Source organism: Chelonia mydas, chromosome 1 (genome assembly GCF_015237465.2).
Source record: "Chelonia mydas isolate rCheMyd1 chromosome 1, rCheMyd1.pri.v2, whole genome shotgun sequence".
NCBI classification, from domain to species: Eukaryota; Metazoa; Chordata; order Testudines; family Cheloniidae; genus Chelonia; species Chelonia mydas.
In genome coordinates this window covers 188275821-188404962 of record NC_057849.1, presented here as the reverse complement: position 1 = coordinate 188404962, position 129142 = coordinate 188275821, and the positions used below count along the sequence as shown (strand labels likewise).

The 129142-nt window shown below is 41.5% G+C and overlaps 2 protein-coding genes across 3 annotated transcripts; both read left to right on the top strand.

The window, feature by feature from the left end:
* The first annotated feature begins 29677 nt into the window (after positions 1-29677).
* CD96 (CD96 molecule) lies at positions 29678-71571 on the top strand. 2 transcript variants are annotated; one of them, XM_027820054.3, is made up of 15 exons: positions 29678-29894; positions 33557-33988; positions 43369-43481; positions 45093-45315; positions 49098-49153; positions 52123-52213; positions 52558-52740; positions 54300-54353; positions 57132-57176; positions 58464-58538; positions 61636-61710; positions 66405-66485; positions 67459-67548; positions 69226-69349; positions 70110-71571. In XM_027820054.3, exons 1-15 carry the CDS (start codon positions 29828-29830, stop codon positions 70216-70218), a joined length of 1818 nt encoding a protein of 605 aa, XP_027675855.2. In that variant the 5' UTR covers positions 29678-29827; the 3' UTR covers positions 70219-71571. The 2 variants fall into 2 exon arrangements, with proteins under 2 accessions (XP_027675855.2, XP_027675856.2); XM_027820055.3 differs by having other exon boundaries at positions 29709-29894; positions 67459-67542.
* A 19852-nt stretch (positions 71572-91423) lies between these two features.
* PLCXD2 (phosphatidylinositol specific phospholipase C X domain containing 2) lies at positions 91424-125865 on the top strand. The gene is made up of 4 exons (XM_037907368.2): positions 91424-91950; positions 109434-109894; positions 111355-111596; positions 118650-125865. Exons 1-4 carry the CDS (start codon positions 91812-91814, stop codon positions 118810-118812), a joined length of 1005 nt encoding a protein of 334 aa, XP_037763296.1. The 5' UTR covers positions 91424-91811; the 3' UTR covers positions 118813-125865.
* The last annotated feature ends 3277 nt before the right edge of the window (positions 125866-129142 follow it).

Below are 129142 nucleotides of genomic sequence, written 5' to 3'. Positions count from 1 at the left end.
TTACTTACTAAGTTTTGTTGGGAGTTGCATGCAACCTGCATAATTTTCCAGGATGCTTTCCTGTTAAACTTCACGTGGGCTACTTCACACAGACTACTGCAACTTTTCATTTAGTGTTGCTTTCAACATTTACCATTTGGTTCTGCTTTGTTTGTAATTACTTAGTTATTACAAAGCCCAATAAAAATGAAAGATATCTTCTAATGAAGAAATACTAAATGCTAGGTCTCTACAATTAAATGCTAAAAATGAAAGATGACACACAAAATGCAAATAAGTACTCTGGTTTTTTAACCTATATCTTGATGCAGCTGAAGAGTAAGATGCAAGACGTGGGTAAAGCAGCCATTGGCAAACCTACATAAATATGTAGAAGCCACACAAAATTAAAACCAACATTTTCTACAAACAAAAGCAACCTCCCACTCTTTCTTAATTGAAAATTCCTTGTGGTATGAACATGTGTAATGTAGGGCAGTGAAATACTAATTTTTATCTTCATCACAGTGTGTGTTGGGTTTCATAACTACAGCTGGTTAAATTATTGCGAGTAATATTCATTGTGAACTTATTCCTCTGGAGCTGTTCACAAGTCAAAAGAGATGCTCTGTCTCTATGAGAAGTTGTGAGCATGATGTGGCAATTTCTAGGTAAACCGCAGTAGCCTGTATTATGCAGGAGGTCAGACTAAGGGATCAAAATAGTTCCTTCTGACCTTAAATCCTTTGAATCTGTACCATTTGTAAAAAGATTTTTATCTTCCAGTTGCTCAGGTTATTTAAAAGTACTGGTTAACGAGGATAATTAGCTTTTTCAGCCTATGAATTATTCAGACTGTCCACTTGAACTATTTGATGCTCACAATAGTGTGTAATTGGTCACCTAAGTCACATGGTATTGTTTTTGCTTCTTGATTAGATGGCAAACTTTTTTTAAGTAGAGAAAAACTGATGAATAACCTTCACTTTGATCACCTTGATCCATCGGTCCTTCAGCCCTCATAAAGATTGCACCAATCAACACATCTTCCATTCTTCTCGTATCCTGGCCTGCCTTCTCCACGTGTGGCCATGTCTTTTCACGATAAAATCTTCCCATTTCTTTGGAGGTTGGCCAAGTGGTCATTTCAGTTCCCATGGGTACCACTCAGCAACGGCTGCAGTCCATCGATTGTCAGGGAGCCTGACTATATGCCCAGCCCATCACATTTTACAAGTAACCAAACAACATGGCTCATGAACAATACAGAATCAAACATGGTGCTTTAATTTTTTGTAAAAGTTCACAAACCAGATACATCTGGTAAAATATGGGTAGTAATAACTCACTCCAGGCCACCTTCTTAATTGGAAGGAAAACAAGTATTCTCAGCAAGTGAACTTAAAATGTTGCTTCTACTAAAGGTTGGGTTCCTCTTCCTGGGTTATGGTGGTTGTGATTTATTTGTTGTATGTTTGTTTTGTTTAAATGGGGAAACAAATGAAACTGATCGCCCAGGTTCTTGCTATTGTTGAACAGGGTGCATTGCTACTATGGAATAAAATATTTGTGGAAGCATCTCATGAAAATATTAGCAGTGCATCACTGACTGTTAATTACATGTAACTGTACCTTGGTTAACTGATGTGCAGTTACATTCCCTGAAGTAATGGATCATCCAGAACCTAGTTTCTCTGAATGTTTTAGTTGTCCTTGGAACACTTTTTGAATAAATTGAGTTGTATCACTTAATATATGGATGGTAACGTACAGTCAGTCACTGTTAGGAGAAAGAATAACACTTCCTGGTTGTGATATCAGCAGAAGGCTGAAATACAACATTCATTTAATGCACTCTGTGTTTAAATTGTACTTAGTAAAAAGATGGTGCATAAGGTCAGAGTCTTATCTTGGCGACACTACTCAGAATCTGAAGTAACTCCACTAAATTCACTGGGGTTGCTCCTAACTTATCTCACATTAAATGAGAGAAGAATCTAGCCCACGGGCTTCAATGGCTCCTATTCATAGCTGCTGCTGTTTGAAAAGCACAACCATGAGGCTGTAAAAACTCCCACTTTTAAACTTGTGTCTAAACGGGAGAAGTGGAAAGTGCTTGTTTGCTTTAGTGTGTCTTTGAAGGCAGCTTTTTTATAATTTTACTCCAATGAAAAGCGGCTTGAGAATTCCATAGTAAATGGAATTGATTTAAAACTGACTCTATTTCCAAGGCAGGCTTTTAGGAGGGACAGCTGCTTCTAGAGCATTCACCCATCAGATGATTTTTTTCTCGTGGAAATGCTCTTCTATTTCTCCTCACTAGATTACTTTGGGTGGCTTGAATCAGAGCAGGGCAGGCTGTGATGTTTCTGAGAATCTGTCTGCTTTTTGATTGCCTTTACTAACTAATCAAATTAAGGTAGATTTTCTAGATTTATAATCAACCACTTGACATTTATTTGATTGATAAGCAAAAACACTTTTTGAGGGGAAAATAAAGCAAGTGCCAATCTATTTACTTAGATGCACTCAACTGGACATAACAGAAAGTGATGTATTTGTCCAGGTGTGGAGAAGAGTGAGAGTTTTAGAAAATCGTTCCCCAACTCAAGTGCCTTTTCTTAGGATTGAAATGTTAAGTTATGTTCCTATCAGGTAATGTACTCCCTACCTCTTCTGTATAACTTTTTGTGGCTTCCGTGACAATTTGCCAATTTTCAGAGTAGCAGCCATGTTAGTCTGTATTCTCAAAAAGAAAAGGAGTACTTGTGGCACCTTAGAGATTAACACATTTATTTGGGCATAAGCTTTTGTGAGCTACAACTCCGATGAAGTGAGCTGTAGCTTACGAAAGCTTATGCTCAAATAAATTTGTTAATCTCTAAGGTGCCACAAGTACTCCTTTTCAATTTGCCAATTGTATAATGATGTACTATTTTTCCTTCAACTGCAACTTAAAGAATTATGGGTGGCTGCTTGCCATCCCCACCTATTAATGAAACTAACAAGTACGGAATGTCAGGATTTGAAAAGGGAAACCAAATAATTTAATGAAATGGAAAGAAATTCCAGCACTCAGCAAGGTAAAAAGGAAAAAAATACTGAGGGCTTGTCTACACTGCGACATTGTCGACAAAATTTTTGTCTTTCACAGGTACTTAAAAAAGCCTCCCCCGCAAAAGACAAAAGTTTTGCCGACACAAGTGGCAGTATGAACATGGCTTGGTGGCAGGAGCACTCTCCTACCCAGAAAGCAAACGCCGCTCGCGGGGCTGGAAGTGTTTTGTCGGCAAAAGTGCTGACAGAGCATTTACACATGCTGACTTTTAGCGACAAGGCTGTGTCAACAAGCGTTGTCACTAAAAGCTGCTTATTGTAGACATGCCCTGAGATTTTCTATATCCTTGTTATGAGCTGGGTGAAACCTTGTTATGGGTTGAGTTAAAACTTCACTGAGATGGATGGGTGTGAACTCACTCACCATTCAATCAACATAGTTGTAAGGATAAATTAAGTCCTTACCTAAGACAAAAGGGTTATATGAACCCAACCAGGAGTTTTGGAATGATTAGGGAGGGAGGGAGGGAGTTTTGCTGAGTATTGTTCCTGATTGAGAGAGAGAGAGAGATGAGAGTTGGGGGAGGCAGAATACACAGAAACTGAGAACAGACTGAAGAAATTGAGAGGCAAAAAGCAGGAGACCTGAGCAGTAGCTGTTGAGTGCAGCATGACCCTGGAAAAGGCTAAGGAGCGAGCTTTTGGATCTGTTGGCTAAAGAGACTTGGGGCTGTAAGTTAAGAAACTACGCCTTTTGTTCTTAGTTCTTTCTGCATGCAGAGACACAGGACTTTGTACATTCCTTGTAAATAAACAAAATTGCATCAAAACACCAGACTCCATCAATATCTACTTCCAACTGGAGCATCTCTAGGGTCTCAAAATCTTACTAGCCACTTGGGTGAAAAAGGGGCAACATACTGTTGATAAATTCTGATACACTCGATGAACCAAATACAGCTTTGATGTGACTCCAGTGATTTTAATTAAGTTTTGTCCCCTTGCATCAATTTTGTTCCTCATGAGCATAACTTGTAGGCAGCCACTACTCTGAAGAAAATTATTTCAGTCAGCGATAGAAATGCAAGTAGCACAGACTTTCTACTTGTCATACACTCAGCAACTGAAACAAGCTGTGGTACAGCTGACTATAAGAAGTTAAAAATCCAACTCGTGTACAGAAATAAACAGAAGTAGCAAGACCATTTGCACTCACCATCTGGTGATTCCCAATCATGTTACATATATCAGGCCTGAATTTGGAACAACGTAAAGCAGAGATCCAAAACTTAATGTTAAAGTGTGACAACTCTCTCAGTTGCTTTGGACAAAAGATTGAACAATGTCCCAAGCTGCATTTGTTCAAATAGACAGTCTTGCAGTTACAGGTGTAACAGTTCTCAACATCATTATTCGGGTAGAAACATTGTCTACAATTTTTTATTTATTTATTTATTTATTTATTTATTTGGTATGTGACAAAAGCTCAATCCACATGAAGAATCTGGTTTACTGGCTCCCAACCAAGCAATAAAAAGGACTTTTGATGTGTCTAGTGATTAGGGTGACCAGATGTCCCAATTTTATAGGGACAGTCCCAATATTTGGAGCTTTTTCTTATATAGGCACCTATTACCACCCATCCCCTGTCCCGATTTTTCACACTTGCTGTCTGGTCACCCTACGAGCGATATAGGCCAGCAGTATTTTAAATATTATTTCAATACTGATGCAAGTTTTTGTGCTTGTTGAAGATGCTAGGTTCACAGATGCTGTGGATAGAGTCCAATCCTTTCTAGAAGGCAGGCACATTGTGGTAAGCCTTGTACCATGGGAATTAAGTGGCACCCTTTAACTCTCTAAGAGAGATGTCACAAACTGAATGTGCCCCCCAGACCGAATTATTCTCTGACTAGTGTTATGTACATGGTAGGTTGCAGGATGGCTACTAGCAGGTTACGCTCTTGTATCCATTACTAATTGGCTTCAGAGCTTCCTTCTCGGACAGAGACACCAGAAGTGTTCAGTATAATATTCATGGATGAAGTTTCCTTAAATAAGGTATGTTACACACAATGCCACCAAGTGGCTGACTCATATAATATACTTTAGCATTACATTACAGCCAGTCTCCAGTAAGTGGCTAGTTCAAGTCAGGATAGAAACACACTGGTGGGAAGTGGTAGCAGTGATTGCATTTCTGCTTCTTGTATTGTTTTTGTTATGTGGGTAAATGACTGGTTTCTGACATTAGGATTATCCATCTAATTGCTTTCACTGGAATAAATTTGCTTTTTTAAACAAACGTGTGCCATAAGAGAAGAAGGGGGGGCGGGGCGGGGAAGGCCAAGATAATCCTTAAGTTTTAAAAAAGACTTTTTTATGGCTGAATGTGAAGCGTGTTACTTTAGGGAACAAGGAAAAATAGGAGAAATAACTTGATTTCTTTTGACAGCAGAATTAATATAGACATCTAATACAGCCAGGACAAAGGACCTTTCTGAATAGCTGGCCCTTTGTTTTGACTGAACTTAATGAAGATAACAAGATTTTCATTAATCAGAAGATTATTAATAAACATGTTACAAAGCCTCCCTTGCAAGTGAAGTAAAGTGGAACCCTTTAAAAGTGACCTAACTGGACTCTCCCCTCCCACCCCCAAGTCAAAACTTCACTACAGCAGAGTTTAACTGTAATCAGAACTGAAACTTTCATGTTGCAATAACACTGAAACAACTTGGTACCTGCATTCAGTTTCACTACAGAGTTCACATTCACCTGAGATTACTACTACCTGAGCTCAGTTCCAAGTACTCAGCTTTGAATTGTAACCTCTTGCCATATTAGCCCATTTTATCTGAATTATGTTTTCCAGTATCTTAGTCTGCTCTTACTTCTTTGAAGCAGAAGTTAGAAGTAAAATAAAATAAAATTGTCTGTTCATAAATACACAATATACTCTAATGCTGCCTTGTAAACTGTAGCAAGTGTGAATGACTTTCAATTAGGCAGAGCAGTAATATTGTGCCAGCCATTAGATTCATCAAAGCTAGGCCTAAGACTGCAATCTTTAGCTGCTTCACTGATTTTTATTGCTATGCTGAATGATATGAAACCTTATAAACAAGGCAAATTAAAAACCTATTGGGGGGAAAATGCAATTGGAAAGGCACTTTCCCCTTGAACCTACATTCACAAGGCAAATGCTTTGCAAGATTTTAAACTGCACAATGTGGTGATATTGCTCCGCACAAATGCGGTTGAATTAATTTTTCCTTTTACCCCCCTTACGCCCCATCCCCCCCCCCCCCAAAAAAAAAAAAAAAAAAAAAAGACAGCAGGCCAAAATAGATTAGAACTGCATAATATGCTAGGTCATATTTTATTTAGAAAGGGGGAAAATCTTCCATCCTGAACTAACTCATACAGAGCAAAAAAGGTTAAACAGCAGGTTTTCAGTTCAAGCAAAAGGGTACTAAATATGTAGTGAAAACACAGAGGGAATGCGTTGCTTTTTCTGTAGCAAAAAGAATGAAGTAATCGCTAATTCCACGTCACAAAGATGATTTCAGCCAATTTCAGCCCTGAAAAATCAAACAAATAGTTGACGTGGAAATACTCATTGATCCTGTGGGTGTACATGCTCATCACTACATTCCATCAAAGGGGTGTTTCTATTTAGGCCTCCAACCAAGAAGTGCTGAGCTTCTTGGTGCATTCAGTACCTTGTACGGTTGGACCTAGTAAGAACCCTGTAATAGCCTCCCAACCAGAGCTGAGAGAACAATGTATTTTTTAGTTTGCTGGCAGTTTTAAAAGTTGGGGTGGGGAGGGAAATCATTTTGAGTCAAAGAAAATGTCTCATTCTTTCAGCAACAAAACATTTCATTTTGATTTTGAGCATTTTTCAATGTTTTTGAATTTTTATTTTAATGTTAAAGGAAGTTTCATAATGAAAAGTTATTTGGACCCAAAAAGTAAAATTTGTGTTTCAAATATGTAGAAATATTTCCATTTGTGGGCAGGGGCAATGAAGGATGGTTGGTTTTATTTCAAAATGAACAATTTGCAATTGAAACAAATTCACAAAATGTTTGCGTCACCAAATCTGGGTTTTTCCTGGGGCAGAAGTTTCAGTCGAGAAACTTCAGCCAGCTCTACTGACCTGCCTGATTCTGAAAACAGACCACCCAAATTATTGCACATTAAGCCTGAGCGATGTGGTCCTACTTGCAGCTTTGTCAGCTCTCGTGATTTTAGTGCGAGTCTCATCATCTTACCTGGACTTCTTTAAAGCCACAGCACCCAGAGCTGAATGACTTAGTAAGCATCTGTCTGGGCTGTCATCAAGTTTCAAGCCCTCATGGTTCCAGAGAAAAGATTTAAAAGGGGACTCAGGCACTCAAAAACCTGAAAGCAAACAAAAAGAACCCAAAATCTGTTGAGCAAATATGCTTTTTTAAGCTGTTCTGACTTTTCAGAAAGCTTGGCGTTGGCAATGGTGTGTTCAGCCCTGCGGATAAAAGCTGTAGGTGTGCATTCCACCGTCTTCAGTATGAATGGCATTATGAGCAATGGAAATATTTATAGAACAGGTTAATGTACATGGCATAAAAATACCCTAATGGTGAGGAATGATACTTTGAAACCATGTCTTCCATCAGAGGATATCAACACCAATAAATCCTCCCAATAATATACATGTGAGGAGCTCTCGATGTGTAGCAACTATTTCACCGTCCTGTTGATAGGCTGAAAATCTTAATGTGATGGCGTTGCTATTGTTTTTTTTTCTCATAGGTTAACACTGAGGTCTGGAGCAATACTATTCAATGTAACACACACTGACTGGTTAAAAACCTTTTTCTACACCTGTAACATTATCTCCCATTAGTATACAAGTTAAAAAGGAAACCTTTACATTTTGGAGATAGCTCCACAGCTTTAAGCTCTTTCTGATGATGACAACTTCTTTAAGAAAGTATGTAACAATACTTGCAATGACTTTGAAATAGTTTGAGTTTTACTGATTTATAAACAGCCTAAGTCAATATTTGCAATTAAGGGAAATTAATCTTCACATCTAGGCTTCATTGCTAAGTTATGTGGCTGCATAGTTTTCTCTGTCCCATGTGATGCCCATGTTAAAAAAAAATTTATTGAGTTGCACTGATGATCAATTAACCTTAAAATTGGCTTTATTGCTATTTTGGGTGCCTTGTGAACCCTGTGCATTTTCCATGAATAGGCCTTTCATTCATTTAACTCCCACTTAGTGGAAGTCTACTGTTTTCAGTTTCACTCAGAGATGGACACAACAATTTTTGTGCGTCCAAGATTCATAATGATTTCAGGGAAGTTCTGAGTGCTCACAGAATGCTGAATTTGATCTAGGTTCTTAGTGATATTTAAAAGCAGACTTTAACTACTAATTCTTGCAGTTAGTTTCAGTTCTGAGTTGCCCTAAAAATGGCTCTCTTATTTTATCTGTAGTTTAACATACCTCCTGGAGCACTGTCGGACTGAAGGCCTGAGTTAGGAAACATAAGTAGGATGAATGAAAAAATAGCATGGTCCCTGAAAATATCAAAATGGGACCCCTTCATACAAGAGTGTGAAAAGGTATATTGAAGTTCCTCTGCCATTGGAGGGCTAATACTGTTTGTTAATGGAAATTGACATTTTAATTATTGAGGCTTATAAACATTAAGCACCCATTGTGAACTCTGAGTACTAGACCAAACCCAGAGGTATAACAGATACAATACTATAAGAAATCAAAAGAAGGTGCTACTGATGTCTAAAAAATGCTGTTTGACTGACTGCATAAGCAGTTAGATCTTAAAGAAGCTTGTTAGCTGTGGTGCAGTTCTTACAGAAGCTTCACACGTGACAAATAAAGTTGTTCGCTGCTATATCATTTGTTCGGTGCAGGGCTGATGCCTACAGGTTGGCAAGCAAATGAAATGATGTGTGTTTTAAAATTAAATCCATTGGTAGTACATGACTTCTTCAGTAGTAGGAAGGTATTCCTGAAAGATGTCAGTCGGAACCGTGATACAACTCCAGCTGACAATTTGCCTTAACCATCAATTAACTTACATTTCTTGGTAGGCCCTGTTTTTACATTCGTGAATTAAAAAAAAAAAGCAAAAAAAAAAGCAAAGAGCTGATATTAGGACTACTTTTTTTTAAAAAAAGCACAATCCATACGTGTTCTGTGTTCGTGCAATTTGAGAGGAGACATTAGAAATAGGAAGGAGGACTTTCAAGGACACAACATTTAATATGTGAATGTTGAGTGAATCACTCAAAAGAAAACAAAAAGAAAAATCCACTGTATGCTATTTCCCCCGCACAGTGGCGGTGGGGGGGCGGGAAGCTGGTACCTGCTGGTATAAAATGCTGTCTTGGATAGAACTGTGACTGGCTGTGTTTGAGGAAATGAAAAGACATTAAGAAAGGATAATGGAATAAAACGTTCAGTGAGATGTTCAGGGAACCCATCAATAAAAGGAGGGCAAGCAATTGCAAACGACAGCCCACTCTAAATGTAGCTCTAGTGCCAGAGGACAGAAAAGTGAGAGAGAATTTGCAAACAATTGAATTTATAGTAATAGAATGTAACCATATCCCACCACCAGGACAAAGTACTGACTGAATAAATGTAGGCAGAAAAAAGTACACCAGTGCCCGCTGGAAACACATTTTTTCTTATTAACTCTTGGAATTGGGAATTGTCATTGTCTGATGCTAAGGTCTAATGCACTGCAAAATGCATTAGCACTCAGTGCCAGCAGCAACAGGCCTGCCTGCTGCTGCCATAAGGTTAAGGATGAGACCAAAGTTTACTCCAGAGGTGAACGTCTGGGAGTATACCCCAGTGTGTACTCAAGCAAACTTTTTATGATAGCTGGATTTGATGGTGCTTGCATATCTAGATTTAGATACTGACTTTCCACAGTGGCTCAAGAGATAATTACCTGAGTGTAAGTTAATTAAAACACCAGGTGCCTCCTTTGTTCCTATTAGGTAGAAGTACTTACATCGATGTGAAATATGGTACATTGTTGCAGTGTGTGGTCTAACTTTGTTTGTTTGTGTCAGGAGACGATTGCTCTTTTCTGAAGGGATGCTGCTGCTATCTTGATCATTTACTATTTGGTATCTCTCTTGCCTGTAAAGTTTTCTATTAAGGAAATCCAAATATGTGTGTTTGATTTTTTCAGTATACAGCACTGAGCAAAAGTTTAGTCAAAACCCGAATTAAATAACCAACTGGCTTGCACTATGTTTTTATTTCTTGAGAAGTTGCAAAAAGTCCTTCTGAAATGTGTGTTAAAATAAATATTTGAGTGATTTTTTTCTTGTTGTTGAGGAAATAGTGTGCTTTTACTTCCAAGAGCTCTGTGGTAAAACAAAAACAGGTTCTAGTATTTTCCAGATAATTAACTGGAGAAACCTAATAATTTTGTTACGAAAGAAGATTCTAAAACTGGTGGGATGGAATTGCTCTCGGGTTTGGTAAGGGGCAATAATTTAAAGGTAAGAAACACACTGAAAAAGACAGGAAAGAGGATTCAAGGAACAAAAAAGGCTTCTACAGACTATCCAGTGTAGAATATAGTACATCTTGAAAGACTAGTGTCTGAGAACATGAATTCTCACTGAAATGCTAAACCAGGCACATACTACCCTAAGAAAGTTGCAGTGACCTTGTATGGATCACAACTGAAGACTTCAATCGGAAATAATTCTGAGTGATCTACTAAAGTAGAAGGTATTAACCTGGCAGAGGACTTTGGGCAACCAGTGGGAAGAAAATACTTCATCTACACTGTTTGAAAGGAAAAGGAATTAAAACTTAAGATTGACAGACAGGCAAAGACTAGAAATCACTAAAGAAGTACGTGTTCCCCTTCTGACTAACCTCAGAGCAAGAAGAAATGAGTCTCAAGACTCTGTTCAGAATCGAGCTAATAATAAAGGTGAGCAATGCCAGAAACCTCAACTAATGCAGAAGAACCAAAAATCAGAAAATTGCCAGTCCAGATGTAACTATATGCCTATGCTAAGCAAGAGGGTGTTGTGCATAGCTTGGGCCAGAGTAAGGCCTACTTGACCGTTGTTGAGACTTTAGGAAAAGATTTGTTGTAAGATTACAATATAAACTATTTTAATTTTTCTCCATTAGATAAAAAAGCACTCTTGCTTCATATATGAAAACAAGTATTCTTGTGTCCAAGATAGTAGCAATAGCCCTCTGAATAGCCTTTAATGCAGCTGACCAGTGCCAATGTGAGTGACATGCTTGTGAGATCCAGAAGTCATGTTCAGGTTCTTTAATCAGTTGGCTCTGCTGACTCCTCTCTGAGGATGTGCTTCCTGATCACGAGAGCCCTTGGATGCAGGAGGTCCATTTTTGTCACCTCCAGCTGAATGTGGGAAAGAGGCCATTGGGGAAGATGCTGAGGTGCTTTGGCCAGCAGTGCTGTCAGTGTGTAGATGACTTCACTTTACCTCCATGTTTCATCACTTCCAGGAGAATGCCCTTTACTTGCTGTCCAAGTGCGTAGCCAACAAAAGGATGAGAATGAGCTGGTTGAGTGTCATTGCAGTAAGGTGGAACCCTAGAATTTGATGTTCCTGCATGTACCCCAGAACTTGACAGTACCACAGTCAGCCATTTTGTATGTTCAACCACTGCTAGCTAAAAATAATTTTTAGGACCCTGAGAGGCAAGGCCGTGCAGCTGAAGTTTGTAGTTTTGCTATCAGAATGGGAGTTTGTGACAGGGAGTTACTGTTCAATAGAAGTGAATGCACTGTGAAAATAAAAGAAATGTTTGGACAGGCAACCTTGATTTTAGGTACCTTTGACATGTAAGTTTTGTTGTTATGATTAGAAATGCTTTGCTGATAAAGAGAATAAAGAATTGTTCTTGCCTGTTGCTAGGGAAATTGTTAGCCTATTAGGGGCTATTAACTCATAATATGAGTTATGTGCTTCATTTGGAGAAAATTTATAAAATGTTTATGTAAGCAGAGTCAGGATGAGCTCCACCCTGACATCTGGTGGTGAGATGTGGCAAGTTGTGGAAAAGAACTTCAGGGGCCAATCTCATTTGCATAGGCACACCCACCCCTCCTAGAATGAGGCCATAGCTGCCCAAATGGTCACTTTGGCTGCTGTGTGATCCCCAGTGTCTCTGTTATTGGGGCAGGAAGAATAAATTGTTATTACCCTGATTATGGGAATCAAGGTCAGGGAACTGTACTTGGCCTTTTGTTATGATGGAGGGACTCGCCATCAACTAAGTAGCACTCACTAGCAAGGGACATGGGTTCCAAAACTCTGTGAATGGAAAGAGGCTGGAGACAGGTATTAATGCTTGGTGGCATGGGCCCCCTGGTGAGGGCCTTACATGCTAATTGCACTTCCTCCTCTCTCCACTGTGGAATATCAGAGCTAATTTTGATTCCATTAGGAGTCTAGTTACCGGCTGCTGAGCTGAATTCACTTTGGGCTTATGGTGCACCAGCACTGAGGCTCCCCTACTACGAGCTGAAATCACAAAAGAGCTAAACTTACTAAGGGCTGAAATCACTGAGTATTGTGTTAAGTAGTGGGGGAGCCTGAAGCTATAAGGTGGAGCAGTTTGCGGGACGGCGAGCAGAGCAAAGCGGCTTGTGGAGCAGAGCAGTTTGCGGGACGGCTGGCAGAGCAGAGCATTGCAGTTTGCGGGACGGCGAGCAGAGCAGCTGGTGGAGCAGAGCAGCTGGTGGAGCAGAGCAGTTTGTCGGATGCCTAGAGCAGCTCATGGGGTGGCTGGCAGAGCGGAGCCCCATGGAGAGGTGGGGCCATCAGCTTTGGACCATGTAAGGTGCCCCTTAACACCCCCCCCATCTCCACCCAGGTTGGGAGGTAAAACTCTGCAGATAAACTTTCGAACTCTGGGGCTGCCCTGACCAGGGACAGAGACTTTTGAGTCATTGGACTTTTGGGACTTTGGGTGATTCTGAGTTGCTGAACTCAAGAACCAAAGGGAAAGGACATGCCCCAATTTGCTTGGGGTGGGTTTTTTGCTCATGGGTTGTGTTATGAATCCTGTTGGTGGTGTTTCTCCAACACATTGTTTCTCTCTGTTATTAAAAGGCTTTTTGCTACACTCAGACTATGTGCTTGCGAGAGGGGAAGTATTGCCTCTTGGAGGCGCCCAGCAGGGGTGGTATATATTTGTCCCAGGTCACTGGGTGGGGGTTCAAGCTGGTTTTGCATTGTGTTAATGGAATGGAACCCCTAGATACTGAACCCGGCCCTTGTTGCTGCCAACTCTGACAGGCAGAAGGGTTAAATTTAGTTAGAAAGTGTGCTTTCCTTTGAGCAAGGATTTGACACACACAAGTTCCCCAGCAGTCAGATGGAAAAAACCCACTCATGCAGTTTTTATTAAATATTCCTTAGGCTGCAATAATGTAAGGAAAAGCTGAGAACAGAATATTGAGTCAATACTCAACCTGGCTGGGTTACTTGAAGGTACTGGTATCTGGGAGTAAGCCTAAATCCTCACCTAGAGGCTTTCAAAAAAGTGTGGATCATGTGAGAGAGATGTTCTAAGAAATCAGCTGAAAATGATAACTAATGGTACATCTACACTTTCGAGTTGGGAGCATGATTCCCAACTAGAGGAGACATACCAGTGCTAGCTCTGATTGAACTAGAGTGATAAAAGCAGAGTGTTGCTTTGGCAGCAGGAGGGGCTAGCCATTCCGAGTACATGCCTAGCATCTCAGGTGAGTACACATTTAGGCAGTTTGCCTCTTGCAGCTATGGTCTATTTTTAACATACTAGCTTGATCAGAGCTAGTGTTGTTATGTCTTCTTGGGACAGTAATCACATCTCCAGCTCAAAGTGTAGATATACCCTAAACTGTCTTTCTTTAGCCACAGGTCCCACAGAGAATTGAGCCAGAGCCTTAAGATTGCACCTAGTTTCCACAAAATAGAACCAATGGCAGCCAACTGCTATCATTGTTAATCTTTGCCTTGGGCAAGATGCAACCTGTGACCTGTAAGCCCTAGGGGCTGTGCCTCTGCGTTAAAGCACCTGCAGGCTGCACTGGGCTGTGGGCTCAAGCTTGTGTCCCCTCCCCTCTGAACATTAATTATGTAATTAATGTTGCTGCTGCTTTAACTACTCGTTCTGCAGAGGAAGTGCTTTGATCTTGAAGGCTTTCCATTTAATACTTGTTTCTCAAGAATAACAATTCATAAATCTTTGAGACGTCCATAAATGAAAGAGGCAGAACCTTAAAAGCTAAAACAGAGCTACTGAAAGAAACAAGAGTCTCAAACTAGGAGGTGTAGTAGTGTTGGCAGCGTTCAAGTGCTCTTGAGACACTTGACTTGAATTGTGGAAGGAGTGTTAGGTAATGTGATTGTCTCTTGAAAAATGTTTAACCTTATGCTTGTCTTACCTGTTGGCATTTCACTGAAGTACTGATTAGAAACAACATTTCAGAGGTGTTGTCTTTATAACACTGACGTTGGTGGATTTTCAACTAGATACCTAATGGCATGGGTGTGATTCGTCTTTGAGGTATCTGAAATTCTCATTTAATTTGCCTACTGAAGATTCATCATATGGTGAATTCACTCGGGTTTAAAAATTCAGGGCTGAGCTCTGACCTTGCAAAGAGGGCAGGCTGTCATGGAGACCTCTTGTGTTCATGTGAGGAGAAGTAATGGTAATGAGGGATGTCTACCTTCAATTTTTTTCACTGTTTCCTTCCCTGATAGTTAGCTTGTTGTGCATTGAAGAGATTCATATCATGGCACTAAATTATCACAGAAGCAGCTGCTCACATGCTGACATAAATTGTAAGAAGAGATTTGATGGGGACAGTGGGGAAATTGGTTGTACCCAGGGCATTTGGATTATGGATTGCATTTTATTTTTACTACCCAGAGTTCAGGGACTTGGGATAAAAGTTTTCAGTTTTGGCCAGTGTAAATTGTCGGCACATTAGGATATGTTTTGGTTTTGCAAACCTTGTTCGTCAGGTATTCCTTGTTTGAGAACAAGGCTGGGGTGGTTTGGATCTTGGTTACACTTTTTTCAAATCACCAAAATGCAGGGTGATTTGGATAAAATGTTGTGGTTTTGTGACCTGTGTAATAGCAATTGTTTCAACTCTTGTTGTCGATCCAACAACTCTTTTTTGGGGGGGTCTTCTAATGGCTAATATATGGAGGAAGTGATCAACAATACAAAGATGATGTGGGGCTTATGCATAGGCAACCTATGCAACTGCATAGAGTTTCATGTTCAAGGGATCACTGAGCAGACAGGAGATCCAAATTGGTGTTGAACCTGGATGGGTTCATGGTCAGAAGAGGTCTTTGCTATTTAGATCAACTGCTTTCAGCTGTGTTCCTTCTTTTTAAATCTTGAAGCCAATGCAAAGGATTCTGGGGATTGTAAGGAAGGATTTTACTCAAAGTTTTATAGACAGCAAGTTGAAACTGATAATTACAAACAGTTGAGATAGAGATCTCTTTTTGAACTGCCACAGGCTGGTTTGGGAGACCCGGGTGGTTGCTTAGGTGGGAGGCAAAAGAAGTTAAGACAGTACTTGAATAAAGTTGGAGGGGGGAATTACAAATATGTTTTCACTAGTTGCATACTGAACCAAATTGAGGAAAAGGTGACTCCCCTCTTGCCCCTGGGCAAATTAAGCCAATAACACCAGCATCTGCAATTGTGGACCTGCTTTTGGATTGTGGGTGCAAATCTGAATACTTGAACCTGCAACCTTGTTCATATTGGAGGTATAAATCAGGTAGCTGGGGGGGAGGGCAAGGAGGCAACAGCATTCTGATTGGTGCCTGCAATTCATTTTGGGGGTAAAAAATGAGATGCAGATTTTACAAGTGCTGTTTGTTCCCTTAAAAGGGAACCACACTTCAGAGAGTCTGATAACTAGGACATGGCAAATTAAATCTTTTCCAATTGTGTCTTTCCACTGGCTAGCACTGATAACTGCAACTGATATTTATCCAGATGGATGAGTGTTGGCATCAGTTTTAGCCTTAAGCTGTCATCAGTCACGTATGTCATTGTGCAAGTCTCCCTGACATGCCATTTTCTTTGGCTGGTGCATCACGATTACTTTAGTTGAGTTTTTGCTCTTCCCCTTGCCCATTGTGTTTATTACAGCCATTCATCAGGCTATGTCAGGGGCATATTTCACCGAAATACCAGAGAGGAATCCAGTCCATCAGTTATCTTTTGTCAAGAGACTATTTTGAAACTTTCTTTCTAAGGTCAGTAATATTTTGTGTCTGATGTGACTGAATATAGTCAATGTACGACCCTACCAAAAGGGAAAATAAAAGGCTAGTCTGGCACCATTTGACTTACAGGGTCTGATAGTGCAAGGTACTGATTGTCATTATTGCCACTCCTCATTCGGTCATATTTACTTTCTATTTACTGGGGGAAGTAGGTTCTGTCAGAAAAGGTTGCCATTCACTCAGCAGTATCCATCTAACTCTGTATCGTGGAATATGATAACATTCTAAAACTCATTCCAATCTCTCTGGGTCAGAGTTCAGCTTGTTTGCTCTGAAATCCTGTAGGGGAATTCGATCTATGTTCAATGTTAATCGCCTCTTCCTTTGGCAAGGCTGCATATGGCTTCATTTTTCAAATAGAGAGGATGATGCATAAGACGTATGAAGACACTGCCTCAAAGACCTGCAGCATAGGAAATTGGCCTTGTGTTTTGGGCCTCAGATCCAAAAGTGTGATTTGTACATTTCATTCCCAGCATTCTGATCAGCAGATATTTCTGCTGACTAAGCCTATGTAGATTTCACAGAATGTAGAAATTATTATTTGAAGAAAATATTAAAAAAGATTTAAGACTGCAAATAATGTGGTGGAAATTTATTTACAGGGACTTGGTGAAGATGATAATCACATTGAAGAAATTCTCTATGAGGCTGCTAAGAACAGCTTCGATTAATGGTAAGGGCTTATTTTTCAGCACCCTATTTCCATATGCAAAGTTGCATATGTATACACATGCATTTGCAATTTGAAGTAGCAGAAAGCTATGCAGGCATTTAAAAAGATGACAGAATCTACCTATTCATACATGTTAAAATTTGCACCCACAAGACCCACTTCTCCTGACTGTTGGCCCTGAGGAGTCAGAGGGATGTGAATGTTGGGGTCCGTCAAACTGCCTTGCCTGATAGACCTATGTGACCATGTGGCTCCAGAGGATGATGCCAGAGATGTTATGAGCATATTCATCAGCTCCCCCAACTCTAAAGCAGGGAATGGGCTCTTGTGACAAGCAAAGGAGCCATAAAGCCTGAAGAGAAGCATCCATGATTGACATCTCTGAAATGCAGGTTAGGGAGGACTGACTGAGATATGTGGCAGGAGACTGATATAAGACACTTTTCTAAACTAAACTATTGGAGGGTAGGGGGAGTTGTCCTTCCTACGGAACAGGTAGGGGGGCTGGCCCCCGAAGCCATGGCTCTCATGATGTCCACAAAAACCAGAGCCATTGATGTGAAGGTCCAGTGTCTCCACATAACTCTCAGCCCCTCTTTTGTGTGACAGCAGGGCTGCCACAAGAAGCATGTTCCCTTGCAGTCCCAGCTCTTGGCTGCCCTCAGGCATCCCCCTCGGGGTGAGTTTTGCTTTGTGAAGGGCCACCAAAGTAAGATAATACTGGCAGTAGTTTTACGCTGCATAATTCTTGCATCATTGCTAAGGCAACTATGCTGTGGAGATCAGCCCTGGACCCTCATGGACCTGTGAGCAGCAAAATGAGACCCTAACGCTGCCACTTGCACCCCTTTTGCCACCCTCAGACTCTACCCAGCTTTCCCTCTACATGTGGAAATGCAAGGGACAGTCTGGCCTTTTCTCTGGTCACAGAAGCTATAGGTCCTCAGCTGATCCCTTCGTTTACTGCTTTGCTGATGATGGTAATCTTCGTCATACAAAATATGCACTTTGACCATCTATATTAATTGACTTAATGAGGCTCTAACCATCTCTAGCAGATCCTGAGTAAGTTAATTGAGGGAGTTGTGTTTATAATCTGCCTTGAGAGTCCTGGTCTTCTGTTCCAGCACCGCCAAGGAAAGACTGATTGATTTTGGTCTCTTGAAAGGAAATAGCTACATCCTCTCCCACCGCAAGACAGAACTTGACTGCTTCCCAAAGACACAGCAGGTCAGATGGGGCAGGCATTTGGTCTTGAGAACCCTGTTTTGTATCCAGACAAAACTCCTTTCTTGAGTTTGAATGTGCGATGCTAAATCCTGCTTGCTAAAATTCTAGCAAATAAATCGCTGAACTTTAGGCCTTGTCCACACTCCATTGGAAATCACTAGTGACAGCCATGTTTTAGTGACAGCCTGGACCAGTCCACACAAGAGATCCACTTCCTGGACACTATAGTGGAAATAAGTGATGGTCTCATAAACACCACTCTATACCAGAAACCTACTGACCGCTATACTTACCTACATGCATCCAGCTTTCATCCAGACCACATCACATGATCCATTGTCTACAGCCAAACCTTAAGATACAACTGCATTTGCTCCAATCCCTGAGACAGAGACAAACACTTACGGTACCCCTATCAAGTGTTCTTAAAACTACAATACCCACCTGGGAAGTGAAGAAACAGATTGACAGAGCCAGAAGAGTACCCAGAAATCACCTACTACAGAACAGGTCCAACAAAGAACGTAACAGAACGCCGCTAGCCATCACCTTGAGCCCTCAACTAAAACCTCTCCAGCGCATCATCAAGGATCTACAACCTATCCTGAAGGACGATCCCTCACTCTCAGAGACTCTGGGACACAGGCCAGTCCTCGCTTCAGACAGCCCCGCACCTGAAGCAAATACTCACCAGCAACTACACACCACACAACAGAAATACTAACCTAGGAACCAAACCCTGCAACAAACCCCGTTGCCAACTCTGTCCGCATATCTATTCAAGGGACACCATCATAGGACCTAACCACATCAGCCACACCATCAGGGGCTTGTTCACCTGCACATCTACCAATGTGATATATGCCATCATGTGCCAGTAATGCCCCTCAGCCATGTACATTGGACAAACTGGACAGTCTGTACGCAAAAGAATAAATGGACACAAATCAGACGTCAAGAATTGTAACATTCAAAAACCAGTAGGAGAGCACTTCAATCTCCCTGGACACTTACTAACAGACTTAAAAGTTACCATTCTTTAACAAAAAAAAAACCTTGAAAAACAGACTTCACTGAGAAACTGCAGAACTGGAATTAATTTGCAAACTTGACACCATCAAATTAGGCCTGAATAAAGACTGGGAATGGCTGGGTCACTACAAAAAATAATTCTCCCTCTGTTGATATTCTTGTCTACTGATGGGAATGGGCCACTTCCACCCTGATTGGATTGGCCTCATTAGTACTGATCCGCCACATGGCAAGGCAACTCCCATCTTTTCATGTGCTGTATTTTTATACCTGCCTACTGTATTTTCCACTCCATGCATCTGATGAAGTGGGTTATAGCCCAGAAAAGCTTATGCCCAAATAAATGTGTTAGTCTCTAAGGTGCCACAAGGATTCATTGATGTGTTAATGTGATTAGCATGGCATTAACAAGAAAATGCCCCTCACCCAGGGTAGACAAGAATGCTTTTCTGAGAACCATGTTACTGGTTCTCTAAGGTCTTGTCTAGATTAGGATTTAAAGGTGTGAAGGTAGCATATGTGAATCTGCACTGACTATTGGCCATTTTAGTGTGTCCAAGACTTGGAAGGGGAGTTCCTTACTTGAGTAGCCCCACTGCTTCAACTCACATATAAGTGGGAAACAATATGGTAACGGTAAAGTCTTACGAGGGGTGAATTTCCTCAAACTTTCTGGGCTAGCTAGCTGCTCACCCAAAAAGGAGAAGTCCAGAAGGTTTATCTTTATATTCAGGTTATAGTTTACAGATCATATTAGTCATGGAATAATTAGCCAAGCACTTCTATTACTTATTGTCCACAGTCTGCTTTGGGATATCAGATTCCTTTTCCTCACAAGGCCCTTATTACTTTCTGCAGGTGGCATATTATGGAGACATGAGCCACAGCTGTATAGTTAAGGTTGAATTTTGTGTTTTAAGCAAGGATTCAACATTTGCTGCATATGAAGAATGCAACATACTCTCCCTAAATTACAGAAATGAAGGTTAGTGCTGGTGGTCCCAGATTAAACTGATTTTTTTCCATAAAAACATGTTACTTGTATTGCCTTCTGGTGTCACTGCTCAGGAGATGCATAGGGTGGGAAGCTGGTTAAGTAGGATTTTTGGTTTAAAGGGTATGTGTGAAACTCGATACACCCCCTGCCCTCTCTACATGTTTGCACTGGCTGGGATATTCACAGGAGCCTAGTGGAGTTGGGTGCCCAACTCCTTTAGACAGCCTCAGTTGACTTCTGCTCTACACTTCTGGATTCCTACTGTTCTCCTATGGTTATTCAAGAGACAGTACCTTATTTTGGCATGTCAAATCTTTTTTGTTAATTACATCATCAGACTCAAAGGTGTTATTACCTGAGTCTAAAACACAACTTGCTATTCTATAACACAAATAATTTTTAAAAAATGGAATTGCAAATGTTGCCTTTATAAGGAACAGCCTAAAAATAAAATGGGCAAGTTTGAGTCTCAGTGTCTTATCAGGCCAAACGATGCAGAACAGCTGTAGAAGAAGATAGTCTCAGTTTTTTGGTTCAAATTCGTTAATTCAACACTGAGGTCAAAGGAGAATTTAGTTGACACATATAGAAGGAACGCAGTTGCTGGTGTGCATTGGGCTTAGTTTTCTTTAATAGCACTGCCTGCCTACAGGGAGCAGAGAGGAAAAGAAGAAATACAACACTCGCTGCACCCAGTTCTAATATAGATACTGTAGCATAGCTAGATGACGCTCCTTTTGTTTATCATCACTGATGAAAATACTCGTCTATCTTATCTGTTTCTCATGCAGGTTTTGCTTGATATTTCTGTTGTTCAAGTCACTAAACATGAGCATACTTTAGATTCACAGTCTATTTTGGAGTCCAACTAAACTGTACCACTGCTGAGTTGTCTAGTGCCACAATTGCATTGTTCCCTTAAGCCGCTGGTAGCGGTATGAAAGCAATTCAGTCCAATATCTGAGTGATATGAGATTATAGCCCAAATCTAATAAGGATAGATGAGTTTTATTTCCTGTTTAGCCACAAGCTTTGCTCGTAGAACAAGATATTAAATCAGACTTCTAATATTATACCTGTGTTCTGAGCAGCTGGTCAGTTCCACTGATCTTCAGCCCAAATACTTTCCTAGCATTCTAAATGACCACAATCAACTCTTTTCAAACTAAACATCACAGGCCAAATGCACCTCTAGTGTATTCATTATGTCAGTGAAGCTAGCCCCAAAAGATTCTGGTCTACTCCTCCTACAGACCAATCTGTTGGGCTTTTAAACTAGTCCCTTGTAAATCCATGGTGTGTTTTTCCCTAATAAGCTCTTTACCATGTTGTAACATCTGTTATAGAAATTGACTGTGTGTAATTGCCCAATTTTAAGAGAAAAATATTACTTTTAATTGTTGCAGCTGTCTCTCCTTGCCTGATGTATTCCATTTCCCCTGTCGTGTGTGTGTCCCTTTGAAAATCTGATTCACAGCAAATCAACTTATTTCAGTTCAGCAATAAGATTTTTCCCCCTTGCTTGTGATTAAAATGTGGGATTATATTTAAATAGTCATTTTGTTCTGTGCTTGCTCATAGTGCAGTTCTCCAGCTTACTGCATTTAAGGAAGGTCTTGCAAGACGCTCCTTTTTAAAATTCAGTTACCGTAAGAGAAGTTAATTTACGGTGTGATTTTTTTTCAAGGGACAGAATGTGGCTTCAACACATGTGAATAAGATTTAGGGAATCTCCTCTGCATAAACAATTATGATAAATTTTGGAATTGGGAATTAGAAACCATCCTGCATCTGCTACTGAGTTGCTATGTTTCATTCGAAAATCCCGTAAGCTTACTGTGCTTCAACTTATTCATTTGTAAAATGGAGAGGATGATGAAATGGAACTTCTCAAATAAAAAAATCTCAAAATACTTTACTAATATTGTGATGTTGCAAAGGTTAACCAATTGTAAGAAAGAGGGGAAATCAGAACAGGGAAGCTGTGGCATGCAATCACTTACCCAAGGTATATCAGTAGGTCAATAACACGATGTTGGCAGTGAGTAAATCATAAAGAAGTCAATAGCAGAGATGAAAATAGAATCTAGGACGAGGGATCGAATCAGGGGGGAAAAGTGGTACTGTCCCAAGTTCTGCTCCCAAACAAAGCTCCACATCTTTGAGATAGCTGAACCAGATGCCACTCACTGTAGAAAGATGCATGATATGATCATCCTTCTTTATGGGCTTTGATGAACAGTGAAACAGTGATTATTTAAAATGTCAAAATTGGTCTTGAGTTCCCCACTGAAATGAACAGAAGCAGTCCACACCCCTCTTAGCACTATTGTTTCAAGACATTTGCAGACTCAGCCAGAAATAACTGCTTTTAATGACCATCTGAAGATTTTTCTTCAAAATCATAAATGCTAGAAACTTAATCTTTTCACATGGAACGTGGTGGGAAATACAGGGTATCACCCTCTAAAAGAGTCTGTCGTTCAACATGACTGTATTTACTGACATTATAAGTGGTTAACCCTTTTCTAACAAATAGCTTTTTATAGCCATCTGTATCACAAAGTTATGCGGGAGACAAGGTGGGAGACAATATATTTTACAGAACCAGCTTCTGTTGGTGAAAGAGACATGCTTTCGAGCTTCGCAGAGCTCTCTTTCAGCTCTGGGTAGCTCGAACGCTTGCTTATTCGCCAACAGAAGCTGGTTCTGTAAAAGATATTACCTCATCCACCTTGTGTCTCTAATATCCTGGGGCCAACACAGCTACAAGAACAACACTGCAAACAATCTTATGTGGCTGAGTTCTTCTAATTTGATGTTTCTTCTAGATGGGGGGTGGTCAGGGAATGGAATGTGCATGTAAACACATGTATCTGGTGGAGGGGCAACAAGAAGAAACACCGCGGTTCTGCCACAGGTGAAGTAGAAGCAGCAACGAACAGGCAGGGTTAATCTTTCAGGCATCTAGTTTGCCTTGGAAAATAATGGCTCTTTACAGTCCTTAATTTGCTAAAAACCCTCTGTCTGACTCTGTCGTAGTAGTTTTTCTTTGTTAGTGCATGGTGGTGGTTGTGGGTATTTTCTTTTGTTTTAAATAGCATTTGCTTTTCCTGTCAGCTGTACTCTGCAATCCAGTGTTTAGGGATTTCTGCTGGTTCTGGCAGGGGAGAAGGTGATGATCCAGAGCTGATTGTGGTGTGAGTGAGAAAGCTAGTTGTTTTCACTTATTATCCTTGGACATTTGTGTTTCACTCTGAAGGCTGAATATATAGTTCCTTAATAGCTTGAATTTCCTAGAGACAGCTCATCTTTTGATTTGTTGACCATCATTGCTGTTCCCCTTTTTGCTATGTCATGAAATGTAAAGCCTCAAACTGACTTATGGATTAATTCATTGCAGGAAGGATCTTTCCCACAATGATCATACTTTCTAGTAATGTCTTGAAAACGGCCCTTATTTAATCCAGGGAGTCACTAAGATAACTTGCAGTGTTTCTAACAATTAGAGTACAGGACAGGGAATCAGGATTCCTGAGCTGTAATCCTAGCATTGCTATTTTGCTTGATTACAAATCAATTCACTTCTGTGCCAGCTTCCCAGTCTGTACAGTGAAGAAAACAGTATTTACCAGCTACATAAGGATGGTTAAGGGACTTCATTAAAGGGACGTTGTCAGGTTAATTTGGCCTCAAAGCTTCTACAGGACTAAAGGCCAAATGAAATGTTGGGATAAGGGTTTGTCTTTAATTCTAGTAGACACAGTATTTAAAAAAAAAAACAAAAAAAAACTTGACCCTACTGTGTCAGCAACCAGTGCACTGAACTTGTGCAGGCCAGCCTGGAAATTATTATATGCAAAAGTGAGTCTGCTTTCATGATCCAGTTTGAAAGAAATAGTAATAAAAAGAGTGAAAAATAAATATATATTTTTAAATATGATTCTGTTTCAAAAACAAAAGTTGCCGTTGCAAAAATTATTTTTGAAATGAAGATGACTTTTAACTTTATCTGCATGAGGATGGTTCTTAAAGGTCTCCGGATGAAATTGAGGCCCCACTGTGCTAGGCAATTTGCACACAGAATGTGAGAAATAGTCCTTATCCTAAAGAAATAACACGGTAAATAGACAAGATGCACAAAGGTTGGATGAGGAAACAGAATAGTAAAGTCACTGGCCTGTGGTCACACAGAAGGCCAGTTGCAGAAACAGGAATAGAACTCAGGTTTCTTCACTCTCGTCCCAGTGTCCTATGCCAGTAGACTAAACTGCCTGAGTCACCCTTTAATCATAACCCAGTGAGTTGCTTTGTTGAAAGTTGCCTGATAACAGTAGTTTTTACTATTTTCAACGAAGTTCAAAACCAAAACAGGGTGGCAATGTAGGAATATTGGTGCTAAACATCAAGGAAACCTAAAAGGTTAGTTTACTTTTTAATGAAATTCCTGCTTCAAAGTGTATACTGCTTTTTCATCTGGGAGCAGTGCTTTCTTTAAGCAATGTTTAGAGGACGCTAGTTTGCAAGGGTAATCATTCCTTGCCTCCAGCAGGACTAGCTCAGGCCCCTGCATTTCTGAAAAGGTTCTCTTTGTGAATAATTGAATTTGTCTCTAGAGTTCAAGATTTCTTTTTCTGTGGGACCGACTGCAGTTCTTCTTTCTTCTTGGTTGCTGCTTTCTGTAATTGAGGGAGAAGAATTCTATTGCAATTGAGGTTTTTTGTGAACATGAAGTATAATGGAGGGGACCGGCATGACTTCCATGGAAAAAGTTATTTTTATCATTCAAAATGCCTGCTTCGGTGGTGAATGCCTCTGCAGAAAATAATTAGAGGACCCCTACAGCCATCACCCCCCCCCCCAAATTGGATACACTTACTGTCATAAAGTGGATGAGATGAATTTGAGTTTTTCGAGTTGTGATGTACCGATATGAATTGTCAGTGCCATCTAGTGGCTGCAAATAATAATTGGTCTCCTACATTCAGAAAATGTCAGACAAATGCTAAATCCACATAAGAGAATTCTGAGGGTGCTTGAAAGTACAAATATTTTGCATTCATAGAACACCTTTTTACATAAAGTGCTTTACAGAATGAAATGCACATTATACAGTCCAACCACTATCGAAATGATCCCACCTATGTGGTGGAAAGCAGTAACTATTCATAAACAGGGCAACACTAAGTTTGAGGCAAAGATTGAAGAAAATTAGGAGGAACTGCAGAAGGAATTCAAAGAAGCAGAAAGTAATTTCCCTAGCTGGAATTTAGACAGGGCACTGGGGCTAACATCCCTATTCTTACAAAAACAGAATTTGGATCTTTAATGATGAACAGCTGCAGTATGTTTGTCTTAAGTCTTCTCCAAAAGACTGTGCTGGAGAGTCCCCCTCATGCTGTGCTGCCCACATTAAAAAAAAACAAAAAACACTGTCTCAAACCTTATCTACACAGGCTTTTCCTTAATCTTTCAACCTTGCACTACCAGCAGTGCAGCTCAAAGACCGCTTGGTACTAAGGTACACTGACCTGCCACCGGGTCTTCTAGAGCTGATTTTAAGCAGACATAAAATTCTGCTTAATGATAAAAAATTCAACTGCTACACAAGGACACTTGCTGTGTATGGCTAGCACCGATGGAGTTGCATCTCCAATGGAGAAACTCATTGCTGACAATCTCCAATGTACCATCTACTGAGCCTTCACCTCTGCAGAAACATTCTATTCAGTCTCCTAGCCCAGTCTTATTTAGCTTTGTGAAAGTTTACAAGTTCTCACAATGTTACATGATATGATGGCAGAGCGCTCTCCCTCTTGGGGGAAACAGCCCTTCTGTTAAAAGGTGGTGGTTGTTTTGGATGGTTTTCGTGCTCTCTGTTCATGAGTATTACAAAGAAGCGCTTGGTGGTAGGGATACAGCTAGTAGACGGAGACAAGTTTTTCATCTCAGATATAATTGTAGATTACATTAGCAGTTGTTACCTATTGATGTTGATCTATCATTCCTGTGGATGGGATGTTGTGTTCAGAGTAAAGACTTGTGATATCTGGAGGCAGGTTGGGGGGAAATGGCTTGCACATCAGCAAGCCACAACATGAATACTGAGTCACGGCACTCAAACAATGAAACTCAGTATAAAAACATAACATTGTCAGACCATCTCTCATTTGAGGAGCAAACTCTGAGGTCAGGCCAAATGGCCTACTGACTACTAAGAGCTGCTCGGTGACCTTTGTGTGGGTGCTTCCTACAACATACTGTCCTTGTGCTGTCTTTTCAAATTGTGATGTATGTTTTTTAGATCAATAAAAGCTTCTCATATGAGGTTTTTCTGGCATGTCACACAAAAGCCTTTGCCCCAGTAGTTCAAAAGTTTGTTCTGGGAACTGCTCAGCAGGGACAGATAGAAGAACTCTATTCATTGATCCCCCTCAGAAGTTTGAAATTAAGTTGATTTGTCTTGGAATCTTGTTTTTGCAGCTGGCTGAGAAGTCAGCAGTTTATCTGTTGCCACTGTTCCCTGAGTTGGAAACTGGGGAGTGCACATGTCAGTGTGCATTTTTGCTTCTCCCAAATGACTGCTGAAAACTCTGGTTTGAATATGTCTTGTTGGTCATACAGCACCTCATTGCTTTCGAGCATAGTCATGACATTTACCATGTTGGCAGCACAACTGTCTTAAGGATGGGGTCATGATTTAAAGTAATGAGGACAAGAGATGGCATTGGAGTGACAAACAAAGATTTATCCCCCCATGGCCTATGTTTAGGAATGGGGATGCCAGATTCTGGCTCATCTAGAGCACAATTTCACTGATTGGTAATAGGGTCAGATATTGCCTTTGTGTGAGGGGTACTCAAACTGCTTCTGTCTTGCTGTTTCGTTGTCATTTTAGAAAAAGTAATCCAAGGATGAGCAGAAGAAAAGCCTCAAAACCAATTTATTCTGTTTGAAAAACCATTACCAGTGCACTAAACTTCCTAAAAAATAGACCTTGAACTGCATATAAAAAGCCACTGTGTATAAAATAAATAATTGCCGACTGTAAGTGTGCAGCTCAGTTATTTTTGTGAAAATAGAGCCCTATTGCCATAAAATAAAGTGACACTGGTCCTCAGCATACATTGAGTTATTTACTAGGCCCCCTGTGCAAAGCAACCAGCATGTTGTCAATCTGTCTCTGTGAATCTGCATTGAGGACCACTAATTTGGGCTAAGACTGAAGCTCAAGCTCTGATGTCGAGCTTAGAGTTTGCTTTTACACCATAAAACAAGCAGGAAAAACACTCAAACTCTTTTTAATGAAGAACCGCCACATGTATTAAAAAGAATGTCAACAATTAATCTAACACACAAAGAAAGGGGAAGAACAAAATTACTGGAGGAGAAACTGGTAGTGCTAGAATATTTTTTCTCATTTCTGTTTTGAAATTTGTCCCTTCATAAGGATACTGTATCAGATCTCAGTGGTTCAGGAGCCAAATTAGCTATCAGCATTACCCAAAAGAGCCACAGTAGTGTGAATTCATTGTTTCATTTACTATTTTATATATATTTCAGCACATGATATTAAAACTGTGTCATTTTGTCCAGTGAGAAAATATATATAATATTCTCACCACAAAATGACTGACCAAGTATTCTACAATTGGTTAATAACACAGTAAAAGCATCCTGAATGGTTAATATCTTATATTGGTTAATAATTAAATCACAGTGTTTTAACACCATGTGCCCCAAAGAGCCATAGGAGACACATTAAAGAGCCACTTGCAGCTCCCAAGCCTCAATCTTAGTATCATTGATCTAGCTAAACCAGTGTAAACCCTAATATAAATGTATTTAAACTGCTTGAACCTTGCTAAATTTGTATTTCTTTTCATTGGTAATTTACCAATTTAAAATAAATTGTTTATGCACAAGGGTTATAACAGCTTAAATGCACCTATATTAGGGATTTGTACCAGTTTAAGTAGATTTAGTTAAACTGGTGGGAAACTTGTCTAGTGTAGACAAAGCCCAAGTGTCCCCATCTGTAACAAAAGGCATGGACCTTACCAAAATGCGATTGAGCAGACGGGGAAATGTGAATTGGTGAGGGAAGCAGTAAGCAACAGGGATGCTCTGCCTGCTCCCAGAAACCCAAAACATGTTGTAATGGGGTGCTTCACCAGCAGCAGGACATCTGGTTTATGGCTTTACAAATACTCTATGGGACAGTCCTGTGGGATTTCTGCTTCTTTGACACTGTGTAAATGGGGACAGGATTTACACACTCTGTATGCTCCAAGTGCAACATTTGTAACTTTCAAGAAGCTGACAATGACAACACTGCAAACTCAGCCTGCATGATTTTAAGTTGCACAGGGTTTACCATACTAATTAGAACTTTCACCCACAATTCTGCAGTTTGTGATACTGTGGTAAATAATTAAACAGGAAACAAAACAAAAACAAAACGATCAATATAACTGGAAATACCCCAATGCACTAATTCTCTGACCAGTGAATGTAGCATGTGGGTTGTACACCAAACTACTTTGGAGGCACATGTGAAGGAAAAAACACAGAAGAATGGACAAATAGATTGATTCACCGATATTTTATGTAGTGCTGTAGATGCATATGGACCTTACCAGAACAAATAAACATGGAGTCTCTGCCATGAAGAGCTTTCCAAAGGCCTGATCTTGCAAGCCCTTACTTACAGGAGTGATCTTTACAGATTAGAGTAGTCCCATTGATTTCAACTGTGTTATTAGCAGTAGTAACAGTAATGGTTTTAGCAACACAGATGCTGTTAGCTCACATAATGTTGAACAGAGTTTTTCTGGTCTACACTGAGTCCCAACTGTTCCGCACCATGAGGAATCCATTAACATTATAGTACAGAGGTGTTCTTCAATAGTAAAATTTGCTCCTCTCAATCGGGCCTGACAGGTTGAATTAACTTTGAGAACAAAATTCCTGTCTGTTCATTGATGGGTTCTTAAAAATGTAGGAGTGCACTGCACAGCAAATAGTTGTATTCCTGTTAGTTACAATGCACCCCTGCTCTATACAGCACATCATACACACTTCTTAAACACTTAGGCTATTTTCAAGAAGTTTACATTTATCTTAATAACTGTGTCCATTCTGGAGTTTTGTGTAGAGAATGAGACAATGCATTGGGTTTTGTATGTGAGCTGTAGAATAGATGTGGTTTTCAATTTACAGTTTAGATAGATTTTCAGAGAGCATTTAGGGTTTATATTTTGAATAAATCAGCCATGATCTTTACGGAAAGGTTTTAAAGGTTTTTTTCTGTAAAGATCTAATTTTACCACACCAGATGTGAAAACCTCAGTTTCCTGTTGACGTTGCTCTTCTCTGAAGCCATACTGGAGTGGTGTGTCTGGGTTGATCAGACATGTGTTTGCGTAAAGCAGACTGTTTTGGCTTCCTTTACAGCAATCACTAAGACAACTATGGAAATGTTAATGTAACACCAAGCGATGAAGATGGAGAAAAGGTGGCCTTCCTGTGCATTGTATTTGTTCATCCTAACACATCATGTTGCTGGTAAGTAAGTGTTTTATGGACTGAGCTTATTTAATTTGGAAAAAACCTGTTTTAAATTTCACATTAAGGCAAAAATCAAACTAACATTGATTTTATGTTTCAAGGCAACTTTTTCATAGCTACAGTAAGATACAAATTACTACTATTAAATGTTAACTAGATGTACTGACTAGCAAGCCAACTTCTTCAAAGTTGTAAGCCAGTTTCACAGTTTCTCTCATTGCAAAGAACTCACTCATTTTAGGAGAATATATGTTTTAGAAATGAGCTTCCCTCCTAACTGTGTAGGTTTTTAACTTCCTCTTCCCCTCCCCTCCGAAATGTGACCATTAATTGCAGAACCGTGATACTGACTGCTTGGAAATCCTGGAAAGATTTTTTCCCATCTGTGCACTGTATTACGGGCTTGCAAGACAAGGTTGTTGCTGGGCGTATGTCTCTACAGCAGCTGGTAGGTATGATTCCCAGCACGGACGGACAGACACACACTAGCTCTGTTCAAGCTAGCACATCAAAAAGAGCCATGTGACCATGGTAGCAAGTACACCAGCTCAGGTTAGCTGACTGAGTATAGTCCCACCTGGACCCCCTGGCTGCATACTTAGCATGAGCTGCTACCCACGCTGCTGCAGCCACATTGCTCTTCCTAGACTGCTAGATAAGCACAGCTAGTATACATATTTCTACTCAAGCTGAGAATTACACCTATGTAGACATGCCCCAGAGCAAGGCATTTTGAATAAGACTTTAGAGAAGGGAGAGCGACTGTGTCTGTATCAGGGGAGCTTAATCAAAACCAGCCTTGTTAAAAATTAGAGTGGGGCTTGAAACTCAATGCTTCGTTTGTGCATCCTGAAGTTTGGAGTACTTAAAATCCAGGGCCAAGTGTGCGTATGAATGTTGTGGCTTGAGTCCAATTTCCAATTCAAAAAATAAAGATGTTCCAGGTACCTAATTGGAACTGCAAGATGTATCTGATTATGTTTATTAATGGCTGCATATAGATGGAGCAGGTCAGGGAAATTTCCTACTTATGTAAGAGAAATCGATGATGGTAAAAATAAAAAAAAACCAAGTAAAATGACTAATGAAAATCCATATTGCACACAGAGAAACAGTTGTCCATATTAAATCTCAACAAAACACAAGTTAGGGCAAAATCCTGCAGTTGTTTATCCGGGCTAAACTCCCATTAAAGTTCTCTGCAGCTACAGGTGTTCTGCCCTAATAAAAATCAGACCACTGAGGAAAACAGAACTGGAAGAGACCTTGTGGGTCATTTAGTCCAGTGCCCTAGTATTACAGACAGCCCTGTCATATAATCCCATTCATAAATGTATCAAGTTCCTTCTTAGAACTTCTTAGGTTGTTTGCTCTCAAAACTCCAATTGGAAGGCTGTTCCAGAACCTCCCTCCTCTGATGGTTAGAAAGTTTCTTTTAATTTCCAGCCTAAATTTAATCATGCCCAGCGCATAGCGATTTATTCTGGTGCCAACAAAGTCCTTCAACTTTAAACTTAAGTGTCTGAGTTGCCCATGCTGCACGATACTTTGAATGGGTGGAACATCTTGCAGGAAAAGGGGTTAAGTATGGACATACTGGCATCTTAATTTTTTTTTTTAATGTTGGGGTAAAATTGGAGTTTTTAAAACAATTGGCAAGATTCCAGTGCCAAGAAGAGAGAGCTGCAGGACACCCTTAGGTAAAATGGACTCCATCAATTTGGTGCTGTTAAGCAATTAATTAAAAAAAAGTTGAAGTATTAAAATATTTATCCCAAATTCCTGCTTGATGTGGCTCTTTGATCTTAATATGTGCTTTTAAAAATAATTTTCGTTGCGAGTTATCTGTCCGGAAAAGACTTAAGTGATGCTACCTCTTGAATATAACAGATGCCTTTAGTAAGTAGAGGTCTTAGATCAGTCATCATACTGGACAGGTACTGAGATTTTTATTTAGGCAAATCTTCCACTTAAATCTTAACTTGTCCACCTTATGTCCCTTTATTTTACTATAAAGGATGTACATGATGGGGGGGGGGGTATTAAAATTCTGGAGATAAGTGCATTTAACCTGACTATTCAGTCCCATTGTTTTTCATGCTCTATTCACTTGGTTGCATATTTTGGTTATTTTAGAACCAGTTTTTCTGCAATGAGCTGCTGGTGGGTTCAGAGAACTGCCCCACAAGGACCGGGGCATTAGACTGTAAACCCTTCAGGGCCTGCATCTTGGCTTAATAGCTGTCAATATAGTTCCTAGAGCAGTATTAGTGCTGCATAAATGACAAATGAGTTCACTGCTACATTACATGTCCTTGGTCTGCACAGGCATTTAGGGGACTGTAGAACATAGAATCGTAGGACTGGAAGGGACCCCGAGAGGTCGTCTAGTCCAGTCCCCTGCACTTATGGCAGGACTAAGTATTATCTAGACCATTCCTGACACGGTTACATATAACATAAAATCAAATTTCAATTTCCCTTTAAAACTTCATAATGAATAAAATGACTTGAGGGTGTTGACTGCCGTGTGTGGGGAGGCACAAAAAGCTTGGGAGAGAGATGTCATAAATCTCTGGCTCTGACTGTAACTACAGCATTTGGGAAGCGGGGGAGGGACGCATCATGAGAATTTTCAAGGTGTTCTTTAAAGATGGGGAGAGGCTAAAAAGAATGATAAGGGGGAGTGAGCCCTACGCCTGAGGGTGCTCATACATATCCATTTTTTCTGAAAGTTTCTTGTGACTGCCAAATACTTCAGATAAAACGGTGATCAATGTATGGCACTGTTGTTTGGTTCAGTGGAGTTCTGCTGTAGGGGACTGCTCTGTGTAACGTCATCAGTTGATAGCTACCTGGGAACTTCATGCATACGAATATGCTGCATGCCATGGCTCTTGGAACTCAACAGAGACAGTGGAGATAGATCACAGAGTTCTTTTCCCCCAGGAGGAAAAAGAAAGAGAAAAGGTCAATTTCACTGTGGCAGCAGCTATTTAAAAAAAAAAACAGGCTGAAAACTTCTTTTCCTTTCACAAATGCATTAGCTCTGTATTTATATGGTGCACAAAGGACCTCAAAGCGCCTCAGAAAATTAACAAACTGATAAAGAAACCATATATGAGGAAGCTGCTTGCTCCAACACTGAAATACAACCTCCACAGTGGAATGCAGAAGCTGTCTAGCAAGGTCCATGTAAAAGAACACCTTTTCCTATTGAAACAGCAGGAGTACTTGAAAAAGGCAGAATGCAATTGCGCAAAACAGAATTAGCAAGCAGGATTCACCACTACTTGGTTCTTGCAAAGAGACCTGTGGAATAAGCAGTCCTGGCTTCTGCTTTACATATCACTTGAAAGCTCCCCTTTCTCTTTGTGTAGTATGATGAGTGTTCCCCATCCTGTTCAAGCTGCTTGAGCCACTGCTTATTTTTTTCTCCAGTTCCTTTTCTGGAATCTGTACTCATGATTTACTACTTCCGTCAACTGCTAAACCTTCTCACTCTACTTAATATTGCACTATTGTATTTTAGGCCCCAGCTTCTTCTTATATAGGTGTCTCTTTCTAGTGAAGGCACCAAACAGAGTTGAGAAGAAGATTTAAAAGGGGGTTGTTTATAAGCATTGCTTGACTTGACAGTTTTTCTGTTTCTTTTTAAGGCGAGCTTGAAGGCACAATTATAAAGACAGAAGCAGTCCATGCTTTCCCTGGCAGTGATGTGACTCTGGAATGCAGCATTTTGAGCGGAGATGGGATCCATGTCTCACAAACACAATGGTCAAAGATTGATGATACGCCACCCAGTAGAATAGCTGTATATCACCCTATATATGGCATTAAATACTTACCTTTTTCTAAGACTGATTATAACTATTCAGTGGCTTTCAGTGAGACTCCCCACCACTGCTGGGTAGATGTTAGCAAGACTTGGAGTTCCCATGATGCCAGAGCAAACCAGGTGGAATGCCATCAGTGGAGTCTACATTTGAGTAATGTTAGTCTCTCACTCAGTGGGCAGTATGAGTGTAGCTTTGCTACCTACCCATATGGGACAAAGGCTGCGGAAATTAATCTTAGTATCAAGGCAGAAGGTAAGTGATATTAAGATCCCTATTGTTTTTTGGTAACACTTAGGGGGAAAAACAGAACAAGTAAATGATGTGAATACTTTTGCCTGGCTACGTTCAATTTGCTCTGTGATTCCAGATTTGCACTTGTATTGTACTGCTGCTGCCTTGACAGTTTGCTATCTCTGGTTTAGCTGTTGTCTGACAGCCTGGTATGCCTTGCCTTACCGTATGTAAAGAGTTTGCCTGGTGAGGAGCATAGCACCATTTAACTTATGGGCAGGAATATTGGAGCAGGTTGATGGAAGGAACCAGGTGAGTGACAGGGAGGAAGGATGATGTGTGTTCATTTGGGACAACAATGATAATACTGGGCAGAGAATGGTAACTGGGAAATGGGCTGGGCCATGCAACATCCTAGGGATGGAGGACACCTGTCTTTCAAACATACTATACTCTGTGTGTTGAAATTATTAGGAAAGAGACAGATAAATAGAAGGACTGAACATCCTCAGTTCCCACAGACTGATGTGTGTGTTATTAATGCTGGGTGTCTTTGAACACCAGGCTGCAATGTCTACGGGTAGCTAATTTCCTCAGTTTAAGGGTAGGTTTGGGAAGTGGGGATTCAAACTTGTTCTGAGCCTGCTCTCAAACTTGCCCTAGGCTTCCTAGGAACAGCGAATATATAGTAGAAGCAAAGGCAGGGCTGGCCGACTGCATGCGAGTGGCAGTTCAGTTCATGTTGAGAAGTGTTTTGTTGAAGGTCAGTAGGTTTGGTATGCAGAGGTTCCAGTTTTGCTTTGGATGAATTCATACCACTCCTGAGTTTGAACTAACTCAAAAACTAAAGTCTGCTGAACTTGCCAAGTTTCATCTCTGAGCCATATGAGGTTAATGAGTTCTACCTGATTTCCACCCAGAAGCATGAATATGATGCTTAGGAAATTTGGTCCAGTTTGCTGGTAGGTTATGGAACCTGGCTCAAATTTTTGATTTGAATGAAAATCAGAAATCACATTAGTTTTGCCTGGTTTCAGATAACATGAAAAAAATGAGGAACTGCACTATTTTCATTTTAGGAAGGAATTTAGTTGTTCACATCAGCTGGGTTTTCTTGGTTGCTTAAAAAATCAACTGACATATGTGATTTCGAGTATTTAACAAACTACAGAAATGAAACAGGGAAAATGACAGTGATTTGCCATTGCTTGGGCACTATATGTCTTGTTGTACTTGTTCTCCTGTGTACTGCATTCATGTGCATGCAGGCTTTCAGGAGTGTTTGAAGGGTATAGGGAAGGTAAAAGATGGTGACATGTTTGTCCTTGCATAGGATAGAAAACAGCCACAAAACAGAATGGCAGCTGCTGCATTAAGGGCCACCTACCAGCCCTAAGGGCAAATACTGTTGACTCAATAGCTTTAGAATTTGGCCCTAAGTTAGATCTTTTACCAAAAAGGCACATACGCTGCGATGTGCAAGCTGAAACTCGGAGTCTCCAGCGTGGAATTGTTACAATGATTACATATGTAGAATGTGGCTTTGAGTATCTCACATTTGTTTTTAATTTTCATGGACTTACATCTTGGCTGACCAGTCCCAAGAAACCCATCCTCATGAACTTGCTGAAACAAACACGGACAAACTATTGCTCTGGATCAAAGATATGAATACTAGGGTTGAAATAGCAAATGTTGGTTCATTAAGAAAATTCCATCTTAACTCGTGGGCGCAGGAGGTTCCTTGGAGTTACCGCATAGTCTCTTCTTTAGGGATCTTCTTGCCATTTGACTAACAGCAAAAGACAGATCAAATAAACTAGGAAAGAGAAGTGAGCCTCTATAAAGAATGTTAATAATGAATGAATGAGTGAAACTTAGAGGTTATAAATCCACCAGCCACTGTGAAAAGGACTGCAACAGCACTCTGTGCTATAGCCAAGGGGCACTTCTGACACCCCTGTGAGACAGAAAGTTCTGCTTCCATGCCATGGCTATGGTACAGCCCTACAGTGTGGAGAGCACTGGGTGGAGGAAATGAAGGGAATATGCTAAAGGAGCATTTGACTATAAGCTTATTAATTGTGCTGGGTTTTCTCTCTCCTTCTTAAAGAAATGAAGCCTTTCTCCTTGCTGATGCAGACCTGCCCAGCATTAGCATTACCATTCTACATAGGTTAAATTGAGGACAACTATTGTTCACGTTCAGTGAGTTTCGAACTGGCTTTTTGCAGCAATGGCACAAACCAGCAAGCGGTGCTCTACCCCCTACCAGAGCAAACCAAACATATTACTACATTTATCAATATGCCTATTTCCGATGTATATTTTAAGGGAGACAAAAATGGTGAATGGCGATCACATAGGACCATAGCAGACAGTTTGTTACTAGAGAACTGAATCAAAGAACTGCAGGGAAAATAGAGCTTTGACACAGGACTGTGAGAATGTGGAGAGGCAGTCTGCAAAAATACCTCCTGTGTCAAGAATTCATCTTTTAAATAGCTCTCCTGTTTGTCTACTGACCTTACTTAAACCTCACCGCCTGTAGCCTGCTGCATGACATGTAACTTATCTGCTGACTCACCCAGACAGTTTTGCCGTACTACGTACTTGAGAAGTTAAAGATTCACTCCATTTCCCCTCTCTGGACTATTGTGCAAAGCTGATCAGTGCTCTTTTGTAATGCAGTGATAGTGACATTTACCATTTGGAGTGATCCTTCCTGCATTGAAATACATACAACAGCTTCCTTTTTTGAGCTTCCCGCAGAACATTCTGAGGGTTGCAAATCAGAGCCTTCATGACAAGGGCTGCTCGCCACCTGTAACGCTGCGCTTCACTTCCAGATGTGAGTGTTGTCATTACCGACAACTGTCAGCCACAGAAAGCCCACGTCGATTAAGAACCTGTGACTGAGGAAAAGCAAAAAACAAGTCTAGCACACTATCAAGTGAGCTAGATGTAGGCTTTGATGAATCTACTAGTGGAATCTAGTTCTAGAGCTGAAGAGCTTCTAGTCAGCGTGCACTATTGCTTTCCCATAGCAAAGGCAGAAGGCCACATTTTGTACTAGCTAACATTTCCAGGTGGCCTTCAAAGACATTGCAAAGTAAACTGTATATCATTCATCAGCCTGGAGGTGACAAGGGCATGGATAAATGGGCAAAATCCTTTCTAGAATGGAGAACTGCAAACCCTGTGATTAGTCATAAAGATTCAGTGGGCCATTGTCGTCACCTGAGAGAAGTAACAGAACAGATAAGAGTCTGTGATGATATACCAAAGTATAAGAAGCAGATTTATCCCTATCATTTCTACAATATGCTTTTTCCTGTCTACCAGCATCGCCTTTGTATTGCCTGGATTGATCCTAAACTATCTGGGTTTCATCCAAATGCAAAGATAACAGAATCTAGGAGAAGCAATAGAGTTGACAGTAGTCTGTTCACTGATACTGCAGACTGAAATATGTCAGTCCCCTCTTAGTGGCCCCTGATACATGGGGAACAAGAGAGACAACAGAATAGCACCTGGTGTGATGACCTTGCATTGCAGAGCCTCAGGAAGGATGAGCAGTGAATCTTCAGAACCTTCTGAGGTCTCCTTGTAAGGAGCAAATGGAGTTAACCTTCAGCAATCCCATCCACCCCACCGGGTCCTGCAGACAATCCAGCAGCACCACACAGGAATTATATCCAAGGACACTGATAAAACCAGCATGGGTGTCTGACCTCTGTACATCAGAGCAGAGCATCAGCTTTAAAAAAAAAAAAAAAAAAAGGCATCTTGTGTTTGATGGCATTTCTTAATCCACATTTGTATTTAGTTAGTTATATAATTGCTCTACCTTTTAATGCCTGTATTTCAGCCTTGAGTGGGGACACTAGGGTGGAAAATAATGCAGGGAAAGAAGCTGAGTGCAGACACTTGGTTTTTACTAAACTGTGATTAATTGACAGCCCAACTTAATTAAAGAAATTAATTGCGATTAAAAAATTTAATTGAGATTAATCGCACTTTTAATCACAATGTTAAACAATAGACTACCAATTGAAATTTATTAAATATTGTGGATGTTTTTCTACATTTTCAAACATATTTATTTCAATTACAACACAGAATACAAAGTGTACACTGTACACTTTATATTATTATTTTTATTACCAATATTTGCATTGTAAAAATGATAAAAGAAATAATATTTTTCAATTCACCTCTGTGAAAGGATCAGGACAAATGGCTACAGGAGAGTGATAGAAGGCAGATATATTAGCCCCAGGGTAAGTAGGTCCCTTTTCCCTGGGTAAGGTAACAGGGAAGTTTCCAGAACAATCAGGAACTTTCTGGAAACAATTCAGGCAGGCAGGCTAATTAGGACACCTACAGCCAATCAAGAAACTGCCAGAATCAATTAAGACAGGCTGGCGAATCAGGGCACTGGAGTTTAAAAAGGAGCTCACTTCAGTTTGTGGTGTGCGTGCGGGGAGCTGGGAGCAAGAAGGACAAGAAGCTGAGAGTGAGAAGGCGTACTACTGGAAGACTGAGAAGTACAAGCATTATCTGACATCAGGAGGAAGGTCCTGTGGTGAGAATAAAGAAGGTGTTGGGAGAAGGCCATGGGGAAGTAGCCCAGGGAGTTGGAGCTGTCACACAGCTGTTACAGGAGCCACTGTACACAGCTGCAATCCACAGGGCCCTGGGCTGGAACACAGAGTAGAGGGCGGGCCCGGGTTCCCTCCATCCCCCCAACTCCCTACTTGATACTGGAGGGGTTGAATTGGACTGTGGGTTCCACCAGAGGGGAAGGTCTCTGGCCTGTTCCCTGATCGACTAGGTGGATCAGCAGAGACTGCAGGGAATTGTTCTTCTTCCTTTTCCCCATGCTGGCCAGTGATGAGGCTAACTGAGTGAACAGCAGAATTGAGCCACGAAAGTGGCCAAACTGAGAGCTTCTGTGAACCTCTGAGGCGAGCAAATCCGCCAATAAGCGCAGGACCCACCAAGGCAGAGGAGGAGCTTTGTCACACCTCATACAAGTACTGTAGTGCAATCTCTTTATTGTGAAAGTGCAACTTACAAATGTAGATATATTGTTACATAACTGCACTCAAAAAACAAAACAATGTAAAACTTTAGAGCCTACAAGTCCACTCAGTCCTACTTCTTATTCAGCCCATCGCTGAGACAAATAAGTTTGTTTACATTTACAGGAGATAATGCTGCCCTCTTCTTATTTACAATGTCACCTGAAAGTGAGAACAGGCATTTGCATAGCTTTTTTGTAAACTGGCATTGCAAGGTATTTACGAGCCAGATATGCTAAATAATTCGTATGCCCCTTCATGCTTTGGCCACCATTCCAGGGGACATGCTTCCATGATGATGACGCTCATTAAAAAAAAAAATGTGTTTATTAAATTTGTGACTGAACTCCTTGGGGGAGAATTGTATGTCTCCTGCTCTGTTTTACCTGCATTTGGCCATATATTTCATGTTACAGGAATCTCAGATGATGACCCAGCACATGTTGTTTGTTTTAAGAACGCTTTCACCTCATATTTGACAAAACGCGAAGGAGGTACCAATATGAGCTTTCTAGAGATAGCTACAGCACTCAACCCAAGGTTTAAGAATCTGAATTGCCTTCCAAAATCTGATTGGGACGAGGTGTGGAGCATGCTTTCAGAAGTCTTAAAAGAGCAACACTCCAATGCAGAAATGACAGAGCCAAACCACCAAAAAAGAAAAATTAACCTTTTGCTGGTGGCATCTGACTCAGATGATGAAAATGAACATGCATCAGTCCGCACTCCTGTGGATGGTTATCAAGCAGAACCCGTCATCGGCATGGATGCATGTCCTCTGGAATGGTGGTTGAAGCATGAAGGCATATATGAATCTTGAGCGCATCTGGCGACGCCAGCTACAACAGTGCCATGCAACAACTGTTGTCACTTTCAGGTGACATTGTAAATAAGAAGCTGGTAGCATTATCTCCTGCAAATGTAAACAAACTTTTTTGTCTGAGCGATGGGCTGAACAAGAAGTAGGACTGAGTAGACTTGTAGGCTCTAAAGTTTTACATTATTTTATTTTTGAGCAGTTTTTTGGTACATAATTCTACATTTGTAAGTTGCACTTTCACAGTAAAGAGATTGCACTACAGTACTTGTATTAAGTGAACTGAAAAATAATATTTCTTTTGTTTTTTACCGTGTAAATATTTGTAATAAAAAATAATAATATAAAGTGAGCAGTGTACACTTTGTAACAGCCGTGTTAGTCTGTATTCGCAAAAAGAAAAGGAGTACTTGTGGCACCTTAGAGACTAACCAATTTATTTGAGCATGAGCTTTCGTGAGCTACAGCTCACTTCATCGGATGCATACTGTGGAAACTGCAGAAGACATTATATACACAGAGACCATGAAACAATACCTCCTCCCACCCCACTCTCCTGCTGGTAATAGCTTATCTAAAGTGATCATCAAGTTGGGCCATTTCCAGCACAAATCCAGGTTTTCTCACCCTCCGCCCCCTCCCCCCCCCCCCACAAACTCACTCTCCTGCTGGTAATAGCTTATCCAAAGTGACCACTCTCCTTACAATGTGTATGAAAATCAAGGTGGGCCATTTCCAGCACAAATCCAGGTTTTCTCACCCCCCCCCCTTTTCCAAAAAACACACACACACAAACTCACTCTCCTGCTGATAATAGCTTATCCAAAGTGACCACTCTCCCTACAATGTGCATGATAATCAAGGTGGGCCATTTCCAGCACAAATCCAGGTTTTCTCAGTCAAGTGCTAATAAACAATGGTCACATAAGCACCACCCTATACCGGAAACCTACTGACCGCTATTCCTACCTACATGCCTCCAGCTTTCACCCTGACCACACCACACGATCCATCGTCTACAGCCAAGCTCTAAGATACAACCGCATTTGCTCCAACCCCTCAGACAGAGACAAACACCTACAAGATCTCTATCAAGCATTCTTACAACTACAATACCCACCTGCGGAAGTGAAGAAACAGATTGATAGAGCCAGAAGAGTTCCCAGAAGTCACCTACTACAGGACAGGCCTAACAAAGAAAATAACAGAACGCCACTAGCCGTCACCTTCAGCCCCCAACTGAAACCCCTCCAACGCATTATCAAGGATCTACAACCTATCCTGAAGGATGACCCAACACTCTCACAAATCTTGGGAGACAGGCCAGTCCTTGCCTACAGACAGCGCCCCAACCTGAAGCAAATACTCACCAACAACCACATACCACACAACAGAACCACTAACTCCGGAACCTATCCTTGCAACAAAGCCCGTTGCCAACTGTGCCCACATATCTATTCAGGGGACACCATCCCAGGGCCTAATAACATCAGCCACACTATCAGAGGCTCGTTCACCTGCACATCCACCAATGTGATATATGCCATCATGTGCCAGCAATGCCCCTCTGCCATGTACATTGGTCAAACTGGACAGTCTCTACGTAAAAGAATAAATGGACACAAATCAGATGTCAAGAATTATAACATTCATAAACCAGTCGGAGAACACTTCAATCTCTCTGGTCACGCAATCACAGACATGAAGGTCGCTATCTTACAACAAAAAAACTTCAAATCCAGACTCCAGCGAGAAACTGCTGAATTGGAATTCATTTGCAAATTGGATACTATTAATTTAGGCTTAAATAGAGACTGGGAGTGGCTAAGTCATTATGCAAGGTAGCCTATTTCCCCTTGTTTTTTCCTACCTCCCCCCCCCTCAGACGTTCTGGTTAAACTTGGATTTATGCTGGAAATGGCCCACCTTGATTATCATGCACATTGTAGGGAGAGTGGTCACTTTGGACAAGCTATTACCAGCAGGAGAGTGAGTTTGTGTGTGTGTGTTTTTTGGAAAAGGGGGGTGGGGGTAAGAAAACCTGGATTTGTGCTGGAAATGGCCCACCTTGATTTTCATACACATTGTAAGGAGAGTGGTCACTTTGGATAAGCTATTACCAGCAGGAGAGTGAGTTTGTGTGTGTGGTTTTTGGAGGGGGGTGGGGAGGGGTGAGAAAACCTGGATTTGTGCTGGAAATGGCCCACCTTGATTATCATACACATTGTAAAGAGAGTGGTCACTTTGGATGGGCTATTACCAGCAGGAGAGTGAGTTTGTGGGGGGTAGGGGGCGGAGGGTGAGAAAACCTGGATTTGTGCTGGAAATGGCCCAACTTGATGATCACTTTAGATAAGCTATTACCAGCAGGAGAGGGGGTGGGAGGAGGTATTGTTTCATGGTCTCTGTGTATATAATGTCTTCTGCAGTTTCCACAGTATGCATCCGATGAAGTGAGCTGTAGCTCACGAAAGCTCATGCTCAAATAAATTGGTTAGTCTCTAAGGTGCCACAAGTACTCCTTTTCTTTTAGTGTATAGTTTGTATTCTGTGTGGTAATTGAAATCAATATATTTGAAAATGTAGAAAACATCCAAAAAAACCTTAAATAAATGGTGTTCTATTATTCTTTAACAGTGCGATTAATCACAATTACATTTTTTAATTGCTTGACAGCCCTAGTTATTACTATTTCAAGCATACTGCTGTTATGGGAGAGGGAATGTGCGCTCAGACTGTTGCATCCATATCTAAATTTTGTTGTGTGATTACTAAACAAAACTTTCCTGGGCAAAGATGTTATTGGAAGGAAAATAACCCAGCATGATTGTTTTAAAAAAGGAGACTCAATAGTAGAAAAAGGTTGGGGTTTTAGGAGTTCTGTGCTCCATTTCCAGCTGTGCCACTGTCTGTGTGACCTGGATCAACTCGCTTAATGCCTCTGTCTCTTTCCTCATCAGTAAAACAGGGAGTATACTTCACTCACATGAGATGGTGCAAAGCTTAGTCAATGTTTGTAAAGCTCCTTGAGCATCTCAGATGAAAAGTACCAAAGATGGGAAAATTAGTGTTAAGGTTTATTCCAGTAGAAGAAATTGGAAATTTCAGACTCTTATGTGTCTCAGAAGGAAGGGAACAAACTCATTTCCCCCCCCCTCCTTTCCAAGTTTCCCTTCTGAGAGTAAATCTTGATTCTACAACTAGCGGAATTTCTTTTGCAAGTACTCCATTACAATATTCCTGCTAAACTCAATGGAACTTTCAGGTATAGGGTTGCTTGCAGAATTGGGACCGTGGTTTTCAGTTAGCAAATAAGTCTTTAAAAGATTATTGTGCTTTGGAAGTATTTTAACTGATTTTTCTTTTAAAATAGTGCCTATTCTATGGAATCAATAGCATAGGAACAGCAGAGCAATGCATGTTTTGTTTTAGAGCACACCACATATTGTTCTAATCATTTTCTTTGTTCTTCTTGCTTTTTGCTACAATTGTAAAAGATGAGAAGCACTATGGGGTGGTGGAAGTGCTATTAAACGAAACACTGGAAATTCCATGCCTTGAGAACATGACTTCTGTAAATTTGTCCAAGTATCCTTTGAAATGGCTAATGGTAAGTATAACTACTCTCCATTATTGGTTAAAAAGTAAGGAAAAAACATAGCAAATAGAAATGTTATACTTTGCACAGGGGACTGCAAACAGTTAAAGTAAAGGTTTGTTAGACAAATGGTATAGGTAATTTCAGTACCTGAGAAAACAGACTGTGACAACAGGGAGGAAAAGCTAGAAATGCAGTGTCTCCACAGTTGACAAGCGGCATACATACCACCGGAAACAGTGTGTTTGAAAACAAAGAAAAAACATGGCTATGGTGGTTTAATTTTTCACAAAATAAATGAAACCAAAAAGAGTGTTGGAAAGGGTAGTGAAATTGGTAAATTGAATGACCAAATTAAAAACAAAACCAAAAAACCCTCTGCATCATTTTTTTTAAAAGTTGTTAAATTCTTAATTTGTTTGAGCACTACCAAATGTTCAACGTCATTCAGGGTTATCTGAACTGCTCCTGGTTGTTTGATAAGTAATGTGTCTGGTGATTTCAGAAATAGAATGTGAGACTACATATGGGTATTTTTGCTTGCTGCTAACTTTCAATTTAAAAATGGGGAGAACAAAACTACTCTCAAACAGAGTTGCTTAGACATGTGAAACCACATACAAAACAAATTTAGAAGCTCTTGGCTTTGAGCTGAACAAGTTATTTTTTGCATTGCAGTTACTTTTCTGTATTTTTTCCAACTTTGTCTTGTAATTACTTTCAGTAGTTCAGAGATGAAGATGAGCAAACTATGTCCTTAGCATTGCTCATTAATTTCTGTACCTTGTTTGCTCTTTTTGAGGTTTATATCTGTTGGCACCTGTTACTCTTGAAAAGCTCTAATTGATAGTGTCTTTGTTAATCTGACCTTCAAATATAAGCATAACTTTTATTTTCTCTAGTGGCTCTGTCCCCTTTGGCTATCAGTTTGGATCTCCTCTTCTTTGTACTACATTTATCCTAAACTTAGAAATTTTGTAGGACAAGTCTGCATATTGTGCTAATTTATATTTGGTGATGTTAATTCAAACTATGAATTGGAAAAAAAGAGCAAAAGTTCTGCATTTCAGAATGTGCAAATATATGGCACATGTTGAGATTGTATGTGTACAAACGCACATTGAAAGGGAATCAATCTTAACTCTAGGCATTGCTACTAGCTCTGGCACACAGGAGTCAAAAAAAGATGATGAAGTTCAGCTTTTCAGTTAGTTGGATGCAACTAGAAATTTAAAAAAAATCAAAAGATTAAGAGAAGTCTCTAATTTTTCTCTAGTCTTAAATGTGCTAAAGTTGCCTAACACTGTGTGGAAGGGTAGCTATAGGTGGGAAGGACACAGTATGGTTCCTGTCTAAGCCTCAGGACTACAATTCAGGAGACTTGATCATAAGCTCGCCAACCAGCTACTCTGTGTCTATTTCCTCCATTTGTAAAATGGAGATCATGACCTTTTCTGTGATGTGCCCGGAGATCCAGGAATTGAAAAGGCTATATGAAAAGTGCTAAGCTTGATTGATTGATTGATCCCTGAGGCTTTGACTCAAAGGTGAGAAGGAAATGGTTGTGATGGAGGGAGGGAGGAGTTTGTGACTGGAAGAAATATCTGTCTGTGTTTTAAACAGGGGGAATATGGACGTGAAGAAACAACTCTTATCAAAGAGTTCTACCACCAGGATGTGAATAAGACTGATAGCCTATTGTGTAAGGAAAGAATTCAGCTAGGTCCAGACAATGCACTAAAGATTTCCCCAATCAAAATGGTTGACGATGGCAAGGTGTTCTCTTGTCGTGTGATGTACCATCCTGAAAGAATCCTGACGAACATCACCAAAGTGAAAGTATTTGGTAAGCAGTTTATGATGACTCTTCCTTTTTCGCATTATGAATACTTCTGATTCATGCTACGCAGACTGCCATTTTGTTCTTGTGAATTACTTCAGAGAATAAACCCACATTTCTTAACAAACACTTAAGGCCAAATTTCCAGTATCTGGTGCCAGCACCTGCAACACTGAGGAAAGCATCTGTGGAAAGTACCTTACTGGGTATACAAATAGACAGTCAACATGCAAACAGGTGTGTAAGTAGCTCATCTGTATGTGCAAGTTTGGTAACAGTTGGGCATTCATGCACTTTCACAGTCAAGCTCATTGTGCCCTTGTTACTGAGATCATATAAAAGTGTAGCCCTTATTGGCTTGTGATCAGGTCAATTATATATCACGGCTAAGATTTTAGTAAGTAACTAGTGATTTTGGGTGCGTCATTTTTTTTTATGCCTCACCTTAAACACATTAAAAGGGCCTGATTCTCAGAAAATTACTGATCCACCCTCTGAAAATCGGAACCCTTTGAGTTGTCACAGACTGGGCACCCACAAAATGAGGCATCCCATATAACTATTTTATCAAATCTTGCTCTGTTCTGTTTCAAATAGTGTAGGAAAGCTGCTTGGAAACTGCTGAAATACAAGTGGACAGCATTGTTTGCTGTGTCAAAGACATGGGGAGTTGTGAGAGTGATTAATCTGCTTATAGTCCACTGAGTCTTGGAAGGTACAACTCCAGGGTTGCTAAAATGAATGAGCATCGAGTGGAGGGGCTGTCCACATATCCATTATATAACCACCTGCTCTCAGGAGTCTCCAACACATCTCACACTGGGCTGATGCCCAGAATGCAAAGATTCAGCAGGAAGCAATATTTTTTGAAAAAGGAAACTCTTTGGGGCTGTCACACGCTGAGGTGAGACACAAAAATAGAAGTTGATGGTCTGAGATTTCCTCTTGCGCTTGTGTGAGTCAGAAATGACTTTTAAATTTGAAAAGGGACGTTTGACAAATAATTAGTGTAACCTGGATAGACCCTTGAGCACTGAAAAGTATTGAAACCACTGCAATTAGAATAGCCCCTTGTTCTGCGTATGATAAGTTAGACATTAATATCCTTTGCTTGCTGTTCATGTAAACTTGTGTCGGGGTGGCTGTGCACAGAGACACGTACACCAGCATGTTAGCAGGAAATGGGAGGGGGCAGAAGCAGAGCAGACTTCAGCACAAACTAGACAAACCAAAACCTTTTGCTGTGCAATGCTATGCTCTTTGAGGGCCCTGTGGTAGCCTCAGCCCAATCCCTAGCAATTGGACTGCCTTATATAGCTTCTGTCTTGGGCACTCTTCCCCTCCTGGTCCCCAGTCAGCAGAAAGGTTGGAGGGGGATTCAGAAGATGACTTGAGGTCTCTCAAATCTTAGTCACACATGTCCGGAAGGAAAACAGAGTGCAGGTCACAGGGACTGCAGCTTGCTTCTCTTTCCCCTGGTATTTTATCAGGTGAAATGACTAGTGTTCACTCTCCTTTCTCCTCCACTATGGTGCATGTGTATGTCTATATTTTTAATACCCATGTGCCGTGTCAGTATATGTGCTGTATACAATACTATGGGACGCACTCTGTCCAGCAGTGGTGCAGAAGGAGTAGAGACTGAATACAATTATTGTTGAGACTACCCCGGTGTCAAAGAGTTCTTAATAGGCATCATTCATCCTAGTATAGGAGCTGGGGAGGGGTAAGCAGGGGGAGTGCCCATAGCACACCGATTCAGCAGTCCCCAGACCTCATATGGTCACTTGGGGATGACAACTAGCCATCTCAGGTTGCATCAGACCCTCCGCTATGGATACTGCACTGGAGCTGGACAGAGAATGAGGGAGCTGTAGCTTTCTCCCTAACAGCCCTCCCTATCTCACTGCTGTGTCCGTTTTAACTTGGCATAGTAGAGACTGTGACCCTGTGTGTAAGAGTCAGTGATAGCAATTAAGTGTTATATTGGGTCTATGTTACAGTTCAAGTAAGATATGATATAAAAGCAAAGTCAGGGACCTGATGGATTTTTCTAGCCCCCTGTAAAAAGTCAATAAGCAATTATGAGGCGGGGGTTAATAGAAGACTTCTGGAACTATGTGCTTAGTGAACATGCCTTTTCTCAAACTGAGTGCGCTGAGTTAAGTTAGTGAGAACTGTTATTTTTCAAGTCTCAACTTGCCAATGATTGACAAGTCCAACCGCAGAAATCACTGTGCTAGATACTGAATTCCTCCTGATCCCGAAACATCTGTAAAGATCCTAGAAAGCTAAATGGATGCCAAACAATTAATAGAAGCTTAGAAGTTAGATGGAAAAGACCTTAGATCTTCCAATTCCTTTTTCCGTAGATGCAGGATTGAATAGTTGTGCACCAAACATATCATGAAATGGAGAAAATAGCATGGCCAGAAACCAACATGGACTTGGGGAAAAAATTGTCCAGCTGTGATTTAAAATAAATACATACAAGAGGAGTGCGCAAAAATGGCTAAGATATAATAAATTCTGGCTTAATCTTCATCCAATATTCAACATTTCTGAGGTTTGAAAAAGTGTGGCTGTTTTCTTCCCAGCCCATTGTTTTTCATTCTGCTGTGCTGCCTAGTTAAAGCTAGGGTAAGAAGCAGAATATCTGAAAGCACCAGCTTTCCAGTACAGTATCTGTAGACAATAGCGAGAACCCCTCCAAAAAACCCAACAAACCACAAATAACACCCGCAACATGTCACATACAACACAAGCAAACACCCAAACCCCTGAAACTAAAACCTGAGCCAGTCCAAGTAAAACAAGTCAGCAAAACTGAACACACATGCCAAAGATTCCAAAAGCAATAAGATGTGACGAAAGAAAGCCACAGTTATGGATGAATTGATCTGAACAGAACAGCTTTGCATTACTCTGATGTGACAGACAGATGTGGGCAGAATTCCTCAGTGAAGTAATGCCGTGGTGATATAGAGGTGACCTGGGCAAACATTTTGTGATAGAGAGCAAAGGCAACACAGCTGAAATCTGGAAAGCTGTAGGCAGGAAATAGGAAGAACCGAAATTCTCAGAAGAAACCCTTGGTTACCTGAGATTTCTAGTCCAGTTTTGCAGCCGAAAGAGGGCTAGAGAGTAAGGGAAGGTTGAGATAAGCATTTAATTTTGGGGGGTTTAGTCCAAATCTTTTGAGGTTCATTGTTCACTAGCCACAATCTGTCTGAAGGGTTGGTAACTAAACTAATAAGTCCTTAGACATTATTAGTGACCTGAACGTTCACTGGTGCCAGAATGCACCTTTTATTTTTGAATGATAGTTCAGCAATTTGTTTTAAGAAGAAAAAAAAAATTCATTTAGACAGGCTTAAAAATATATGCAAGCTCATGTTAGTATAGTCACCTGTACTCAAATGAAACACATTGACGGCAAGAAAATACTCCTAGTCTTCCTCCTCCTGTGGCTATGACCATCATCATTCTGTATATAAGATGTTATGAACTAATTTCTTGGGTACATATGTCTCAGATACTAGGATAATTAAAAACAGTAAGATACAATACAGATCTTAGGATATACTAGAAGTAGCAATTACAAGTGTCAGCCTCTTCCCCTCTTCTTCAGTATTTAGTGTGTACTAACCACACATGTCATTATAAAAAGGCATATGTTGATTTTGGTATCAATTTTAGGAAAGACAATACTAAGACTCTTGTAAGAAGCTAAATTACTTTGGTGATTGCTGTCAGTTTTGTTAACATGTATTTTATTTGCTTTTCAGCCAAACCGGAAATCTCCATTGCCCTCCAAAATAGTTCCAATGGGAGCATAGAGGAGGTGAGTGATTTTAAAATTGACAGAATGCTCAGGGACCTCAGGAAGTCACATCAGTGATTTAAGTTCAGTATTCATGTTCGTTCATCTGAGCTATTCATGAACCAGCTTATTGGTTTGGAGCTGTGTGCTTAAACTAGACATCAAGCACAACTATTGCCTGCTACTGATTGTAAAAGATCCCAGAACATTTTTGCAGGAGTAAGTATGTTGATGCTTGACTGCACCTTCATACGCATCAAGGAGGGAGTTGTTGAGGATGATCCAAGGGGGTATTACTAGCAGTTTTGGTGATAAGAAACTGAACAAAGGAAAATTGAGACTGTTTATCAGGAAAAATGTTTTTATAGAGAGCTCTATTCGGCTGTGGAACAGCCTCACAGGGGAACTGGTGGAAGCTCCCCAAATTACTTGAATAATTAGCTACTAATGGTTGATTAAAACTGATTGTTGGTCGGGTAAGTTTGCTGTTTACTGTTGGGAACAATTGTGCGTGGCCTTTGGGGGCGTAGGATAAGGGGAGATGAGCATGAACAAAATCGGAGATAACCAAACCGGTAAGCTTGTGAAAAATAGACAAAATGCAAAACCAAATCCTTTGCTAGGGGGCCTCTTGGGCCAAAGAAGAATTTCAGCAAGCCTGCCTGATGAAATTGTCACTAGATTGATTGAGATGAGGCTGCTGTTTTTCCCCAGCTACGAGATTTTAAGCCAAACCGTAGGTCCTTGCAACAGCTATCTTCCAATTATAGAAAACTCATAACTCAATTATTGTGTTAGCCAATCACATTTCCTTCTGTTACCTGACAGTGGAAGGAGGCAGGGAGATTGTCTTCCCGCATGGATAGATTCCTGGAAAGCCAGTTGATTGTATGAACTGCAGGCACGAGCTTGCTGGGAGTAATACTGCCTAAAGACATGAAATAGCATTTTTGCCATGTCACTGAGCACAGCTAGGCAAAAGTGGCTGTGGAATCAGTATATTTTAAAAGGAGCTGTAAAGCTGGAATTCCACTTTGCACTCAAGTTGTTTCCAGTTATGTAACAGTCCCCCTGGGGCTTTTTTACCAGCCAGTGCAACTTGAAACAGCCCTTTAGCTGCTCTAACTTCTCTTGGGCTCCGACCAGCCCTGGCTACCCCCAAGATTAAGGTGGAGGTGTCCTTGTAGAGGTGACACAATACCACCTTTGCACAATCTATATTTGAAAAGTGCATCCTGTGTCTCAAATTGCCACACTCGTTGCCTAATGGCAGCCCTGTTGAGTTTCTAAGGCACACCTCTCATTTCTCCATCTATCACTACCCTCTGCCAACAGTAATGTAGTTTGGGCACATGGCTTACATTATCAGCAGAGGGACTCAAAGCAGAGGAAATACACTCAGAATTATGGATGTTCAGAATCTGTACCCAAATCTTACAGCTCAGATCATATTTAGTATAAAATGGATCAGTCGCCTGATGACCAGCTGGTGACAGCATTGTCATGAAATCTGTCCGCATAGTTTTTGACCAGCCAAATTTAGCCTTTTGATCAGTAAACACCTGAAATAAGTTCTGTAATCTGAAGTCTGTTTTTTCTATGAAAGGCTATCAGCAGACAAAAGCGACATAAACCACATCCATCCTGCTTTCAGATTAGCCACATATCAGACACAGAGCATAGAACTGTCATAATTTCCCCCATGACCTATTTCAGTGCTGACTTTTCAATACCACAGTCTCATTTGCACTATTCTGCTTATGTTCAAGAGATTTTAACTCTTCTTCTCCTCATCCAAATATTGAACACCTTCCCTCTCTGTTTTAGCCCCCCAAAAGGAATAAAATCCAGTCTGGACAGCAAATTGGGACTTGCCATTAAGAAGCACTGATAAATGAGATTATAGTAAAGGAAGGACAAAGGGCTGTGGGGAGAACAGAAGGAAAAAAATCAATTACAGCATGATTTCAGAGATGACTTATGACAAGAAAAATATGTCAATCTCCATCCTTAATGTGTGGTTTGTAACCATTGTGATGCATTTGGAGTCAACTTACATGCTTTGCTTTCTTCAGAAGGGATGGACGTGTAGTGTGTGACTACCCCATAATAAAACAAACTTCTTACTTTTAAAGTGAAAGAAAGCTGAGCTTCCTTTAGCACTTCAAAATGTTAAAACAAAATTAATCTAGTGCAACACACAGGCAGCGTTGGCATGGTGAGGCTCCGCATGCTCACTGTCCATTGATATGTCTATGCCCCAATGTGGAGGCACCCCCTCTAGAGAGAGGTTAGTCCAATCTTCAGGTCTACCCAGGCTTTGCCTTTTGTTGGCTGCCACAAAACCCAGTTAGGGGTAAATGTGTCATATGCTTGGGAGTAAGTATGCTCTGTCCTTTGTTATTCCACGTAGGGTGCAACACATAGGCTTATGCGTGTCTCTGTAATCTTTGGCATCCGTGTGCCCAGTTCTATGGTAGCTAGTTCTATGTACTTGGCACATCCTTTGCCAGGAAGACTTTCTGAGGACCTGTCACAATATCTGAAATAAAGGAGGCTGTGTCCTAAACTTCCCTGAGAATCCAGACTATTACAAATGATGTGTTTTTTTTTTTAAATATGGATGTCTATCTATCTGCTAGGAACAGTACTGAGAACACCATCTCATCTCTCTCAAGCCACTAACAGAATTGGATAATGAATTTCAATCCTCCCAGCTTTCACTCAAAGATCTATATTGAGGATGAAATGCTTATACATTCCATTTAGCAGTCCTTTGAGCTTGATAAATCTTACCTTTTAGTGTAGAAATAGAATGAACTAGATAAGAAACATCGTCATCCTAAAAGAGAAGTAAATGGTTCTTACTAAATGGGAATGGCCAATATGTTAGTACAATTTTTTTATTATTATTTTTGTAATGAATATTAACGCAAATCATGTCAGAAATGTTTTAACTAGTAACTTGACTTATTCCTACTATCCTATAGGCTAGTCTTACCTGTACTGTAAGGAAGGCATTTCCCATGCCGAACCTCACCTGGTATGCAGATGGAGAGATTCTTAAAGACCAATTTGGAGGTAATAAATGTTAATCAGAAATAATATTCTTATAAGCCAAAAGAAAAGCAATTGGTGCTGCAATTGGGTGGAGGGTTGTGGGTACCCATTTCAGTGCAGAAGGAACATCCTTACGGTCAGTGAAGAACAGCTGACCAGCAGTGATGGCTCCCATACCGCAATTCCATTCATGGAGGTGATAACTTGGAACAATCGTGTTTATCGGATTAAACCTTTGTACCAGATCTGAGTTAAGAAACCTTAAGCTGTATGAGTGTGTTTTTCAGAGCTAGCATTTCACACAGCTCTGATTTATCGGACAGGGCATAAAAGAAGGACTAATGGCTTTTCCATCTTACTTTTAGGAATATCTCTTGAAGCTGAAAATCTAAAAGATGGTGAAGGTTTCTATGAATTGAGATCAATACTGAAGATACAAAGTACAAACCAGTCAGCCATTAATCAGACTTTCTGGTGTACGTGTAGTTTTCCCTTCCTGGGGAATAAAACATGCAATATTTCATCTGGAGAAATAGTAATTTCTTCTGGTAAGTCATCTTTAATTATGACACATCTGAAATCTAAAATATTCAGAACACAGAACGCATTGAGCTTTCTGTAATTTAAAGTAACAAAAACAAAATACCAGGCTCTGGGAAATAGAAGATTGTATGTATAGAAATTACATGAGCATGTGTCAGGCAATACTGCGTGCACAGTTTCAAGGTAAGACCTTAACTGTGCTAAGGATCTGTCAAATATAAACTACAACAGCTTAAAAAAAAAGTTGGCTTCCGCACATGTGGAAGGGAACTCATTCCATTTACTGTTACACCACTGCCTGCTACAGTCTTCAGCTAAGTATACACTGGCTTAGCTACAAGGCACCAGTATGTTATTATTAACAAGCATTTTTCAATATGCACTCCTGGGGAAAGGCATGCATTTGCGCAGTGAAGCTGTCTGGAAAGTCAAACTTCTCAGAGTTAAGGCCAGATTATTATGGGCAGTGAGAGTAAGGGATGAAAAAGGCTCTGAAGACAGTCAAACCAATGGGTAGGATGCATGGAGCCCTCTCTGCATTCCGTTAACACCACCTGGGTACCTTGTATTCCACTATTGTGGGAGTTGAATGGGAAATTGCCCTGCATTAAGTAGTTGAAAGCCTTCATGGACATGGGGTCATAGCAGCCTAGAGAGTAACTGCATTCCTGGGCATGCTGTAATGCAGGGGTTCTCAAACTGGGGGTCAGGTTATTTTGGGGGGGGTCGCGCGCTGTCGGCCTCCACCCCAAGCCCTGCTTTGCCTCCAGCATTTATAATAGTGTTAAATGTATAAAAAAGTGTTTTTAATTTATAAGGGGGGGAGGTCACACTCAGTGGCTTGCTATGTGAAAGGGGTCACCAGTACAAAAGTTTGAGAACCACTGCTGTAATGGCTGTGGGTCATCTCTTTTCCCACTCCATAATTAAGGAAGGGGTAGCAGGCAACTGGCACTCAGATGCATGTGCACTCTTTCTCTGCCAACCACGTTCCTCCCTAGTGCACAGACTTTGTATTTGTCACTGCAATGGGAACATGATTCATTCCTTAGTGACCATTCCTACTGTGTATGTCCAGTCTTAACTTTAAAATGTTAATGACTTTGCTGCTTTGCAGCCAGAGTTGGTCACATTTGGTTATGGGTGTGCTTCCCAGTGAAGAATGTTTACATGTCAATCTTCAAATCTCAGCCATTTTGAATGGTTTCTGAAGAGGAAATAAGCGTGTAGAGGGATTGTCATATGTATATCTTAAAAGTAGTCTTCTTTTAGCAAACACCAAATATTGATAACGTCAGCCCCGCAATGAATTTGTATCGACAATCAATCAAATCAAGGATTTCCAAACTTGACTATAGGATTTACTAATACCAACATAATGCTCCTCTATGCAAAAACTTAGGAGTTTTTTAAAAAGGAAAAGTCATAGTGGTACTGAGATCGCTGCAATGTGTAGAGGTGCTTTCACCTTGTGGCACAACACAAGTGAATTATTTTTAAGATCTTATTATAAACACAAGTTTATTGTCTTCTTTAAGAACTGATTTTATTTGCCTATTCCCAGGCCCTGTATATAACAAAGTGCCATTTCCAGCTTTTACAACCACAGCTACAACAGGTAAGATAAATTATTCTTCACTACATTTAATGTCATGTTGTTTGTTTTCCAACTGGTGCGCCCGTATACGTGCACAAGTTTCTAATGCTCTGTTTTCCTGCTGGAACAGTGGGCACCCAAACTTGCCATAGCATTTCTGAATGGACTGAACAGCATAGTTAGAATACTCTGCTTTTGTGCAATTATCAGAAGTTCAGAAAATAACAAAAGACTTAATTGTGGTGTGTAACAGGGTGCTGGCCAGGAGGTCCTGAGCCAGGCCCCCGTTAGCCCAGCTCCAATTAAGAAGTATTAATTGGGGCTGGCTGAGTATGCTATGCCTAATTGCTAGAAGAGAAGCACCTGTGGGCCTCATTAGCCAGGGGGCTATATAAAGCTGGCAGGAAGGAAGTGAAGGGGGGGGAAGAGAAAGGAAAGGGAGGAGCCAAAGGCTGTGCATCCCTGCTGGCTGGAGAAGCTAGCTGTCCCCCAGGTTGCTGGTTTGGAGCAGACTGTAAATAGAAGGTGGTGGGAGATGACACTGAAAATAAAAAGCACTGGTGATTGCACTCAGAAGGGGTCTCTGGCTGATTTGCTGCGAGAGCAAGCGAAGGCCTCGTTACATGGTGCTACCATCATAGTTACACCATTTTGAGCTGTGATCTATCATAGCTAATTCTCACAAGCTAAGCAGAAGGGAGCCTAGTCACTCTTTGAATGGGAGGTCTTTTAAGGAACACTGAAGGTGCTTCTGGAAGTTTGGGTTGGCAGTTGAATAGGTGGCTCTCAGTATTGAACTGATGCCTGAGAAGAACATTAGGCGGCTACTGTGCTATTAACAATACCTCATTCAGATTAGACACACTACCAAGGTCCTATACCCTTGTGATTTTTAAAGAGTTGATGGCATATTTCACAACAGTCTGCTTGTTAATTCAGGTGTCCTTTTTGACCAAATTCTTGCTTTCTGTCACTGTCAGCTCTGCTGATAGTTTCAGCTAGACAGATTATTCTTCACGTCCCCGAGCCTAGCTGCTGTTGAGTAGTATTGTTGGAGCAAATACTCCAGTGTGTTCCACACCAGAGATGACTACATTTCAGTGATTTGTTGAGTGATCTGCATGTATGTATATATGTATGTGTCTTTGTAGGTCTGTATGTATATAGAAGACTCAGTGCAGATTGACCTTGGAGAAAGATGTGTCCAGTGCCCTTGTAGGCCAATGGCATGAGAGGCAGTGAACACTTAAATGGTCATGAAAAGTGCTGCTATTTAAGTTATTGGTCTAATCCAGGTATGGGTTATATTAAATATAAGCACGACCATATTAGGTCAGACCAATGGTCCATCTAGCTCAATAACTTGTCTTTCATCAGTGTCCAATGCTAGATTCTTCAAAGGGAATGAACAGAACCAGGCAATCATCCAGTGATACATCCCTTGTCATCCAGTCCCAGCATCTGGCAATCACAGACTTAGTGATACCCAGAGCATGGGGTTGCTTCCTGGACATTCTGGCTAATAGCCATTAATGGACTTATCTTCCATGAACTTTTTTTTTTTTAAAATCTAGTTATAGTTTTGGCCTTCACAACATCCCCTGGCAATTAGTTCCACGGGTTGACTGAGTGTTGTGTGAGGAAGTACTTCCTTTTGTTTGTTTTAAACCTGCTGCCTGTTAACTTAATTGAGTGAGCCCTTTTTCTTGTGTTATGTGAAAGGGTAAATAACACGTCCTTATATACTTTATCCACACCATTCAGGAGTTTATAGATTTCTATCATATCCCCCCTCAATCATCTCTTTTCAAAGATGAATAGACCCAGTATTTTTAATCTCTCCTTATTTGGAAGCTAAAAAAGTACCTAAGAAACTTCAATCTGTGCAGAGAAGCCTGCTGTCTCCTATTAGCTAACATATAGTGCCTTTTTCAGATACAGTGCAGTGCATTCTGCAGTATATATCAGAATTTCAGTTTCAAGGCTTTACTCCTAGTTATGCATCCTTGTAGCAGCCTGAATGATTCCCCTCCCTCCGTGGTGTTCACTAGAATTATACAAACCCTACAGAGTCCAAGTTACTGTGGGCACATGAACCTGCAGTGTTTTGTGGATGGGAGCTTTCAACAGCACAGCCCCTGCTTGAAGATTCTTGTCATACAGAAAAAGAACCCTCATCCTCTTCCCCTTCGCAGCAGTTGGTCCTCCCCTCCTGTTTCAAGGACATCATGCTTACCTTGGACATATCCAGGGAATGTTGGTGGCCTACTCCCCTCCCACTGGGCTTCTCCTTGTGCTGGATGTGGCCCGCCCCTCCAAAGGTGCATGGAAGACTCCAGCGGGGGAGTGGCCTTCTGGTGTCCCCAGAATACACAGGGGAAAGGAGAGGGGACTTGTTCTGGCTGTAGAACCTGGTCAATAGCATCAACCCAGCTGTAGAACACATACTTAAACCTGGCCTAAGGTTTGCAAAACAAGTGATGATGTCAGAGAGTTTGAATATCTGTAGCAACGTTGCACACAACCCTTAGGTTGACCACATTTGTTTACTTGTTAGCATGCTCCCCCATAATCACCTATTAGAACGGCATGAAGAGAAGAAGGGCTTTCAGCTTTTCCTTGCTTATGTGTGTCTGTGCCTCCTGATCATATTGATTTCTCTGACAGATCAGTGTGAGGTTTTGTAAATTGCCTTGTGCCTTAGGAAGCCTTAGTGGCTCTATTTTCAGGAACATAATAAATAACACTGCTATACTAAAAAGCTATTTAAAAGTCCTTGTTGGATTTGGTTGCTTACAGATCCTGGAATTTCAACACTTCCATCAACAATCATGGCTACCACAGGTAAAATATTTCATCCTATTTTTCTGCTAATAGATTCCTACTTGACCTGTGCTTACGCATCAGGTTCACAATGAGGCAAGACTGAGAATCACGTTCAGTATGTGTTCATGCTCTAGTAGTACCCGCTCACACTGAGAAATGGTGTAATCCTCAGGGCTTTTTTCAGTCTGGCCCTTCTCATATTGGCTATGATCTTAGCTAAGTCAGAGGAGGCATGACACAAATCTTGGAAAAATTCTCAATCACTTTACTTGAGAGGTAAAAAAAAAATAGAATGTTGTGTTGAATACTGAATAGGATTGTTACACACATTTACTGAATTAAAAAATAAAGTAAAATACTTTACAAAAATTGTATTACTACTACAGATAATTGATACGAGTTAAAACTACCCTTGCACTCAAACATCGTAACTGCACGTCTTCACTATTAATATGAGCCATATGCTCCATATTCAATATACTAATGTATGCACCAGACATGTCATAAGTATGAACTTCCTACCCTCACTGCCAAGTTTCTTGATTTCACTTTCCCTTTGGGTCCAATTCTGCATCCCCTAACTCAAATGGTACAACATGACTGTTCGTTGGTAAAATTAGTTTTATGTGTGGTTCTTAATTGACAGGAATCCATCAATACTTGCTTAGAAGTTTCAATTGATTATGACCGCATTGTTGTAACTTCATGGATATGTAATCCACATATGTTAGCATGGACTACATATAGTGTTATACAAAGGAAAGCCTTTCTGTAGTGACCACCTAGTAGGTCTAATTAATAATGCCACCATTCCTGGGCTAAAACAAGCTTAGAGATAATGGTATAACGTTCATCGGTATCAATTATTGTGTCCTGCCTCTCCTTTTAGAAGAGTTTGGAAAACACCAGACCTGCTTGGTAATCCAAGATGTCAAGACTAGAACTGCAAAGACCTAGTTTGACTAGACTGAAAGTGGGAATAAAGAGCATGCAGCATTCACACCACACACAAACCTAGCAACCTTAGATACCTAAAAATAGTGCACTCAGCTAGCCAATTCAAAAAAGTATTTCTATTATTATCCACAGCCTCCTTCTCTGACTGTCTTGTTAATTTTCTACATTTATGTAATGCATCTGCTCTTAAACTTAAATAGACTTGGAGCAGAGTCTCTAACTGTATGTTAGCATGGGGCCTAGTACAATAGCCTTGACCTTGATTAGTTCCTCTAGGTGCTACTATAATATTAATACTAAGCACGCCATGAACTAAATGTCTTATCACGTAATATTTGTTTTACATAGGACTTCAAACTACATCTTCAACTTCCCTAAACTTCACAAGTCCAGTAACCTCTGAATCTGTTTCCACTGTACAAAGTAAGTAAGATTCAGGCTCATTTTTGTCTCTGAAATGTTTTCTGTATTGCTGCAGGAATTTAAAGAAACAAATTAAATACAGACGGACACTAAATAACTGACATCAATTTTTTGGCAAAAATACGCTTAACTTACATTTACACCGTAGGTATAATCCTATTTCACACCGTGTTACAATCTGGTAGTTTGCAGTGTAGTCGGTCCCATAACAGGTATTACCTCACCGACCTTGTCTCTCTAATCTGGTAGTTGGCAGTTTAAGAATAAACTGATGTGAGAAATTACGGTTATGATGTAGTAGCATGTATTGTGTTTGTTTCAGAAAATATGCATCAGTTTTAGAAAGCAATTGAGCAAAAATACTGTGCATACATGTTTTTATAATTAAAAAGATATTTGAAAATGGGATGATATTACAGATACCGAAAGCTCAAACCAAGTGTTGCAGAGTGCTCAGAGAAATAAAATATTTACAATGCATGACTCAACTTAGTGATTTCCCCTCTTCCTTCTGTGGCAATCTTAGTGGGTCTTGCTGACACTCAGGTTTGCATGATGAAATATGACTCAGCTGGAAGTAGAGCTGGGTAAAATTTTTCACAACTTTTTTTTGGTTTAAAAAAAAAAAAAGCAAATTCAGTTACTCCAAAACATTTCACGAATTGTGTTAATTTTGCCAAACTGCTTAAGTAAAAAAGACTAAAAAAATTCAGAAGATTTCATTTCTACACTTTCAAAATGAAGCATTTCAATTTTTTGTTTGAAATTATTTTTCATTTAAAAAATTCCTTGAATTTTACTTAAAAAAAAAATCACAAAGTTGAAAAGTTTTGTATTGATTTTGAGCATTTTTTTATTTCAGATTGAAAAAACGTGTTTTGTCCTAAACTGTTCTCCCCCACCTCTCTTGCCCCCCGACCCCTTTTTTGGGAATTGCCATTGAACCAAAAAAATCTGTTGTTTACCCAGCTCTAGTTGAAAGTGTAGTGCTGGGTTTTATTCAAACTACCTTGGTGGGATTAGCTCACAACAAATGTCCGTGGTGTACACTTGACAACTCTGACAGTCTCATGAATCAAAAGCAGACTAAGGTCTGAGCCTCTTGCATGTGGTTTGGCCCTGATGGTTTGGAATAGCAAAGTCCTTCCTAGAACTGAGTGCCTCTCTAGTAATCGAAACACTGCCCTTTTTAAGGATTGTTTGCATTATGAGGCCCAGTTGTCTGTCTCTCCCTCCAGCAGCCTGTATGATCCAGGATTAGGCAGGCATTCTTTCTCCCCTTGCTAGCAACAGGCTGTAGACTTACTGGCACATAATATAATCATGCACAAATGAAACAACCCCAGAACGCAAAAGATAAACCACATGCTCTGAAGAATGGCAACCCCCGGGGCATGGAAAAGAGTCAGTGTAACAGACTACTCTAATCTCATCTTCCTCCTCAGAGCAACACCCTAGTCATGGCTCACAAATGAAAATATATTTGTATATTACAATACAGACAGTGCGCAGTGTCAGCTGTACTGTGGGCATTGGCCTTCTGTCATCTTAGACGTCAGAGAAGGGCAGACACTACATGTCTGTGACGGCACTTAGTACATAGGGCAAAAGTGATTGATTGTTTTTCTTTTCTTTTAAATCCGGCTTCTCTTAGGAAGTTAGTCCAATAAAAGATATATTACCTCACCCTCCTTTTGTCTCAAATAAAATGAAAACCTTTTAGCTTGCTTTGCAATATGCAAATATAAATGTCTGCCACCCAAATAAAGCTTCAGCTACACTACAAATATAAATAAGTCTGCCAACCTAGTTCGGACATGTTATAACTGGCTCAGGTCATTGATAAAAAGCTGTGGTGTAAACAGGACTTCGGCTGTCTTGTCTCCTGTAAACAGGGAACAACTGTGTTGTAACTGGTTCCCCTGACTCAATTATAGTTGCACAATAGACAGGGTCTGGGTGACCCAGTGCTCTACATAACACTGCTCCATCCTTTCTACTAACTCGCACACTTCTTTCCACGCCAATGTCACCATAGGCTTCTTCAAAAGATCCCCCGGGAGGCAGCTGAGTTAGTGAGCAGAGGATTTGCCCTCTAAATCCTCATTAGTATAAAAGTTGTTTGATTCAACTTCTTATTTCACAGCACTCTTAATGAAAATCCAGGAGACAGCTGGTGTAAGGGAATTGATACAAGCAGAGAGTGCACACAAATAGATCGGAAGGCGGTGAGAGGGCAGTACTGGAGCTCTTGCAAGGGCAGCCTGTTCTATGCTTAGCTTTCATGTTAATCCCTCGTGTGCAGCACATGGAGACACTTGCATTTTGAGTGTTAGGTAATAGCTTTGTCTCACCTTCTCAGGCGTGCAAACATTCTCAGATGACTTAGTGCCATTCTTGCAGAATCAGACAGGTGTCAGGAAGGATTGACATTTTAAGCAAGTCTGAAATAAGCCATCTGTGAGGATTGCTTGCTATCTGCCTGAGTCAATGCCTGATAAATAGCTGGTTCAGCTCTAGCCTATTCAGCATTTTATTTGATTCCTTTTGAACTGTTAAATGGAGAATTGGAATTGGCTCTCATGAGGGTCCTGATTGGCACTACCTCAAAACATCATCTTGCTAGAGCTGGATAAAACATGGGCTTGTTTCATAGGTGTTCATGCAGAGAACCTTTTTCCACAGTTTTGATTCACATATGTTTGGCTTCAGGTTAGAACAAGCCCCAAAATTCAATTAAAACCTCCAAGTTTCAACTGCTTTCCCATTGAAATGATAAATCAGTTCAGATTTTCTCAAAACTCAGACTAGATTCCTTAGAAATGTTTACAAACCTGAATCATCCTTTCATTAAACTCATGCTGTGTTTCTACTTGATGACAAAACCCCAAACCTTGCTTTAGTTTTTTGTAAAGAAAGTCCCATCCAGTTCTTTATCATCATGCGTGTCTGTGAATTAACCAAAACTGTTGATATTAGATGAAACAGACATTAATCATTACCCAGTCAGGAGACCATGAGGAGAGTCTGAGGAATGGTAAGTACAACAATGTTTTCTAGCACAACTTTTGCAAACTGTTGGTTTGTTTTCCAACAGGCCAGTTTGATTCTACCACAGACGTGCAAGGCTATACCAACACCACAGCCTCCAGTGAGAGTGAAACAACACAGCGTAAGTAGATGACACCTATCTCTCTGGTTATATTTTTCTTTGTAAGATTTCATTAAATAAAAGATTCTGGATAAAGGAGGCTGGAAACTGAATGCTTAGAGCGCCAGTGCAAAATTACCCAACAACAGACTGGACTTCTACATAGAGTGCTTCCACCGACATGCATGGGCTGAAATTGTGGAAAAGTAGCATCACTTGCCCCATGCAGAACACAATGCCATCCACAGCCTCAGAAACAACTCTGACATCATAATCAAACCTGGAAATCCTGGATGCCCCATCATCTCAGGCATTGGCACCCTTACAGCAGGATTGTCTGGCCATGTAGACTCCTCCTCAGGCCCTACGCTATAAGCACTCCTAGCTATCTTTGAGGCAACACTGACTTCCTGAGGAAACTACAATCCATTGCTGATCTTCCAGAAAACACCATCCTGGCCACTATGGATGTAGAAGCCCTCTACACCAACATTCCACACAAAGATGGACCACAAGCCGTCAGGAACAGTATGCCCGATAATGTCATGGCAAAACTGGTGGCTGAACTTTGTGACTTTGTCCTCACCCATAACTATTTCACATTTGGGGACAATGTATACCTTCAAATCAGCAGCACTGCTATGGGTACCCACATGGCCCCACAATATGCCAACATTTTTATGGCTGACTTAGAACAACGCTTCCTCAGCTCTCGTCCCCTAACGCCCCTATTCTACTTGAGCTACATTGATGACATCTTCATCATCTGGACCCATGGAAAAGCAGCCCCTGAGGAATTCTACCATGATTTCAACAATTTCCATGCCACCGTCAACCTCAGCCTGGACCAGTCCACACAAGAGATCCACTTCCTGGACATTACAGTGCTAATAAGAGACGGTCACATAAACACCACCCTATACCAGAAACCTACTGACCGCTATACTTACCTACATGCCTCCAGCTTTCATCCAGACCACACCACACGATCCATTGTCTACAGCCAAGCTCTAAGATACAACCGCATTTGCTCCAACCCCTCAGACAGAGGCAAACACCTACAAGATCTCTATCAAGCATTCTTACAACTACAGTACCCACCTGCTGAAGTGAAGAAACAGATTGATAGAGCCAGAAGAGTACCCAGAAGTCACCTACTACAGGACAGGCCCAACAAAGAAAATAACAGAACGCCACTAGCCATCACCTTCAGCCCCCAACTAAAACCTCTCCAGCGCATCATCAAGGATCTACAACCTATCCTGAAGGACGATCCCTCACTCTCACAGATCTTGGGAGACGGGCCAGTCCTTGCTTACAGACCGCCCCCCAACCTGAAGCAAATACTCACCAGCAACCACACACCACACAACAAAAACACTAACCCAGGACCTATCCTTGCCATAAAGCCCGTTGCCAACTCTGTCCAAATATCTATTCAGGGGACGCCGTCATAGGACCTAATCACATCAGCCACACTATCAGAGGCTCGTTCACCTGCACATCTACCAATGTGATATATGCCATCATGTGCCAGCAATGCCCCTCTGCCATGTACATTGGCCAAACCAGACAGTCTCTACATAAAAGAATAAATGGACACAAATCAGATGTCAAGAATTATAACATTCAAAAACCAGTCGGAGAACATTTCAATCTCCCTGGTCACTCGATTACACACCTAAAAGTCGCAATAGTACAACAAATAAACTTCAGAAACAGACTCCAACGAGAATCTGCTGAATTGGAATTAATTTGCAAACTGGACACCATTAAATTAGGCTTAGGAATTAGGAATAAAGACTGGGGAGTGGATGGGTCATTACACAAAGTAAAACTATTTCCCCATGCTTATTTTCCCCCCACTGTTACTCACACCTTCTTGTCAACAGTTGGAAATGGGCCATCCTGATTATCACTATAAAAGGTTTTTTTTCTCCTGCTGATAAGCTCACCTTAACTGATTACTCTCGTTATAGTTGGTACAGCAACACCCATTTTTTCATGTTCTCTGTCTGTGTGTGTGTGTATATATATGTATATATATCTTCTTACTGTATTTTCCACTGCATGCATCCAATGAAGTGGGTTTTAGCCCACGAAAGCTTATGCTCAAATAAATTTGTTAGTCTCTAAGGTGCCACAAGTACTCCTTATTCTTTTTATCCAACATTGTGCTTCAAATCTAGAGGGACCTGGGAATCAGCTCCAATGGCAGAGAATTGCTCAATCTCAACTTGACCATTAAACCATTGATTGTTTTGCTGAGTGTCAACACTCGTGGTGATAAATATTAGGATATAGAGCCTATAAAAATAGGTTGGTTCCCCTAATTTATTTCTCATAGGCCATCAGTGGTAATGGTTTTCAGTCATTAGTCAGAGAAAGACCAGTGATCTGGTTTCAAAAGATTTCCTAGTTCATAATCATTCTCTTGAGCCAGACAGTCTCCAAGTATTAATGTTTGCAAGGCTGAGGCATGAGTGCTGCCTTACAAGCTGTGAGAAGAAATCCCCAATGGCATGTTATTCTGTTTGTAATGGTTCACACAAAAACTATTAGGATCAAACAAGCTAATATTGATTGCTCACACCAAAAGTGTTTCTGACACATGTTCCTGAATGTTATTTTGTGTTATAATGCAAAGTCTGATATTGGACGCACATGGGGCTGTATTCCTGACAGGAATTCCTCATGCGATTGATTTTTTTTTTTTTTTTTTTTTTTGCTTTCCCCTCCACCAATAGATTTATTTCAACACACTTAGAAGAACTTAGCAACTTAGAAAAAAGAGACTTAAACAAAAACCTCTGTCTAAAAATGACCTGGGTGAACAGCTGGCACATGAACCCACACTTTCCCTCTCCCACTGACTTCAGGTTTATGGATTTGAACTTATGCATGTTGCAGCTGGGTGCAAACTATGTTGTAAAACAGGTAGCATCACATTGTGCTGCTTGCCGTGACCACTCCAAAGTGTAATCGCTAGGCCACAGGCAGGAGTCCAGAGTTGGAATTGGGTTGATCATCTTTGTAGTTAATACTCAAACCTCATGTTTATCTAGTCCTCTCCACTACCACTTTACGCATCCCAACTCAAGCTCCTGTGGTTGGTGTCTGTGGACTTCACCAGTATGAAAGAAGGTCTCATACAGCACACGTGGGAAATTACTTGATAACAAAATATATGCATCAAAAGAGACTAAAACTAATATTTTAAAGAGTTTCTGTGTAGTGATGATAAGGAGTATTGAGGTATTGGATCAGAAGAGCAAGGCATGAGTGTCTCAAAAGCTATGTGGAGTCATTGGTTTAAATCTAGTTCCGGACAGCTGTGACTATAAATTGTTTCCTTATCTGGTATCATTGATGGCCTGTGCAAAATGAGTCACATTTCAGTTTATGGTTGACAGGACAACACATCTCAGAAACCACCACCCCACCCTGCCCTCCATGTGGCACTAATTGACCAAGCTTTGTCTTAACAGAGAGGGCAAACACTAAAAGGGTCTTGGAGTCTGAACTGTGCTTTTACCACTGATGGTGATCAGTGGTTTCATGTCAGGTTTGTGGCTCACTGGCAGGGCAGTTGAGAGGAAGCTGTTTCTGTCTAAGCTATATGTGTCATTATATGCAGGACTTGAGTCTCCAGGCCTGTCAGGGCAGGAACTTTCCTCAGCACCAAAACTGAAACTAAAGATGTTTACAAATAATGTTGGGCATAATGTTAAAATTAAGGTAGGTCCTTGAGCAGAACCAGAACACAGAGAGGGTAGTTATAACATATTAAATATATTAGTGGAGAACGCAAACAAAGCAAAGAGAAGCAATGAGTTCATGAGACACCTGAGCAGGATAAAGCCCTAGCGACAAAAGCTTTAGCTAAACCGTGGATAAACAAAACAAAAATGCAAACAAGTTGTATCAAATATTTTCCTTTTTGACCAAATCTGTTTGTTTATGGTGTGTGTGACATTTTAATAATAATACTTCATTCTTTTACTCTTAATTTGTTTTTGTGTACTTCGATTGCAATTCCTCAGGGCAGGGAGTGTCTGAGTTTGCATTGTGTCTAGCACAATGATCCCAGCTGAGTCCTCTCTATGGGCTGCCATAACACAAATGGAAAACACTAATAAGAATAAATATATAATGCTGTTCAAGCTGCTATATAGAGCAATTAAGATTTCCCAGTAGATGTGTATCTCTGTTTTTTCATATCATGCTCATGCCCATGGTAATTAAGCGCTTACTATGTTTGGATAAAATAAGAACTGGTGTAAACTTCCATCTAAAACTTGAACTGAATTTTTAAAAAGATGCACACTATTTGATTAACTTATTAAAAAAAATTCTTTGACTTCTCTGTTCTGGTGAGAACCAAAAAGCCGCATGTCGTGGAAGTCTCATGTAAAGCTAGGGCCATTGTTTGTTTTTTCTTTTATCTGTTCAATTATTTAATCACCCACAGGGAGTTCATATGGCTCTTGTGGAATTAACAACCATATTTTGCCAACTAAGTATTACAATGGAATTTATATTTGAGTATATTAGGTTTAGGCACCAGACAGTATACCTATGTTTTTTAGGCTGGTCTGCTATTTTGTTTACTGCCAGAGTCCAGAAGAGAAAAGGACATAAAATAGCGCAACTAAGCCTAATGTGGCAGTAATGGCTTGGAAAGTAACTTCTGAAAATGCATTGTTTTTATATAGGACTGAGTGACCCTACTACTGCAACCCAACAGAGCAACGCGAATACAACTCTCTCCAGGGAGAATGTAACCCTGCCACACCGTAAGTGTTTGGGCAGATCTAGAATGCATGCCGTTGTGTGGTTAATTGTTTTATCCATTGTTTTGGAATAGTGATTAACTGAGGAGGCAGGTCCAGAAAAATGACAATAAATCCTAAGGTAGTATGTGTAGCGTGGCTAAACTAGCAGGGATGAGAAGGGGATGTAACTGTTCACAAGGCAATGAAAGGTGATTTTGTAGTTGTGACACAGTACTTGGGGTTATATTATTGGCTCGGCTACCAAACTCACTTTGTGATTTTTGGTAAGTCACTGGATATTTCTTGCACTCAATTTCTCCATCTGTAGAGAAGGTGAAATGGTTACCTCTCTCCCAGAAGTTCTGTGTGACTAAAGTCAATGTTTAGTGGAGGTTTTTAACATTTGTGACTCCTTGTATAAATCCTTGTTTATATCAAATTTAGATCTTAGGTCAAAACTTAAGTTGGCTTTGTCCCTTTAAATGAAAGTGGGCACTCAGATTCTGGCAGTTGATTTTAAGCTCTTTCAGGCTCTCTTGAACTATATATGGTTAATTTTCAGAGTGGCAGCATTGTTTCATGTTCTCTGTGTATATAAATCTACCAACTGTATTTTCCACTGAATGCATCCAATGAAGTGAGCTGTAGCTCACGAAAGCTTATGCTCAAATAAATTTGTTAGTCTCTAAGGTGCCACAAGTCCTCCTTATATATGGTTAGGTTTCAGAGTAGCAGCCGTGTTAGTCTGTATCCGCAAAAAGAAAAGGAGTACTTGTGGCACCTTAGAGACTAACAAATTTATTTGAGCATAAGCTTTCGTGAGCATCCGATGAAGTGAGCTGTAGCTCATGAAAGCTTATGCTCAAATAAATTTGTTAGTCTCCAAGGTGCCACAAGTACTCCTTTTCTTTTTATATATGGTTAAGTGACTTCTAAACATCATGCTCAGTAAAATCAAACACACTGTTTACATTGTCTGTCTATATCTTTTTAGGCAATCTGTCCTCCAGCACAATAGTTGATCCAGCTTTATTTACGAAACTTGATGGTTTATCAACTACAAGGAAATTGATCAATGGTACTGGTAAGCCATTCATTCACAACTCTCTCCTTCATAAATATTTGTAGGTATGCAAGAACTTGAGGGAGTAATCCTCGGAGCTTCAGGTAGTTGCACTGGTAACAGAAAACCAACCAAAAACCAAAAAAAAACCAAAACCCAGTCAAATCAGGGCTGTATATGGAGGTCTAATGGCCATTCATGTCTCCGCAATGCAGATAATCACAGCTGCTTTTGGTATTTCTATCCTGGCACATCTTTAGCAAAAGAGCATACTAAGCATGCTACTTGTGGGTAGCCACCTGTAACCGAAAGATGGTGTTAATGTGTGAAATGTCATGCATTGCAACTTTTAACAACATGACACACCTATAGAATTCCACAGACATATCAGTGTGTTACTGGTGTTTACCCCCCTTTGCTTACTAGTGGACTGACAACATGGTTTCTGTGCTAAAATATCATGGATTTATTTCAAATCCATGATGATGCAGTACTTTTCATTAGTTGGTGGTAATGTGATGATGTTGAGCTTGTGGTTGTGATATCTCTGGCAGGAATGTCAGGATGTTGTACCCTTGTAACCATCATACAAACCAGTGCTCCAAAAAATTGTAAATGAAAAGTTCCATTAAGTTGCCAGTACTACTCGGAGCACAGTGAGCAGAGCTATTGCTGCTGTTGGCTAAAGGAAAAAGAACACGGAGTTACAGTGACAGTTGGAAGGCCAGGTTGTGAACTTTCCACGCACATTCTATGAGCAGTCAGTCACATGAGTAGTTGAATTGACTCAAATGGACTAGCACGGTAAGCAGCTGTTCAACAAGGTGAATGAGTTCACACACTGGCCCACAGTAATTGAAAGAGGGCTTTTCCAGCTGCCATCCTTCATAACTTGTACCCAGCCAGGCCCAAATTTTTGCTTCAAGTGGCAACTCTGCAATGCTAGTGTTGCCTTAAGTTGTATGGCGCCTTCAGTTAGCTCAGTAAGACTCAGTATTAAGTTAAAGAGTTAGAGCTTCATTGAATGCACTCACCAGCACTGGAAGTCTTGTAGAATTAACTAAAACACCCACAACGTGCATGAACCTGGAGTGGATTCTCTGAGGGCTATCTCTATGTGGTTAGCATTATGGAGGATCTGTTCAGCACATAATCTCTGCCTAAAAATTATTCAAAATATTTTAACCAGTTCTAATGGGCATGGGGCAAACTTAGGAAAACTAGATCTGTGTTCCGCACTTTGTGTTCAGACAGCAGCCCTAGTGACATGTTTATGTTGGTTTCCCATTCTTATAGCATTTCTAAAACACAGTGGGAAAAGTATAGGCCAAACTTTTTCAGCGTAAGTGCTTAAAAGAAAACACTCAAATCGTAGTCTGGTTTTTCATAAGTGCTGAGTATTTGCAGCTTCAGTTGACTTTGAATGGAGTTGTAATCTCAGCAGCTATGATATGAAACCCCTTAATTATGTGCCTAAATTAGGATTTATGTGCTTAAACTGATGCATCTAAATTTGAAAATACTGGCAATCCTACACAGGTTGGGGTTGCTGTATAGATGTGTGGGTGAGGGAGTTTCCTACTTAATGAAATCAAATAGAAATTCCTTTTTGTTTGTTTGTTTGGGGTTTTTTGGCAGGATGTTGCTTTCCTTGTGAACTGGAGTTTGAATTATGGCTTTTTTCTATGTCTTTTTCAGGCATCGTGGGGAAACCAGAGAATCCTCGCTTCTCCTGGCCTGCGGTTGTAGCACTCTTGCTTCTGTTTTGTTCTTTTTTAATCATTTTAGGAATCAGAAAGTGGTGTCAGTACCAAAAAGAAATGTAAGTATTAGTATAAAAAATGGTGAGCAGAAATAGAGATGTTAGTGTAGATTCCAGCCCAAAGTTTCAGAATGAAGTTCAGATAATTATCTTATTTTGTAGATGTATGTGTACATGGATAGAAATGAACAAGTACAGACACACAGTTGTGTGAAATACATAATTGAAGCTTAATCCCATTCACTGCTCAATATGCTTCAATTTAACATTCCACATAAGAGAGCTTAGTTCCTTATTAAATGTTTGGGGAAATATAGGGATGGCAAACTAAACCCCTTTAAAACGTACCCTGGTTATTCTGAACTTGCAGTTAACTGCAGTAAGATTATATTTATCCTTGGATTGTTAACATTTTGGGACAGGGCTTTCACTTTATGGAGGCCTGTAAATCTCTATGCACAGCTGTAAATCTTTGTAAATGTGTCTCCAGATATCAATGCAAGCAACAGCTTGCTGCTTTATTTATCCAAAGGTTTTGGATTTCACCATAGCACTTCAAGTTGTAAAAGATGTGTGTTGTCCCCAGCCCCCCACCTCTGTGCACAAGAGAGCTTGCATCGATGCCAGAACATGGTTTTGAGCTGTAGAGTAGAATATGTAGGTGAGAGAACAGACATGAGCCCTACAGAATGTTAGAGAAGAATGAGGCCAAAATTATTTCTGACCTTTTGTCCTTACATCTCTTCCCATTTTCCCTCATAACTTTATATTGATTTTTACATCATTAGCTGCTGTTTTCAAAGATTTTTTTTTATTCTAGTATGAACAGACCTCCATCTTTCAAGCCGCCACCACCTCCAATAAAGTACACATCCATGCTAGAATCTGATGGAACTACCCCATCCTGCCATGAACTGGAAAATTTGTAATGTTTCTTGGACTATCCCTGAGCCATCTCTGAAGAATATTAAATCTCATAACTGCGTAAGCCTTTTAAAATGCAGATTGCTGGAGTTCAGTCTGAATGACCCATATTCAAAGTCAAACTTCTAAACTGACAAGGTCTGGTATCTCCCTGGTTTTTCCTTGGAGGTTTTTGACCCAATCCTAACTATTCTAAACTGACAAGGTCAGAAGCAAAGCACTCCTGTGTATGCTTTCTCATCCATTTAGATATGCATTCATCTGACAGACTGAAGTCTAACTGCAGCACATTGGAGATTACAGGTGCTCAGCTTGGATTGGGTGATCAGCTGGGAATTTGCTGTCTTAATAATGGGAGTAGATTAATGCACGTGTCACTTCATTAATCTGCCTAGAAAAAATGTTGAAGCATTTTATTTTAGTATGCCTATAATGATGAGCACTTTAAGTATATGGCAGACATAATTACTCCACAATCTTGGTAATACTTTGGAAGCTTTCTGACACATGAGTGAACAGGGTTTTTTTTAAATCTTTCTTATGATACAAATACTGATCTACAGTGAGGTTAGTCAATGCTAAGCCTAAAGATCAGGAGCATTCATAGTAGGGCAATAGTCCACATATATCATCACTGACATCCAACGTGGACTCACCTGGAAAGGCTGACATGAAAGGAGGCTACTGTTTCCTTCTGACATGATCTGCTGAGAAGACCTGGCTGCATATCTTGAAACTGCCAGACCAAGGAGAGGTCAGGTGATCTAGTGAGCCGTCTTGAATGGGAGACCTAAGGACTGAAATGCATAACAATCCAAGGGGATAATAATAGAAACAGTGACTGCTTCCAGGGACAATAGCTATTGAAAATAACAATTGTTCAAAGATAAAAATATTTTCTGAAGTATATTTATATATCAAATATATTGATCTCAGTAAAGAAAAAAGGAACAAGGTTCTTTATTTTTCACTCCACAGTTGTAAATGTGAGCAGGGAGAATCCTGCTGAGAACTGGTTTAACTTTTTGTATTTACTAAATATCTTTTAATATTGCAAACAATTTTCAGACATGTACAAAGTCAGGCTTCAGCTGGAAGCAGTACAATTAATGTAAGGAAATGCCATCATGACAAAGTGTGTGTTTCACAAAGAGCTAAATTCAGACATGGTAAAGTTGAAAATGATGTGCTGGTTTCGTGATGGGATATGCAGCATTTTCTGCAATAGAAGTGGTATATGAGTGTCGTGGAGTTTACAAATGCTGTTGTATTCCTCATAGCTTTAAATGAATGAGTTATTTGATAGGAAAAAGAAATTAAGAAACTCAGACGTAATTAAAATCTCAGACGTAAGTATGCTATTGTGTTTGTCCATTTTTAGTTAAATATCTGAAGGTTATAGCAAGCACTTTTCTTCACAAAGAACTTTACAAACTTCACATGCACAGAATAGGGATCAGCTTTTCCACCACTGAAATGCATCTGTGTAAAACATAGCAGATGATTAACTGCACAGCACCGTTTACATAAAGTTCACGACAAAAAATGAAGAAAAATGTCATCCACTTACAACTCTAGGGAAAATATAGAAAGGCAAATAACCCACGTTGGAATGCAGCTGGGACACAGCTGCAAGCTTAGTAAAAAATTAGCAAGGAACTTTCCGTGGCTGCCAGTGGTCACTACCTTGGTTTTAATAAATGATCCCAAAAGATGTTATCTCCAAGGCTTAGAGGGAAGAATACCATCTTTGTAACTAACTTCATTTCTGGTACCTCCCTGTGTTTTCCTTGGAGGTTTTTGACCCAATCCTAACTATTACAGGGTTTTCCATAGCACCCATCACTGCCATATAGAAGAGCTTCCCTGTGACATAAATCTGCCTAGCAATATCTGTGCTGAACTTCATGCGGTCTTCTGCTCTTCTCCCCTCCCCGGTTAAAGGAAGTTCTGCTTGAGGAGTAATTGTAGTTTTGATCATCATTTTGCCATTTATAGTAGAAAAGCTTCCTCAAAGACTTGGGATCTTGTTGTCTGCCTTGAAGGTGGTCAGACTCTGGTTTAGACAATCCTTTCATGTAGCTATTTCAATAGCCAAACTCCTTAAACCAAGGATGCTCTGCCCTCAGCTCCCAGGAACTTTGTCCTGGGCACTGTGAGCTATCTTTTTCCCAAGGATGCAAGTGCCTGGGCAAGTCATGGAGGAAGACGTGGATGCTGCTGTAACTGGGTGAATTAAAGCACTTCTCTCTGGAGGCAATGAATGCAATTCAGTGTGTCCAAGTCCTGAACTGGTTCAACCTTCCTGGGCTGTTTGAGATGTTGCCAGGTCACACTCAGAAGAAGAAAATGGAATTACTCCAGGTTGACACCCGTGTCAGAACCCAGTCCCATGAGTTCATTGTAATCATAAGGCTTTCTGAAACTTAATATGTATTTTCCTATTTTTTCCCCTTTCATTATCTATTTTCTTTTCAAGACTCATTATTCAGCCACACAGAGAGAAAAATGAGTGCCATCACAAACTGATATGTCTATTTATATGCATATACCTATGCCCCTGGTGTCTTTTCCCATAGAGTTCCTTCCCTCATAATATGAGGTTGATTTGTGTCACATCTTGATTGTTACCCTGTACAGCTTTTTTTTTTAATTTGACTTGAAGTTGTAAAAGAAATATGTGGGTGTAATGCCCCCTTGCTACCAGAAGGTGGCTCCATAGCTGTAAATTTAATTCTTTGGTTAGTACAGTCATAACAATAAAATGATGAACATCCTTACTAAATTTTTTGTTGGCCACAGGTGAAATAATTGTTGAAAAGGTATTGATGAGTATGAAAAATATTTGATGCAAAGCTTCCTTCAAAAACAGATAAATAATTGATGAGTATGAAACTCATAAGATGCAAAATTTGGTCCAAAACCCAGATAAATATACAGTATAGGTCCTTCAGTTTTAAGAAAGTTATTTTCTAGAGTCTCCTTCCTTGCACTATATAATGTTTCTCCAATACAGTCTAGTGAGAGAGAAGGCAATTACAAATGTCAGCTATTCACTTCATAAATGAAGACATGGCTTCCGAATAAGATCAGTCAGCTCATTGTGTATAACCATTTTATTCTAGCACAAAGCTAGAATAGCTTTGAGAGACTGGATGGCTCAAGAGGTCAGCTCTGGCATTTATAAATTTCACTTCTAGGTTACAGTTGTCACTTCAGACTTGGCTGTTAGTGGCCATAGGATCACTGTTCAGAAGCGTATGTGAAGTGTCCTGGGTAGACTCAGTCTACTAGGTGGAAAAGTGTCCACATCACCAGAACTGACATGTTTGCAGGCAGAGCTGAGAGAGGTAAGGAGCAAATGGGCATTGACACTGAAATATCTTCTTGATGCTCTAGGTGGTCTGTTCCTGCCATCACAATGGAAGGACATGGGCAAGGGGCAGCATAATGGATACATGCATGGCCATTGCCCTTGGTCCACCAGTTAACTCCTCTGGTCTTGATTTACTTTAACAAAAAACCTCTGTGGCAGATGTTTTTCCTTTCCCCTTTCTCACCAGCAGCACAACTGAGCAGCAGGGATAGCAGGAAGGAAGAGCTTGTGGCTTCTCACTCCTTCAGTAGAACACCAAAGGGCACCCTCCGGAGGAGGGAGATGCTCATAGTCACCAATCATGTTAGGAATACTTTATTTGTGGGGGTGGTGGGAGAAGGTTGGGGAGAAGGAGAAAGGAAGTATCTAATTACCAGCCCCAGCCACATCACTTACTCCGGGCATCACATGCCACAATCAATGGGACGTGTGACCAGTTCCAACTTATGCAAGTGTGAGTTGGCATTTCCAGTATTAAGCCTTGTTTACCTAATGTTAGTAAACAGCTATGTGATTGTCAGATAGAAGGTGCTTTATAAATGCAAAGTATTTATAATACTTACATTATAAAATTACACTCCTTGGCAAAATCTTGGAACTTGTAGGATAAAAGCTGAACAAGACTTTAAAATGAGTTCATTTTGAAAAAGAAAAATACATTATAAAATGCAACCTGCACAGCAAAGACAGTGATAATTAGATGGTGCAGTTTGCTACTTGTATTTGTCTAAGCGGCAAAGAGTCCTGTGGCACCTGATAGACTAACAGACGTATTGGAGCATGAGCTTTTGTGGGTGAATACCCACTTCGTCCAATAAGCTTATTCATCCACGAAAACTTATGCTCCAATATGTCTGTTAGTCTATAAGATGCCACAGGATTCTTTGCCACTTTTACAGATCCAGACTAACACGGCTACCCCTCTGATGCTTGTATTTGTCTGTATTTACTTTTGTAGTATATGATTTAGGTACATCTAGGTCATGCCCTAGATATTGTCCTTCCAAAAAATGCGTACCACATAGGTTTAAGATCACCGTACTTTGAAGCCATGCAGCTAGGTATTTATGTTAATGTATGTGTTTACTTCTGTTCAAAAGAATAAAAAAATTGAATGTTTGAAGAATAGAAACAAAACAAGATTCTCTGTTTAGCTAGAGACAATAAAGATAAGTGCAAAATAATTAATTTAGGAAGGAAAAATCAAATGCACAACCACAAAATGGGAAATAACTGGCTAAGTGATTGTACTTCTGAAAAGGATCTGGTGGTTACAGTGGATCACAAATATAATGAGTCAATAATGTGATGCAGTTGCAGAAAATATCACTCTGGGATGTATTACCAGGAGTGTCCTATGTAAGACACAGAAGGTAGTTGTCTCACTCCACTTGACGCTGGTGAGGCCTCAGCAGGAGTACTGTGTCCAATTCTGGGTGCCATATGTTAGGAAAGATGTGGACAGACTGCAGAGAGGCCAGAGGAGAGCAACAAAAATGATAAAAGTTTTAGAAAACCTGACCTGTGAGGAAAGGTTAAAAAACCTGGGCATGTTTAGTCTTGAGAAAAGAAGACTGAGGGGGTGACCTGATAAGTCTTCAAATGTGCTAAGGGCCATTATAAGGATAACTTTGATTAATTGTTCTCCATGTCCACTGAAGGCAGGACAAAAAGTAATGGGCTTAATCTACAGCAAGGGAGATTTCAGTTAGATATTAGGATCAACTTTTTACCTATAAGGATCATTGGAGGTTCTTTTGAGGACAGGTGGGACAAATGCCTGTCATGGATGGTCTAGGTTTACTTGGTCCTGCCTCAACTCAGGGGGCTGGACTTCATGACCTCTTGAAGTCCCACAGTCCTACATTTCTATGGTTCTATGATGATTCTATCTTCAGTATTTAGGGCCTCAGCCAGCATCTTCTAAAGCCAGTGGGAGTCTTTCCAGACTTTACTGGGGTTCGGCTGGACCTTCATTAAAGTTGCCACTGCCATTGTATCTCATTGCTCATTGCTGTGCTTATCAAGACTAGATATTTTTTCCCTGATCACATTATATTACCGGAAGCCACCTGTAGCCAGGCCTTCCAGCCTTCTGTCATTTAGAGCACACAAAAAATGTATTTCCCAAACCTTTCGGTTGTTTCCACAGATCAGAGAGGGGCTTTTATGTGAGACAGCTGAGAGCTTAGAAGACAATCTGGTTATTGTTTTACATTCAAATGATCCCAACAAGTGTTAATCCTCTTTTAATACCTTCTGCATCACTCTAAATTATATGCCTCTCAAATGGCTTTCAGTGTGACATCTAAAAGGCACTTTTTTGTACTGTAGGTAGATTAGACTTGGATTGTTCCTTTTAAAAGGCACCTCTATTATTTGTACCATGTTCTCTGTCTTGTAACTTGTGTTTTTTCTCCCACAACCTGGAAGCAGGTTGTGGGAGAATGCAGTCTGGTCAAGAATCCCAGGGTTGGATTAATAAGTGTAATGGTTGCTGCTAATGAACATTAACTTCTGAAGAAATAGCTCATCTTAACACAGAGCTAGAAAGTAACTTTCTATTTTAGCTAACACTTTCTTGTTCCAATAGTGTCTTTAAGCCCTTGTTTAGAAGTTGCTTTTGCGAAACAAATCCTAAAGAGCCCATTGTACTGGGTCTCTTATGAGGCCTTTTCCAGAATTTAAGCCTTCATTTATCAGAGTGAGCAAGCAGACGTTAGAAAGAGTCAGGTGTAGGGAAAGCACAGGAGGAGGCGCGTTGAAAAGAGAAATCAAATTGGTGTTTCGTCAGGGAAAATACTTAAGTTAATGTGGACTGTGACTCACTCATTGAGGTTTGGCACTCCCAAGAGCGTTATGGGCAGTGACCCAAGAACGGGTTTGCCTATGAGTTCCGCAGAGGAATATTGTTAGCTTAATCCTATAGAAATATGTTCTAATATACTTTTTTTTTAAAATCACACCATATTTAAAATTATTCCTTTAGGGACTGATCCAAAGCCTTTGAAAGCCAATGCCAATCTTTATGTTGATTTAAAGAACATAGGATTAGGCCCTTTAATCACAAGTCCTCAATCATCTGGTGTCTCTCTCTGGTTGTTGATTCTCCGAGGCAGACTCATCCTAATAAGATTTTAACCAGTGGAAAAAAATCCTCTTTGTGTCTTGTTGGTTTACTAATTTTTGGTGGGAGTTCTTTCTCCATGCAAACTGATCACAGCATGAAGCATAACTGGAAACATTCTCATCTGGTGTAAATCCTGTATTTAAAGGGACAGCACTGTCATGTAGTTGAGTCCCAAACATTAGGTTTTGGTTGAAAGAAAGGAAAATAAAGGATGTACACTTTATACAATGCAATAAATAGAACTGGAGAACATGAATACAAAAAAATAAATAAATAAAAAGTGCCAATACAAAAAACATTATTGACATTCACAATTGCCTTTGCAAATAATTGAGTTTCTGTGATAGTCACAGCATTTTTCCGTTTTGATATGTAAAGGGACTGAACACAGTAACTTGGTCTACTATAACTGAAGAATCAAATTTTAAAAAAATCAATGGTGTCTGCTATGCATTACGAAGGACTGTGTCTGATACTTCAGTATGAAATAATAATTCCATTGCATCGCACTCAGTGGTGAAAATGGTAACGAACAATTTAGAAGAGTTCAGTATACTTACATGAATTGCTGAATCCTGCTTTTTTTTCTTTTTTAAGGGTAGCAGTGTCCCTTTAAAACACTGGGATGATGTAGAAGCCAGTTGAATAATCATTTTGATCTATTATCTGATGATAAATGCATGTAAAGATTTGGAATTAGCATGGTGCTGTGGATTTAGGACTAACATGTAAATCTTGAAACACTTTGACTGAAAGCCCTAATAGCAGCTATTCATCTCGTTGAGTAATGGGATGTGTGTTATAATGTCAGTGTGACAGAAAACAATGAGGGTAGGGTTGCAGCAGCTCTTCCATTAGAAACCTCTATTTTCAGTAGCTCATAGACTTTGAATTTTTCATACTTTTGGCTTAAATTTTTCATACTTGGTGTCAACCTGGGGGTGAATTTTACTTCTTTTTTTTTTTTTTATTTCTGAAAACTTGAATAGAAACCATTCACTTTTTTTTGTTTAGGCAATGGTGAAAAACATACATTCCCCTTACTCTGAAATAGCCCCAGCCTGATGACTTTCAGTGTATGCTGCAAAGCTAATCTTTGTACCAAGCATTTGGGGGGAACTGTCGGCAGGTGAGAGAGGAATGGAGATTTAAGTTTTTAAGTTGCCTGGCTTGCTGATAATGTAGAGTTGTACTGCTGCCCTTTGAGGGCACTAACCTACGTCTAGGGTCGCCAGCTCAATGGGGATAGGTATCCTTTTTTACCTTTTGTGTACATCTAAATTCAAGCACGGAAGTCCTGATAATCTGTGGCACACTGGATATAAATTCTGTCAGGAGGCCACCCTGGTTTCTGTTGCACACACTGCAGCTGAACGAAAATTGCATAGCAGCTACAGAAAAAAGAAAAAATACAAGTTTTTACTGAATTTTCTGCAAAAATGGCGAGTGTAAATCAGTACAATATCCCTAGTAATGTTTGTTTAGGCATCAATCCTGCCAACACTTAAACATGAGTTTAACTTTAAACACTTAGTCTCACTGACTTCAAGTTGAGCATGTGTAAGTGTGTTTGCTGGACTGGTCCTTGGAAGATGATGATAATGAGTAGTTTTTTCAACTCTAGCCTAAATTTATAAATGTCACTGCTGCAAGTTTCTGTGTTGACCACATATAAATAAATTGTAGAAGTCTTCTGGGCCGGAGGGAGCTAGCGATTTTGGCAAGGGAATAGGTCACGTTGGGTTCTGACACCTGGTACGTACGGGAGGTGATTTAGATGTGGGAGAATGACACTTGGTGTTTCTGCTAAAGATAACCAGTGAAGCAGTTAGTGCTGACCATTAAAGTCTCACCTTTTAGGTTTCAAAATGAACATGCTAATGAGATGAATGGGACAGTCCATGCCTCTCAGCACTGTTGTTTCAGGCTGTTAAACTCAAAGATATGATTCTGCACCAGTTACACTTCATTCATATTTATAAAATGATTTTTTGCCACAGAAAGTTCTGGAAACAACCTTTTTGGACAAAGGAAAACATAGGTTCTGGAGCAGAACTATTCAGCAAAGGATGGAGTTGTAGAATCCATGGGAACCCACATTTCGTTTTTCCATTTTTATTTATTTTAATCGTATAGATATTATGGTAGCATCCAAATGTCCCAATAAGAATGAGAGCTGTATTATGCTAAGTGCTGTACAGATACATGAAGAGACCGTTCTGGTGCCAGAAAGCCTTTCCATCATGAAAAACAAAACAGGCTATACAGTTAATGATTTACTTTAAACAAATAGCTGCATTTGATAGCCAAATAGATGCTAAACCAAAGAGTGAGGGGCATGGGAGGGTGAACGGCAGTGATGAATTACAGAAAACAAACTCAAATTAAATGAACTGAACTACCAAGAAAAGTACTGCACAAGCTGATGCAGCCACATGAAAATCTTCTCTATGTTCAGAGCTTTGATAGCATCTGCAATTCTATGGCCTTAATTCAATGAAAAATATTGGCGATTGGAATAGCATAGGGGTTGTGCTGAGATATTGGGGCCTGCTTTTGCTCCTTTTAAAGTCAATGACAAATATACTAATTGACCTCAACTGGAGGGGAAGCTGGGCTGCAATACACAGTTAACTAGATCCTAAACCCACGCTTTCTGTTGTCTCCTGGATGCAGGAGAGTCTTAGATCAGTTTGCTGTGTGAATACATACAGCTGTAAATTATTTTTCACACAATTAAATACTTAACACCTAGAAATGATCATATTTTTGTCAATCTACTTGAAAAATTAATTTATTTGGCATATGCAATCTTGTCAAGCGAAGCCACAGAATTCTTATCAATGATGTTTAAGGTACAAAGATCTCCAGGAAGTTGAGTCATTTTGCAGTCCTCAACAATATGTGTCATGTTTGTGGCTGCCCACATTGACCTAGCTTGCCATGCATCCTTTACCATAAATCCCTCAACTGGTAAACAACCACAACGGGTGACATGAAGGATTAAACAAGTCTTTAATTAACGGTAGATGTGGCATATCATGCAATTTCGCCATCAGTTTTGCTATACTTACCTCTCTCTGAACACTGAGCAGAGCAATATTGCAGAGACCCGGTAACCACGGTAAAGGAGTTGATTTAATTGTACCTAAAATAATAAGCATGGTGGAATTAAGTTGTATGTTGATCATCTTTATGTGATACAAGTGAGCCCATATTGGGGTGCGATACTCTGTTGCTGAAAAACAGAGTGCCAAAGCTGAAGTATGTAACATTTGGGCATTGGTGCCCCATGTCATTCTGGCCAGTCTTCCGAGCAGGTTGTTGCGCGTTTTGACCTTAGTCACTATCTTTGTAAGAGGGTGAGAGTTCTATCCAATATGAGGCCTAGATAGCTCAAGTGTAACTCATGCTTTATTCGCTGACCATTGAGAACTATGGTCATCTCTCTGCCCACTTGTGCATGGTCTAAGTGGAAGACACTTGACACAGTCTTACTTCTATATTGCCATCGTCGGTGGTGTCTATACCATCAGCCATAACCACCATATCTGCATTCTGAACACACTCAAGTTTGTCAAAGGAGTGTAACTAAGTGTCGAGGCATAAGTCATCTGCATAAACAAACTTGCAAGACCTAGTATGTGATAGGTCATTTGAATATAAGTTGAATATCATTGGAGATAATACTAATCCTTGCGGGAGGCCATTCTTCTGGTGTCTCCAAGCACTTGTTTTATCACCAATATGCACATGGAAATAGCGATTTCTCAAAAACAGCCACTGCACATACTACCCATCTTAGCATAGTTCTAGAAAATTTCACCACAAGGCCTGTGTACCAAACCATATTGTATGCTGCAGTCAGACACAGGAAAAATGAATCAGTCTTCAGCTTATGTTGGAATCCATTTTCGATGAAAGTTGTAATTGCCAGCACTTGATCATATGTTCTATGGCTGCAGCAAAAACCAGCTTGCTTTGGTGCCGGCATGCCTTCCACAGATGGTAAAATTCTTTGCAAAATCAGACCCTCAAGAACCTTAAAACATACACTTAGAGGTGAAATTGGTCTGTAGCTAGTAGGCAAGCGTGGGTCTTTCCTAGGTTTCAGCAAGGCAATGACCTTCGCTTGGCACCAGATTCTAGGCAGTCTGGATTCTTGCAGAACTCTGTCGAAAAACCGAACGAGCCATTCCTGAGCATGAGGACCCAGAAGTTTCATTCAGGTATAATTCTATCATATCTGGGAGCTGTACCCATTTTCAAATCATTCAGCACTTTAACCAATTCCAGACTAGTGAATGGCTCCATCATACTATCAACTGGATTTCTCCTTAGGAAACACCACCACTTGTCATGTATCTGTCATTTGACAATTCTGTCAACAGGGGCTTTGGTGACCTTCAGCAGATGATTGGCAATCTGATTTGGAGTAACCTTCAGCCTGCTTTGTGCACATGGATGTTGAGCCACACTTAGTCAACGAATTAAGCTCCAGCTCTTCTGGCTTGACCATGTAAAGTCAAGCGCGACTGTCACTTCCTCCCATCGAGGCCAGCAAGTGGCATCCAACAATTCTATAAAATGGTCCAAAATCTCCAGATCACCTGACTGCTCATACTGCCTCAGCAAGCCTGCACGATCATCGTTCAAACATGGAATCTACACTGGTCGGAAGCCGCATAGAATTGTTGTACTTGCAGCTTTAACAATGTCACAACAGAAACAGTAGTTTGCATCTTCCACAGAGATGTTTAATGGGATGGTTATAACACTCCATTCTAAATACTCTGTAAAGGAGCCCCCACATGGCTTCTGGAATTTCCATCTAGGCTTTGATACGCTCCTTATCATTGGAAGACACATTCCCTTGATGTAGACTTATGATAATAAATGATTGTGGAAATATTCTGCAAGAAGGGATTGATTTGTAAACAACAAATTCTTATATGCAATTAAAATAAGTTTTATGATATATAAAAGGAAGTGTATGAAGTACTCTATGCAGGGTGCTTGAATTTAAGTAAGAGTTTGAGAACCTGTCAAATGAAAAATACATATATAAACATATATACTGTACTTTTTAAAAAAATACAAAATTAAGGAAACTTTGAAATTTACAGTATTAATGTACTCTGATTCTAGAAGGATATTTGATGGAGCAACACTTTTCAATTTACAGTAGCCCTAAGGGGAAAAATTGTGTGCATATTTGTATAAGATATGTGTTCATATGTGACAAAGCACTATTCTTTATAAAGGAAGAACTTGCCCACAAAGTATAAGCCCTGAAAGATAGAATGTGCTGTTAAGATGTTGAAAAAAGTATATTGGAAGAAGCTACACATTTGAATCTTAGGGTATATCTACACTACAGGGATGATACTAGCATAGTTGCGTCCCTGTAGTTATGCTGGCATAATCCCATAGTGTACACGCACCCTATACTGATGGAAGGGGTTTTTCCTTTGGTGTAGGAATACCACCTCCCAGATTAATAGTGTCTGGTTCAGCAGAAGCATTCTTCCATCAACCTAGCCGCATCTACACTGGGGTTATGTTGGAAAAGCTATCTTGGGCAGGGGTATGGATTTTTCACACCCTGACCAATCTAACTGTTGACCTAAATTTTAAGTGTAGACTAGGCCTATGAAGTTCACAAATTCTATTACAGACAGTGCTTGATCACCCAATTAGAGACTTTGGCTTGTTCTTAATTTAAAAGTCCACACCCCAGACTGATGTAGCTATGCTGATTTAACCACCAGTGTAGATGCAGCTATATCAATGGAAGTATGAGTCATTTGGGGAGGTGGTGTTCCAACACCAATGAAAAACCCCTTCCATTCATATAGGCTAAGTCGACTTCACAGGCCAATGCTGGCGTAACTACAGTGACCTAGCTATGCTGCTATTGTCTCTATAGCGTAGACATATTCTTAGAGCCAAAGACAAAGGTGAAATAAGTGCTAAAGTAATGAGTGAACATAGGTTGGTAATCTTGCATCCTGAGCAAGTGGAAGGGGCAAGATGTTGCAAGAAGTGCCACAGACTATGCAGATATAAAATAAAGTAGTCTATCTTAGGTCCTGGCTACACTGGCAAATTTCTGCACAGTGAAGCAGCTTTCTGTGCTGTAACTCCTGAGGTGTACAAACTGCCAAGCCACTTAGTGTGCTAAAACTGCGCAGTTGTAGCACTGTAAAAAAAAAACCACGTCGAGAGGTGTACAGCTTTCTGCACAAGGGCTACAGCGCTGCGGTGCAGGTGTGGACACCTTGGTCGATTACAGCGCTGCAACTAGCCTCCAGGAGGTGTCCCACAATGCCTGATCTCGCCTCTCTGGTCATTGGCTTGAACTCTACTGCCCTGCATTCACATGACCAACCGTCATCCCCACCCCTTAAATTCCTTGGGAATTTTGAAAGTCCCTTTCCTGTTTGCTTGGTGATGCGTGCAGTGGTCTCAGTGCATCTTTCCAGGTGGCCATGCCTGCTCCACACACCAGGAGATCCCCTACTTGGAGCAATGCCGAGCTGCTGGACATCATCAGCATTGGGGGATTGGAGGCTGTCCTGTCCCAGCTGCGCTCCAGCCATAGGAATTATGATACCTATGGACATATTTCACGATACATGACAGAAAGGGGCCATGACGCACTGGAGTGCAGGGTCAAAGTGAAGGAGCTGCAGAACGCCTACCACAGGGCGCAGGAGGCAAACCGCCGCTCCGGTGCTGCGCCCACCAGCTGCCAGTTCTACAAAGAGCTGGACGCGATACTCAGCGGTGACCCCACCTCCACTGCGAAGACCCCTGTGGATACTTCGGGGGCTCACATGCCAGTCGAGAGTGGACCGAGCCCGGAGGAAGAAATCTTGGATGAGGATGTGGAGGGGGAGGGGGACCCAGAGGCAGAGGATGACTTGGAGGTCAGAGATGCATGCAGCTGCTCTTCTGGACCCTGGAGGAGCCTAGCCCGTCACAGGTGTCGGAAGTTGGCGACACGCAATCAGGAGCGGAGGCCCCTGGTAAGTGGATTTGATTTCGGGAATCACTGAAGCGAGTTGGTGGGGGGCAGGAGGGTAGCAGAAAGCTGGCTCGTCTCCCACCTCGTGCCTAGTCTGAGCGGTGGAACAGGCAGTTGATTGACTCCTTCAGTTCATGGGAATCTCCCTCCGAGATCTCCAGGAAACTCTCGTGAAGATACTGGGCAATGCTCTGCCGCAGGTTCTTCGGCAGAGCTCCTTTGTTTTTTGCCCCATTAACGGTAACTTTCCCACACCACTGTGCCATGGTGCGGGCGGGGGGAGCCATTGCTGCACACAAGTGAGTCACATAAAGGCCAGGGTGGAAGCCGCAGTCTTAGAGAAGACCCTCCCTTGATTCCCTGCTCACCCTCAGCAGCAAGATATATTCCATAATGATCACATCCTGTGAAAAGTGTCGGGACAGGAATGATTATCATCCACCCGCCCAACCCACCACCCAGGGCTGGCTCTCCCCAAGAGCCACGTGCCCAGTGAACAGCAGAGACTGGGAAGAGTGATTTCCCCTGCCCCTGCGGCTACTCACCATTTTGGGGGTCTTGTGGCTCATCTGTGCTTGCCTGGGGTCAGCCAGTTAGTGACAGGTGTGAGACTACTGGCTGTGTTTTAAATCACTGAATCAGTGTTCTCTGTGTTTGCAAACAATACTGCTTCTTTAAAATGTTGCATTTAAACTTCACAGAGATGACCTTGGGAGCACAGCTTCCCTCTTTGTTATCGCCGGCTGAACAGCTGCGCAGAATTAGAAAGCGGCCAAGAAGAACTGAGGAGGACTTTCTGTGTGATGTCATGATGCTTTCCGCAGCCGAAAAACAAGAATTGAAGGAGTGTCGGGACAGCGCGAAGAGGGACCAAAAGGAGAATGCAGCGCACCAGAACAAAGCCACGGAGCAGCTCTTAAAGATTATGGAGCGCCAAGCAGACAAGCTCCAGGCAATACTGTACTAGCTCTTCAAACCGAGCAGCTCCATGCCTTCCCTCCCCTGCAGCTGCTGTCGCAAAACTCTTTCCCATGCTCCCCCCAGACACTGCCAACACACTCTTATCAACCTCTTGGCTCCAGTCTATACTCGCTGCATTCCACTCCTGCCCTGTCACAGTCCAGCCCTACGGACTCCCACTACCCACTGCACTCAACACCCATCCCTCTGCAGTTTGGCCCTGGTGAAGCACAGTATCTGCTGCATTGTACCCCAAAGGAAAAGGCTGGATCTGATCCCTAGACATACACAAATCTTTAGCTGCCCTGAAACCCCACCTCCTCCCGGGACCTTCCCTTCCCCCATCCCCCTCACTACTGTTTTGTTTGTTTGTTTGTTTGACTCTCTCCTCCAGTTGTTCTTTTTTAATAAAATAATTGTGTTGGTTTGAAAGCAATCTTTATTCTATTAACTGAAAGCAAAAAGAGCCCTGCAAAGCAGCATACAATTATGTTAAACCCACATATTGCATCGTCTGCACCAATCACCTCCTAGAATTACAAGCACTGCACCTCCCGGGCATAGCAACAAATATTAGAGGCTTTCAACTTCAAATTGCTGCCTCAAGGGATCCCTGATCCTTATGGCCCCGCGCTGTGCCCCTTTAATAGCCCTGGTCAAACTCAGCCTCTGCGGTCCAGACCTGAGTGAAACTTTCACCCTTCCCTTCAGAAATATGAAGCATACAGCATGTGGCTATAAGCATAGGAATATTGTCATCGGCCAGGTCCAGCTTCTCATAGAGGCAGTGCCAGCAGGCTTTTAAAAGGCCAAAAGCACACTCCACAGTCATTCTACAGTTGCTCGGCCTGTTGTTGAACCGCTCCTTGCTGCTGTCAAGTTGCCCCATGTATGGCTTCATAAGCCATGGCATTAAGGGGTAGGCGGGGTCTCCCAGGATCACAATGAGCATTTCGACTTCCCTTACGGTGATCTTCTGGTCAGGAAGAAAATCCCTGCTTGCAGCTTCCTAAACAGACCAGTGTTCTGAAAGGTGCGTGTGCCATGCACCTTTCTGGACCAGCCTGCGTTAATGTCTGTGAAACCCACGGTGATCTACAAGCGCCTGGAGAACCATTGAGAAACACCCCTTGCGATTAATGTACTCGGTGGCTAGGCGGTCTGGTGCCAGAATTGGAATGTGCATGCCATCTATTGCCCCTCCGCAGTTAGGGAACCCCATTTGTGCAAAGCCATCCACAATGTTAAGCACACACGTTGCCCAGAGTCAGTCTTTCGGCGCAAGATGCGATTAATGGCCCTGCAGACTTCTGTCAACACGAGTCTAATGGTCGACTTTCCCACTCCGAACTGAATAGCGACTGATTGATAGCAGTCTGGAGTAGCCCGCTTCCCCAGTGCAATCACCACACACTTCTCCAACGGCAGGGCAGCTTTCATGCTCATGTCCTTGCGCCGCAGGGCTGGGGCAAGCTCATCACACAGTCCCATGAATGTGGCTTTCCTCATCCGAAAGTTTTGCAGCCACTGCTCATCAACCCAGACATGCATGACGATGTGATCCCACCACTCAGTGCTTGTTTCCCAAGCCCAAAAGCGGCATTCCACAGTGGTCAGCACCTCTGTGAATGCCACAAGCAATCTCGTGCCATAGTTACTGCACATGGCGAGATCAATGTCACACTCCTCTTGCCTTTGTAGTTTAAGGAATAACTCCGCTGCCACTCGTGACGTGTTGGTCAGAGCGAGCAGCATACTGAACAACAGTTCGGGATCTATTCCTGCAGCCTGAAGAGGCAGGGCGCGCAATACACAAACTGTTGAAAGATGGTGCCCAATGCAGATGGAAGCAGAGGGATTGCTGGGATGAGAAGCAATGCATCACGGGGCATTGGGACAGGACCCAGGATGGCCCACTACCTCTTCAGTCTTCCCACAACTCTTAGCAGCAGAAGAGAAAGAGGTGCTCTGCGGGATAGCTGCCCAGAGTGCACCACTCCAAATATCACTGCAAGTGTCGCAAGTGTGAACATGCTATTGCTCAGGCAGCTGACAGCGTGAACACACAACAGTGGTTCCCAATCAGCACTCTCTGAGCGGTGCGGTAACTCCCAGTGCTGTAGCTCTGCCAGTGTAGACATGCCCTTACTCTTTAGCCTCTCATGTTAGTTGGTTTATACTGTTATTCCTTTACTCTCCCTGGGTGTGGAAACTGCACCAATTTCTACACAGTTGTACTGACTAGCTGACACCTGGAGATGTGATTTCCAACTTGAGGCGAAATACCTGTGCTAGCTCTGGTCAAGCTAGGACACCAGAAACAGAGTGCAGTTGTAGCAGCGTGAGAAGCTAGCCACCCTGGCTGCATGCCTATCTGAGACTTTAGGCCTGTACTCGGGGCAGCTAGCCCCTCCTGCTGCTTGCACTGATACAGCTACACTCTATTTTTATCATGCTAGTATGAGTATGTCTCTCCTTGAGCTGGGAATTATACACCTAGCTTGAAATGTAGCTGTACCCTAAATTTTATCCTATATCATAATGTCTGTGGACAAGGGGTCAGAGTAAATTGACAGCTGCAGTCTTACTGTTCACATTTCCTGATTTACGAATGCTTAACTACACAACCTTAATGCAGCAGTAATGTAAGGACTGATTCTGCTGTCATTTTGCTATATGTTGGGGTAACTCCATTGAATAGAATTACAACAGTGTGAGTAAGATCTGATTCAGGGCCATTGCTTTTTTGTGGATACAGATGGAATCCAGTGTATGTGTTCATATGCATGCACACACAACAGGTGTGGTGTATGAGCAAGCATGCAAGAAGCTGTAATGTGATAATTGCAGGCCTTGGGAGCATGCAGAAGTTCACAGTTGGCTCAGTAGATTTTAAATTTAATGGCAGTGCAAATCTAGAATTCTTATTTAGTGCCAGTTGGGGTAAGATTACATCTGACTCTGCTGACATCCTCCCTGATCTGATCACCACTCCCTCTTTGGCCCAGCCAATGCCCAGATAATGATGGTTCTTGTTCCAGTTCTGTTGCTGAGCCGATGCAAAAGAGGAACCAAAGTGTTGCTTATTCCTATTGCTATACTGTCCGGGCTTTATTTGACCAGTCGTGGGGCAACGCTGTGTGGTGTCAGCTTTTTTTCGCATGCAACTGTTCCCCTTGCTGATTGACATTGCAATAGCTGGATGGTCAGAAAAACATGCAGATGTTAAAATGTACTACAGAAGAATGACTTCTTTTTATTTAGGCCTCCGCTACCACTGGGACAGGAGGAGGAATCAAACAGTAAGGAGAAGCAGGCATGTTGTGCACTACTTTACTAAGAGACCAAATAATAGTAACAATCAGTGTAAAACTTATATAAAACAAGTTTAAGTTGTGCAAAACGCAACTTCGATCCAGAAAGAAAGGTTCTGCTTTCTACTGCTGCCTGATTAGGCCCATTTTTACAAGCCATCTTTGCAGGAGAAGAGTTTGGGACTCTGAACTGTGGGATCTGACTTCTATTTTGTTCCCGCTGTTTTCAGAGTGCCCTTCAGAAAAAGAAGTCCTACAACATACTCGCTCGAGCGTCTGGGTCCTGCTGCATGAGGAGTTAAATCTGTCAGATATGCCAAATGTGCATCTCTACGCAGATTTGCCAAATATGCATACAGCAATAAATAAATAAATAAATACAAAGGCAGAGATGATGAAGCAGAGTGCAAGTACTCTACAGAAAACAGACACCTGGCTGACCTCCAAGATGCCATGACCAGCACCAATGAAAAAAATGTAATCCTTGGGGATCAGATTTCAGAATTCAGGCTACATGAGGCTTTCTAGGAGCCTCTGTGGCAACATGAGAGACTACGAAGAAGAAATGGTGACAGATCTCAGAAGTTACAAGTATTAAGTGGAGGAACTGCAGGATTGGCCTAGTGTCTGGAATATAGAGAATGTGAAACCTTATGTAAGTATTTTTAAGTGAACCTCAACTCCATCCCATGATAATGGCTAGGTACGTACTATATCAATGATACAGGCGCAGAAAACTGTGACTTGCCTGAGGTCACACAGCGGTGGGATGGTAGAAAAGGCATTAGAGTCAACAATAGGTGAATTCTAGACTGTGCTTGTTCCCTGGAGGCTATGCTGCTTCCAATTTGACTAAAGGATAAGTTCTTGAGGGGAGAGCAAGAGTCTGCTTAGATGCCCTGGATATTGAGGAATAATACAATATTTAGGATTTGCCTCTTGTATTGGAAATAGTTTGCTTTATCACAGGCCCAAGAGAGGCTCTGGAAGATGACCTGGGAGGACAGCCAGGAAGGGTATCTAAGACATGTTGCAATAACTCAGTTGGATCTGAAAATGAGAAAGCCAAGCAGGATGGCTAACAAGAAAGATATTTCTTTGTTACCCAGCTTATACAGCACAATACTCTTTAACACAGACTCATATTAACAGCTGCTAAGAAAATTGCTAAGGATTTAAATTTAGCAGTGCTTTAACGGATTCCACTATGATACGAGTTATTCTGGAGGTATGTTTTATTGTGCCCACAGAAATGAAGGCTTTCTTGAAGTCTGAAAAGATTTATTGTGGCTGAGGTGGGGCTTGAAACGGACATGGAGGCCTTTGTGACCATATAAGCCTTGTTTTCATTATTAAAAATGTATGCTGTTAGTAAACAATTATGAAGAGTTGAGTTAGCCAACACAATGCTGATCATGACTTTGGCACTGTAGACAGTGTTGTCAGCTAGTTGTGTGCATCATACTAATTTAGACACAAGTTAGCCTACTCTATGCTGACCACAGAGTCCTGATCAGTATCATGCAAGTTGATTCAACTTTGCACAGTTGTGTTGTAACCATATAAAATTTTGTACTGAGGACAAGCCTATAGAAATTCTATAAAATGATTTGCTATGTGCTTTCTCTTATAGGTTTCCCATTCCCCCACCCAGCTGTGTAGCAGGTGAGTGTGGTTTGAGAGAGGCTCCGCAAATGGAAAGTGTGGAAGGCAATGTTATTGAGTGTGGGGCTGCCTGTAACCAACTCTGATCTCGAGGATGCAGGTACTGCTGTGTGAGGGCTATGGCTGCATTAAATAACTGTTGTGTGTAAGACGGGGTGGTCTTGCCTCATTCATTCCCATTCTCCTGAAGCTACAAAATGATAGTCCAAATAGCCCTATTACTGCACATATATACCAATGTACCTGTTTGATATCTGAATATAGTACATTTGAATTTTATATTAGGTGGACTATTTCCTCCCTAGTACGTTGATCTATGCACATTTATTCCATCTGTATTAGGTTTTTGGACTCCTCAGATAGTTGAGTGGGTTTCACGGTTGAATATTCAGAGAATAATTACTGCCCTGGGGGGGAATGACGATAAAGGGATGAAGCTTTTGGTGAATGATGGACCAAAGGCCCTTGGCATATAGTACATGTAAGTGATTCTGATCCTAATGTCAGTATCAATAGGTATTTGCATTATGGCAGCCTGTGGCTATGCCCACTGTGGATTGGGAAGTTTAATTCCAAAAGGAATGTGAAGCTTTATCAGATGCTCTTCCATGAGCTAGGTGGATATGCTCACTTCAGTTTGTACCTTGAATGTGTCTGCATCTATTTCACTATTTAAAAGAAGGATTAATACTTTATTATTTGAAACTGTGCAGTGAACGTACAATTTGACATGGGACCATGTAATTTCTTTTCCCTTGTTATGAAGAGAGCTGGGCAAGATTTCCTATCCTGCAAAAATCTGAGATTCCAAATATTTTTTCTTTCTGCAATGGGATTAAAGAAAGCCCTCTTGAAGTTTGTAATGAAAAAATGAGGGAGGGAGGGAGAAAAAACCAACCCATCCCTGAATAGCCAATCACTCAGGGGTTAGGCCACTCATATGGGAGGTTGGAGATCCAGGCTCAAATCCCTGCTTCACACCAGGGAACTGAGCTTGAGTCTCTATCCTTCCTCCTCCTCCCCCCTGTGAGTGCTCTAATCACTGGGTATTGACCAGTGGAGTAATCCCTACTATTTTTGAGAGCAAAATGGTGTTCTTCATGATGCATAAGTGCCAGAATGCTGTTCCAGCCCCTAACTGGTGGCATTGACTAGTTGGTGTCTCTCTCTCCTGTTGGAGCTGTTCCACTTTGTATAAACAACCAAACAGAGCCGGACTCTGGATAGCCCAGTGGTTGTGTTACTCAATCAGGCACACAAGGGACTTGAAACTCCTTCTCCCACAGCCCAGCTGAGTGTCCTAATCATGGGCTATTGGCTATTCTTTGGGGGTGTGGAAGGGAGGGGGGGGGGGTTTGGTTCTTTCTTTTTCCCAGAAATGCCAGCCTGTACCTGAGAAACATTTCCCCTTTCCTCCCGCCTAGAAACGAAAAAGATTGATTGAAATTGAGACATTCAGACACCCATGGTTGCAGCACTGACCAATAAAGCATTTTTCTGATGCCCACCCCCAGGACCGCTCTGCTCATGTCTTCCCCTGGGCAGGTTCTCCTAGGTTTGGAGATTTCTTACCAAGATGTTTTTATTAGATGTGAAGTTGTGCTGCCAGAGCCACTTTCCCCCCTTTCTTCCTTAAAGCCCGCGCTTGTACTTGGTGGTTGATCGACAATCGGTTGGTGCTTTTAAAAAGACAGGGGGCCCCGCCGCCACGCCTCAGGCCCTCCAGCCGCGGGGCGGAGGCAAACCTCCCCCCGGGCGTCCAGTCAGACCTTGACAAATCGCCGGCCAACTTGTCCTGCAACGCTGATCTCGGCGAGGGCAGCGAGGCTGCTCACGCCTTCTCGCTGGGGCGGGGCCGGGGCCGAGAGGGAGGATGTTTGCCCGTGGGGCTGGGCGCTGGCAGCGGGCCCGGCGGCTTTCCACCTGGCCCCGGCGCGGGGCAGAGCACCTGTCACACAAGCCGGGAGCCGGCCCCTCCGCCGCGTGATTCCTCTGCCGGCTGGGCATGTCCCCGGGCTCCTCCGGGGCCGGGCGGTGCGAAGTTGCGCGCAGCCAGCGCGGCGGCGGCAGGAGCCGGAGGCCGCCCCGGGAGAGGCGAAGGGTGGGCGGCGCGGCGGGAGCTGATGGCGGGCAGCAGGCTGGCGGCGAGCTCGCAGCCCCGGCGAAGCGGCGGGAGGAGGGCAGAGGGCAGCAACGCGGACTGGATGGGCTCCCTCGCCCCCGCCCTCAGCACCTTCCCGCTGGCCCATCTGGCCATCCCAGGTAACGCGTCCTCTCTGCGCGCCGCCGCCGGGGGCCAGGGCAGCTCGGCGTGGGGATGAGCCGCCCCCCGCTGCAGCCAGGGGCGTGAGGTGCCCCGGGAGGGATAGGGCGCGGGTTAAGGCCCCCCCCGGTCAGTGTCGTGCCGATGTCCCGCGCTAGCCAGCCCGCCACGCGTGCCCGGGCCGGGGGCATTGCGGGGGAGATGCTGCCCTTGGACAGGGATGTCGGTCCTGGGGCGCGCTCGGTGCTGCACAGGGGGGCGCCCCTTCCCCGCCCCGCACGCGGCTCTTCGCCTCCCGCTGTGCCCTGCCCGGGACTGGCTGGGAACTGCTCCGCGCACGGGGTTCCGGGTGGGGTGGGGGTGGGGGGTTGCTGTTCCTCTCGGGACAAGTTTCGGCGCCTGCGCTGGTTGGTTAAAAAGAAACACTTTCCAAACCTCGGGGCTGGGCGCTGGGAGGGGGCGGTGTGAACACACCTGCGGGTTGGGGGAGGGCAGCCGATTCTTTTGAGGGGCTCACCCCAAGACAAAGCCCCTGTGCGAGTGACACTGCTTTCATCACCCAGCTCTAGGAGATGTGAGTAGTACCCCCAAATTACCTTCTCTAGGCTGGGCTGGGGCTGTTTCTGTTTGTTGGGTTTTTTTTATTTTGTTTGGTTTGAAACAACCATTGCCAGTGTTGGTTGCCACTGACTGCAAGGTGTGTGATTAGCTAGGGTAAAATTTAATTTCCGGGGTTATTTACCATCTTCTGCTGGGAGGCGGGGTCAGCTGATCACCAGCTGAGGTCAAGAAACATTCTCTCCTCCCACGCACCTCTATGGTGTATTATTACACAAGAGGGTAAATTATTGAAGAGGGAGTGACCTTCCCTGGGAAGCATCCAGCGCTGGTGGAGCCAGGGTGCTAGACTAGATGAATCATTGTTCTGCTCGGGTAATGCCTGTGTCTGAACACCTTCCGGAATTGAGGAACCCTTAATCTCTGCGATCAATTGACATTCAATTTGGGATCTACTTCTCATCTATAGGTAGTAAAACAGGAATGAAGCAGTCTAGCACTTAAGTCTTTCTACTGAACGCTATATAGGAATTGTTGAGACCACTGTGCCATCAAGTCTAGTACTTATTGCTGACCATAGCCAGTACCACCTGCTTCAGAGGATTATCATATAGTAACATGCCCTCACAGAAAGTTTACTCCAATCCCCCCCAATAGGTAGAAGTTGGTTTATGCCCTGAAGCATGAGTTTGTATCACTTGCAACATTATTTGTTGTTCTGATATTTATTATGACAATTCTGGGATGTTGTTATCCAAGTAAAATGTACTATGTGCGGGTGGGCTTGAGGGGGAAACCTGCAGTAATTTGCAGGAAAACACTAAATCTCTCCTCAGTTTTCAGAAATAGAATTTCAGCAATGTAAAGCAAGTTTTTCTGTTTTAAATAAAGGTTTTAATACTTAAATTTAAGCAAGGGATAGAAAGAGATTTGATGTCTATTATAACAGGAGTTATATTTTTATATGGTTTAAGCAAGATTTTTTTTTCTGTTGGTTGTAAAAGTGTGTCTGAATTCTGTGGGTTTTTTTGTGTATATATATATACACACACACACGCTAACTGACTTTTTAAAAGTAGCACGGGGGAATCTGTCTGTCTGGTGAGATTTGCGGGATCTGAGGTTTTTGCAGGAGGGTGCAAGATAAAAATGCAAGGAACAATGTGGGCATGGGTGGGAGTGAGAATTGCAGGGCGGGATGGGAATGGGATTTTAAAGAAATAGTCCTGTGCAGCGCTCTGGTTGGGTGCTCGGATCCTGTGGAAATTCAGTGAGATTTGGCAGGAGGCAAGCTCCCTTAAACTGTTTCAGAAATCTTAGTCTGAACTTAGTCCCTTCTAGTTTTGTGAAGAGTTCATTAGTCAATCCTGGCTTTCTTCAAATTTATCAGTCATTCATAAGTACTGGCCGGACACTTGGTCCAAATAACTTTAGGCTTACATGTGAGGTCATTACAACACTTGCTTCCACTCTTCATATTGTGTGTTTGGCTGCCTAAGTCACAAGTTAGTATTTCTGTTCCCAAATGATCTGAAAGCTTTTAAAACAGAGAACAACTAATAATTTACTTTTGTGAAGTATTTTTCAAATGAATTAATCATTCATGCTAAAAATAATGAAACCTGGAATTGAAAAACATTTTCAGTGATGCTTGGTGGCTGTGCAAATACCTCTGAATGACAAGTAATATAACCCCATCTGTCACAGTGAACTAGTGCTTAGCCGTTTATGTAAACAGTGCATCTGTCATCTTCCTAGCCAAGCTAGTCATCTTCTCTAGTCCAAGCGAGAGATGTTGTAGATGGATTCTGTTTGTAAAACAGATAGGAAAAAAATCGAGAAAGAAATAATAGTAAACAACACATTCAGGAACTAAACCTTTATAGTACTGGCAATGTCTAAAATGGAGTCCAAATATTTAATCAAGTCAGGTTTTGTAAAGGTGAATTCTAGTACTGATATCTGTTTCAGATATGGGAACAGGTGTGAATTTCAAACAGAGATACAAGCTCTGGAAGAACTGGTATTTATCTGTACTGCCTGCCCTTTCTGCTCCCATACCCTTACCTTTAATGTTACTTTTGAAAGATGTTTCTCATGTTGCTAAGTAGGGCTGGAAGCAGGCTGGGATGATACTTAATTATTAATGCTTATGCTGTGCTTAGCCATGGGCAATACTGATGAGTAATGTAAAAATCATCCCTACTGCATATATTAATTAGTCATTCAATATGAATGCTTTATAGTAGAGACTACTTATGTTGTTCTGTAGAGCAAAGGTCACAATGTAATTGTAAGTCAGCTCAATTTTTATATTCAGCAGACTCAAGTATAGTGGTTGCCATTAAACTATTGTCTCTTATTCCTATTTTACAATTGCACAGTCTCATTGTACTTAATAATCCAGCTCTTATATAGCACCTTTCATCTGTAGATGCCACAGCACTTTACAAAGCAGGTCAAAATCAATTTCCTCATTTTACAGAGGGAGAAACTGAGGTTCAAGGAAGGAAAGTGACTTGTCCAAGGTCACCCAGCAGGCCAATGGCAGAGCCAGGAATTGAGCCCAAGTCCCCTAAGACACAGTCCAGTGCTCTATCCACTAGGCTGCACTGAGTATGGAGAGCCTTTCAGCCACATTTATTACCTGCAAACATCTGCTGTGAAGATTTTAGTGGTATAGGTTTTCCTTACGATATTTCATTTTTGGACTCTGCTCAAGTGCAGCACTGTCAAGTTCCTTGCAATAGTCTCGTAAAGCTATTATAATTTCTCCGGTATGTATATTGTGGCAAATTCATTGAAGTTCTAGACATTTTCGTGGGATGCCCTTGGTGTATGCTCTGGGAGATGCAAACCCATGGAGTCTCAAGCCACTGGGACATGAGGCACCTGACTGCAACTCCCATGAAGCACCAGAGCAGCTCAGATAGATGCAGTTCACTGATGAACTGACCCAAAACAAAACATTGTGACAATCAAGAACCAAAATGTGTCATTTTACCAAAAACCTCCAAACAAAATATTTTGACACTTCCAAATCCATATTCTCTGGAATTTTCCATTCCACAAATCTTGTCCCCAAAATTTTCACCCCAGTATGTGACAAAAACAAATTTAGAAATTTCTCAGGAGACAGAAACTCTGATTTTTAACCAGCTGTAGCAGTGGTAATACACGATAATAATACTAACGACAATGAAGATGCTGCTTTGATGTGTTTGGCACATGTGCCTGCCAAAGGTTGCAGGCAGGATGTGCACGTGCTGCGCTAATCAGTGTATCGGATACATCATAACTGTCTATTAATTTCAGTCAAGTGTTGTGAATGGATATTGGCAGCATGGTAGTTGCAGCAGAGGAACCAGAAAAGTTAATGATGGTAGGCTTGGAAATCCCAACAAGCCGTAGGTTTTCTGATCATAAGACAGACTTTCTGTCTTTCTTGCAACCTTCACATTGTAGATTTTGTGATGGCAAAAGTCAATAGACAGACACAGTTGCCTGTCATGTACCCTGTGAATACAGAAGACTGGGAAGGAGTGTGAAGGGAAGGGAAGAGTTGAAAATGCAAATGGACAACAACACTTGACAAATGGTTGTTTCCATTTCCATCCTACCAAACTTTTGTGTGAAATAGAGTTTTGGTGTAATCATCTTTAAAGGAGCCAAGGCAAGTCAACAGCAGCATGTAAGAAAAGGATCACTTCATGGATCAACATTCCAGCAGTTGACAGCAATGACTGGGTTCATTAAGGAATATTGACTAATATTGACATTGAGGGGGGCTTTATTAATCTAAATGAGAAATACATATTTCTGCTCCATGTGCTGCTGCTGAGGAATAGCTGCCTTGGAAGAGTAACTCTCCTTTGACTGGAAAAATCAGTTGCCCATTCCTCTTTTTGGAGAGATGGGGACAGGGTGTGACAGGTCGGGTCACAAAGATCCCCTTGTGAACTGCCACCTGGTGTGCTGGGACTACCTCTGAGCCCATTTTCCCTGGCAGCTTGGGACTTCAGTATCTTGCCTTGTTGAGCCAGACACACTAGCCTGCTACAAACACAGGCCCAGGTCCGAACCACGTCCCCCAGAAGCTGCAGGCTTAACTGAAAACAGCTTAAGAAGTGCTCCTGTTTCCAGCACCCAGATACCCAGTTCCCAATGGGATCCAAACGCCAAATAAATCCATTTTACTCTGTATAAAGCTTATACAGGGTAAACTCATAAATTGTTTGCTCTGTATAACGCTGATAGAGAGAGATGCACAGCTGTTTTCTCCCCCAGGAATAAATTACTTGCTCTGGGTTAATTAATAAGTAAAATGTGATTTTATTAAATATAAAAAAGTAGGATTTAAGTGGTTCCAAGTAATAATAGACAGAACAAAGTAAGTTACCAAGCAAAATAAAATAAAACATGCAAGTCCAATCCTAATACAGTAGGAAACTAAATGCAGGTAAATCTCACCCTCAGAGATGTTCCAATAAGCTTCTTTTACAGACTAGACTTCCTCCTAGTCTGGGTCCAGCAAACACTCACACCCCCGTAGTTACTGTTCTATGTTCCAGTTTCTTTCAGGCATCTCTTGGGTGTGGAGAGGCTATCTTTTGAGTCAGCTGAAGACAACATGGAGAGGCTTCTAGGGCCTTATATAGTCTTTCTCTTGTGCAACATCACAGCCACAAGATGGGGTCTCTAGCCACCTGGGCAAGTCACATGTCTATGAATGATTCAGCTTTTTGCAGACCGACGTCATTGTTTACATGTTAGTTTGAAAGTTCCCAGGAAAGCTCAGATTTGGATTGGCGTCTCTCAAAGTCCATTGTTAGTTAAGTACTCCCAATTACTTGAATAACCCCTTCTCACGATGGTGATCAGATCTGTCTTATGTGCTTCCTACAGCAAACGCTTTAAATATAATCAGAGAGCCAACGCTCATAACTTCAGATATAAAAATGATACGTGCATACAAATAGGATGAATATATTCAGTAGATCATAACCTTTGCAAAGATATGTTACGTGGCATATCTAGCATAAAACATATTCCAGTTATGTCATATTTACACTCACAAGCATACTTCTAGAAAGAAATCAAGCCAAACAGTAAAGTCCAGGGCTCTTCATGGAGTACGTGCTACCAGAAATTCATTGTTTTTTTTTTAAATCAAGGGGGTACCTAATTTGAATGCATTTGCTCCTTCCCCCCCAACACCCTAGCTTTTGGGACTGCTTGTTTTCAGCGTTTTAGAGAAGGTAGATGGAAATTTTTGACAAGAACAAGGGAATGTTTAATTAAACTGATAACCGGAACATTCAGAATGTATAAAAATAAATACTTTTACACACAGTTAAACAGTGGAGCTCAATTCTCAGATACTTGACAGTATTCAAAAAAGGATTAGACATTTATACAGAACACAAAATATCCAGAGTTTTAACAAATAAACAAAGTCCAAGTGAACCCCTTCCAGGCTATTAAAGAGTCCAATAAATAAACAAGCTATTTTCCCTCGCTAGGGTCTTCAGGCCCATTGTTCAGGTGCCCAAATAAACCCTATCCCCTTTTAGGGGTTTTTGCCACTTCACCTGTGGCAGGGCAAAACCCAGACCTGCCTACTTCCCAGGTTCCAACTCAGGGACTCTGCACACGGCAGCCACCTCAAGCCTTCATTGCTATTTCCGTGGACCTCTTCCTCCCAGGTGCTTCTAGCGCCAACCCTAGCTCAGGGCTGACTCCTCAGGTCCTTTTCTCTCTGCAATCACAGCTGTGTAAATTCAGCGAACCATTAACTCTGTCTAATGGTTGGTCTCCTTTGGCCAGAGCTTTCTTCTTCATGCCCCTGATCCCAGCTAACAACTGCGTGGCTAAGGCCTGGCAGCTCCTTTTATTTGGGCCAGCAGAGCCCTGATTGGCTGTTGCTAGTCCCTCTAGCCCTTGGCAGGCCAGGTCTCTCTACCTTCCAAAATGGTTTCTCCAGAGAGTCCTCTCTCAGCAAACTTGGAGGACCGACCTTTACTGCTCTTTTCCTCACTGCTTCTTCCAGTGGGGTATAGTAGGACCGTGAGGGCCTTATCAGGGATTCACAAAGGCTGAATACACCCCATTACAGATGCACTGGGGTATTAGAGGGAAATCAAAGCCTTTCCCATATAAGTGCATGGAGTAGTCATGATTGTGCTGCAGAAAGAGGACTGGCTAGAAGGGCTGTGCTTGGAATGCACTGGCTACATGGAATTCACAGATGTAGTAACTTCTCGTGATCTCTGCATACGCCGGGAAAGATGTAACGTCTGCAAGTACCATGTCTTGGGAGGTGTATTGTATCTCCTGCCTGCTGTGGCTCGTCCACCCAGAGGAAATATTAAGTCTTGTAATTTTGACACGCTTCTAGTGCTACTGCATGCTTTTCTTTCTTTACCGTGCCAAAACTACTCATTAGTAAATTGAACTAAACGTAGTACTCGCTGGAGGCATTGTGCTTGCAGAATGCTGAGGCAGGCATTGTGTTTAGAGATGAGAAGGCAGCTCTTCAGTTACTGGTTTTGAAGGTGTGCCATGGTCCTCCCATGGCTGGTGCATGGGCTGGAGGTGTGCAAGGCTTTGATGTGCCTCAGCCATGTATTTAGTGTTTGGTATGTGTAACGCCTTGGACTTCACTATGACACTCCTGCTCCTTGAAGTGAAGAAGCATGAGGATTTTGTTTTTCCGCTGTGTTAGGAGGAGAAAAGACTGTGTGCCTCCTGTCTCAATCCTCTCTACCTTGTACATGCATTCAGGGATAACCAGAGGAGCAAGATCCTGGTTCTAAGCGTGTAAAATAACCATAACATGGCTCAGTGCTAATCATAGTGGCAGACTGGGTTGTTCCAAAGACTGATACTAGGATTTATGCAGCACCTGGAGACTGGTAAAGAATGCTGTTCAAAGGGCTGAGAGAGACAGATCCTAAGAAGCAATACTTTTAGTCAAACTTGATTGCTGAAGGTAGCCTCCAAATTTTATTTCAGGTGTATTGTGGGAGGCCAGGCTAAGGTTAGCGGGCAAGGATAGAACCTAACACACTCGGATCTCAATTCCTGATTAGGAACTATAGGCAGGGTTGGAATCTTTAGACAGACGCCATTACATAAATAATTACACATACAAAAATACATTAAAAGAACATTCCTAAGATTGCAAACTGAAGCACTCAAAAGGTAGGAGATGGCCAAATTAAGGCCATGTGTATGTATGCTTTCTGATAGTCTTTAAGTGCCAGTTTCTTTGCCCACCCAGTCCCAACCCTTCTGTCCATCCCCTACCAGTTTCTAGCCTTCCCTGTTCTCCAGGCTCCTATTTCCAGTCTCTTTGCCCAGCTACTCAGTCAGTTTCTCTCCCCCCATCTCCAATTCCAATCTCACCAGACTGCTTATCCAACTCTCCCTGCCTCCTCTGCATTCTAATCATGTGATTTCCTCCTCCATGCTGCCTGGATATCTGCAGGGAGATCATTGAGAATACCAGAGAGAGAGGTCCCTGCTCTTAGGTCCAGTGCCTGGGCCCAACTTAGAGCAGCCATTACATGGACAGTCTGACTCCACCCCTGTACTAGCCCTGGATTGGAGGAAGCATGCTCAATCGTTCTGCGGGAATGGCACAAGCTCAGTCCACCCACACAACGGAGTTGTGAGCTGATGGAGCATGTTCAGTGAGAGATTTTAGCTGCTAGAATCTGTCTCTAATAAGCATGTGATTTTTTTTTTTTAAAGGCTTATAACTTGACCCAGTTTCAGGAGATTTTTCACAAGGAGGGCAAAAGGCACATCCCTGTCAAAAAGGCCATCTCCTGCCAAATTTCAAGGCCCCACTCTAAAGCATGGAGGCACCCAAGTTAAAAGAAAAAGTTTCTGGAATCTTTAAACATGCACAAAACTATGTATTTTTCCCTAGCTGCATTCTTAGAAGTGGCTGAACAATTTTGGCTGAAATTTTCCAAAAAATGTTCAACCTGATCTAGACAACCGAGCCCCAACAATTAAAGTGTGGCAATATTATGAACGGTCTTACAATGGGGAAAGTGTCAAGCAACCTTAATAGGCAATATTACCAGCCCCACATATAATAAAGTGAGTATCTTATACACAGAACATGAAGGGCTGTACTTTGGTTTATTGAATACACAAGAAGCTGCTAAGGGGAAATAGTTTCAAATTCTGAATGTATGAAATCATGAAAAAGAGGTCACAGTTTCATATGCTGCTCACAGAATGAGATGTGCATGACATACCTTAAATGGGTGCAACTGTGCACAACTATTTCAGCACCTCCCAAAGGTGGGTGTAGCCAAGATTATTTTGATGCCTGTGTAATTGCTGACCAAAAGTTGCATGGGTGGCTTGTGTCTTAACTGGCTAAGTGAAATGAAAGTGTTAGTTAAGAGGAAGCCAGGTTAAATTTTTAGGGTGAGAACTTGGAGACAGGTGATTTGGGTTCTGTCTTTGTGACCTGGGGCAAGTCACTTTCTCTGTCAGTTTCCCTATTTCATTTATGAGACCTTTCATGCCCCATGAAAATTTGGCGCCCAAAGAGAAGTGGGTGGCCTTCACTTTGTGGCCCCATGCAAGGAGGGAGCAACTTGAAACTGCAGCAGGTCTCTATAGGAGTCCCCTGCTGACTGAGGGGATCATGCCATTGAATCAGTGCATAGACAGCTGAGCTGGCCATCTGTTGGGTTAAAGTTTGGACTCGTGTGACAGGTGAAGCATATGAGATTGAAAAAAAAACTTAAAAATAGCGGATGTAAGGCTAACTTCTTAAATCCCCATTCCTTGGCTTCCTGCCAACTCAGTGGACATTCACCAAGCAATGATGCATCATCCATTAGAGGAAAATAATCTCGCAGCAGTGATGAAAACCTGATATGAAATGCTGGACACCAGCTTCTGATTAGTAGGTCTTAAAAAGAGCCTTTCCTAGTAGCCAGGGTATTCCATAACTGCTTACTGTGGGGTTTCTTGCACTTTTCTCTATTAGCAGCTAATATTGGCTGCAGTTGGAGACAGGTTATTGGACTAACGGGGCTATTAGTCTGATCCAGTGTGTCAATTCCCATGTTGATGAGACCTTTCTGACTGATTTCAGAGTAGCAGCCGTGTTAGTCTGTATTCGCGAAAAGAAAAGGAGTACTTGTGGCACCTTAGAGACTAACCAATTTATTTGAGCATAAGCTTGAGCTGTAGCTCACGAAAGCTTATGCTCAAATAAATTGGTTAGTCTCTAAGGTGCCACAAGTACTCCTTTTCTCTTTCTGACTGAGTATAAATTAGTGTGTTAAGCTACACAGATTACATGAAGCATTGAAAAATAGGGTAGAAAAACTGACAAAAAATGCGTGCTCATGAGAAAGTAGTCAGTGAAAGCGAGGATCTCTGGATCATAACAGCACCTCCAGCTTGTCAGTGATGGACACTGCTTTGGTCTAATTGGAAGTCCGAGGCAGGAGGACAGCATTGTTGCTCCTAGGAAACACCAGGTGTAAGAAGTCCCCCTGCTAGAAATAATAATAAAAAAAAAAAAGTTCAATGCTTCTGCTTTCTCCCACCTTACTTTTCAACTCTGCCTTTACTCTTTTTGGAGGGCAATGGTAAGATGTTATACTAGCTCTTCCTCTCTTTCTGTGGAGCATCAAAACAAGGAGAGGCTGTTTTCCCTGGGCCCTGGGGTGTAGTACCTCCCTTGTAGGCTACCACAAAGTGGCAGAACTGCCTGGAAAGAACTGTGGAACTTCTTAGTGCTGTTATGTATCTGAGGTAGGGCAGACTCTGCCATGCCTGATCACAGCCTGCTGGCCCTCACTGTGTCAGAGCACAAAGTTGGATCAGTGCAACGTCTCTTCATACACGTCCCTTTCCACTGAACAGTGTGGTGACTCAGTGGACAAAATTAATACAGACCAAAGGGTCTCACAAGAGGATGAAAACTTACCTCAACCAGCTCAGAAGTAAGTCTTTGAAAAATCTCCCCTGTGCAAAAACACCTCTTCCAAGTAGTCCAGTGTTTCTTCTCTCTCCCTTCCCCCCCCCCCTCCCCCGGCCATACCCCCAATAGGTCTTAACTGTGTCTTAGCCTCTGTAGAAATGCAGGTCACATATTGCACGGTCACCCATTGTCTTAGGATGAAAATCAGGTCCCTTGCTCTAAGGCCTAGCACCTCTTAATAAGTAGTCAGAAGCAGAAAAACCCACCAGCCCAAAATCTCTGCTGGCAACATGGGTCACAAGAGCCATTGGCTGACTCCTGGCGATGGTGCCACTCAGGAATCCCAAAAGCAAGTGTCAGAAGTTGGTGGCTCTTTCAGTACAGATGTCCTGTTGCAATTTATATAAAGACAAGGTCGTCCCCAGAACATTACAGGCTTTCCTCATGAAAGTAAATTCTACTTTCCCTATGTCTCTCTGGAAATAATACTTCCTTGTGTTCAGCATCTCAGGACCCCAAAAAGAGACTTAACTGCAAGGTAAATGCGCACACAGCACCTTAAATGCTATGTGAAACACACTGAAACAAAGAGAGTCAGCATTCATCTTGGTTTCTTTTCAATAGGGTCCAGACCTTGCAGCATAAGGTATTCCTGACCCGGTAAATAAAAAGCTGTATAACCAAAGTATGTAACAGGCAAGCTCTGGAGAGAATAAGAACCCAGCACCACACACTGCTTAGAAGCATCTTGGGCACAAAGAGCTCTGACTACAGGAAGCATAATACATAAAGCAGCCAACTAATCTCCTATCGGCATAGTTACTGACCACTGCAGACTGTTCCCGGAGGGTCCGTTTAGTAAGAAAGTGCTGTACGTGGTGGTTCCCTAGCAAATTTTTTAGTATATCAGATGATTTCCTAGGGAGAAGGGTTAATTCTATCACAAATTAATCTTCCCCGCCTTCTTTTTCATTCCAACTTCAGTGCTTACTGTTCATTATTTCCCACCACGGAGTGTGGAGAGATGTTACGATCCAGTGTGGAAATCCTGTAGTTTCCTGGCATTTCTGTTTCCACTATTCTAACTGGGAGTCAGGACGTTATTGGATTTCTCACTTAACTTCACCTGTGGGACAATCTGCCCACAGACAAAGTTGTGAGTTAAAAGTTACTAGTGCTTGGCTGAAGTATTTCTAAATCATAGAATGAACTGGGCTGGTAGGCACAAGTGAGGGACATGGCTTGACCCTAATACTCCCTAGCAACAAAGTTGAGCTTTCTCTGAGTTCCATGCAGGCGAAGGCACCGCCCAGAGTTCACAAACAGGGGAAGATATTAACCACACAGGTACCAAATATTCCATTTTCTCCTGTTGCAATGAAAAGAACTGATACACTGGAGAGGCAAGTGGAGTTTTTTCAAACTCTGGCCTAGGCTAACAAGACACAGATATGGTGTTTTCCAAGGAGAATCCAGGGCCAAAAATACTCCAAGATTCAAGTCCTCTGTTCTCTCACCAAACAGGTACAACAGTGGTTTTTTTGCAAACCACTTCCCTACTGAACCTCAGTCCATGTTTAAGGTCATGTAGCCTCCATGTCCTGCTCTGCTCTGCTGAGACAGCCAGTTGTGGTGGTGGTTTTTGTGATGCTACAGCAATACACTAAGTACTAGACCAGGATCACCAAATCAATTTAGCATAGGCCATCCAACAGCTGACAGCCAATAACAGTGGACTGGATTTGAGCTGGTGTGGTAGAAAAGAAAGCTAACATACAGTATTGTGTCTTGGACAACTATTTTTTCAACACCTTTCCCCCCCCCTAATTATAATACCTTATGCCTGATACTGAAATTACACATTTCTAGGAAGCTTTAAGTCACTAGACTGTATGTTCCCCGTTTAATTGCTGCATTACAATTAACTAAGGAATTTGTTAGAATATTATTCAAAAACGGACCTGCTTATCTAGATAGTTCATATGGATCATATCATGGCGATGGCAGTTGTTACCAGGCAAGAGAAGGGGAGGGAGGTAATAAGCAAGTCAAATGTGCTATTCAGTGTGGATTAGTAAAGATGTTTTAAGATGCTAATCTTTTGATTAGAAAATCTGGATTGTTAATGACCTGTATCCAGAAGCCTTTGGGGTTTGTCAGGGGTGCTTCTGTCTCATTCAATGTACCTGATGGCCGGCACAAAGCAGAGCTGGCCCTTGCAAAATAGCGGAATATTGTTCTTTCCTTGGCTGCTTCTCGGGTAGCTTTTCCATGATGCTCCCAGACCTGTTACTTTTTAAGCCTGATTGGTGTATTTCCAGATGCTTTTGTTTTTTATTGTGTTTTGTGCTGAATCTATATTTTCTTGATTATAAATGGCAAATGTAGTTTAGGTGGAGAGAAAAATCTTGCTCTAAGAAGTTTGGCATCATTGCAGCTAAGGTAATCCTGGAGTGTAACGCCAGAGTCCACAATTGACATTTTAATGCTGTTAATATGCCGGTGGACCCATTTGTGGACCCAGCCAGCTACACATTGAAATGTTACACATAAAGTTCTTTAATTTTCAGTAATCATACCTTGTATGTCAGCAATGAGAAAAAACCCTTCTGCTGATCCAGTCCATTCACCTGAAAATGCAACACTGTTCCCCTTCAGTATTGTCTGGTGTTTAAGTCCAGCCTGGTTCTAAAAGTCCTAAGAAAAGGGGTTTCCATCACTTATTTAGACTAGTCCACAGCCTAACATATCTCACTGCCGGGAAAACTAGATTAGTAGGGATGACGTTAGATATGCTTTTGTCTAGGGAAGGGTATTTTATATCTCTTTCAGTTTGTAGACAATATATTTTGTACTTTTACATTGGAAGATTTCAAAGCCTTTTGCACACACAGTAATCTTCACAACATCCCTGTTAGGGTAAAGTACAGATTAGTTAAATGACATGCTTGAGGTCACACAGGAAGTCATTAATAGAATAGGACCCAGAATTCTTGCTTCCAGAGACCACGTTCTAACCATTCTACAATATTCTCTTCTTATCACTCTTATGCAGTAACAAGAAAAATGAATAATTGAAGTCCAATTCTTGATAACCCACACAAAACAGTGAAAATAAAAATTAAGTCCAAGACAAAATGCCAAATTTTTGTAATGTTACTGCATTCGCTTGATTTGACTAAGTAATTTGACCTACGATTTTAAGGAACGTGAAAAATGTAAGGAATTGGCACTTTACAAAAAGTTCCAGATGTGAAGCGAAAAAGCTGCTTCTTAACAACTGAAACAAAGAAAATAGAACAAAAACATTCTTGAATAATGAAAGATAATAAAGGCAATAGATTTCACACACAATTAACTTGGGAATTGGCATAGTCGAAGTGAAAAAGGGTTCATGACTCTACAGTTGCACTTGCTAGGATAAAATTACAAGAGCTGTCTATCTATCGGAGTAACAATCTGGTGTCAGGAAGGAATTTGAATGCCCGGGCAGACAGGGGAGGGGGTATAGCTTTCCCTGACGTATCCAACCTTTGATGGTGGAGAGACGGGAATCTGGACTAGAAAGATGATTAAATGGTTTGTTCCAGTATTGTATTTCATAACCTATGCATTCCTATGATTCCAAATTAAGTCTTGACATCTAGGGGTAGTTGGCAATGAAGCTCTCATTAAAGCTGCAGCACCAAAGCAGTTATAATATTGTTGTAATCGGAATACTAACTAACAACATCTGGTGTCACAAAATGCCTCACAAGGAGAGTATTTCTCCAGTACAGTACAGGGGAGGGGGTAGTGATTTGAGATTCAGGAGGCCTGGGTTCTGTTCTCTACTATGCTTCTGGTCTGCAGAAAGACTTTGGGCAAGTCTCTTGTCCTTTTTGTGCCTCATTTTTCCCATCTGTAAAATGGGGATCATAATAATACTTAGCTCCTTAGTACAGCACTTTGAGATCTATAGGTTGAGGTAGGTATTATTATCCTATTTAATTTTTTTATGTATAAAATAATTTATACTTGAGGGTCTTTTATCCACAGTCTCAAAGCATTTACTAGCATTCATTAAGTCATAGACATAGGAACTTTTAACGTAGCGACATGAAAGAACTTCTCTTACTATAGGGAAATCTTCTCCAGTTCACCATCTTAGCTGTTGGGAGAATCCAGTCTCTGAAGCGTGTATGGAAAAATCATAAAAAAGTTTTCAATATTTCCTATACTGATTTTTTTTTAATTGTGAACATACTTGCCAGCCTTCAACAGAATTCCCTTGTTTAGTAATGTGTTTGTAGGTGTATATGAGTGCTTGCACTGGATTGGATTGGATTAGATGCTCCTGTGCTTTATGAAACATGAGGCAACTCCATGTTTACACCTCCATCATGCATGGAGGTAGACTGAAAAACACATAATTCTGATGCCATTACTTATCTCCAGTTATGGGAAACACCCCTTTGTCTTGCACTAGTTGCATTTATCCTGTTAAGTACTGCAATCTGCAATGGGATAAGGGTCTTGTAACTATAAAATATATGATCAGACTTGTGGGGAACAACCTTTCACTCTTCAGGGGATGCAAAGCAAAATAGCTTTGTTTTCCTGAAACTGCAAAATTATGACGTGCTTCTCTTCTCCCTTATGCCACCACGCTGATGGGGGAGGAGAGATTCCTCCCCCTCTTGCGCACACACACCTGTGTGTGGAGTTACATAATGCAGGGAACCTCTCATACTTATTACTGTTGGCGTGCATTAGAATCTTGCAAACTGATGTTTGACTTGTGAACAGTATGTGCTTCCACATGGATTTAATAACCCTAACAAGGTAATCCTGTTGAGATCATAATCTCATTTACAGCTCTGATGCTGCAGCATGACAGGAAACCTATTAGTCTTCAAGTGAGCACACGCGCACACACACAAGGGATGCTTATCTAATAAATAGGGCACATGAGGGGTCTTTGTAAAAGCAAATTTCGAACCTTAATTCGATTTTTACAGAGTACAGATAGAGAGGAAGGAAAAAAAGAATCAGACAAGGAGATTGTGTAGGAGTATTCAGGGAGATGGCAGGGGAATTGCTGGATTTTCAGGGAGGGGAGAGATGGGAGGTAAGGGGATGTTGGCACCTGTAATATGCTAGAATATTATGTAGTCTGGTGGAGTCAGTGTATGCTCCCTATATTTCAGCAAAATGGACAGCAGGAGCTGACGGAGCTAGCATTGTAGGGCAGCATCCCCTGAGATTCAGACTGGCAGTCGGAGCAGGGCTATTTGGATGTAGCTTGCTCCTTCAATTCCTGCCCTAAGATAGGAATTTCTGTCTCCTCCAGGAAAATGGCTAGTGGGTGAAGCCCAGCAGAGAAGCTGCAAGCTGTTAATTGGGAAAGTAGAAGGAGCCAGGGAGAGGAGAGGCTAGAGCCCCTTAGTTGTTTTCCGGGATGGGACTACAGAGGAAAGATTGTCTGCAAATCTCTAGCATGTTGGCCAGGATAGAGCTCTCTGGGATGGATGTTGGAAATCTAGCTAAACCTGGAGTCTTAGCAGGCAGACTTCTATCCCCAGTTCTGCTTAATGTTGCCTCTGACTGGGGACTCCAGGGTCTCCTCTAAGGACTACATTCTTGGCCCCACCTCCCCTCAAAGTTACTGCTCCAATTAAGATCATCCTTCCTGCCCTTGGGTGCTTCACACTGCCATCAAGTCAGGACTTCTTCAGGGGCTCCCAGCTACTCTTCTCTTGTATGTCCTGCAAGCAGTAACTAGGGAGACATAATCCACAATGGGCTTTTCTTGATTCTTCCTTACTAGGTTCTTTTTTGGTACCTTTTTATTAGACGGGTGGAGCTTTATTCATGAGCATTATTTTGTGCATGACTTACCTGCCAGGTTCCGTCATGTGTCCATAAGGCTGACATCCTGTGTCACAGGCACATTACCATCTCTCGGGCAGATACTGGGCGGGGCAGCAGGGTGATGGCTCAGGTGGTCTGGTGATTGATGATGACAGAGGGACTCTTTCATTTCTTAGTCACCTTCCTGCATTACAAGGTCAGTAGTGATCCAAAGTCATTGCTAGTAGAAAGCCTGTGCAGTGGCCTGTTTGAAATGAACTTACTCTCAGTCCTGTTCCTGGAATAGAGGTATCCACACACACAAAACAATAACATTACAACTGACACGACCTGGTCCCTGTCAGTGTCAGCAGAAAGGCCAAGGACTAGCTGAGCATGGAGACAGTTCAGTCATCTGATGCCTGGAAACGACTCATCATGGTCAGAGCAAAGACTCATTGGCAGTGTATTGCAAGGATTTTCACCCAGCCACAGTCTGAGGTCTCTGTCCCATAGGTTAACCAAGAGCTCTGGTTTCTTAGCTTGTTTCCCCACAGTCAAGTGTAATTTTAAGTAACTGTAGAGAGTTATGATAGTAATGCAAGGAATAAATAGAGTATAAAAAGAGAATCTCGGTTCATTCTAGTGCTCAGTGCTGTCTTCGTCAACAAGCACAAGACCAGATTCAAACCCCTGTGCCAGCACAGTGGAAGCACTGTGAAGGTAGCTTGCTTGTTCCTTTGGTGGGCAGAGGAGTATGAACACAGGAGAGGATAATGGGACAGAGGAGTCTCCTTACTATGGCTATTTATTATTTACATTCTATTAGCATCTAAACTGCATTATGCTAGGAACTGTACAAACACATCTTAAGAGACAGTTGTAACCCTAAACTCCCAGACATGAATAGATAAGACAAAAGAAGTGGTCTTCCCATTTTACGGATGGGGGAAACTGAGACTTAAACATGAAGTGGCTTGCCCAAGGTAACACAAGAAGTCCTGTGTCAGAGCCAAGAGATGACCCCAAATATCCTGAATCCCTGTCCAGACCTTTTTTCCATACAGGACACATGAAATATTATTTTCAATGCTATAACATTAAAATGACTTTTTTTTTTATCTCTAGGATCACATGATTCTTTCAGCTACTGGGTTGATGAGAAATCTCCTGTGGGACCTGATCAAGCCATGGCAATCAAACGTTTGGCTAAAATTTCTTTGGTGAAAAAGCTAATGAAAAAATGGTCAGTGACTCAAAACCTGACCTTCAAAGAGCAGCTGGAAGGTGGGATCCGCTACTTTGATCTGCGCGTATCTTCCAAACCGGGAGAAGTGGGACAGGAGATCTACTTCATACATGGCTTGTTTGGCATCAAAGTATGGGATGGACTGATGGAGATAAATACCTTTCTCACACAGCACCCCAAAGAAGCCATCTTCTTGGATTTCAATCACTTCTATGCCATGGAAGACCAGCACCACATATATCTGATTAACAGGATCCGGGAAGCATTTGGATCAAAACTTTGCACAATGGAATATGTAGAAAATGTGACCTTGCAATATCTTTGGGAGAAGAGTCAGCAGGTGGGGAAAGGACATGTAATGAGTCTAAGCCCAAAATGTTACAATTTGAATTATAAAGAGTATCTGACTAGGATTCCAAGCATATTATTATTATTATTTATTTTATTGTATTGTATTTTTTATATTATGGTGGCTTCTAGGGGTCAGGACTCTATTATGCAGGAATTCACAAATAAGCAACAAAGATACAAGCTTGCATATGTAGTTGATCTTTTATAAAGTGTTGGCTTGGTGTTTGTGAGGACACATTGTCCTCCAGTAACTAGCCCACACAAAGAATAAAAACTTTAATTCTATAGAAAGCTAATGCATAGTCTCTTATCTCATCTGTATTTTAGGAGCAACCAGTCTGGGTTCTATCCATGTTAGTGCATGAGTGAGCTTTAGTTGGTGACTATGGTGTCTGTTGATTGCAGCTCTCTAATGCGCAGTCTTGAAGCAAAAAGCTCCCAGGGCTTCCATTTAATTCCAAAACTATAAAGTCGGGTGTGTGTGCAGTCATGCTTTGAGGAATTCCTCTGAGCAAGTCCTCTTCAGTCTGCTTCCAGGATTCTACCTGATTAAGGCAAAGAACCCCTTATCAAATCAGATAATGAAAGGTGTTCTGTTTTAGCTCTCAATAAATCATGTGACACTTTGAAACAAACAGACTGGGATGTAACACTCGGTATCTAGATTTGCTAGAGATGGCTCAAGATCCACTTTCTTTATAAACTTCTAGGATGTTCAGATCCAGATATAGAAACAAACAGCACGTATCTGCCTTGAAACTCCCTTATGGCCTGAACTAGAATGCAGAATCCAAAGTAATATTTAACTCTGGATCTGAAGACCTTTCCCAGATATTCACAGGACTCTCATAAACTGTTACTTCATATGACACCAGGAATAAAACATATCTCAGCTCCAGAAGGCACAGTACAGGTTATAGCAGACAATGAGATTGGTCTTTGGTGTTCCATCCAGTAAATGGCAGTGGAACGCCAGTATATGAGCCAGCCCAGTATATCACAGCAAGTTAATTTGAATTGAGTTACACAGTATTTTAGTTCCTAACTTGCCACCATCCTTTTCCTGAGACAAAAGTAATTCTGGCAATGCTGTCTGACAAATATTAAGAGTAAGATTAGAGGAATGTTGTTTAAGTAAAACATTTTGGAATGTGATTTCAGTTTCATACTGTAAATTCTCCTTTTTCTCTAGTGACACTTGAAACGCTACACAGTCCTGAATTTGCAACTAATCAAAATGATTTTATCCTTTATGGCAACACTCCAGTGATTTAATTGTATTTAGTGTACTAGTTTAAAGACAGGAGGCCATATTCTCACCAGATTATACACAGGTGTACTTAGATTTCAAAGGGACTGCATGGGTATATGTAAGTGCAAAATTTGGTTCCAAAACATAGTGATTCAGTTTAATTTGCATCCTTTTCTATCTTTCTCTCCATTATTTAGGTTCTCATTTTCTACCACTACCCTCTGTATCAGGAATATCCCTTCCTGTGGCCAGGGAATAAAATGCCAGCACCTTGGGCAAACACAACGAACGTGCACAAGCTATTACAGTTCTTAGAGACCACTCTTGGGGAGCGGGCTCAACATGGAACTTTTCATGTTTCTCAAGCTATTCTCACACCCAGGGTCAAAACTATTGCACGACACCTAATCCGTGGCCTAAAAAATACGCTTGTTCACAGGTAAGGATTTGTCTTGGTTCCACAGCTCGTTGTTTGAAACTTTTTACCTTGAAGTTACAATGAATAAGCAAGTAACTACCAGGCCTGTGCTTGAATTATTAACACCATACCAATATCTGATTTTTCAGGATATATTGTTACTTATATTTGATGACTGCAAGCATCTCACTCCCTGCAGTTAAGCTAAAACATAAACCATCCCTTTACGTGTAAATACCCACAGAGAACATGTTGGTAGGGTTCAAATTTAGAGGATTGATGAGATGTCAAATAAGGCTCAGCCAGCTTTATTAGTCGAAGACCATACAGCACAACACACCAGGGAAAGGGTTAATACTTTACCAATCCAATCTGGGAAGCAGTGTCTCACAGCAGTCAATCTGCTCCGGAAGTATGGACTCACTTCGTTCATATAATGCCCTTGTTTACGACAAAAGTAGGGTACACCCAGTTCTTACCAGTTTCTTATCTTGTTTTGAACTTAGTTTTCAGGTCACAAAGACCTCATATCAACCATCCCTATTCCTCAGTACCAGCACCTGGTGCAACTTGGTAGGCCTTAACAAAACATGCATTTGATTCCTGACAGCTCCTACATATACCCAAGGACAGAGTTCATACACACTACTAATACAATTTATTTTAGCATAAGTACAAAGGATGCTGGGGAAACGGTTCATGATTTATATATCAAGCATAAGTGCAAAGCTTTTTAGTCATTTGGCTGACAAAATGCAAGACCAAATTCATGTTCTTTTGTGAGCAGAGAGCAATTTGAAGTGGTGTCTCTAGAGAAAATAGGTACCCTCAACTCTTCTTGATTTAAAGTGAGAAGGAAAAACAAGCTTATCTCTTACATGAAAATCAGATTTCATTTTCTGTGGACTAAAATCTGCTCTGGGTTATATGCATACCAACCTCAGTGATTTCCATAACACTTGCACGCTCATAGGACAAGATTTGGCCTTAAATGTGTCTTGCTTCTCCAGACCAAAAAAAAAAGAGGGAGATGAATAATAGGAGGGAGATGAATACAGTTTTGCTTGTGGCTACATGGTTTATCCATAAATAAGATAACTACTAAAGGGCCTGATCCTGAAAATTGCTGCACCCTTGTAACTCATAATGACTTAAAAGGCGGGTACAGGGCCCCTCATTTCCCAGGATCGGACCCAAATGATTCTGCTGTGTGATATTAACATTGTGTAGCCTATATTCCAAATCACAGAGTGAATAGTGATCCTTTTTGTGGTTTAAGGCCTGAAATCTTACTCTTTTTAGCTCTACTCATACCATATAATCAAAGCTTGGACTTGTCAGGGCAACATACAGACTGGCATCTAGTCCTGTGCAGTTAGTAACAATGGTGCTAGCTGTTACTGTGAGTCTGATTGTCAAAATCACCATATCACCTACTGAACTGGACATAAAACAATGAAATGGGCAGCACTGGAAACCAGTTAGCATATGGCCTTTGATTTTCTGGAAAACTGTCATTGAATCTTCCGTCCCAAGTTCATAACACCCAGATTCTAAATCTTTTGGGAAAAATCGCTGTTTCTTCTAGTGGTACTTACTGCTTTTTTCCTAAAACACCCCCTTGCCACATCAATTAAAATAGGGAAAGAACAAGGTAAAAATTACTTAGACAAGTTAGATGGCTTCAAGTCACCAGGGCCTGATAAAATAAATCCAAGGAGATAACTGAGCCATTAACAATTATCTTCAATAATTCATGGAAGACAGGAGTGATTCCAGAGGACTGGAAGAGGCCAAATGTAATGTCAGTCTCTAAAAAGGGGAACAGTGACAACCTGGGGCATTACCGATCAGTCACCTTAACTTCAGTACCCAGAAAGATAATGGAACAAATAAGCAAGCAAGCAAACACCTAGAAGATAATAAGGTGATGAGTAACAGCATGGATTTGTCAAGAATAAATAATGTCAAATCAACCTAATAGCTTTCTTTGACAGGGTAACAAGCCTTAGGGAGGAAGCAGAAGATGTGGTATATCTTGACTTTTGTAAGGCTTTTGATACCGTCTTGCATGACGGTCTCATAAACAAACTAGGGCAATGCAACCTCGATGGGGCTACTATAAGGTGGGTGCATAACTGGTTAGAAACTACTTTCTGGGTATGGTTTATCAGTGGTTCACAGTCAAGCTGTATGGCTGTATCAAGTGGGGTCACACAGGGATCAGTCATGGGTCCAGTTCTGTTCAATATCTTCAAAAATGATTTAGATCAGCAGTTCTGAAACTTTAGCAACCCGAGGACCCCCGTTTTCATTTTAAAATTTTTTGCAGACCCCCAAGCCCCTCTGCTCAGCCCCAGACTCCACCCCTTCCCCCAAGCCCACACTCCTGCCCCATCTCTTCCTACCACCGCTCCACCCATGCCCCTCCTCTTTCTGCCTTCTCCATCGAGTGCCCCCCCCTACCCTTCTCCCCCAGCATCTCCTGCATGCCCCTGATCAGCTGTTTCCAGCATGCAAGAGGTGCTGGGAGAGGTGGGGGAGGAGTTGATCAGTGTGGCCAGTGGCCCCAGACATGATTCCGCGCCCTCCCCTGAGTGTGCCCCATCCTGACTCCTCCGTCTCCCTTCCAGCACCTCCTGCACACCATTGAACAGCTGTTCCCCGGCTTGCAAAGGCACTGGGAGGGAGGGGGAGGAGCTGATCAGCAGGGCCCATGTACCCCCTGGAGTGCCCTCGCGGACCTGTTTGAGAAACGCTGATTTAGATAATGGCATCGAGACTACACTTATGAAGTTTGGAGATGATACCAAACTGGGTGGGATTGCAACTGCTTTGGAAGATAGGATTAAAATTCAAAATGCTCTGGACAAACTGGAGAAATGGTCTGAAGTAAATAGGGTGAAATTCAGTAAGGACAAATGCAAAGTACTCCTCCTGGGAAGGAACAATCAATTGCGCACCTACAAAATGGGAAATGACTGCTAGGAAGGAGTGCTGTGGAAAGGGAACTGTGGGTCATAATGGATCACAAACTAAATATAGTCAACAGTGTAACATTGTTGGGGAAAAAAAAAAGGTAAACATAATTCTGTGATGGATTAGCAGGAGTGTTGTAAGCAAGACATGGGAAGTAATTCTTCTGCTCTACTCCACACTGATACAGCCTTAACTGGAGTATTGTGCCCAGTTCTGCACGCCACATTTCAGGAAAGAGGTGGACAAATTGGAGAAAGTCTAGAGGAGAGCAACAAAAATAATTAACGGTCTAGAAAACATGACCTATCGGGAAAGATTGAAAAAATTGGCTTTGTTCAGTCTGGAGAAGAGAAGACTGCGGGGGGACTTAACAGTTTTCAAGTACATAAAAGGTGATTTGAAAGAGGAGAGAGAAAAAAATTATTCTAGTTAATCTCTGTGGATAGGACAAGAAGCAATGGGCTTAAATTGCAGCAAGGGAAGTTTAGGTTGCACATTAGGAAAAACTTCCTAGCTGTCAGGGTGGTTAAGCACTGGAATAAATTGCCCAGGGAGGTTGTGGAATCTCCATAATTATAAGTATTTTAGAATAGGTTAGACAAACACCTGTCAGGGATGGTCTAGATCAGGGGTGGGCAAACTTTTTGGCCTGAAGGCCACATCGGGGAATAGAAATTGTATGGTGGGCCATGAATGTTCACAAAATTGGGGTTGGGGTGCAGGATGGGGTAAGGGCTCTGGATGGGGATGGGGGTGCGGGCTCTGGCGTGGGGTTGGGGAAGAGGAGTTTGGGGTGTAGGAGGGTGCTCTGGGTTAGGACCGAGGGGTTCAGAGGGCGGGAGGGGAATCAGGGCTAGGGTAGGGGTGCGGGAAGGGGTGAAGGTTCCGTCTGAGGGTGTGGGCTCTGGGGGTGCAGGAGCTCGTGGGCTGGCTTAAAAAGTAGTTTGCCCACTCCTGGTCTAGATAATACTTAGTCCTGCCTTGAGTGCAGGGGACTGGACTAGAAAACCTCTTGAGGCCCCTTCCAGTCCTACAATTCTGTGATTCTATTTCTTAAAACCCTCCTCAAAGGCCCAGAGGGTTGGAATCTAAAACATCCACATAATAGAAATTCTGAAGTTCCTATGGTTGAAGTTAGGACGTGGAGTTCCAGTCTCTTGCCTCTCCACAGAATTTAGTCTGACAGAATAATGTCTAAAGCCAAATAATGAAATAATGTTAGTATACAAGTAATCTGATCCAAATATTTTGAACCTCCTCTGTTTTCCAAGATTGCAGTTTGGTTTTTGTACATTAAACACTAGATGGCGCTAAAATGCTTTCTTTAAGAGTATGTGTAGCACTGTCAGACCCAGGATATTAGAGAGACAAGGTGGGTGAGATAATATCTTTAAGATTAAGAAACAATTTTAAATTTGTATAGCTTTACTCCTGAAAACACATGACACTTAAAAAAAACAAGTTGGGTGAGTGATATCTTTTCTTGGACCAACCTTTGTTGGTGAGAGAGAAAAGTTTTCGAGCTTACACAGAGCTCTTCTTCAGGTCTGGGAAACTTACTCAGAGTGTCGCAAGTACATACAAGGTGGAACATTTGAGAGCATAGTGATTGTCAGGTTTCACCCACGTACTTGCTACTGTGGCATTTCGTGCACTGGATGAGGTACACCACATATTGTGATAGGCATGTGTAGGACCCATGGATCTTGAAAGGTGTGTTGTCTCTTGAATGAACTCGCACAGGAAAATGATAAAAGACAAAAACATCACATCACCTATGGGTGAACACTTTTCACAAAAAGGACGAGCCTGGGAGCTTAAATTCATAACTTTGCTTGACACTAAAAATCATATCACAACAACCTATAACCCACCAACAAACACCGCCACCCCAGCTGTTTCTCTTTCCTCCTTTGCCTCCCTATGACTAGAGGGGTAACAAGCCACTTCACCTTGAGTGGTCCCTTGAGTGTCAACTACTTGTGCTAAACAATCTGTTCCATCTTCTGGTTAGCTGTGACATTCTGAGTACGTTTCCCAGACCTGAAGAAGACCTCTGGCTTAGTCTACACTACAGACTAAAGTTGGTATAACTGTCCCCCTCTCGCGTTGACATCGTGCTGTCTCCACCAGTTCAATTGAATGATGTCACCGGGAGAGCTTCTCCCGGTGACATAGCTGCCACCTCTCAGGGAGGTGGAGTACCTGTGCTGATGGGAGAAAATCCCTCACCCTCATCATAGGTAGTGTCTTCGCTAAGGCTTTGTCTACACTGGCACTTTTGTCGTTAAAACTTTCGTACATCTGCGCCACTGCAGCGCTGTATGTGAAGACAAGCCCTCTGTGTAAGCGCGAAAGCTTGTCTTTCTCACCAACAGAAGTTGGTCCAAGAAAAGATATCACCTCACCCACCTTGCTTTTTTAAGAGAGGCATGTGTTTTAAGGAATAAAGCTTTACAAATTTAAAATTGTTTCTTAATCTTAACTGAAGATACTTAATAAAGTGTTTAATTCGCATGGATACAATGTGGTTCTTCTATAGTATATATTAAATGTGCAGTATTATAAGAATGTCTCAAAACTCACATGACCCTTCTCATCCTCAAAACACTTCACAAACATCAGTAAATTAATTTTCAAATCATTTCCAGGAGCTTTAATAATGTCTGTTTCATATGGAGCAAATCCCTCCTTAAAATTAGTTACTTCCCTGAGGCCTTCCAACAATAATTCAAATATTAAAATCTGTTCCAACAATAATTCAAATACAGATCCATAACGTGTCATCAGGTTTTAAGCACAACTTTCTAAGGAAGTCACTGAGACGTTCTGCTTAAACACTGAAGGCTTGAAATGATATGCAGTTAAAAACAGAGTCCAGATACTTCCCAAGTTAAAGCCTGCTTGCAACCACATGCACAGTGTTTATACACAGTTGAATGGGAACTGCCTGTTCTGTACATTCAATTTTGGCTGTACAACTTTGTATGGACCTCTGCCTTCTGATTCTGATAATGCTGGCCCTAAACATGAGTATTAAACCATTAAGTTCTAACTAATGGGGAAGAAACATTTGAAATTAATCAACAGTGATTTACAAATGACTGGCTTTTCATGAGAATACCTACTCTTTTGCCTTTATCTCTTTCTTTTTGTTTACTGATAACTTCCTTTGTGGGTTGTTATTTTTATTCTCGGGATTGCTAGCGCCAAGGGGCAGACAGCTTGTCTTTCTATCTGCTTGTAAAACAACAGGCACACTATGGCACTCATGGGATTAGTTACTTCTGTCTTCTGTCCCGTGGAAACCTCATTGCTGTAGTGTTAGAGGAGAACAAAAACTTATGCAAACCTTTGGTTCAAGTTCTTTTCAAGGAATGACTGGAAATATTTTCACTTCTTAGTAATCCAAATCATTTCATTCATCTCTAATTATTATGATTTAAGTAATAATGCAAAACCTATTGCTTTTAATTAAGCCTTCAGATTGGTATATACTCAGACAAAACAAGAACAAAGAAACCATTGCAGGACCTTAAATTCTGAGGTCCTAATTGTTCAGTGAAGTCATGAAGAATCCTATACATAATGACAGGTTTCAGAGTAGCAGCCGTGTCAGCCGTGTACTGAACACTACAGTATCCGTAAAAAGAAAAGGAGTACTTGTGGCACCTTAGAGACTAACAAATTTATTAGAGCATAAGATGAAGTGAGCTGTAGCTCACGAAAGCTTACGCTCTAATAAATTTGTTAGTCTCTAAGCCGCCACAAGTCCTCCTTTTCTTTTTAAGAATCCTATAGTATGTCTTGTAAGAGCACTGGTTTGCACTGGTGATTTTGGCCAATATTTCTATTCCCCACCCCCACCCCCTGCCCCCAAAATGGTTGTGCAGTGTGCTGTTTTCTGCCACCCTTCTCCCCAGAAGTGGTTGCATTTTAAGGATGCAGTATATATTTAGTTTGCTACTTTGGGGTTAAAAGATACTGTGCAAACATGCTATTCATAGACAAAATGTTATATGTAGAGCAAAATCAAGGTGCTTCCATACCAGTGTGTTATATTGGTTAACATATTTATCCCTCTTTTTTCTTTAGGAACCTGCCTATGATTTTGAACTGGGTAAAGAGACAGAAGCCAGGCGTTATGGGCGTTAACATAATTACATCAGACTTTGTGGAGCTGGTTGACTTTGCTGCCACTGTTATTGCATTAAACGACCTCCTTTTAGAAGGGCACCGAGCTGTGACTAAATCCTGACTGTTCTGTCACTCTAAGATCAGCGCTCATCCACTGAGAGGAGGATTTGGAGTCTTTCATCCATGTCAACAGCTTTTCAACGTAAATCTCAATTTAGGTGTTTTGGATTTTGTTTTTTAAGAAACAAAAACCTAGTTTCTGAGGAAAACGTGCTGAAAATCATTCACATCAGGATCCATTGCTGCATGGATCTGACCTGAACACTAAGCAGTGTCCGAGTGCTGCTGACGCTGTTATGCACACATCTGCTGCAGTACAGCAAGCTGTTGTCTGCCTGGCAGTAGGAGGCCGGACACTACAGCAGATGTAACCAATTGGCAGCGGTGTCTCCCCCGGCAACTAGACTCCCTGTGGGTGTTCATCCTGTGCGTCAGGCTAAGAATTGGTGTTGATCCTCGGGAGCAGTTCTACCAGACCAGCCAAAAACGATCCTCCACTTTGCTACATAACTCAGAGCTGTGCTGGTCTCAGCTACCAGTTGCTATTGTATCTCTTATGCCGTACTGGAAGCTACCTCAGAGGGAAGCTTTTACACTGTGTTCAGTGGTTTAAACAGAGATGAGCCCGAGGTGCGGAGATTGGATTTAAACTTACAACTCTCAGGGGCTTTTGACTCCAAAGTTTTGTTTTCAGTCTCTCTCTTATTTTAAGGGACTTCCATTAGAGCAGGATGCAGATGCACTTTACTTAAGTTTGGGGGAAAAAAATCTGTTGAGTTTTCTTGAAAGGTTGTGGGTGGGAGGAAGCTCTGCACAAAAGGCTGCTATGTGCACATTAGTTACACAGCAGGCTTTGTTCATTGTATGTAGCTTTGAGACACAGTGTAGCAAACTGTAAAATGGAGTTTAGTCAAAACTTTGGTGGTTTCATTCGTGTGGACCTTACCTCCTACCTCAATTTCAATTCACTTGGTTTTTCATTCCCTAGGCTTCATTGGCGGGGGGGGGGAGGCGACCACAAAAATTGCTATTTTTTGTTTGGCATCTGGTCATTTTTCACATCATTTTGTGCCCAAAAACTTGAACCTACCCAAGTTTGCTCAAAATGCACCCTAAAGTCACTGTGAGGATTGTAGCTTACTTGAGACATTGAGTTCCTAACCTGAGTTTCCTCTGCGAGGCAAATTGGGATGCAGGGAGTGGAGGGGTGGGAATAACTGATAGAATTCTCCCAAGCTGCACCCACTTATGATGGCAGAATAAGATGCCGCTCACAAATTGTGCTGATCCTCATTACATGATCATACATGTTTTTTTTAATTGTTTGTTTTGATCGGCAGCAAAATGTTGACAATATTTATTTTTAAATTATGTTTCAGCATTGACACTCCACTGATGAATTAGGGAAAGTTAACAGATTTGAGAGGAGACATCTCAGGCTCTCTGTTGAGTCAGGCAGACATCACTGGATAAATTCGCACTCAGCTCATAATGTAAAGGTTATCTTTTGAGCCATGAGGGCTAGAGACATTTGAAAATGAAGGATTAGATTCTAGAGCAACAGGGAAATGTGTTGGCTCACTGGCTCAATCTGTAATGAAAACTTTGAACAATTCAACTGAACATTGAGGGCTCTGTTAGCACACTTCATGTTAAGAGTAACTACTTTCCATTGGCGGTAGACTAGAAACCCTAAGGTTTGGGCATTAAGTAGCAACGGGCAAAGCTTTCATTATGGCCACAGTAGTACTCTACTTATGCACAAAAACTTGCTTCTTTCAAGACAAATCCAGACAAATAAAACAGCTGGAGGGTTGGGTGATTCTATGATGATACATCGCACAGTTTGTATCTTCACATTGTTGCATTGTCAGGGCATGTTAATCTACAGCAGTGGTTCTCAACAGGGGTACATGTACCGCTAGGGGTACACAGAGGTCTTTCAGGGGCCACATCAACTCATCTAGATATTTGTCTAGTGTTACAACTGGCTACATAAAAAGCACTAGCAATGTCAGTACAGACTAAAATTTCATACAGACAATTTGTTTATACTGCTCTATATACTATACCCTGAAATGTAAATACAATATTTATATCCCAATTGATTTATTTTATAATTATATGGTAAAAATGAGAAAGCAAGCAATTCTTCAGTAGCAGTGTGCTGTGTGACACTTTTGTATTTTTATGTCTGATTTTGTAAGCAAGTAGTTTTTAAGTGAGGTGTAACTTGGGGGTATGCAAGACAAATCAGACTCCTGAAAGGGGTACAGTAGTCTGGAAAGCTTAAGACTCAAGCCTCTGATCTACAGTTCAAAACATTGTGTAATTATGCAACATCATAGCATGAGGCGGTTACTCTTTTGCAGCATGGATGTCCAAAATAAATTCAGCACTTTGATTATCCCATGAAGCTGATGCACTCTTACAGTCTTTCCGAGAGTTGTCCTTTACCCCCAAAATAACTGGGCAATTGATGGCTCATCTGCTGTTCAGTCACCTTTCTACAAACTGCTGCTAGTGAACTAATTATCAGCGGGGTTAAGAATGACTGTTAAGACTTAAGTTTATTTTGCTTATAAGAAAAGTGATTGTTTTGACAAACAGTTTAGGAAAAAATTATCAACCTGACCATCCCCTCACCCTCTGGCTCCCTCACCCAGTCGGATAGTAGCTGCAGCTTTTTCCATGCTGTTTCTCTCATGGTGGTGGCTCTATACTTAATGCCCTAAACCACATAGAGTTGGGTTCAGCTAGAGGTTTGCAAACCTTCCACATGGGAACTTTGGTCAAGTTCTTAACAAGCTTTAATATGATTTATCTGTTTGTGTTGCATGGTTTTAATTAGTGCTGTTCAAAATGTTTTTTCCAGCTAAATCTTTCTTATGAAAAACTGAAGGGTTGACTTTTTGTGTCTTCCCCCGCCTCCCACCATCACCATGTCTTTTTCCTCATTTTCTAGTGGGAAAAAAAGTGAGAGAAGATGGCGTAAATATTTTTTTTTAAAAAAATCCACAAATTTAAGGTTTTGTTTAGCTAAAACAATTGCACAAATAGTTCAAACAAAAGAAATATTTTGTTTCCTTCAAATGTTTTCTAGAAAGTATGTCTTTTGACCAGCCCTACTTTTAATGCCAAGTCATATGCAGAATGATGGCTTCAACTGAGTTTCACTTAGAGATTTGAATTTTGCAGCTAGCCCAAATTCTCTTGTAGATCAAGTCAAAACCCCACAATCAGAGCAAACTTTGGGGTCTATACTTTGTGGCTTATGCCCACTTCTAGATATAGAGATTGTCTGAGCACAGAACTCAAAGCAAAACTCATGCAGAGTGAACGCAAATGAAACAGGAATGAAGAAAATATTTGCATGATCACTAAATGACTGAATTACACATAGGCAGGGTTTAAATTCTCAGAGTATTTCCCAGAGGCTCTTCTCCCCCCCTCCCCCACCCCCTCTTCCCAACTCCCATTCCCATCCTCACATGCTATAAAAACTCCAAGGGGGTTTGAAAATACTTACCAGAGCTCTGGTCTGGACAGCTCTGGCTGAATTTAAGCCCTGCACACAGGCATACGTATAACCTTGTATTTGTGTTAGTTCTTAATCTGCTAATCTGTTGTACTGTATGTAACTACCTCAAAAGAGAATTATCAGGCTTAGATAGGTAATATTTGTATAGAGTATTCAAAGTAATGGATCTGTGTTATTAGCCCTCCTAATGTATTTATTTAAATAGAAAAGTGGATGGTGGGAACCAAAGGTTCTGTTTGTTTGTTTTTAATGTATTCAAGAAACTTTTGGATTTATGTGCTATTGGCTGCTCTGTGTTGACATACAGGGTACGAAGCACTACTGAGAGTGTAGGCATAAGGATGGTAGCATGGCAAAAAGAAACTTTAAATGGAAAATTATTTGAATCCATGGTGATAGAAATGTCACTAATATCCGGCTGATGTTTGGCCCCATGTGGAGGGATTGGGTGGTCTCAGCACAGGGGATAGGTCTTCACGTGGTAAAACCCACTATCACAGCTGACAGTAAACCCTTGGCTGAACACTGAGACTGCCTCCCTGGAAGTGGGTTGAGGCATGCTGGTGGGGCAGTGTGGGGGAAGCCTGCACCCCCGTTGCCTGTGTTGTGTATGTGTTTTAGTGGATATATAGCTGTCAAGTACAGGGCTGCATCTTTTCTAATCCTGCATCTTTACAAAGCACTAAAATACACTTGTAAAAAGGTAAAACATCAGCATGATCACAAGAGAACTGCTGCGAAAGCTGCCACCATGACGACGGTGTGGGTGCTCAGGGAGCAGCCGAGCGCAGAAAAGAAGCTCCACAAGGCTGTGTGTGCATGTTTGTGCATAAGTCTTCCATTAACTACCTTATTATTTCAATCACTTCATGCCCTGAACTGGGTTGTGAATGTTAATTGCAAACAATGGAGAGGCAGTGGCACAAAGGGACTGAATAGTGTTTTGTGTTTGACTTATTCTTCTGTTCAGAACTATGTATAAAAAGTTGCATAGAATGTTACTGGCAGCTGTGTGGGGTATAATATTTCAATGAAATGCAGTTTTTAAAGAATAAGAATCTATGTAACAAAACCATCAAAAGCAATGTACCTGTACATAGATAGACATATTATTATCACTGTCTTCATGAGGTGAGACTTAAGTCAAAGTTTATTAACTTGTTTAAGACATAGGTCACCTCTCTCCTGGCATTTCCTGATGGCGCAGACCACCTCCCTATTAATATGCCTGAAGCATTGACAGCATTTACATATAAGGAAAAGAAATATTATGAAAGTATATATTTTAGGTTCTTCTTAAGGTGGGTCCACAAGTGGAAACAAGGAGAGTTAGCGCCATGGGATTAACTAGCTCTTGCAGACCCACCAGTGTTCCATGGCCCACAGTTTGGGAACAACTGCCCTAAATCATTCGTGGCTGTGTCACTCAGGGGTTACTCATAAAGACAGATGCAATGTTAGTCACAGACAATAGGCACCTGGGATGTCACACCTGAGGCACTTTATTAATGTGTCAGAGTGTGTACATATTAGAGATGGGTCTGAGTAGCAAAGCTAAAGGATGTTTTGGATCCAGGATTTTGGTTTGGCCCATAATAGAGACTGAATCTGGGTCTAGATCCAAAGTTGGATTTTCTTCCTGTCTAGTGTTGTCATGTATTTATTTTCTATACATATGTGTGTTACAGGTAGGGATAGCCTATACACGTTGTAACAAACAGGAGACGCTTTTGGATTGTTAGTGTGTAACTATAGGACATAAATACTTAGTTTGGTAATAGACTACAAATGAAAATTGATAGGAGAGTGTGTTGTGTGTGTATTAGAATCAGACTTGTCACCTTGCTATACAGAATGTATATTTCTATTTATTTTTACTGAGACTCAGGTATCGGAATATGAGTTTACTCTTTCTTGTCCTAACTCAACCAAAGACTTTTACCAAGGGATCAGTCCTCAAGGCAAAAGTTAGGACAATTTTGAGTGGAGTTTTTAGCAGGAACAGATGAACTGATTTGGACAAAATAAGAAATAACCTAAAACTTTACCCAAAATTTGAACTCAGTTAAAACTTGTTTGGTTGGGGGTTTTTTGGGAGGGGAAGAAGAAGAAGGAAATTCTCATTTCTGCCTTTTCTGGTTTGGGTGAGAAGTGAAATACTGCACAGTAATCTGGTTTCAGAGTAGCAGCCGTGTTAGTCTGTATCCGCAAAAAGAAAAGGAGGACTTGCAGCATTCAATGAAGTGAGCTGTAGCTCACGAAAGCTTATGCTCAAATAAATTTGTTAGTCTCTAAGGTGCCACAAGTCCTCCTTTTCTTTGTTCAGTAATCTGGCAATCTAAACCTGAAAGTGTTGGAAATCTGAGAAACTTTTGTGCTTGTGAGATTCCCAGCCCTATTTTCAGACAAATGAAATGTGCATAAGACTACTAAATGCTTACACCACTTAGTCCTGCCTCCTTCCTGGCCTCCATTTCCCCTTATTTAAGCCCCCTCCTGTTGCATGGTCGTTATTTACAGAATTTGGCTGTTGACAAGAGGGGTGTGTTAACTTCTGTCTCAAATTAGTTATCACTAGGGGGCATGTAAGAGCAATGAAAAATGTATTTCTCTTCAGAGACTGAGCCTGGCATCTGTGATGCTGTATGAAGGGTCAAGGAAGTGGGCAGCTATATTCACTGAGCAACTGGGCCTGCCTGCAAATTCTGATTTACTTTAAAAAAAAACAAAACAGCAGAACATGATACATGCTATCACAATTAGTCAAACAGAAATGAAGGTTTTCCCCATAAATCTAGAGCATAGTATACAGAATTGTGTACTTTAATACCTTCCAGTGATGCCCTAGGACTATTAGCTCCCTATTTTAGCTCCCTATTAGCTCCCTATTTTAACTCCCTACCACACTGAGAAAGAAGAAATATGGGGGGAGGGGAGGGGGAAGTACATATATTTAGCTATCCACACATATTCTCATATTTTGACAGAAAATATAGACCTTAGGGACCAGACCAGTAACATAAACTTCAGAACAATCTAGTGAAATTGTGTACTGTATTTTATCCATTGTCATTGTGCTTCTCTTATTTATTGTCAGCCTTCTGATATATTTCTTTGCTGTCTGCATCTCTCTGAAATTGAACTGCTACATTTTCTGTCTTATTAAAAACAATATATTATGGAACATTCAAGTATTGTTTGTGTCTAACAGGGATACTTTTGGCAGAGCCTGGATTCTGCTTGGTGTAAAATGCATTTTCTAGTCATTTTTTGTAAATATATTTTGTTTAAATCTTCCAAGAAAAAAATAATTATTTCATTCTTTTCTTCTGTGAGTGTTTTATGCAGTTTCTCTTCTCCTTCTCTTTTGGCACCATGGACCTTACCCATCTGCCTAATTCAATCGTGTGTGTTGTAAAACCATTAATGCCTCATTTTAACTGAGCAAATAAATTTTGGGCTGACAGCTGTTTTTGGGGTTTTTTTTAAATTTTACTCAAAAATTATCGTTGTTGGATTGGAGGTTTTACCCTGAAAATAAACTTTGGCAACTTCATCTTGTTAATAATCTTACTGTGTGGCCAGTGTAGTTTATTATTTTGACCCAAAAGAGATCGAGCTTTGAATCAATTTTCTGAGTTTTGATTGCTTTGTTTGGTGTTTTTTGTTTGGGGTTGGTTTTTTTTTTTTTTTTTTTTTTTTCACAGAATGATATAAAGATTTTAGTTTCCTAGCTTCCTTTTATATAAAATATTAATGTAAGATAAGCAGAAAACAACCCAAGTGATTTCAGAGGCCTGTGTATTAGATGTGCTGTACCACATTATCTACCAGTAATTAGCTGGTCATTATTGAAAACCCAATACCTTCTGGCCTGCGGGTAGTGTGTGAGCATTTATCTGCTCAATCTTCAGTTAACATGTGCTTACATTTATAATAACCATTTTCAATTAAACTTGGGTCTTAGAAAGAACTGTGCGCCAATGCATGAACTCCAGGTACTGTTTGGAATTGAAGCAGGATCATTTTTCCCATTTGGCTTCTTGGTTGAAGATTCAGGTAGCTTCAGCTGCTGGAGCACGGGTAAGAAAACACCATGCTCATACTCCAGTTGAAAATGAAATGATAATGACTCTGAAACTTGGGCCCTGGTTGATCTGAAGGAGCCCCCTACTGATACCCTCTATGATAGTCTTAGGGCTTGTCTACGCTGGCACTTTACAGCGCTGCAACTTTCTCGCTCAGGGGTGTGAAAAAACACTCCCCTGAGCGCAGCAAGTTTCAGTGCTGTAAAGTGCCAGTGTAGACAGTGCCCCAGGGCTGGGAGCTGTGCCCCTCGTGGAGATGGGTTTTTTTGGAGCGCTGGGAGAGCTCTCTCGCAGTGCTCTGCCATGATTGCACAAGCCACGTTAAAGAGCTGCCGGGGCAGCGCTTTAGCATTGCCAGTGTAGACTAGCCCTTAGTGATCTAGATTCTGCTCACCCATTCTGAACTTGTGGGAGGTATTCAGTGTGTGGAATAAACCAGCTTCCCCACAAGTTTGTTTTCAGTATCTGCAGGTGTCTGCCGGGAACTGGGAGTGGATGATGGGATGGATCACTTGATGATTGCCTGTTCCATTCATTCCTTCTGAAGCACCTGGCGTTGGCCACTACTGAAAGACAGGATACTGGGCTAGATGGACTGCTGGTCTGACCCAGTATGGCTGTTCTTTTGTTCTAGGTCAGGGTGGGCAAACTACGTCACGGGAGCTGCATCCGGCCCTCCAGATGTTTTAATCCGGCCCTCTACCTCCTTCCGGGGAGCGGGGTCCAGGGCTTACCCCATTCTGGTGCTCCAGCTGGGAAGTGGGGTCGGGGCCTTGCCCCATTCTGCATGGCTCCCAGAAGCAGTGGTATGTCCCCCCTCCAGCTCCTACGCATAGGGGCAGCCAAGGCATTGGCCATGCCTGGCTGCGCCTCCGTGTAGGAGCCAGAGTGGGGACATGCCGCTGCTTCTGGGAGGTGCTTAAGGTAAGCACCACCTGGAACCTGCACCCCTGACCCCCTCCTGCACCCCAACCCCTCCCGCCCTCTGAACCCCTTAGTCCCAGCCCAGAGCACCCTCCTGCACCCCCAACCCTTCATCTTCAGCCCCAAGCCAGAGCCCACACCCCCAGCTAGAGCCCTCACCCCCTCCTGCACCCCAACCCCCAATTTCATGAGCATTCATGCCCCGCCATACAATTTCCATACCCAGATGTGGCTCTCAGGCCAAAAATTTTGCCCATCCCTGTTCTAGGTACTTTACCAGTAGCTTCCAGTTTCCGGATTTTAATAAAACTAAGTATATAGAAGATGGAGAGGAGGGGAAGGGATTAAATGACTGGCGAATAAAAAAGTATTATTATCTAGAGCCTATTACCTTGTGGTACGTGGTTACAGTCCAGGATGGGTTAATAGTGACTGAATAGATTGCTACAGAGGCCTGTCTGAAATGAAATTGGTGGGGAGGGGCATTCTTAATCTAATATTCACTGAATGGGTGCCCATGTCAAGTGAGATCACCATGTATCGCATTAGCCACTTCTAAGCAGAGAGGTCAGTCCCTGAATAGCCCATGGCAACCTAATTATCTTTTCACTCCTAAAGGTGTTCCTCCAGAATGGGTTTTTGAGGCACACTGGTGGGAAGAACTTGCCCTGCAGATGCCTGTACCTCTTCTGTGGATGGACAGTAGACATGGCTTTCTGTGCCTGTCAGATTGACACAGTTCAGCAGCTCTAAATTCACACACCTGTCAGAAAAATATAGATAAACTTTACTAAGAATATAACCAACCTACAAAAAAGTTGTTTGTTCTGTAAGAAATTATATTTACCTTGAGGAAAAAGGTTCTGCTGTTGCCATAAACCTGTGGTTGGCTGTTTAAACATGACCACATTCCTGAATTACACATGGCTGAAATACTTGCCGCTTAAGATAGGTTGTAGCACACAGGCCTTAGCTGGGGCGGGTACACACTTCATGTTGTCTGAAGGAAAGCCAACTTGAAACCTGGGGTGTGATTGCCAGCTGTTCTCATTCCACATGTAGCCTGGAGTTAAGAAAAATATTGGATATCTCTGAAGTTGAGTAACACTTACTGTTAGTGATTCTTCCAATTGCTGTCAGGTGACAGAGAGGTCAACCATTCACATGAGACTGGGCTTTTTGATTGAAACCTAACCGAGAGCTGAAATGGAGTAATAGGGAACAGACATCTCATTTTGCCAAGGTCCAAAACAAAGGGCAGCACAAGAAAAAAAAAATTAAAGCACGTGGGATTTAGTTACATGTTACCATGTGGGATTAGTTACCTAATCTAAACCTGCATATGCTTATCAGTTACCTGAGTTTCATGAACATGCATTTCTGCTCCACACTATGTGTAACAAAGTGTGTCTGCATCAAGTGGAGGTGAACTTGTATCTATATTCAGGAACAGTTGAGAAGAATGATCAGGATAGTCAAAAAGTTACTGGCTCACAGACTTGTTCTAAAAGAAGGTTGATTTTAGATGTAATTATCCCATGCTCTGAAATTAAAAAGGTTTACTTTATATGTAAAGCTGTGTGTTAGTGTGGTTAGAGCAGAGAACTGGGAGTCAGGGCTCCTGGCTTCTGTCCCCTGAGCTGCCACTTGTTAGGTAACCTGAGCAAATCATTTCCCCTCTCTGTACTTCATTTTCTCCATCTGAAAGTGGGGATAACAGTACATACCTCCCAAAGGTATCATTATGTTTAATTGAATAATGCTTATAAAGCACATGGAGATACTTAATAGAAGCACAATAGCACAATGCAAGGTGTTCAGGTAACAGAGAATGAATT

What these genes read in the sequence shown, in the direction of transcription:
- CD96 (XM_027820054.3), top strand. Translation starts at nt 29,828, where the DNA reads ATGAAGATGGAGAAAAGGTGGCCTTCCTGTGCATTGTATTTGTTCATC. An exon ending in CCTAACACATCATGTTGCTG is followed by an intron (nt 29,895 to 33,556) that starts GTAAGTAAGTGT and finishes TTTCTTTTTAAG; the next exon opens with GCGAGCTTGAAGGCACAATT. An exon ending in TGTCAGTACCAAAAAGAAAT is followed by an intron (nt 69,350 to 70,109) that starts GTAAGTATTAGT and finishes TTTTTATTCTAG; the next exon opens with TATGAACAGACCTCCATCTT.
- PLCXD2 (XM_037907368.2), top strand. Translation starts at nt 91,812, where the DNA reads ATGGCGGGCAGCAGGCTGGCGGCGAGCTCGCAGCCCCGGCGAAGCGGC. An exon ending in GGCCCATCTGGCCATCCCAG is followed by an intron (nt 91,951 to 109,433) that starts GTAACGCGTCCT and finishes TTTTATCTCTAG; the next exon opens with GATCACATGATTCTTTCAGC. An exon ending in TTTGGGAGAAGAGTCAGCAG is followed by an intron (nt 109,895 to 111,354) that starts GTGGGGAAAGGA and finishes TCCATTATTTAG; the next exon opens with GTTCTCATTTTCTACCACTA.